General features: G+C 48.0%; 1 protein-coding gene and 1 long non-coding RNA gene across 11 annotated transcripts; one reads left to right on the forward strand and one right to left on the reverse strand.

Moving 5' to 3' along the window:
- Positions 1-18007: 18007 nt before the first annotated feature.
- On the forward strand, positions 18008-25736 carry LOC125746483 (uncharacterized). Of its 2 annotated transcripts, XR_007398988.1 has the most exons (4): positions 18008-18338; positions 18825-19007; positions 22054-22179; positions 24983-25736. It is a non-coding gene; the product is annotated as an uncharacterized LOC125746483 (long non-coding RNA). The 2 variants fall into 2 exon arrangements; XR_007398989.1 differs by lacking the exon at positions 22054-22179.
- Positions 25737-28339: 2603 nt separating this feature from the next.
- Positions 28340-116969, reverse strand: rgs3a (regulator of G protein signaling 3a). 9 transcript variants are annotated; one of them, XM_049020494.1, is made up of 17 exons: positions 116621-116969; positions 112697-112764; positions 106079-106160; positions 105753-105858; positions 104930-105290; positions 104368-104407; positions 103182-103453; positions 101466-101549; positions 90637-90748; positions 84904-84947; positions 74221-74346; positions 54818-55663; positions 39884-39957; positions 32756-32857; positions 31654-31715; positions 30355-30521; positions 28340-30185 (listed from the first exon to the last, which is right to left on the reverse strand). In XM_049020494.1, the coding sequence occupies exons 2-17, from the start codon at positions 112709-112711 to the stop codon at positions 29988-29990; spliced, it is 2691 nt and encodes an 896-aa protein (XP_048876451.1). In that variant the 5' UTR covers positions 112712-112764; positions 116621-116969; the 3' UTR covers positions 28340-29987. The 9 variants fall into 9 exon arrangements, with proteins under 9 accessions (XP_048876451.1, XP_048876450.1, XP_048876452.1 ...); XM_049020493.1 differs by lacking the exon at positions 116621-116969 and adding an exon at positions 116449-116602; XM_049020495.1 differs by lacking the exon at positions 116621-116969 and adding an exon at positions 115420-116431.
- Positions 116970-117949: the final 980 nt, after the last annotated feature.

Consider the following 117949-nt stretch of genomic DNA (forward strand, 5'->3'; position numbering starts at 1 on the left):
AAACTGCATCCATATCACACCAGTGCCGTTTTTCGGCTTCCCATTAAATGTGCGCTTCTTCCAGTTGCACAGAAAGTGCACTGTGCTGTATTTTGGTCCTGATATATTTTTTAACAATCTCATTGCAAGACTACCCATGGACATAACACACCAGTGATTTTTAAAGATGTGTATGGGCTACAGGTGGAAAAAAAATGAAGTTGTGGCCCATCAATGCACATTACTCTTTGTATAGCCCCAGGCAGCAGGAGAATGTGCTGTACTCTGCTCTGAGAATGCTGTCGACCATGAGGTAAATGAGGATGGACGTCACCGGCAATGGGGTGTCTGTAAGCCTCATACCACACTGCATGGACAGATAGGTGCTGACAGAGACTGTCTGTACTATATGTGTGGGTATAGAGATGGTTTGATATCTGCGTCTCTGACACAGCGAGGTCAGGAATTCGGCATAATTAGATTTTTATAACGTAAGTTCAGAATTCTCGTACTCGTAAGCCACCCTGTTCCCCCATCAGCGATAGGCTGATGACTCATTCCCGAACGCAGAAGCAGATGCCACTGTGGAGTCCTGAAATGAATCGGCTCGTAAAGTTCAATAATCCAGGGCTGCTAAAGACCTTCCCGTTGCGTTATCTCTTCTGTCTAGCAGAGGAGTGGGGCTTGATCACGTCATGTTCTGCAGAGCACTTCAGACATCAGGTACCGAAACCCAGCTCGTCCCGTGTGGGCCGGCTGTGGTGAGGTTTATATAAGGTCAGCGGGGGAAGTGTGGGGGTGGGATGTGAGTACGGCCTGCACTGTCAGTGAAGCAGGCTTTGCAGAATTCCATCCCTGTAATTTTATTCATTTGGGGCTTCATCATTTGTCATAAATGGCATTTCTTGTACTTGTTTGTATTTTTTCCCAGGAATAAATCAAACATCACTTTTATTATTTTTCTACTCAGCTGTGGCTCAGTCCTGTTTTGTGCATCTGATTCCCTCTCCTGGCTTTGGTGTCTGAAGTTCATCTTTGTCCTCCACTTCTACCTGTAGTTTGTGTGACGAAGGTACTCCAGTTTCAGCATGTGTATGGCCCAGTAGACCCCAAAAAGTGACTCCTGTCTTGCGACCCGTGCCGCCTGCAACGGACGCCAGGTTAACTGTGAACCTGTCCGTGAAAAGTACAGGCGGATGGGTGGATGGACGAATTCTCCCAGGAAACCTGTGTCTCTCCCATAAACGTTTATATATGGATAATGAATGGATGGAGTTTAGGTACTGTTTGGGTTCTTAGAAAAAATGTGCACAAATAAAATTGAATGAAAGGGCATAAAATACAGGGCTTGTTTCCAGGTCGTGATTGGAAAATACATGTCAGGCGTCTTGCGCTCTGCGTTCACGCCTGTCTGCTCATCGGCCACCAATGCAGTCAGATCAACCCATCTTGTACAGCTTGTTTTATGAAAGCGGTTCTGCCTCAATTATACTTCATAATGGATGTTTGTCCCCAGCTTGGCTGGCATCAGTCTGAGGCTGAAACTCGACTAAACCGGATTACATGAACCAACAGGGCGGCTGGATATATGCTTGTTTTTTTATGGGGTTAAGTTGATAACACTTCCACAACCACCTCACAGACTCCGGAGCTTGGTTACGGAATAAAAACACCCCTGATTGTGACTGACATTGTTGCATTCCTATCCGTGTAATACAGAGGAAATCTCACTCCGACTTAAGCGCATAGCAGGCTTGTGGTCTCGGTGTCGATCTCGAGTTTCGAAAAAGCATTCGGACACACATCTGGGAAGAAATACCCCTCCCACTGCGGTAATCGACGGGAGACAGAGACCGTTTGTACCGGAATACATTCAGGTGGGCCTCGCAAGCACAAGTGATATTTGTTGTCAAGGACGTGATGCTGAATTATGACTGAAAGGCAAAAGCCAACCAAATGTATTTTCCCTAGCACTGTTACCCCAAAGCACTTAATCCTGCCTCACTGCAGGCTGGAAACTTCATTCCTCAGCTTAGCAAAAAAACAAGACATTTTTTGGCCTTGCTTGACAATTTAGTTGGAGATTTCAAACCATAAATCAAAAACTGTGGGTAATTATCAAAACAAAACATGTACTACGGCTGGGAGTCCATAATATGTTGTCCACAACATAGATTTACCACCTAGGATAAGTGAAGTCATTATAATCCATGGATAAGGAGAAAAAATCTGTCACTTTTGGGTACAAAAGGAAACATGGTCCGAAAAGCAGCCTCTGCTATGTGACCTCAGCAGATCATGACCAGCCAGGATTAAATTATGTTTGCAAGACGCCAAGTGACATTTAAAAAGTAAAGCCTGATTTTTAATTAATTTTTTAATTGGCAAGGACATGACATGCAGGGCATTTTAAATAAGAAGACACTAACGACCTTCCCGACGCAGAAAAATGAAATGTCAAGGAACTTCTCATGACGTTGTGCCGTTCAATAAAAAATCATGGGGGGAGGCCAAAAAAAGAAGTGATTCACCCCCCCTCCCTACCAAGGCCATAGAAGACAGTTTGATATTTGGGGAGGGGGGAGAGCAATTTCAAAATTTAAATGCAAAGGTCCATTTTACTTTTGGGTGGGGGACATGGAGCCAAATTAAATATTTGGGGTTACACATCCAATTCAAAAACACTCCTTCCCCCCACCCAGGATTTCCCTGCCTCAGACACTGACCCACATTCCCTGACAGGTCCCTCAGATCCCCAAACGGGCCTGTTGGTTAAGTCGAGAAAAAACAGGGAAACGTAACACCACCATTTTTCAGTCTAGTTCACCTCACCCAACAAACGCACGCAAACCCACACACTCTTCCACGCCGCACGCACCTGCACTTATCCAGATACTCGAGGCTCACACAGGTGCTAATTACCTGCCACTCACCAGAGACCAACAAGCAATTAATTAAGAGTGGAATGGAGCGTAGCTTTAGTCAAATTACAACACAGAGTTTGCAAGCAAAGCAGAAGAGTCACAATTAACACCCTAAGCATCCATTTTCTGGAAAACTAACCCGCTATAGGCTTAGGATGAGCCTGGATTCCCGTGATCAGAAGTCCTGATAATAAGTATCTAGTTATTTGTTTATTGCATATTCTGCTTCAATGCCAATCTACAAGCCAAATTCCCCCACTAATTAGGTGCTTAACTGTCTCTCTATGTCCTACGTTTTAATGTTCATGTCTTAAAAAGTCATGTCTCAATATTAAAATTTTATTTATGTCTTCTCATTTGTACTGTGACCGACAAAAACAGCACTACAGCTCAGTTATTGACTCCATGCGTCATGTACCTGAAGTTGACGGCTGAAGACAATTTAGACTTTGAGTACAAGAGATATGGACAGGATGGACTCTTGCCAGTTTAGAGACACCAACAGACATATCTGCACGTTTTTTTGGACAAGACTGAGAGAACCTATGAAAGAGGGAGAACATGCAAACTTCACACACGCTGGGCGCATTCCAAACCCCTAACCAGGAGGTAGAATGGTACAGGCGCTACCAACGAGCCAACCTGCAGTCCATGACAAACACTTTGCATGCAAATAAGTAATCCAGTCGAATCACATGGTCGCTGGTTTGCTTGTTAACTTGATAATAGTGCATAGTGAGAGGATTTCATCAGGTGAGCATCTCTTGCCTATAAGCTTCAGTATTCTGTTACCTTATTTGCACCTTTAGAAGGTCCTGCACACTTACATATTGTGGCTAACAGGCTGCAAGTTAAAACTAAATTAGTGCAAAGTGTACCTTGCATTTTTTTTCACGTTTCAGAAAGTCAACAGGCTTGTGCAAAACTGTTTAGATACTCTCTCTCTCTTTTTTTTTTTTTTTGCCGAGGTCTAAAAACATGTCATTAAACGACTCAAAATACTTCTGATTGTGATATAATGTTTGCAGCACTGAAATAAACTTGCTGAAAAATAATAATAATTGTTGTATAACAAACAAAAAAAGAAATATCTGCTTGGGAAGCCACTCATTCACTGGGATGACCTGATTAAACTGGATGTCGTATGTTACCTGTTTGCTGCAGACAGCTTGTATCTACGTGTGTTAGGAAAGATATTCTGAGCATTTCACTTGTACCAACCCCCCCTCCCACACACACACACACACACACGCACACACACACACACACACACACACCCTGTGCTGCTAATCTTGTGCTCAGCTGGTTCAACGCCTCCCCCATGTCACTCGTTTTCCAGCCACTTCACACCTACACCCATCCACATGCCTACAGCAGCCTGTCCCGTTAGTGGCAAGGCTCCTTGCCTGTGGTCTGGGCGTCGGCCCGCTGCTGATCACCAGGTGACTCAGGAACCTGTTTATTTACTCGGCCGGTTGGTTGGTCGGTCGCGTTCCCTTGTGTGGTGTCTTTATGTTAGCATTTAGCATGAACGCACCATTTGTGGCCTTCTGTCAGCTGTCAGCCCCCCATACCCACAATGCCCTGCAGCTCTCTGGCCCCAGGCACAAACCCCCCCCCCCCCACTTCATACCCAACCACTACGTGGCCTAGACTGACCTCCTGTCTCGATCCAGATCAAGAGTCCTGCTATTCAGTTGAATCCAATTCAATTTATTATTATAGAGGGTCTTTCACAGAAATCCATAATGACATCATTTAGAAAGAAAGAAAGAAAGAAAGAAAGAAAGAAAGAAAGAAAGAAAGAAAGAAAGAAAGAAGTTGGGAGAAAAAATCTATGGGGACTAAAGGTCAACCCCCCCACCTTCCAACCGCCCCCAGCCTGCTAACATTATAGACTAAAGGAAAATGAGTCTGATTTCATGAAAGCACGGTGTGCGCTGTGATCACGGTCAAAGTGAAAGTCCATCGACGAGCCAGTTCTCTGTGTCCCTTCATAAATTATTGCTTGTAGAAGAGGCTCTGGTCTCACAGCACTAGGGCTGGGGGCTTGTGTCCTGCATGTGTGCCGTTCCCATGTCTGGTCATGTCAGCATGGAATTCTCCAAGTCTTCCAGACTGGATAAGCCAGACTGTTTCCTGGTATAAAGTTTATTAGTTATTTACAAGGGAAGCTCTAATTTGCACACTGTACAATGCTGTATAATATAGTTTTTTGTGTACTTCCTGTTTGCCCTATTGTTTTATTTTATTGGCACTACTCCACGGTAGCTGATGTGTAACTTCACACAAGTGTTCCACTCACCTGCACATACCAGAATGTGACCAGTAAAATGATTTGATTTGATTTGAGTTGATCTGATCCGAGTTTTCATAAACCCAGGGGCTTGGGTTGTTCATTGTGGGCTCCGGGGCTCAGTGTATTGTGGGATATGGCGCTCTGCTCCTAACCAATTGAGGTGCTTCAGTTTTTAAAGCACGTATGTGTCCATCTGAACACTTTCCTTTCAGTGACTACGGAGGAAAAAGTTAGACCATGTAGTTCCCTGGCGTTTTTCCGCAAAAGTGAACAAGGGGGGAAAAATTATAACCCAGGCTGCCATGGAGACAAAAGTAAAACAAAAACATAACACAGCGTGAATGTAAGTGCCGATGCCGTCGAATCATACTCTGCAGCTGAGACACAACGCAGATCTCCAACATCCCTGGGGAAGACTAGCAGCGGAACTCCTGGCTGCAGCTGCCTCCTAAAAACACAGGAACTCCTCATGTACCTGCTTAAGTGCCCTTGGCTTCCGCTTAGCCTATATTGTTTTGTTTCTGTTTCTTACAGAGCAGCGTGGCCTTTGGTGTGGCCATTTATCCAGGCGAATCTTGGCTTGGCACGTTCAGGAGCTCAACGGTTACGGCTGCTCCTTTGACGTCAGGCTGATGTCCTTACCCAGAAACCATCGCTCATAACGCCACGTGACGACCGGCCCCTCTGCCTTCGGAAATCGTGATGCCAGCGCCGTGTTTTCTTCTGTTTACGACGACGTCCCGGGCAGAGAGATTCATTGTATTCCGGTCGATACCGCAGCACACATTTTTTGGAAGTCCTTGATCCATCTGCGGCAAACGTCCGATCCGAGTGGAGGATGAGAACTCGGCTAAGGGCCTCTCTGTTAGGGGCAAGGCATTGTCCCAGGAGACAGGAGTCTTTTCCGGCCAGTAGTCTGATTCTCCAGCTGTGCTCATTGCGCCGGGGCAGGGAGGGGTGATAAGGCCACACACACATACCTGAAGCGTGGATAAATGAGAAAACACAACTTGGTCCTCCGAATAGATGAGTTACTGACACCTTATTGGAGGAGATCCAGGATGTGGTGTGCTGGACATGTACACAACCAAAATAATGGGGGGGGGGGGGGGGCAGCGAAAGGGAAAACCTTTGCTGTATATTGTATTTTTCCAAATAATACCCTATAGCCTAGCAACCCTGAGACTGTCAAGACGAAACAAGAAACAGAGGAAGAAAGTGATTTAATACCTATCAGCACCCTTCCACCTAGAGTGGGAAAATATACTGGAAACCAACGAAATGCAAAGCAGGACAATGGAGCTCCATGCAGAGGGCTTGCTATACTCCTGGGATCTGTTTTGCTGAAAGATCGTGAACTCATTTTGATAAAAGGGCATGTTCTTGTCTTTCTGAAGACCTCAAAGGCACTGAATTCGCATGTACAAACTAAATACATGCTCACGTGAAATCTAACAAACAAAATGAGGGAGACAATGCCAGTGGCGGTCGTTCCCAGTCATCCGACGACATCCATTCCCAAACGCTGACTGCTCACTTGACTACTGCACCCTACAAAGCAAAGAATTCTGCTTTCTAATTCTGTGCCTTTTTTTAAGTGATGGGAAAAAATATCCCCAGTTGCTAAGTGACTGATGCAAGCCAGACTTAAGACGAATGGTCCGTATGACTCACCGATCTCCACATTACATACATATAAAATCTGCAGCCAGCCCCCACAGCGGCCTGTCCTTCCTTACACATTCGAGTCAGCCATACTTTCCCTCTTCCCGTGTTCAGTCCGGATGTTCCTGCCCCTGTCTGTAGCCCGATAAGACTGTGCGCTTATTTTCAGGCTGTGTAATGGTTTTGGACTTTAATGCCAACAGCAGACTGGAAACCGGGACCCTGAAGGACTAGGAATGCCCTAAATCAGCCTTTTTTTTTTTTACTAACAAGCCTATGAAATATCTGTCATAGCCCAAAATTGTTATTCTTAGTTGCCCTCTATTTGGCTCAGGGCTATCAAAAAATAATACGAGTGCTGGGGGGGTTGGAGTCCCATCTGAATCCTGACTGTTAAGTTTGCATGTTCTTCCCATGTTTGTATTGGTCTCCTCTAGGTACTTCAGTTTCCTCCTGCTGTCTAAAAACATCCATGCCTTGGCCTCTATGCTTCTTGAGATAGACTTAAGCCTCACTGAGTGATGGATGGATGGATGGATGGATGGATGGATGGAAGGGTTAAAAACATTTTACATCATTCATTCTTAAGCCATAAAGAAGAGTGCAATCTCCTATGAAATTAGATTGATAAGATTATTGAAAAATATGCGTAACTGTTTTTTTGTTGTTATTCAATGCTGCGTTGTCGTTATTTAGGAGTGTTAATGTAAGTGGATGTGGCTGCAAGGTCAGCTTGGTTATCGAAATTCGAAGGTCAATCAGCTAAACTGCCAGGTTACGTAAACACGACTCAGGCTGGCTCTGATGTAAGCGCTGATGTAACTCCCACCACCCGGATGACGACCTTTCATATGCGTTTGGACAATGAGCGCTAATGTCGCAAAGACGCATTGGGGGGTCAGGCGGTGGCCCGGCCCCGTCACACGTAGCTGGCCCCTCGCTCTTATGTCAGGCAGCCTCTGTGTCCCAGCTTGTCAAAGCAGAGTTGATAAGCCATTGATTAGTAGCTTCTTACAGTCAGAGCTGCTTTCTTTACAAGCCAGCGTTTACACCCACAACCATGAAAGAGACGCTGACAGGACTGGCTTTACCCTTTCGGGGGCCTTGGGCAAAGTTTTACTTGGGAGGTCCCAAGAAAATTGATGATCATTTTACTTCCTCCAGGATGCAGGTAATTCGAGGTCTCTATCCATCAGCCTATTCTTTCTATAGGTATAGCAGGTCCTGGACACTGATAATGACATTTTCCTAAAGGCCTCAACCAGCTTCTGTTGCAGTTTCTGACAGGCAGAGCAAATCCTGTGGTTGTCCATGTCCAACCAGATGAAAATGATTTCCTGCTGTTACTGAGACGTGCTCAAGCTACCGTCAAGGGAGAAATACCAAAACAAGGGGAGGGAAAGCCTGAATTCTAAGTTATAATATTTAGTTATGTATAAATTATTAACTGCGATGGGTTGGCACCCCCACCCTGGGTTATTCCCTGTCTTGCGTTCGTAACTTCCCGGATAGGGTTTGGAGGCCACCCCCCCCACCCCCCATCGTGACCCTGAATAGAACTGGAATAGGAAATTGATGGATGGATGTATGGATGGATGTATGGATGGATGGATGGATGGATAGATGGATGTATTATCAAAATAAGTGTTTGGCCTGTCTTATGTGCCCATGTTCAGAAGGGTGTTGTCTTAAATCCTCTGACCCCCAGCTCTGCTTTTACCTTGTGTCTCATGCGAGAGAATAAAATATAATTAGAACATTCAGCTAATTTAGCAGAAAATTCTACGCATAGTGACAAACATTTTGTTGAGAGAGCAGAGTCAGCCAGTCCCGGAGGCAAGTGCGAGTTAAGGGTCCAACGATGAAATCTCTGTGCTGATGCTGGGATTTGAACTAGCAACCTTCCAGTCACAGCGTTATAACCTGCTGAGCCACACACCACACTGGAAGTATGAAGTCCAAGGAGAATGGAGTCAAATTCCCTAGCTGTCACTCTGCTGTCCCCAGGATACCCGAAAAGCAGACCCAGAGTCCAAAATGCTGATGCAACTTCAGATGTTCTGAAATGGTGGTTTGAGTGTAATACATTATATGTGAACATGTCACCCTACCTTCTGTCCCTTTGTCCCTTTGTTCAGTGTAGATGGTCTGTATGTCTGCCTAGTGTTTCAACCCCCCCCCCCCACCCCTCCCTACCTTCGCAAAGTGCATTACAGTCTGTTTAATGAGCAACCGGAAGCCTTGCAACTCAGCATAAAAAGAGACCATTTATCCAGCTGATTCAATAACAGCCAATCACAGCACGACGAGGAATCTGACAACCTTTTTCCAGAGGACCGCCGAGCCATGTGACTGATTCTCAGCAAGGGAAAATTTAATAGCCACGTTGGACTACTTGGGGAGATTCAAGGGTGGTGATGTCACTTCCTGCTTGAAGTACCTCTATATCCAGATGTGACAGTGGCAGTAGATATAACTTGAGGTACATCTCCTTTAATTTATGCCAAAATGTTTCCGTGTAAACAGGTTTCCCTGAAATTACCATTAAAATGAGGCCAAGCAAATGAATTCCAAAACTAAACAATCAGTGAGATCGAAACGGTTAACCGTGCCGTGATTTTCGGTTGCATGTCTCACTGGGGAATGACGACTCAGCAAGCAACGCTGATACTCTCCAGGGTGTATGAGTGAGTAAAGAGCCTCAAGTTGCTTCAAATACTCCATTTCCTCTGGTTTTTGAGGAAACCAGTGATTCCCAGTGAACACGTCTTTGTGGGTAACTCCTAAGTACTGTGATTATCAAACACGTGCATTACTCAGGGTTTACCCAGCCATGTGTCAACTCCCACTGGATAGGGAGCTGTAGACCGGATTTCATACTGGTAAGCCACATGGAGGGGTGTAGGAGACAGGGGGGACGATGGGAGCATGTTCCCCCAATATTATAGTTGGCTTCATCCCCCCGCCCCCCTTTATGTAGAATTTTTTTAAATATGCCCCCGCTGTATTGTACTCTCATCTATGCCATTGGCACATTCAGTGATGTCGCCTCAAATCATTTAAATGGTACAATCCAGAAAGAAACCTTGAACAGTTTTAGCACTTTTTCCATTGGAACACCTTGTTGACCATTGTTGATCAAATTAAACAAAGTGGTTTATTTTATTAGAAATTGATTTACTATGTACTATGTACTATGTTCGATATACAGTACTTCAACCCAGCATTGGACAAGCAGGTATAGGGAAAGGATGGATGGATGGATGGATGGATGGATGGATGGATGGATGGATGGATGGATGGATGGATGGATATACTACATAGAGCTCACATGATCGCATGTTTCTGCAAGGGCATACTCCATACCTTATATGCCATGTTAATTGACCATCTAATGTCATTTATCAGAAACATTCTACAGTGAAACAGGCCACTATAATGCATGTATTATTTGCATTTTTTATGATCATAAGTATTTGGTAGATTCCTATATTCACAAAAGGTGTGCAGCAAAAACAAAAACAAAACACCCTCTGCACATATTAATGGATCATTCCAAACTGGGGCAGCATTACAGAGTAGCAGACATGCCTTTCTAGGGCTTCAGCCTCAAAGTCTGTCCCAGAACCATATATATGCGTATATAAGCTCATCATATATTAGCTGGATATAAACTCCACATATGTTATACATAATTAAGTGAGAGAAGCCATACGCCCACCAGAGAAGAATGAATAATGGCACTGATGTTTACTGACAGTTAAAAATATCCCTACCAGCTGAGCCCCTTCCTAGCAAAAAAAATAAAAAAATTTTGAAATGTAATCCTGCTCCAGCGTATTTCAGTTTAAAAATAGCTGTTTAGACATCATTAGAGAGAAACTCGCCCTCTTTTAAGACGTGTCTTTTCCCGAGGTGAAAAACGGGGCAGGATCTTCAGAAGCGTGATTCGCAGCATGCTTCCTTTGATCTTCCGCTGTCATTTTAGCGTGACACTGGACTCTATTTCTGCACCGTCCGCATCGAAAGCAGGTCAGACAGATGTGGTGGGCCCCGCCAGACGAGAGCACCCCCGAGCTTGACGCGGGGGGAAAGAGGTGGTCTCACCGTCACCTCCAGGTTTACGTGTGCTGGCGTGGGCATGACGTCACGGAGGCGCTAAATTTAGCATCGAAGCCCCCTCCCATTCTGAAATAGACCTTGAAAGCCCCTTATCTTCCATCTCGTGATGGTGTGCGGCAATTTATAAGGCTCAATTTATTCTGCGGCTAAATGGGATACGGTGCATTAATGAGCCCTGTTTGTTTATACGTCCTGTAAATCTGCACGCGAAGGTTGTCGGGTGCGACTGCACACTCAGCCAGAGGGAGGTGTGATTGGCAGTCACAGAAATGCTTTCTGTAGGCTTAAAGGACTCGGGGTAAAGGGCGGGGACTAATTCGTCGTTCAAAGCCTCAGTGTGTCTGTCCAGCGGCTGGTGGGGCCTCAAGATGCCCCCCCCCCCCTTCCACAAACGCATACCACTGCCTTAAATAGGTCAGCTACTGTTTCCTCTGATGCAAATGCACTTTGTAAAAGAGCGGTCATGAGGTCAGACGCCAGACTTCTCATTCTCTTACCTAATACGACCTCACAGTTGCGTGAAAATATAATGCACTACCCATGTCTCCTCTCCATCATAACCAGACATCCGCTCATTCACAATAAAGTTGCCTAGACTTTCCAGTATAAGTTGGCAGAGGGTGGTGAACTTACACTCCCACTCAGAGATGTGTGATGGTTGGGTTTTTCCGTGCCGGACCGACCACGCCGGTGCTCATCGGATTACGTGCTTTCTGTGTGACTATGTGTGAATGGCTCCTCAGAATGTACAAAGGACTTCGGATACATGGCATTATCACAGGGAGGTCAAGCACCCCGGGGAGACAACAGTAAGTGCAGCCAGCGTTTGAGCAGACGATGTGCCTGCCCCACTTTGCAGGGGTATATTTCCGTCTAGCTGTACCAACCCCAAGGGGCCTAGATAATGTGCTTTCTGCTCCCTGATGATCTAGTGGCCTGATCTGAACAAGGTTCAAAGACGCTCTGGTTCTGGCAGAACAGGGGTCACTCCTTGACCTGAAGAAGGAAACTTGTCCATTCCACTTAACTAGTCATACAATTTTTTTCCAGATTGGAAGTTTCACCCCAGGCTTTTATGCAGTAATGCAGTGGGACATCTGTACAGTTTTTAGTCACCCTGTTTTTCGCCATGCCACATTCTGCCAGCCAGGTCAGTGTCGGGTAACGATTGTTGTACCGGAGATGAAGGCACTGCCTCAATTCTCCCAGGCGTCTGGGCCCAGAGGCAGGGCAGACAGATCTCTAGAACAAAAGTCTATAATATCTTGCTCTTCTTCTACTCTCCAGCAGACGCCAAGCAACCGAACTGGCAGGAGATGACGTTAGTGGGTCACTGTTCTTCTGTCCAATGGTCAATAAGACAATAAGACATTCTGCAGATCCATCCAATATGGTAAAAAAAAAATGGAGTGAGCTAAGTACATGGCCACCAACTTCACCCTATTACAAGATAAATATTTGATTCGACTGTGTCCTTAAAAGTCACCCTCTCTGCTTTCCGGGATAGAGCCTCATACAACTACTTCATTGTAAACAGATTGCGAAGATACTGGTAATAATCAGGCCACATGACCTCACTGACTCTGCAGGATGACCTAATGCTGGTGCGTTGGTATCCACTTCAATTCTTTGTAATTTAATGCATGACGGGATTATTATCCAATAAAGTTTAATTTGAATAGACAAGGAAAGTCGAAAGCCATCTGACATGTCAGAGCTTGGGGTAGAGCTATTTTTAGCTTCCAGAGTTATCTGCTCATTTTATTCCCCTACGGGGCGAGCAAACCAGCGGCAGGGCCAGTACCCTTGGCAACGCGTCCCGACTTCAGTGCCAGGAAATGATGCTACAACGGTGGTGGTCGAGGGATGAGCTGGTCCGCTGGGGCAGCAAAGCTACGCCGCTTGCTAGTAATAAGTGCTGTGATGGTGCTCCTTTGACCTGTGCTGGGAATGATGAGCTCAGAGAGCAGAGAGCATCAGGAAAAGACCATCTGCACTAGTTTTATATTGCACTCCCAAGTGCTTTAGTGGCTGGTCAGGTCACTCATGTATACTTAATATTATCCACCCATCCATCCATTTTCCAAACCGCTTATCCTACTGGGTCACGGGGGGTCCGGAGCCTATCCTGGGAGCAATGGGCAAAAGGCAGGGAACAACCCAGGATGGGGGGGCCAGCCCATCGCAGGGCACACTCACACACCATTCACTCACACATGCACACCTATGGGCAATTTAGCAACTCCAATTAGCCTCAGCATGTTTTTGGACTGTGGGGGGAAACCGGAGTACCCGGAGGAAACCCCACGACGACATGGGGAGAACATGCAAACTCCGCACACATGTAACCCAGGCGGAGACTCGGACCCGGGTCCCAAAGGTGTGAGGCAACAGTGCTAACCACTGCACCACCATGCTGCCCCCTATTTAATATAATAATAATAATAATAATAATAATTATCCATCCATCCATCCATCCATTTTCCAAACCGCTTATCCTATTGGGTTATTATTATTATTATTATTATTATTATTATTATTATTATTATTATTATTATTATTGTGGATGTGTGTTCAGCTCATTAATGAGAGTTTACATTGCATTCACTCTCCTGGCCCTGGGATTTCAACCAATGAGCTCCCAGTCACAGGTACAGCATCTTAACCTGCTGTTCATATGTTTTGTTGAATTCTGAATGAGTTTCACGTTGTAGCTGCTTGGTTGTGATGTGTCTGGATGGGCCACTATTTAGGGGATTGTGGTAAAGTAAGCAAGGCCACTTGCTGGTGCCACAGGAAAGCTTAGGTCGGGTTCTAAGTTTCTCACAAAACTCCCCTTTAAGTCTAAAAGTGCACTCCCCTTTAAGTCTAAAAGTGGTTATTGTGACATTGCCTCTAGACTGAGATGACCACATTGTCTTCCAGTTACCCATGATTCCTCCCATTAGTGTCGGTCAACCCATCAGGTGCTACAAACAGAGTCCAGATCATAGGCATAGACATAGAGTGAGCAAGCCAGTTTCACCTTGTCTTGGATAGTGCTATAGCGTGCCTAGAGCTCTGCATGGACTTTGATTGATGCTGCCTTCTATCTACAACCTTCACTGTGATATAATTTCTAGGTTGTTTGATGGGACCTCCTTGTTTCCAAGGCTTTGTTGTAGAGCAGTTGTCTGTAAACTAGGCTTAGTGTGGCGAGCCTTGCCACAATCTGGAACACCATCCACGCTGATAGTATCCAGATACTGTAATACAGTACTGTAGGCATCACAGATATGTCTTCGTCAATTCATACAAACACATACTCTTTGTTACCTCTTATGGCTTGCATATTGTGACCTTTCTTAACTCCCGCAGCCTGCAGAGCGTGAAGTACTCTGCAAATAAACGAAAGAATTTAGTTTGTTCTGTTTCACACCAAATTTGTTTCGCATTGACATTTGGAAGGGAGCTACACTTTGATTTCTGAGCCTTACACAAATGCATTTATCAAATTTGAAGGAATATTCTAGTCAAAGGAACATTCGACGCATATCCATGTCTTTCATTATCATTGTATAACCTAAAATACTGAACCAGCCTGGGTCACAGAGTGGGCATTTCATCACACGGTGACGGTCACTGTCGTTAAACTTGCTCAGCAGTTGTCATATTGCTGTGAGACAGAGGTCGCCGATTGTTTTTCCCCTGGGGGCCAAATTCCATCAGCAACATAAAGCCAAGGTCCACTGTGTCCAAAAAAAAAGCCAGCTGAGGGGGGGATGTTTATTCGTTTATTTTTGCACAACTACTAATCAGACTGATAAAACCACTGCCTGACCAGAGACCGTTTTGCCAGGCATTGCTGATCGAGACTCTAGATCTTGCCTTTCTTCTTTATTTCTTTTCAAATTTGCAACGAAAATAAACCAGTTTAATGCAGTGTGGAGGGCAGTGACAAAAACGCATGGCTTTATTGTTGTGTGGTGCTGCCAACCACACTGTCATCTCCATGGTTACAAAACAGCCGAAAACACGCTTTATGATGGACTGCGGACGGCCGCATCAGAAAATCAGCCCCTGCATATCATGTGGAGTGTTGCAACATATTCGGGAAATAAGATCTTTGTTTATAGTCATGCCACAGCTATAATAAACAATCTCATGCCAAGACTGGCATCATTAAAGCATACAGCACCCTTTATCGATCATCGGGGTGTGTTGCTGTGTTGCTACCCAAACAATATTTTCCAATACAGTCTCAGGCGCCATGGACCTGACAGCTGTTTGTACATTTCAGTGTGGGCCGAGTGACAATTTACAGGACTGCAATTTAATTAAGGTGCCAGTGACTAGTTTCAGACGAAGCTTTACTGGGGGAGCCTGGGACCAACTGAGTAACTACTGCTACGGGAGTGATTTGTAAATCAGGTGCGAAAGCAGGACAGCAGGCCACTCTCTGGTGGTGGACTGACAACCTGAACAAGTGCTGAGGTAAAATGCTAATGTTTGGCTCCCTTTGGATTTAGTTCATCCAGATGCTAAAAGATATGAAGCCAGTAGAAGCTGGGACAGCCAGCAAATGATAGGGTTCCCTTCAGCCTGGACAACTGGGAACAAGGGTAGTGCGCTGCCGAGGGCTGTAGCCTTACACATCCACAGGAGTCGCTGTTGACTCCTACCCTGCCCTTTTTGCGTGGTCTCCTAACATTTTTAGGGTTTTCCCCATGATCCAAAGTATCCCATGGTGGACTGGCATCCTACTCAAGCCTCAGCCAGCCCTACTTCCCAGAATAGGTTGCAGACACACTGTGATTGGTTAAATGGTTCTGGAAAGAAAATGCTAATTGGAGGAATGCTAAGTTAACAATGCTATGGAGGAAAAGTCATGCCTCGTTATTTGAATTACGGTAATCTCAATCATTTATGTATACAATTTTAATTTGCCTCATTTACGTTCATTTTATTATTAATCACTAATTACAAATTCACATTTATGGAATATGTCATGACCTTGTGTGTGCCACACCCCCCCGCCCCCTCATTAACTACGTGTGCTACCCCGACTGTGACCAGCTGTTTTCTGTCAGTTTGAGTAGTCCTGTGTATTTAATCCGCGTTCAAGTCTGTTTCCCCAGTCCAGTCATTGAGTTTGTTTTACTGTGTGTTCTGTTCTGCCTGTAAAAACCTGTTTTTGGATTTCCATGTGCCCGATCCTGATTTCCCCGCTCCCTGCTCACTCGGCCTGCACATGGTTATGACAGAATAGTACTATAGAAATATTACAAGTTAAGAATGAGCCAGGAAATACCACCGAAATGAATAAATAAATATTGTTACTGACTGAGATGTGTAGAAACGATCTGATCTTTTTGTCATGGGGGTGGCAGCCTTTGGCAGCCAGTGCCTGGTTAATATTGAGCCAGGAGTTCCCAGCCAGAAATTCCCACATGGGTTACAGGCTTTTCCAACTCTTTCCTGTCCCTTTGCTGTAATGGTCTTGTGTGGAGCAGGAAGGCGAGTGTGGCATCTCAGGCCTTCGTGAAGGATGGCCCCCACGTTCCTTAGCGCTGGATTCCTTCTGAGATGAGCTCCTGATCACCCATCGGCACGGTCCGTGCCAGGAATGAAGGACGACGGGAGTCAACCGGCAAGTCGAGAGGCAGCCACAGCTGCAGTCTGCATCCACGCTTAATCCAACCAAGAACAATTTGATGCAAGAATCAACCGTTTAGCTCAACTTTCCAAAAGGAGGTTTTTGAGTTACATACACAGTAAAACAGCAAGAAAAACAAACAGTGATTTCATTTAACTAGATCATTGAACTACTTTTTAACTACCATTTAACAGCTTTTAAAATCTGGCTGTTAAGTGTTTACCTAATAATTAATGTCACACATTTTGTTCTTTTACTGGAATTTCTTACTGGTTTTGTTACTGGGCAGGCACTAAGAGTGGGTTTAACTCATTCAAAATAGCTAGAAACTTCAATGAATTCTCAAAACAACCTTTACGCATGAGAACTTTGTCTACGGGCTTGCATCATGCATTATTTGCATGAGCTGAATAAAAAGAAGCCGCATTAAATTGCAGGAACTGCTTTGAGTAAGCTTCATTGTTCTTTGTACTGTCTTTTATTGTCTGACATAGTTATTGTAATGTGTCACATAAACACAAATCCCTGGTCTAATGTGCTGCTGTTTTAACATTTAAGAGGATGACTGCTGCACTAGTTCTACCAAAGGAAACAGGTGCATTGGCCCTGGTGTGGTCTGGAAACTCATTGCAGAGTGTGTAGAGTATCAGATAAGAAGAGTTCACTTTCCATTCTCTGACACATAAGATATACAGATGTAAGATTGATGATCGTCAGTAACGACAGCCATATTTAATCTCTTTCTTGGACCGTCCTTTTAATCTGGCAGGGGGTAGGGAATTTGGAGGAGACGTGTTTATTTATTTATGTATTTATTTTTGGACATGCAATGCTGGAAGGAGGCGAATTTGCCATATTTATGCCTATCCATGTGCTGAGGTCACTTTGCTATTTTCAGCACCAATCAAAATAATTTTAGCTGCCTGACGTTTCTGGAAAGCCTGAGTTACGTAATGCTGATATAGCGTTACAGCTGGAAAAGATGCTAAAGTGGGAAATGTGACAAGTGCTGCCGTGAGATACCTATGGACAGACGCTGGACCTGTTTGCCAAGGTATTTTTATTACAGTACGAAAAAATGTTTACGGTTGCTATGGTGACTAACAGGCATTACCATATATAGGTGTTCTGCCTGAAGTTATAGGCTACAGAGGGTAGAAATTTGGTACCGTGAGAAAACGCGTGGTTGCCAACGGCCTGCTGTGCTCCCTTTCAGCCAGCTGGAGACGTGAACCACCTCTGCAGTGATCGCAATCAGCAGCCGTGCAGCTAAATACGTGGTCCATCCGTCGCATTTACATGTTGGAAGGTTCCCTCTCGTTTCATTTTCAGACCTCACGCGTCCTCTGTGGGTTTTCCAGGCTCCGTGAGGAATGTGGACTTTTATTGGTGAGAGGGAGTTGCTGGCCAAGATTATTCTGAGCTCGAATCTATTGCTCCAGGGACCAGATGGAATCGTAGGTCCTGACCAACGGACCAATCCAGCTGGCTCCTAATGTATTCGAGATAAACATACCTTAATGAACCTCTTGCCAGGGAAAAGTGTTTTCGTTTCTACTCCCTTCCACCTCTGGGTTTTACTGAAGCTAAAGGATCATTTTTCCGTCTATGTAAATGGGAAAAAATGCTCGCGCACACGTTAACGGATGGAACGGATGCAAGAGGACGATTCTTCTCCCCTAGGAAAACAACTGAATTCTGAGAGGGGACAGAGGTATATTCCACGACTGAGCTACCTGCCGAGAGAAAACATCTCCAAGAGGACTAATGGATATTCATTGTGGCCGGCGGGATGGATGAAGGCCAGGTTAGGGGGTGCGAGGGGGTGTCCAACTTGTATTCGACACCGATACCCTTTAGCACGATGAATAGGCTCCTTATTCTGCTTATCTATTTATTTATTCACTTATAAATATCTTTCCCACCCTCTTATTGGGCACGATCTGGACTTAAATAGACACGCGGTGCATGAGGCAGGGTGGTGAGTCACTTGCAAGGAGCCACCAGAGCATCTTTCGCCAACTGAATGGCGGTTCAGTGAGTCTTATTAGAAACGACTCCTTTCCTTTCCTAGTGCCCCTGTGCCTGTTTGCCTTCCCTGTGGTCTGTCAGTGGTTGTCTAGCCTGTTGCTCCTGTGCTTGTTTTGTTTGTCCGTCCGGTTCCCGGCCCCTCGTTGATGTTCTTGGTCTTGTTTTCTAGGTCCCATGTCCCCGATCTTGTCTTGTCTGAGAGACAATGAAACGGGTCCGATTGCACTGGGGCCTCTATTAAACCGAATGGCATGAATAGGTAATCTGAAGGTGAATGGTGAAGTGTATCAGCCCTTTGGAGAAGATACGTATCATTGAATATGACCTCCTGATCACTGCCGCTTCTGCAGATGTGAGTATTAGTCATTAGTCTGAGAGAGGGCTGTGTATCAATCCTAAATCTTAAAACAAATAATATACATTATGAATAGTGATACATGAGAAATAACCAGGAGGGATAGGAAGCCTCTCTGGACCTTGGTATTCCCAGTGTGAGTGGATTTTTCAAAAGCCAGTTGTGAACTGACTCATCACAGAGGAGATACCACTAGGCAGTCACTATTTATACCATCTGTTTTATGTCCTTGTGTCGGCTTTGAGCTGCTAATTCAGGGGCTTCCCCCATGGTCAATGACCCCCCCCCCCCCCCCCCCCAGTACGCCCAAGCTGCCAGCAGAACACCACCTGAAACTTCTCACACATTATCTAGGGCTCCACAAACCACTGTCCCTAGAAACACTCTCCTTGCCTTCCCAAAACACCGATGCCTCTCATTTTGAAGAAATCCTGTATTTCTCCATCTGTCTTCATGATTTCCTCCCATTTCATTCAAAGCTGACAATGGCTCAACCCCTTATCCATCACGCACAGAGACTCTCAATGAGAAGGAACTGTGATCCGAGCTCGAGCAGACCACAGAAAATGGGGGAAATCCCAGCGTGACAATGGAGGGCTAGCAAGACCAACAAGCCCATTGTTTTCTCAGAAATCCTTCTGGTGCTCAGTAACCACACTCGGATTCCCTTGAGTGCTTTCTGGCCTGGGCGTTTTTCCCGTCAGACACAGGATAAAATGCCAGGAAATTAATAAATCAACTCAACTACAGTCCATAAATAGACTTGAGAAATGTGATTTGTCCTTATTGAATCTGGCCACATGTGATTGTTTAATTTTTCTCCTGGCATGAAACATAAGCTTGCATCGATATTTTTCCTAGCTGGCGTTCCTACAATAACAAACATTACCCTAACTTTATTTTGTGCAATTTTTTTTCTTCTCATGCAATTTTGGTCCTTCACTACTAATATTGCAGCTTGGCACTGCCGCAGACAGCATTTTTACCACCACTGTCATTTGATTCGTTTTTGCTGTGTTGACATTTCACTCACAGCCCAGCCAGGCAAAATATCGGGCTCTGTCATGCATCGAGAAATGCAGCGCGAAGCGGAGACTCAGCAGAATGGGTTGCATGGATATTGCGCGATGCAGTCCGCTTCATCCAACGTTCCAGAAATTTCCCGCTTGCTTGCAAGGAGCCTCCAATACAGAGGGTCTTATCAGTCATCAAAAGGTGACATGGCATTCACCACATATTATTGGATCACATGCAGACCGTTACTGCGAAATGCACTGTTTTACTTATTTATATCGTGTTTGCAAATCGTTCCCTTTCCATGGAAAGTTTTCCAAAGGGTCCTGCTCCATTAAAAAGTTGTGAGAGAGTTGATGGGGGGCTGGATTGCATACCTAAGCACTGTGTTTATCAGCAACACACGGCCATTAAGGCACCACTGATATAATCACCAGCAGGTCGGCTGATTACCACTCTCCTGCTCCTACGTCTATATCAAGCTAAACATACAAATTCCTCACTTTTCTGTGCTTTTTCAGTGCACAGGACAATCCCCTTTGTATACATCTACATGTGAGCTGTTCAATGTTTTCTTATAGGGCAACTAGCATATCATTCTCTGTGTCTGAATTCCAGGTTGTGGGAGGAGGTATACCAGTAGGTTAAAGGGCTGCTCCCTCTCCTTTAAGTCTTTTCAAGCCCTTAGCTTTTCGCTAGGTCCACCATTTCCTAGGAAAGCTCCTCCATGTGGTCTTACGTTGGTTAGATAGTCTGTTTACTCATAACAGAAGCAAGGCCCAGAAGCCCTACACACTGCGGGGGGTGGGGGGTATGTTAATCTTATTCATCTATATTTTTGTTTCCAAACACATGTGATTTTTCCAGGAAAAACTGCTGAGATGGGCCTGAAATTCATAAGTGAGGAGACTGGCTTGGCGTCAATCCCTGAAGTTAAGAGGCATGATTTGAACAACAAATTAATCGTTTTGTAACAAACAAAACATCGAAGCTGGTTCCGTTTTCTTGAATGTAGTCTCTATAGTTACCTGCTACATTTTTATTTCTTTTTCTTCTTTTTCTACCTGAGCCCCCAGTTTACTATATGTGCTGTCTTTTGGAATGCTGAACGAGATCTGAACTCGATCGGCGCACATGAACTCAATCATGCGCAGCAGCTGTGCTGAAGACACAGCACACAAGGCTCCTATCCCAGTTTCCTGTGAAGCCTCCCTGCATCATGGGATGTTGTGCCATAGCCCGTCATTCTCATTCGTCCGTTGCCACGGCGATACTATCACGCCACACCCATGGCGGATCTCGTTCCTGTCGCCCGCTCACTGGAAGCATGTGCCTGTGTGCTGCGATGCTGCGGTGAGTCAGCTGTGTTACTAAGGAAGTGGACAGGTCAGGCTTATCACGGTGATATGGATTGCTGCTCTCGCATGTCGAGGATTACGTAAGCATCTGTAAAAAAATAATTAACACCAATCATCAAAAAAGGCATTTTCCCATCGTCATTGTAGCAGAGTCAGACTTTTACGGCAGCGTGATTCCGCAAACGAATCCTGGGTGGGATGACGTCACGTAACAAGCCCCCACACTAAGGTTACACGCTTCTTGTTGCAAGTCCTTACATATGATTATGGCTTCTTTTCTTTCCCCTTCAAATATACACAGCTGCAGGGGCAATTCTAAGGGGGGGGGGCAACCTTATCATACAAATGATATGTTTTGAACCTGTGAGTGATGGGGACCAGTGCCCCCTGCAGCCCCTCCCCACCCTTTGCGCCCCTGCATGCTCTGATCCATTCATGACCCGGCTTCTGTTTTTTGGCATCTATTCCCCTCCCTGTAATTGTATCAAAACGTCTTTCTTTTATTTTCAGTCCTCCCCTCTACTTTTGTTATAATCATTTCCCCAAATAAGTTCCCTGTTCCCTCCTTCCCGTCTTTGTGTCTCACGGTTATGCCCACTGTCCTGCTCCGAGGCCCCTATGCTAAAACATTTGTACACCCATCTGCCCCTCCATTTTCTTTGTGTCTCCAGGGGCATCTCTGCAATAAGAAATGTCTGGAATTGTTCCACGGTCCCTAATTGGGGCCTACAGAGCCAACGATCGAACTCCCGCCAAGTCGTCCCTCCAGCTCCGAGGACCAGGCACTTAAGACCCAGGTTATAATTACTGAAGACTTTACCCCACAGGGATGAGAAGCATTAACATTGGACGTCCATGGTCACACTGGTTGGAATCACTGTGAGCCATTAAACGCTAACTGGTTTACCCTGCAGGGAACCAAAAGTGACTAATGGGAAGTGAATTAAACCAGCTGGTAATTAACAGAGCATGGTAATCCCACATGCCATAGGCTTTGAAGGCTCATCTCTTGCGTCTTTAAGGCCTGCCATTTGCGGTTTGTTTGCCAAGTCGGCCGCGTGCTAGAGCATAGATCTGAGAGGAGGAAGCTTGGTTTCACATCAGACAGGAAGCCCTCCGCCCCGGCAAGAGGATACCCATGTGAATTTGGGCCCATCACTTGATGCCGTTAAGCTCGAGGAAGTATGGCCAGTCATAGCAGACAAATTGGCGGAAATGGGGCGTCCTGATCGCCGAGGGTTCTGTAGCCTCCCTGTCGTGCTTATCTGAGGCAGTAGAACTGCAGCGTTCCCCAAACGGGAAGTAGGCTTATCGGCGAGCGGTGACAGAACATCCGCGTGACTCATTTAGCAGTCAGCTTCTCTGTGAAACCCATAATGTCTCTCCCACGCATTCAACCTCCCCCTGCCCTGACTTCACACCCTCGTGCTCAGCGTGGCCTCATGGAAACAGTGCCAGGTGGGCTTTCTTTAAACATACTTTTGAGGAGTAGCCACGCGCAGCAACAGACCGGGACTCGGGAACTGAAACTTGGCCGGGCTGCTATTCCTCCTCCTGCTGCCAGGCCACGGCCTGGAGAAGGCGCCGGCTCCGATACGGCTTGTGTTTCCTCGGAATATGTCGCGCCCTCGTGAAGCTGGCGTGATGTGCCCCATTTCTTGAACCGTCTTACACTCTGGGGCGGCACTCCCAGAAGAATTTCTGGAATTTCCAAACATTGGCTCAATTCCTAGTGATCGCTAAACTACCATTATTTCAGTTCCTATCCTGTAGGATGCTGATCTGCTCTGTTTTCTAGCTGTCCCTTGGACGTTGCTTTGGCCCACTTTTGTGGTACATCCTCTATGATACCTTCCCCTCACCACTGCTCTGCCGGGTCCCTCGCTGCCATCATTTGACAGACAATGATCGTCCATCACTGGTAGATGGAAGAATGTGGGCGCAGGAGCATGTTAATGGATGTCAACTCTGCGGTTTGTGCCACATAGGTATAAACGAACCATGCAATTTTGATCTGGTTTCTTTGCCATTCCTGCCAGTGTTGAGTCACTCAAGCTTTAAGAGCTGGATTCATAAGCAGATCTATTTAATCCTTGGTAGGGAACTTTCGGTAAATCTCTGAGGGAGACAAATTCCCAAATTTCTCAAAATTCACTGCATTACTGTAAGCTGTTAGCTACTCTACTAGCTGTCTTCCTGGTTCTGCTCAGGTCATCACTCTTTCCTAATACACTTTGAGATCAATTACAGTTTCAAGATTCCTTATTTACAGTCATATGCCATAGATATACTGACATAAAAGGCCACAAATGATTTTCTTTCCCTGTTGCCAAGATTCCTGTCTCATAGAAGCCAGGTTGAGTTCTTGACTTTCTAAACTTTAAATGCAGTTAAACTCATCGCTTTTAGAACTCACGACAAGGACCTCAATATGATCATCACAGAGGAGGACTGAAATAAGCCCCTAGCTGAGACAGTGCAAATGTAGGAGTGACCCTTTGAAAGGAGTTGGGAGTCATTCCAATTTACAGAAGCCACTTGAAACAGAAAAAACAGCTCACTGCTGACAGTAAGCCAAAATTAAATAGCTTGAAATGCTGCTTTACAAAAAATAAAGTACAAATGAATGCATGTGGATTTTCAGGATAGGCCTAATGCCAGCTATGAACTTTTTTGTAGCCTTAGCCATCGCTGAATATCCAAGAAAACTTTCCCCAGTGTCTCCTGCAGCACTGTCAGATCTGTTACCTGCATCCTTGTTGCTCCAATAATCCATAAGACCTGATTGCACTTGTAAGCTATTTCAGGAAGCCCTGAACTCAGAACAGACCCTTGGAACCATGTGTGTTGAGTTTTCATGCGCTTCTTGTTACCTACAGGCAGATGCATAGGTAGGAATTCTGGTCCCCCTGATGACATGTCACCTAGGGTCCCCCACTTGGACTGGCACTTTCCCGTTCAGTTCATTTCGCTGAGTGGAGGGCAGCTTGAATCTGCTAGGATGAGCAAGCGAGCTCCGGTTCAGGGTACTGGAGGTGGATTATTAACCCTGAATTGCTCATAGTGTATGGCTGTGTACATACTCATGCCCTGTGATGGATTGGCATCCCATTCATGGCGTTTTCACCAGTGTGCCCCCTGCTTCCTGGTTCGGCTCCAGGACAACCATTGCATGCAATGCGTGGATGAATTTAAAACATCCATGCATCTATGCTTACTGTGTATCAACATATGACTATATATTATGCATAGAAAATGCTGAGTAATGGTAGATATTATATAAGTGGAAGACACATGTTCACTGTTTGTGTCTGTTAAATGTGCAGATCTCTGTCTATCCCATAAAGCTCATCTCATTTAAGAGACGACCACTTTCTTGGAATGAGGTTTCTCGGTAGCGGGATTAAAGTGCGGGGGGGCGGAGGGGGGTTATTTGCAGTAAACCTGCAGAACTGCCATACCAACGGCTTGGCACTCCTTATACGTATGTCGCTGGGGTTGGTAAACACGCCGACCGCTAAGTGCCCGTTTGAGGTAGAGGGGAGATTAGTGCCCGGACAGGGAGGATGCCTCTCATTTTTCCCGCCTGTGTTACTGTAGAAACCTGGCCAGCAGAAGAGAAACAGAATCTGCAGAAGAGAGGAGGATGCAAGGACCAGCTGGTGACAGACTGATGGAGCCACACAATAATGCCAGTGAAGAAGAGGCGGACAAGCTGGGCTGAAAAACGGCAGAGTTTACCGAATGCAGAATAAGTTTTATTTGCCATTTGAACATGTACAGAAGTGCAATGGAATTCTTACACAGTTCCCTTGGTTCAGGGCTGCCAACTTTCATGCATCTTTCTCACTCTCGTGCTCTCGCAAAAAAATCTTACGCCAAATCTATTATCTATTATGAACCTAAAATTAACTATATCAAACGTGGACGGGCAGTCGGCAAACTTTACAAGATAAAACTGTTACATGTATGTAAATGGGTGAGCATGTGCATGTGTGTGCAGACTTCTCCGGAATTGAGAACCTCGCACCAGCTAGCTGACCAAAACTTGTAACCCTCTTGGTCAAGGTTGAAAAACAACAGGAAAGCCTATGACAGTAGTATGGAAGATGCAGTCAGGATTTTACTGTGTTGTTAAATAAACTTTAATAGATGAAAGGATAAAACAAAGTGCATGATAAATATCTATTAAGTAAGGTGCCTTCAAAGTGTGTGATAGTTGGGGGTGTGATTTAAGAGTTTAGGCCCTTGTATCTTTTCTTATGTTGGTTTCCATTGGGAGGCAGTAAGATGCTATAAACAGGAATTTCGAGGACCAGAGGTAAAAATCCTGGACGTTCTCTGAGGATCCTGAGTGGTGGGGGCAGGTGGGGACAGAAAGGGTTACTTTGGGGCAGGTAGGTTTTTTTGAAAGGTCATCTGCCTCTGATCTCCCTTCCCCCGGCACCTTGTTGCCATGCCGATCATGATCACTCTCTCACTTGGTATCCCACCCCTGCTCCACCCACACTACTTCCACTCTGGAAACCCCTCCAACTTCTCTGCCCCCGCCACCCGAAACTGATGTCGCTTGAGCCTGCCGCTGACCAAAGAGGGAAACCCAGTGACAGCATCAGCAGTGAGAGTGCAAGATAAGTGTCGGGTTAATTGACGAGGGATGACTGGTTTCGACACCCCCCTGCCCCCCACTGCCACGCCATCAACACCCACCCCGCCTGCTCGCATGCATGACCCTCAGCTGACTATCCTTCATGAGGGAAAGTGTGAAAACTTTGTGTGTGAAGGAATTTGCAATTAAGTGGTATTTATCAAAATAACCCTCCCTCAAAAGAGCATTTAGCTAACGGTTTTGTTATTCTTTTTACGTAGCTAAATTAGGGAGTTTTTGCATTTCCAGAATACGGCTACATTTTCACATTGTATTAATGTACAAATTTCACCAACAGCGAGCCGCATAATCCAGTGGAATTTATGTGTTTTTAAACTTTGTGCTAATTATGTTCACGTGTTCCAGGAGGCCGTTTGGAGTGGCGCACTTCGGACCGGTTTCGAGGAAAAGGGTCACGGTTTCATCATCCCTGTCGCATCTGCGAGGAAAGTTTCCAAGTGCAGCCTAACAAGCTCATAAAAATAAAACCCAATTAAAATTTAATTCGAAAGGAGCAGCTAGAAATCAATGATTAAAGAGGATTGAAAAATGATTGTAAGACGGAGAGACGGCTAATGGACGCCCATGTCATCGAGGTCATCGTTATGCAACTATGCACAAGTGACCAATGGCACTCACGCCAATGCACAAGTGACCAATGGCACTCACGCCAATGCACAAGTGACCAATGGCACTCACGCCTATGCACAAGTGACCAATGGCACTCACGCCTATGCACAAGTGACCAATGGCACTCACACCAATGCACAAGTGACCAATGGCACTCACGCCTATGCACAAGTGACCAATGGCACTCACACTTGGGTTGAGGCGACGTGGTTGTGGGTCGTAAGGAAAACTCTTCCACTTCTCTGCCCCCATTTTTTGGGCAAAAGAGAAAGAACAACAACGATGAGAGTAATGGAGCAGAAGGGCGAAAAACACGGAAGGAAATAATTTTGTTCATTAGTTTTTGGGAGAGATTAGTTTTTCTGTGAAAGGACACAGATGGTGACTGGTGACAGAGATTAAGTGTTTTTATCTGCAACAGTCTTCAACTGCCAACAGTCAACCTACACCACCTGCACACCGTCACCCCCCAGTCTTCTCAAATCTTGCACCCTCCCCATACTGTGGGCCTTAGGGTTGCCACCCATCCCTTATAATACGGAATTATCCCATTTTGGAAAATAAACGACAACTTCCTGTATTGTACAGGATGATCGCATATTATAGGGGTATAACCTTAGTGGGGCCCCAAACTCCAACATCAAATCATCACTGGCCCCCAGCCTTGAAGACACCAGCCCACCCTCCTTATCTTCTAACAAAGACACTACGGTCAGCTGTAGAATAGCAAGAACATGCTTTGAGACAGCTCATCAATCAAACCATGTTTTATCATGACTGTACGTATATTATTTCAAAATAAATAGAACATGGAGATTATTTGATTTAGAATGTGCAAACTGTAGGACTTCATTAAGATCTGGACTTTACTGCATTAATGCATTCATCCAGCTAGGATGTCCCCCAGCCTTGTGCCCAAGGATAGCTATCGGAGCAATAGGATGTTGGGGTATATCTCCAGGTGTGTGGAGTTTAAGTCAAGGGAGGTAATGCTAAGATTATACAATTCCTTGGTGAGACCTCACCTAGAATATTGTGTGCAGGTTTGGTCACCATATCTTAAAAAGGACATTGTGGCCTTAGAAAAGGTGCAGCGTAGGGCCACAAAAATGATTCCTGGTCTTAGAGGAATGTCATACGAGGAACGGTTACTTGAGCTAAATCTGTTCAGTCTCAAGCAAAGGAGATTGAGGGGGGACATGATCCAGGTATATAAGATTCTAACAGGTTTGGATGCTGTTCAACCAAATAGTTACTTCAGCATTAGTTTAAATACACGAACTCGTGGCCATAGGTGGAAATTAGCGGGAGAACATTTCAAGCTGGATTTAAGGAAGCACTTCTTTACGCAGCGTGTAGTCAGAGTATGGAATAGCCTTCCTGATAATGTAGTGCAAGCTGAATCCTTGGGTTCCTTTAAATCAGAGCTAGATAAGATTTTAACGACTCTGAGCTATTAGTTTAGTTCTCCCCAAGCGAGCTTGATGGGCCGAATGGCCTCCTCTCGTTTGTATAGTTCTTATGTTCTTATGTTCTTATGTTCTTATCAGGCTGGATAAAGTTACGGAAGCTGTATAGGTGTATCTTCTGGTCCAAATTGTTCCGAAAGCACAATTGAACAAGTTGGACTTGTCGATCGAGGACGGCATCCACCGTAAACAAAACACAAAACCACAGGCTCACTTTAATATAAGCTGCTTCCTTTATTTTCCATCACTGATGACACCATGTCGCTTGCGATTTTGTAGGAGATGCACTGGTCTGTAAACAGTGAAAATGATAAAATACATTTAATAAAACTCCTTACAAGCAGCGTATGCCCAGGAAGAGCAAAACCTTACCTCCTCATTTGTAACAATACACATTCTTTAATAGTTTTTTCTCTCGTATTTACATAGGTACAACCATATTCTCATGTTACATTAACGCAACCTTTGTGTTTTTTTTTTTTTCATTTTGTCTCTCTCATTTTTTTTAAGAATGATATTTACATCGAACCCCGGCTGCCTGCTGCCAGGGAATCCAAGCTTGCCTTCTTCACGTTCTCTCTTAATTTAAACGAGTTAGTCGACCAGCAGAATCTGTAACAATTCTTACAAACAAAAAGTAACACAGAGTTTAATCCGTCGTCCATTTCATAATAAAAAAATAAAAAGAAAACAACGGAAACTTATCCAAAGAAAAACAAACATATTGCACTTTAAATCCAGACAGCAGTGGATGTGGTTACGGCTGGGTAATGATTGGGGGGGGGAGGGGGTGGGTTTCGGCCAAGTGCAACGTGTTAAGAATTCTGCAATAACGTCTCTAAATAAATACCTCTGTACAGATAAAGCGCCTTTTTCTCATAAATAGAGCAACCGACTGTTCTGCTCTGCATATGAGTGGAGTGAAGGCTTATAACCCAGAAGTGATTAAAAAAAAAAGCAAACGTTTCTAATGTATGAAAGAAAACGAAAAAAACAAACTTCATAGTTGAGTGCTTTGATGTCCTGAGAATATTGTCTCATCCAGTCAAGGAGTAGCTACAATGAGTCGGTTATTGGCTCTACAGAACTCAAATAAAGCATTTTACAGTCTTTGGAGATGGGCAGCAGGTCCTTCTAAGATGTTTGGGGGGGGGGGTGAAGGGGGGTGGGTTTCTCCCTCCGTTGTATCAGACTGCCAGCGCTTGCTTTTTTCGCCTTATTCTTTGGACGAATGCAGGGAGAACGATCCCCCCCTCAAAAAAGGAATGGCAAAGGTGGAGGGAATCGAAGGAAAACTTTGATAGCAAATAAAAAGAAGAGAGGTAAATAAAACAGGCTGACGAAAAAATCCAAAGGCCGTGCCGACCACTGGGGTGAGGGCATCGCTCTGAAATGTGTGTGTGTGTGTGGCGGGGGGGGGGGGGGGATGCACCCCTTTGTCGTACCAACAACATTTTGCAGGATCCACGAGAATGAACGAGGGGGGGGGCGGCAGCTGGGGGAAAAAGGAGCAGTAATGCAGTCCATGTCTCTGGGACCTGTTAGTCCATCCTCCAGCACTTGGGGGAACTTAAAAAAACCACTAACAGTGATGGCGGAGGCCTGACCCCCTGAACCCCGGGCCAGCCGGCCGGATTAGTCTCTCCACACCCCAGCCCCCGCACGCCTGCCGGGACGGGGCTGCTCTCTGTTGCGCTTTGTGTAAACATTGTGGCATTCCTTCTCCGAAAGCCAACTCGAACTTCTCGAGTCGTAGTAGACGGGATGGAGAAATAAAACTAAACGCTAAATGAACTCAATCCCCTGCATTTTTTTCTCTGAGTCTCTGTCCCCTTCATTTTCTCAGTTTTTTTTTCTTCTATGACGATGAAGACGACGTCGACATGGACTTCTTTTGGTTCACAAGGTCCAGGTAAAGTTCTGAGCGCAAGAAGCGGGGGTACGAGTCTTTCTCCATGAGGCCATAAATCCTCTTCTGGGCCAGGTCGAAGCATGACCGCAACGAGGTCTGCAGGTTCTCCTTGGTGTGCTCCCGTGTGTACGAGTCCAGGTTAACCTGAAGTCATGACACAAGGAGAAAAACGGGTTCATTGAAGGCTCTGGATTCGGATTCATGTATGTTGTTAAAATGCCTTATCATTTTTGGAAGGCACATTTAAACTAAATGGTAGGCGTTTTGATTGAAAAACAAACCAACTGATAACCAAAATTAAGCTTGTGTTTACCTCTTTACAGGACTGGATAGCGATGTATTCTGCAAAGATTTTCTTGGCTTTAGAGGTCATCTTGGACTGTGACTTGATTTTCTTGTAGTCCTCGCAAGCTAACCAGAATTCCAGGTTCTCCTCACTGAATTCTGTGCGCAGGAACGCTCTGAAGGCAGCCAATCCATCTGAGGAGGGCAGAGAAAGGGTAGAGCAAAGGACGTTAATAGGGAACCGATGACGAAACCATGGTAACGTCGCACAGCCCAGCAGAAGGAAGAGCTAAAATAGCATAAGCTGCCCATTGAATCACAATGCTGTACAAGGCTTCATCGAATGTGATTTTTTTTTTTTTAATTTCCCAGAATACATTTCATTTCATTCATACATGACAGCATCACACCTTTTAGATGTGGTTGGAAATGCAGGTTGTCTCCTTCAGCAATATAAGTCATGTAAAGGGCACCTTGTGGCAGATTAAAGCAGTGGGGCGATGTGGTGATGCCGGGGATCTCGGAGTGTGTGCATGAGTGGGGGGAAACCTAGACTGCCAAAACTTTTCTATCTCCCCCTGCACCTCAAATTGATTACCGATAAGATGGTCTACAAAGGAAAGGCTGACTTCTGCAAGATAATGATTGCGAGGGAGGCATGGCAGACTACAATCGGGGGGCGGGGGACTGTATAGGAAATGGGATATTTGCCTCACTCGCGGCTGTGCATGTGGTAGTCGATGTCATCACAACGCTACGGGGGTCTGCAGTCAGGCTTGTGTGCAAACCTGGTGCAGCAATCCCCCTCCCTTCCCCCTTCCACCCCCATTCCTTCTCCTTATGCTAAAACGTGAGATTAACGCGGGGGCCGAGGACCGGGGAACAGGCGGACTATTCACCCACTGCGGAACCCACGCGTCAGTGCCTGCCGAACGGTCAAACGACCAGAGAAGGCATGCATGGCTAATAGCAAAGGCTAGACACGGCACCATCAAGAAAAGGGTACGGACACCAGTGTCCTTACTGGAATTAAACCGGTGAAAGAAATTAATATACCGCTCTCAGTGTTATGGAGATCTCCATAACAACCCTACTGACATTTAATATGTATTTATTAAGAGAATAACCAGAGACCCCAACCAGGATAAGGGGTTAGTAGATGGATGGATGGATGGACAAATAAACATATATAGAGATTTCATGCCCCTAGCTTTTAAAGCATTCCTGTCCAAAAATCTGCATATCCTCTGAGCAAGCTCTGCATTGCAGGATAACCAAGTGTATCAGCATGAATTGAGATTTATAGGAAAAGCTTTAGTAAACTCACATTTATTGGCCAGCAGCTTGTCCAGAGACTCGCCCCATTTCAGCGCCTCCTCCGGTGCAGGCCTGCAGATGAAAACCGCACGATTCTTCAGCAAGCCCATCTCTGCCAGGTTTCTCATTGTGTGACCCATTCGAAGCAGCGCTCTGCCTTCCGTCCTGCCTGAATGCCCAGCGCTCTGCCGTGCCTCTGACTTCCTTTACGCTACGTCTTTCTCTCACTCTCTCTCTCTTTCCCTGTTACGCTACTTCTCTCAGGTTTTTGCGTCAGAGTGTCTGACTGCCCTCGCTGGATTCTTGCTTATATACTTGCTCTCTGAGAGGAGGGGAGAGGGGAGGAGACTAAGCCAGTCTTGTAAGGTTTGATGGGCGTTGCATTCACCCCTAAGCCACACCCCTACTATTTTTTCTATTTTTTTCAATCTGCTGCCCTACATGTGTTGGCTCAATGGAACAGAGCAGCACTTCTCACTGAGCCAAAACAGAAATCCTTCCTCGAGTTACACCTGTCCGTTTCTACATTCTGCTCATTTTCATCCGCTTTAGATTTCTGCCACAGCATCTAATCGTGTGTGAGACCGTGACCTGTGATCGGCACAAGCTTCACGCATTTTTAATGTCCTCGGATCGGGTCTTTCTGAGAAGGTGTGTTCTCCAGGCTGAAATGCACCATCACATAAGCCTTGTCTAATGAGATTTATCGCTCTGCCACATTTAGGCTTAACGCTCTGCTATGCCGCAGACACATACTCGGGCAGGGAATGTTTACCCTAGTAAAGCCCCAGTGAACTACCATACATCCCCGCAAATCTAAGACCAATCACCACTGATCATACAGTGTACAGGTGGAGGGGACAATCCCCCCTCCATCACAACACTTAGTCATAGAAGACCTCCCCTCCGAAATGCTGCATCTTGTATCCGTTTAAGCGCTTTCTGCCTTGTGAGACACTCAAACAGATGCAATGGTTTACGCTGCAATCAGAGTGAAACCAGACATTCTGTTCTGCGGCACGCAGGAAACGACACTGGTCACTGACGCCGCCGGAGCTTCCCACCGCCGCCGCATGCTGCATGCCACCCAGGAAGCGGACGCATGCACTCACTTGACTGACTTCATGGCTTTGTCCGTCTTTCCAGATGGACAGCTTCCTGGGGACTCATTCTTCTTCCACAGGAACGGAAGCCGGTTCTTCATATCTTTGGCCCTAAGCACGAGAAAAGAGAGGGAGGGAAAAAATTAGAGATGAAAGACAAACACACCAGCTGGACCCCCTGAAGCGAAAAAGTGTCGACCGATCGCCGGAGGCCGTGAGCCACGACTATGCAGTCAGAAAGAATAAAGCCATAAAAATGGAGGCGATGGTCTTGTGAGATGCTTAGGTCCTATCTGTGCTGCGCCGGGGCACGGATGCCTTTGGCACATACATTTTGTGTCGCGGCAGGGTTGCGCCGACCCAATGTCGGCGTGTCTGCTGCTGTCGGCAGCGCCGCTCTCGGCCCTGCAGCTCCTGCAACAGGAGGCAGCCAGCGACTGTCGAGCGGAATAAAGGAGAGAGAAGCGCTCCTTCACGTCAGGCCTCCTGGGGAATCGACCCCGCGGGATGATGGCGGGAGTCGCAGCTGAGTGCCAGTCCCCCCCTCTGCGCCAGGCAGCCGCGATCGTGCACATGGTCTCTCTGAGCCTTAGGTTTCCCGGTACCCTTTCCCATAAGGCTATCTCGCCCCCAACCCACTCTCTCCACACATCTCCCCAGAGAGATGGAACATGGGCACCCAGGAGACCCTGGGACACAGAGGAAAATAGGGGCTTTCATTTGTCACGCTTCAAGCTTCTGGCCATAGAGACTCGAATTCCGCTACTCCCTGAACCGCATGTGCCTGCCGAGGACGTCGCAGAGGAAGATAAGCCTGCCCAGGCGGCGAAAAATAAAATATACTCCTAATGTGCCCTCCTGGAAGTGTGGCTAAGGCCTTACAGTCAAAACACGGCAGGGCATGTATATGGCAAACAAAACACGTATACTGTATTTCCTGATTCTAATGGAGTGTTTGGTTTGGATAAACAAATCCATGGCCTGCTTAGGAACAACAGATAAGATCTCATTTTGCCGACAGGACGGGCTCGGATTGAACCAGCTGCCATCGGACACAATCGCACGGATGGACCTTCGCCACGCGTGTCAGCGAGACGCACGCCCTGAAAGTCTCAGGGATGACATACGCACTGCATGAAATGCGGAAATTACCCTCAAGGAATCTCAAATATTTGCTGGAAGCAAGATACAGTTTCAGCCATCAATATTTCTACAGATATTCACAGATGATTCCATTACACCCGATGACTCTGCATGGAAGGGCTTACTGGGTAAATGTGGGAGTGAATCCCTTAAAACCCAGTTTTAACTTTTATTGAATGAGGGAGGCAAAGGCATCAGCTGTCTGGGAAAACATAAACTTTCTATGAAAGTGCTACTTTTAGGTCACCGATTCATAGACACTTTGACAAAGGCATAATTATTTCACAAATAAAAACTCTTTTTAAAAGCCATAAAATAGAAGCAGGGGGGCAGGAATGTATTTTATCACTATTTTTGGAGGTTTTGGTGATGTGGGTGGCGAGAGGGCACAGTATCCCCCCCATGTCAAAAGAGGCCTGTTTAATCTCTGGAAAATATTTGTCGGGCGACAATAAAATAGCATATTATATGAGTCTGGTTTCAATTCAAGTGGGTGAATGTGGCTGCATGGAAATCGTTCTCTCTCGCCCCCCTACCAGACGTAGTCTGAAAAAGAGAGGGCTCGGAACACGACTCGACAGTGCCACTTATTGGTGCTATCGCGGTACTGCATCCCTGTGATCCTTAGAGCTGCTATTTTCTGATTTCAGCTCAGCGGCAAACGTGAGCCAAATGTTAGGTACATGAATAGAGAACAGACCACCAATCCAAAAGCCGATCGACAGCAGAGACGGCAACTTTCCAGGCAAGTCATCGAGAAAGAAAATAAGACTTACCAGAATTAGACTGGAAGATTTAATAAGTATGTTAAGTAATAACAATAGAAATTAATTACAGGAAATACACTGTCACTTGTGAGTTAAAAGGACCCCGCTGTGATGTTCTGGCCCACCCCCTGAAGTTATCCTCGGGGAGTCACGTGACCCTGCACACTGCATAATCTGCATCTCTTGCGACGCGCGAGTGCATTCAACACTGCCCTGAGAGGGTCTCACCAGCAAGTTCAGACTGATCAACATACATGACCCTCTCCATCTCATGTCCAGGCCAACATCAGGTCTGGTACCAGTTCTCAGGTGCACCCTATGGCTGTACAATGAAGCCGCCCCCCAGAGACACACACATACACACACACACTCCACACCCCTATACTAGCTGACCTGGGTGTAGGAAGGTCAGCGAGGAGGGCAGCATGATGCATCCGGACCATGCAGTTGTAGATGGTGCAGATTAACCCCCCCTGCCCTTTAACACCCACCTGCCCCCCCCCCCCCCCCCCCACACACACACACACACAAAGAGCTGAATTCCACCTATATACCTGTCCGTCCTGCAAGACAAACAAAACAGCAGATGACGGATGGATGGGTACAGAACCAGCATCCCTCCGAGCACATGGTTGTGGGATGTTTGCAACCCACAAGGGGATGTAACTCAAAGGTGAAGGAAAGCTCTGTGTGTTTCTGGAGGGGGGAGGTGCAGCATGTGCTTTTCAGTCTCCTCCAAATGTTCCGTTGGCCCCCTTCGTGCTGCCAGGCGTAATCAGATCTCCTTTTCTATTCTGCCCATGTTCTATTTTCGTTTCCTGCCGTCAAACTCGGCCATTTTCAATCGCAGAGAAACTCTGGGATTCATGCAACAATAAAACAGCAGCCCCCGCCAGCTACCTGGGGGGGGGGGGGAGCAATGACAAACAAGCCAATGCTAAGTTTGACATCAAAGTTATCTATTGGCATCGAGGATCCTTGGTTGAAACCTACACCACACACGGTCGGACGGGGCTGGGGGCCCTCACCCTGACCCCAACTAACCCCCACCTTCTCCAGCACGGAACCGGCCTGGCTTCTGACCTTGCATGAGGAGGCTAAGCCCTCTCTGGTGTAGCTGCAGTGCGCGACCCTAGTGCCCAAACGCTGAGGCTCCAGCCAGGGTGCGCGGAGCGAGGACATGGCGAGGTGCGGTGGACGTGGGGAGCCCAAAATGCTACTCCGTGCTCAATGCGATGCCGCCTGCCCCTGCTGCAGAAAACGCAGTGACAGCGGCAGCTTCCAGCTCTGACAGGACTCTGCAACTCCTCTCTGCTACACCTGGCTTCTTTATAGCCCAAATTACCTTCATTTTATTTACCAAGATTTCCCAAACCCACAGGGAAAAGTGTGAAAGTCCTCTATCACTCTCCACTAAGAATGACCCCCCCCCCACCACCTCAACTCCTGCACCGGAAACCTCAGCTCTGCAAAAACACTCCCACCCCCCCACTGACCACATGCACGGAAGAGGGCCTCCCTATCCTACCTTTCTAGATACTTCTCCGAGAAGTCGACCATGGTGTGTAGCATCAATGAGCCTGAGGGGGCAGCAGCGCACAGAGCTCGCATAAGGGTGGGCGGCTGTCACATTCCTTCCTACCCCTGTGCAGCTCCGTAGCGGCCTTATATATGCCGGGGGTGTGGCCTAGCAGGGGAGGGGGGCCGGGCAGTGGGAGGGACCCCGAGCCTCCAGTCACGGCTCAGCGTGGTCAGATTTCACAGGCCGCTATGAAGCTTTTTCTATTATGATTATAGCTATAGAAATAATTGTCATAAAGACTATTATCCATTGCAGAGCTACTTTTGTTTATTGAAAATGGACACAGAAAAGTACATTCAGAAGAAAATGATTCATGAGACATTATTTTGTGATACATTCATGGAAGGCTCGGGGTTCTTGTGTGCGTCTGTCCGTGTGTGTGCGCGTGTCCGTGTGTGTGTGTGTGTACGCGTGTCCGTGTGTGTGTGTGTGCAGGAAACAGGACCCATTTCTCACGTTTCTCCAAACAGGTGGGCCATCTTAAAAATAAGCCATAGACTTTATTCAATTTCACGGCCCAGAAAAGAGCAACAGGTGTGCAAATATTTGTCTGTCGGCAGCGTAATAATTCTCACTAGTCGGTAGGGGCCTGACAGCGCACCCCCCTCCCCCGCTGCCTATCAGTATGTGGCCCAGACAGCACACCTGCAAGCCCCCCACTCAGTTGATGATGGAACCCAGCCGTTCCACTTCCACTCCGGGGGGGAGGATCCGGGGGGTGATTCTTCGCGAGTCTGGGGGGCACCTGACTCACTTCCTCCCCTCGCTGTTTGGGAGCCTGTATGCCTGTCATTTGATTATTATCTGCTTAGCAGTCCGTGCTGGTGCTGTTGGGTTTCCAGACACCCCCATCTTCTCAAGGGCAGGGTGCGCTAACCTCTCCACCCACTGCTCCACCTGCGTGGTTTACTGACGCGCCTCAGTGCCCTCCAACAGTCTCCCCAAACAGTCTCACCCTCTCCCCCCTCCTCCAGGCGCCTACACCCCCTCACATGGTCTCTGGAGTATTTGGGGAGGGTTAGGGCTGTTTTCAGGGGCCCAACAGCGAGATCACTCTGCCGAGCCAGAGATTCGTCCAGGTGTCCTCCGGATCATGGCCACAGTGTCTCACACTAACTGTGATAATGAAGGAGAGGTTTCTCAGTGTTCACTGGAGCCAGAGCAAAATTAAACTCCATTTTTTGCTGCTTTTGGGGGAGGGGCTTCTGTATTTGGCAAATCACCAGCAGGTGATTAGAGAGGGATTTGGTCTGTAATTCCGCTTGTTTTTATTCAGAATAGCAAAGAACTTCCATCATGCTGGTGGTGGGGGGTGGGGGCTAATGGCCAAAACATAGCTGATCTGGATCTCCGAAGCAGCTGCTGGTCCTGTCAGGAAGACGTGCTGAGTCAGGGGAATGTGGTCAAAGGTTTTCATTGAGGAAAAATTCCACTCACTTTCTGATCTATCCCCGGAATCTCAGCTTTCCATCCTCTGTACCTAGTTTACCATCTTCCATCTTTTCTGTCCAGTTACTTCACTCATTTTCTCCCACAGACTAGCATCCCGCTACAGCGGTAGTAAATATTATCTTTAAAACAGGGGCGGGGCCACGGGCCCCAACTGAAAGCTGATTGGCCCCCAGAATGTCCCCTCCCCTGTCACTCACGGATTCAAAACACATCATTGGGTAATGATAACGTTAGGCCCTGTGTATGAATTAGGCCCCTCTTTTGCCTCCCGCCATAAAAACCCAGAATCGCCCCTTTCATTAAACCTACAGAGCTCTGCATCAAGCAGAAAGGTGCACGACATACTGCATAGTGCGTAGTGTGTAGTGCGTAGTGTGTAGTGTGCCTAAAGCGTACTGCGCACAAAGAGGACTTCACAAATAAGACAAAGAACAATGGGCTGCTTCCTGACTCAATGGTTAAGTGAAAAATTCCACTATAGTGACTGGGGGGGGGGTCTCCCATGCTCCTGTGTCGGTTTATCTGCGATTTACAGGTCTTCCAGCCTCAGGGAACTTGCCCACATGTAAACAAGCTCCTAACGGTGTGTAAACTGTCGTTATGTTGTATTTGTATACCGAAAGGCAGTTATTTGAAAAAAATGAATGCAATCTAGCTCTGGAATGTTCTAGAGCATCTTTACAGCATAGTGGGCAATTTACATTATGAAACTCGTAGGAAGATTTGTGAACTCGAAACTCCATATCACACCTTATCATGCCGGACGAGATGTTTGGTTTAGCTTAAAAAAAAACATATACAAGATTATTCTGGGCCACGCAGGACATTGAGAGGAGAGAAGAGGCAGCGCTTATCACGGTGAGGACAACATCTTCACCTTGGAATTCAAGAATAAATTCTGAGTCTTAGAGGTATTTCAGTATCTAAGCCTGTAGACATGGGGGGGGGGGGATTGGGACTAACCCACTGGTCATGGTGGGGGGTGCGGGGGCATGGAACGTGGCTTCCACTTCCTCTCATTTCAGCCACCTAGCTCTGCCTTACCTTCCTCATGTGCTCCAGACCCCCACCTGACCACACTGGCGTCCGCGTGGGTCTCCTGCCCGGATCCCACCCGCGTCCTCAGCGTCGCCTTACGGCTCCCCAGTGCTTGGCGAGTAAAGCCGCTGGACGTGCCGCACATACCAATCAGCGTCTGATTTAACGCGGGGGCTGTGTCAAAAACAGCCTGAGCGTACGTTCGAGGGTGGGCTTCTGCCAAAAGGGGGTGTGTGGGGCCTCTGTGTGTGTTTGTGTGTGGGGGGGGGGGGTTGTTCTTGTGATTAGGTGCTGGTCAAAAGCAGCTCCAATGGAAAAACAAGCCTTAGTCTGCCATGTCTCAGTCCTCTACATCCTCTAGATAAGCGCCAGGGCGACTGTATCAAAAATCCAAACTGATCCGTGACACGAAATGCCCAAACTCCTGCACTGAAACAGCCCCCAGTTCCGTCACACTGCAATCGCCATGGATTTCGGCACGGTCTGAGACAGCCAAAGATGAAATATGCACATCTGCCGGCATGCTCTCATATTTACAGACGCGCAGGTGGCATACAGGTGACATTGAAAGCAGCTGAGGCAGCAGACAGACATCATCAGTGCACTCTATCCAGTACAAGCCGCATGCCAGGGCTCGGCGCGTAGACACAGCAGATTTACACGCCCAGCGCACGCCGATTCACACGGCCGGACACTGTCCTCACTAGCATGCTGGTCTAGCATCTGGCCCCATCCTGCTCAGCTGATATTCATTAAAATGGAAAAGATATTGGCATCGGTCCCGTGTGTCCTTCTTGGTCGATATTCAAAGTTATTAGCACCACAGCTAAAGACACAGCTACTTAAATAATGGAGGTGACTGTATTGGATGCTCAGTTAATATTCCATTTCATCAGCTCATTCATAACCTTGTCAGCGCTACTTCACCGGTGTCTCACTGCTTGCGTTACATAATGTGGCTGCTTGACACATACATAAAGTTAACACGATGACTGCTACTACCGATTTGTGGAGCTCAGACGTTAGCTATCGGTATTGATTATCGGTATCGGTAGCATTAGAGAAAAATATATTGGTTATTAGTATTGGGAAAAATTTTCACAGCAGTTCACCACTAGGTGGAGATATGCAAGACGACCTAAAACGTGGACTTACAAATTCTTGGGCTTCCTCTTCTTCTTGGTGCCGTCTGGACTGTCTTCGTAACTTCCCTCGGATCCGCCGCTGAGCTGTTGGGAGAAGAGGACGAGGACAGTCTGCATCATATGATCCACGGCCAATTGGCGGATGGGGGAGGTCCGACCAGCACTTGCTAATGGATCGTTTCCCCTGAAACGAGAAGCTCACTAAGCGTACGGCCAAGGTGAACTCTCTGGGTGGGTAAATGCACTAGGCTGCGGACTGCAAGAAGCATCACGTTATGTTATCCTGGGATCTCGTCTTTGATTGGATGAAGGGACAGGGAGAAGGACATTGAATGGAGGTGGAGCCGCACTGGTAATCCACAGACCCTGGCATGTCCAACAGGGGGTGGAGATTTGAAACGGTGTATGTGTACTGGGATTTCTGAAAGAATGGACCCATTGTGCTGGGTCTGATCTGATGACTAGTCTGCCGGTCACACAAAGCACAATATCGGAGCGTACCAGAATATCTCCGGGGCATATTCTTCCTGTCTGGCGTCCTTTCTCAGGCCAGGTCAGCCAGTCTGTTTGTTGTGAGAAAATAGTAATTTTCTGCAATTATCAGATTATAAGAAATGATATGTGCGTACATTCAGCCCACAGGTTGCTGATCGTGGTCATAAAGTGGGACTCGCCACCAGAGAGAGAGAGAGAGAGAGAGAGCTGGGTAATGTCAGGGACAACCAGGATGAGGTACGAGCTGGGCAGCTGACCTGCATCCACGCACACAGTACGTGCCACCTTACACGCGCTACCTCGAGTTTGCTTGATCTTGGCTTCCATACCTGAATTGTAGACCAATAAAGCTCCAATTTGTGTCGCCAGTCATTAATAAAGGGTATTTTGGGGGTTAGGGGGTGCATGAAGTCGTAAAGCAGGATTTGGGGAAGGGGGAATTAATCGGAAATAACATCAAGGCTCCAGGAGCTCTGGGAGGGAACGTGTCCAGCGAGGAATTCTTTCTGGTCTGTTTGTTCCAGGTGCTACTGAACCCATGTCAGGCAGACAGGACAAGGGCATGAAAACAGGCTGCTGCACAGCATGCGTCACACAGAGAGAGCAGACGACAGAGAGGGGGCAAACTGCAGAAAAGGACGGACACGAGCACAGAGTATTTTCCTAGACAATGTGGCAGACTTTGAACCCCTTAGAGTCACATGCCTTTTTTTTTGGGGGGGGGGGGGTTATTTTTAGACAGAGAGGAGGGCCAGGTCACTGACACTTCGCGGGACGCCACTATGTCGCACTTGTTCTGAGTTCGGGCTCTGCGGCTTTGACGGATAATGGCGCTGATTAAGCACCCATTCATGCTTATGAATGCGGAAACATGGGACGCTGACACTGCTCTGTGGGACGGGCAGGCAGCGGTACAGCACTGAGTCCATCACATCCATTAATGGCGCCCAGATAGCTGTGAATGGGCTTATTAAAGATTAAAAGGGCCAGCTCCCCCAAAAGCATGCGGAGAGATGGACATGCAGGACCAACCCATTTAGTCTCTCATTGATTTGGTTTCTGTTTTTATTATTGATCTAGAACATCACAGTATGTTTTTTTTTTTTTGTTTTTTTTTTTTAAATAATAAGATCTTCGGGGGTCCGGACTTTGTAGTTCAACTCTCACTGCCACCGTGCTCCACCGACAACCACATTCATAAAGCCATTTCTGTATATTTTTATACTGCTTAGCAGTCATTGTATTACACAGTAGCTAGAGATGACCTAACAATCACCTACAGGATGCTGGGATGGCGACTGACATCAAAATAGCCATGAATCCGCTGCCAGAATGTGAAAAACGTGCAGGAAGGAGGTACAAAATCTGTTCCAGTGCCTGCCGACGGAAGCCTGGCTTCCGGATTCCCAGCGCAGTAGGAAGGAAGGCCGGTTGAGCTGTTTGTCTCCCTTTCTCTACTGGCTGGTCCACCATCAAGTGGAAATACAAGACAAATTCCAGACAGGAGACGTGTAAGCGTGTGAATCCTCTAAATGACCGCCCTTCCTGCATGGGTTCACAACTGGTACACACAAGTTAAACACAAAAAGCAGATCAAAAATACAGTCCTTTACAAAGTAGGCTCCTTCTTCTTGCCTCTATACACTAAAGCAGGGGTGGGGGAACCTGATCCAGGGTGGGCTGGTGTGGGTGCTGGTTTTTGGGATGACCTCTCAATCAGCCAATCACAGTGGGTCCCCAGGATGGGGTTGATAACCACTGCTTTATTATTGGCTGACTGAGAGGTCATCCCAAAAACCCAGACCCACACCGACCCTCCATTGATCAGGTTCTCCACCCCTGCATAAAGAAAGAGTCTAGTATATATGAGACTGAGAAACGTTTGTCCAAGAACATGCTCAATGATTTCATATTACAGGTTGAGTCACAGTCCAGTGTCAACTTGGTCATTCATACACCAGCACAAACTGGCTGTTCCAGCTGAATGCGAGTCCTCAGATTTTCTCCGTTGCTCCCAAATCACCCACCTGTTCTGGGCAGGTGTGAAAGGACATTTTCCATGGCCTCCCAGATGCACAAATCACAGGTTCTCATTCCCCTCATTCCCACCCCCGGCTAAATATAATGCTGGGTGGGGGGACACAGCCAGGATAGGAGCGTGACTGCCGGCGTGAAGCCAGGGGGACCTCCCCACTCCGACTTGATCTCAGGTTTCCAAAGTGCCGTCATTGATGGTGGCCCCCCTACCGAGACGGCACATGGCGAAACTGAGAAGGGTTGGATGTGACCAGGCCATGTGTGCATGTTGCTTGGAAAAATCCTAGGCTGGTACCATTTGGCACAGCCGGATAGGGAGAACAGGTCAATAGGCCATGCTGGGACATGCCTGGACATGCACGCAGCAGCTACAAGGCCTTGGAGAGGGTAAAGATCTACAGGAGGGTGCCCCAGTATGCGGCCTGTGGGCCCAATCCAGCCCACGTGAGTGAAATGTTTGGCCCAAGCAAACTGCCTCAGGAAGAAAGGATTGATCGACCCACTACACACCGCTGATCCACCCCTGATTGGCATATCTTAACGGCAGTATTTGGTGGCCCTTGGTTTCGTGTTGGCGATGATAGAATTTGGCCCTCAGGGAAAATTGACTGGGGGCCTCTGCTCTGTTGCAATCCCCTCCGACAGCTGGTCAGTTTCCCTGCAGGGAAAGGGATTATCAGTTTAGCAGTCTTGGCTTTTTCAATTTGGTTTCTCCAACATATCATCAAGGTCACTGCAACACAAGGGCGACACTTCACTGCTCGCCCTGGAGAACATATCTTTGGAAACTTCACAGAAGGCTCAGGCAGACCCTAAAATATCTGCAGTCATTCAAACCGCCAAACCCTGTTTTGTATTAAGTCTGAATAAGTTTAATGGCGAGTAAAAATACTTACAACACAAGCGACAAACATAAAAGAAACAGACAGATTAAAGTGACTTTGCCATCATATTCTAACAGTTTAACACCTGAACGGAATGGATTCATAAGGCAAATTCATGCAAGCGAATGCTAATTCCGCTAGCGTTTCATGCTAATATAAGAAGGTGATTCTCACAGAATAGCTAACGGAAATTAGCACGTAGTAAATCCAGATGTCCACTGTGTGAAAAGTAAATATTTGTTTCTTGGGTTTTACGTCACTGTCGCTCTCCAAACCCAGCAAGGCCTTTACCGAGCCGACCCTTCAGCAGTGGAAAACCGAAGCGAGCTGGAACTGCGCTGTAACTAGTGTCTCTTTACAGTACAGCTGAGGCACGACTCGGTTCCTGTATGGCAGTGGAAAAGCACTATAACAGAGATGTGGCTTCACTTGCTCTAGGTTCCATGACTGACATATTTGTCACATCTAGTATCTTGCCATTTTGATGTCTGGAAAGTTTTGTGATGTTCACGTCACAAAAAAATCAACATTCAAGGCACAACCAGATTAAGTGCTGATGGCTGCTCTCAGCCTTTCCTGCAGGCAGAGAGTTCTTTTCTGCCCCACTGCAAAATAGCTTGGAACACATTTATCTGGGGACAATGCAAGCCTTTCCTCCGATTTCTCGTCCAGAAGGTCACTTCTGTCATTCTGTCAGATGGAGTTTCCTCATATTGTGAGGGCAGCTGGCTACAGAGACAAGACTCGAGGGAACCACATCAATAATGGACGCCAACACCGCCTCCCACCCCCCACCACCACCCTTGGATCCCACTGGGACAGCGTTCGTGTGGCTGGCTTTGGATAAGAGCCGTCCAGCCAACAGATTATATTCCTGCTGCCCTGTGTTGGATTTCCTGAAGTCGGGGATGGCGTCATCAGTAAAACTGACTGAGGGATGTGGCTCTGTGACCAAGGATGTGGTTCTGTGACCTCATTTACAGTCTATAAGATATGTAAATGATCTGAGAGGAGCCAACGTTTAAAGGATATTACTCTCATGAAAAGTTCTTCGCCTGACCTGATTCACTGAATAGACAGGAGGCAAGTTACACAGCAGGTACTTCTGGGAAAATGGGTTAACTATACCACTAAACTGACCTCAGTGGTGATCTCATCACCCATTAGTCTGGCAGAACCAATAGCTGAAGTGCAGAGTGTCATGTGACATGCGCCATACCCCTTTCTAAAGTTTGTTCCAAGCAAATTTTCTGATATCATTCAGTCTGATCCATTGTAAAGTGAGATATAATCACAAGAATGGCTTGTCACTCCTTGTTGATGATTGTTGCCTGGGAGATAATAACACTAACACCCTGCCCCCCCCCCCCCCCCCCAATAAACACATTCTGAACATAGCAGATACCAAACCTTTCAATGGCCACTACAGTTTTATGTTTCTTACATTGTAATCTTGCCTTTCAAAACCACCTGTTCTGCCTCTTATTTTACAGTTTGCACGCCCACATCCTGCCTGAGCTGGGATGTCTTTGCGGGGGGGGGGGGATCTTTTTCAAAACTGCAGCTGAGGTGGGCTTCGGAGGTCAACCCCCCACCCCCGATCCCTGCGGATTCAGGCCTGCCGGACCATTCCAGGTTTCCAGTTAAAATCCCTCTAAGCTGTCCGGGTTCTCGTGACGGCCTCCAGACCCCGACAGATCTTCTCCCACAATATTTTAGAATGGACTTCTGCAGAAAAGCTCAGAAACGACGTTTAGCACACTAGGGATCTGGGAATGACGAGGGTCCCACATGTAACACATGCAGGCCCCCATCTACAGTTCTACAGCCTTCCGAATATGTGCCTCATTTATCAAGCCATGCCAGGTGGATCACAACAGTACAGCTAACTCCAGAGGGCACAGTTATATCGTCACAGGGGTACCCCCCCCCCCCGCTCATCTCTCTGTTTATTTCTCCTCTGAGACAGGAGTAGGACTTTGCTGCAGTCCAATGCCTTGATCTTGCTAATGCAAGCAGCCATTGTACACAGCGCCCTCTGCTGGGCATTAAAATCGTACACTGGGAGAGGTTGGAGCACATGACTGGGGAATCCCTTGACGGTGGGTGGAGTCACAAGTGTTGGGGTCCTAGAGAGGGTGTACTTCTGCAGGGCTGTGGGTCAGGGCGACGGATTTTATGGCATCACGGCAGCAGAGAGGTAGACATCTGGTAAGTGGTCCGTGATTCAGGTCATACTGTACACTACTTGTCAGCACTACCCTCTGAACTGTCCGTGCTGCAGTGCCATGGCAACGGGCAACACAAACCCCCGAAGTTCCGGGAAGAGTGGGATTCCATATCAACGGTGAGGACCCTCCGTCCCAGCAGAGGCTGCCTGGATGACATGAAGCAGAAAGACCAGCGGGAAGGGGGAAGTGCTCCCCCACGTCACATGCAGCAGCCAGGACGGAGTTACGGTCAGTCACGCTGGAGACTCGTGACGTCAGGACTGCAATGATGTTTTTCTTTGCGTAAGACCAGGCAGGTGAGAACAAAAAGAAAAAAAAACAGGGTAGAGAGGCTGGGCCCAAGCGATAATGATGCATCCCTCCTCCATCCATCACGCCGACTACAACCTCCCCGTCCCATAGCCTGTGCTGTTTGCTCCATGTTGCCCAGGAGACCGGGACAAACGCTACACACTGGGATCATTACACAATCCTAATTCCTCCCTTACCGTATAACTCAAAAGAAAATAAATGAAATCTCGGCAAACTAATAAGCAAGCAGGATTAATTAACGTGAGATTGAACGGCAATTGTTTAAAGGCTGTTCTGCTCTCTATTCTGTGTTTCTGGGCCATTGGTGCTTTTTAAATGAGGGTTCCTGTGTCAACGACCCCAGTAAAGTAGATGGGGGTCCTCAGAGAACACAGAAGCACATCCTCACGGAGGACGTCATCACTGGGGTCCTGCCTGGGCTGCAGGCTTCTCACACCACAAAATACCTACAATGTTCCAGTACAGCGTCAATCTGCCCATGTATTGGGGAAAAATCTCGCAGTGTGTATGTCAGTCCTACCAAAGAGAGGGATCATTGTAAGGCAGACGCGGCTCAGAGTGCAACACGGTATGCAGACAGCCTACAAACGCCCTCAGCGTGCGGGTCTCAGGGGGAGAGGCAGAGATCCGTGTATCAACAGGTCCCTCCCAGCCCCCACTCTCAAAAAAGGGACTGTGCACATCTGGATCGATGACCTCCGTCACGGAAAGTATGACCAGTTTCACGGCGTACATGATGACAACAAGGCTGGCATACAAGCCAAGCTCCAAAAGCCAGCTCCGCTGGGAACTTTGCGCAACTCCTGCCCTTTGACGAGCGTCACGTGTCACAAGCAGCGAGAGCTAAACAAAGTCTCGCAGATTACTTCGCTTTCCAGACCTCTGTCCAATCGTCTCATCTGAAATAGCCAATCAGCCGACAGGCTGCTAAGACGCGGGATTCTGTAAACCACTGTGGCAGGTAGCAGCTATGAAATCCGGGGAAGATCCTGTATCCTTCAGTAAGATGCTTTGAAATAAACTGCAACTTAAACAAGCCTGTGTAACGTAATGGAAATCCATTCGTTAATTAACCACCTTTAAGCATATCTACTTATTTTGTCTTTTAACACTTAAAATAGCAGCTGGCCATTTTATACCCTTGTTTACATCCTGGACAGTAATCCAGTGTGAAAGATTAGCACATCTGGGCCCTTTGAATGCGATCAGACATCTTGGCAAGCAAGCCAGTACCATTCCTAACCCAGACAGGGGTATTTTTTGTCTGACACTACAGGCTGCACCAGAATAAGTGGGGTGTGGCATAAAAAAAATCTTTGGCTCATCCCCCCGAATTGTTGGTCAAGTTATGCCATTCCTTGTACAATACATGGGTTTTACGTGACTAATACAGAAAGCTTCTCTGTTGACCTAAATAAGGTCGCCTATGAGGGGCTAATGTCTCTGCTAGTGAAACCTGAGTAGGTGTCTATGCCAGGTTATACAGCTGCCCGCTAGAGGCTGACCCCACTTCCCCCGAGCCAACAATGGACAGAAAGTTCTTTCTGAGCTGCCAGCCTTGCTGTTTTTCCTCATTTCGGTCACGTCTATCAAATATCTGTTGCCGCCAGCCTCACTGTCATTTTTCACACTGTGCCACCTGTGTAACATGACACCAGCGGTGTAGCTAAGACAGGCAGCCTGAGGAATTACTTCCAAGTTAACCCTTACCCCTTATCCCCCCCAGGGAGAAAAGTGATACGGACCATTAATGGCCAAGGAGCTCTGTAGAATGTAAGAAAGTGATTATGGATTTTCCAGTCTTCACACTATAGTGCAGTGACTCCCAATCCGGTCCTTGGGGACCCACAGACGGACCTGGTTTTTGCTCCCTCCCAGCTGGACCGTCTGTGGGTCTCTGAGGACGGTCCAGGGAAACACTGCTATCGATTATTCTCCATGAAGCCCCAAGAGCAGCTGGAGGCTCAACTTGAGTAGAGAACGTAGAGTGTAGAAGGTCAATGGCAGACAAACAGTACGGTGACGTGCGTCAACTCTTTTGTAAGCCGGGAAGACGGAAGGTAACACTCACAATGTGAACAAGCCTTCTTAAGTTCTCATGACGTCACCACTCTGCTGTTGCTCTTCCAACACCGGACTCTCGCTCGGAGACATTTATTGGAAGATCACGGTCTAAACCCATTATCCCAGGTTATGAATCAGTCGATGACAGACAAGGTAACCACCACAAAAACATCCTAGTTGATGGCTGCTCTTTCCAGGAAGCCGTTAAGAGCCATAGATCACCCTCTTTATTGCTCCGCTGGGGGGGAACGTTCTGTGTAAGATGACTTCTGTACATTGTTCCCCCCAACCCCCCCACACCAGTTAAGCACACATGGGACTTGTTCAAGATCTCGTGAGGGTATAGCTGGCCTTTGTAGTGGGAAAGGTTTTGGGAAATGGTGGAGAAGCAGTGCAGGAACGTGGTACATCGTAAAGCCAAAATATCTTTTTTTTTCTGTCAGCAAGAGTTTTATGATGTGAGGAGTGATTCACTGGGCTGAGCTGAAAGGTCGGTCTCGATGGTCATAGAGCAAATGGGAATAATAACTGGGAATGAATAGAATATCAATACTACGTCGCATACACATAATAAAGAGATGACATTGAGACAAAGACAGAAGGACACATTTATCGCTGATTGGTGGGGAAGATTCTGCAAATTTGTGCTGAAATTTAGCACTAAAACAGAATGTGCAATAAATAAGAAAAAACAGATTTATATGCAGCATTTGCACATGGTCAACTCACTCTGTGCACAACCCTACTGGATGGTGTGGGGCTCAGTGGGGTGGGATGCTGTACCGGTGAACAGAAGGTCACCAGTTCAAGTCCTAGGGTTGGCAGAGCGATGTCACCATTGGGCCCTTGAATAAGGCTCTTAATCCCCAACTGCTCCAGGGACTGGCTGACCCTTGTTAAAAAATATACATCACTTTGGATAAAAGTATCTGCTAAGTAAATGAAATGTAAACTTTATGGCGAGACAGGCAGCCAGGCAGGCTGGATTGTGAGTTCAGGCTTTGTCAGTCAGGGACACTTCTAGGATATTGTAAGGTGAAGGGCCCCAGAGGGGCCATAATTCATACGGGGGAGCCATCCTTATCATTAGCCAATAGTTTGTTTCGAATCAGTGAGTGACAGCGGAAGAGGTACTCTGGAAGCCAATCAGCTTTCAGCTGGGGCCAGTGACCCCGTGGCTCCGCTCTTGTATACGCCTCTGTTTCCAATTAAACTCTGACCCATTGTCCAGTTACAGTTGCCCAACAGCAAGCCTCCCGCCCCCCCCCCCCCCCCCCCCCCCCAATTGCCCTCACGGTAACGGTACATGTATAGTACATTCCAGACCCTAACAGAATGTACTCTTCGCACCGCCACCAGTGGCCAAGCTAAACACTGACTAAGGCAAATAGAAAACAGCCTTTATCTCATGAAAAGAGTTGGGGGGGGGGTCACGTGTTCAGACAGCCGGCCTCCCCTGTGCCAGCGGGACGATGCCATTAATGCTGCACCCTCACGCCCGCTGTGTGCGGTCATGCTTGTTTGGTCGTACAGTATGTTCACACCCCCCACCACCACCCGCAGGCCCTGTTGTACCAGGTAGGTTTCGGCTGTCATCAGAAATCACGCCATTCGCTGCTAGGTAACTCCTTTAATTATTTTTTTATTTTCTCATCCCAGCGCTTAAGTTGCATGTACACCCACTTACTGATGCATATCTATTTGGATTATTATTATAATTATTTTGTACATTTATTATCCATCCAGCCATTTACTCCATTCTAATTATTATTATTATTATTTCGAAGTCGCCTCACGTGTCTCGGACCTGGGATCCATGTGTGCGGAGTTTGCATGTTTTCCTCGTGTTGTCGTGGGGTTTCCTCCAGGTACTCTGGTTTCCCCCCACAGTTCAAAGACCCCCAGCGACCCTGGGTACAGGAATCTCACATGGGGGGGATCTCGTCCTGTTCGCCAGTTGTTTGGCATTAAAATGATGGCCTTTGGAATAGGCTTTGGCGGGGGGGGGGGGGGGGGGGACTGGTTCTCTGCTCACTGCTGTCCATTCATCTAGGAGGCAGGGAACCTTTTCCCAGTTTAATCAGACATGTGCTCTCAGCTGCAGGGCCAAGGCAGGCCCGCCAATCTCCTCTTCAGTCCTGGGAAAGCTCTCAGATTGGATTTGATGTTTGCTCAGATGGGTCCTTGCAGACGTTTCTTTTTTCCTTTTTTCTATGTTTCTTTTTTTGACACAACACAGACTGAGCTCAGTTAATCCAAATTTCCATAAGATACGATCTCTGATTAGTTCCATCTGCCTTTTTTTACGGCCAGGAAATGTCAGACTTGAAGACGATAAAAAAAAAGAAGGAGAAAAAAAAATGCACGAAGGTCCAGGAGTAACTGTTCCTCAGACAGATGAATCGTTCTGTTGTGCCCTGTTCAGCACCTCTGGCAGGGGAACCCCTCTCAGTGTCTCCCCCTCCTCATCTGCGCTGGCATCTGGTCCACAGAAAGGCCCGTTAACGACCTCCCACCTGCAATGTTGACGGCATCATCGCGTACGAGTGCTTGACCAGGTCACAAGAAACCTGAAACCTGAGTCTGATCCTGGTATCTGGTAGCTGGATGGATTGTACCGTACCATGCGGGCAGGCAGCTCTAACGCAGTGTTTGGTACCCCGGTAAGTCGGGGGCTTCCTGTCAGCGTGTCAAATGCCACGGTCACGAGGTCACGAGCGTATCTGCATTCCTGTCTTCACGCTTCCTCGCGGTTAATCATCCCTCACCCCGTGCAAACTAAATTTAGCACCAAATGCGAAAATAATAACAAACAAACCTCGCAGAGAGAGTTCTATTATTTTCTCCAAATCCGTGCCCACTTAAAAAAACAGACACACACAATCAGGGCATGAAGCAAGAAAAAGAAAAAAACACCCAAAATCTGTTCCTTCTGGGCTTCCATATTTTTCTCTTTGAAGATCGCTGAGGGCCGTAACGGAACTCGGCGCCGCACTGCAAACAGATGCAGGAGCGTGCTACTACGAGATGCAGTGCTGTGCACGTGTAGGACTGGCCTAGTAGATGGCGCTGTTCCCCGATTCATTTGGCCACATTCCTGTGCCCCTGCTTATTCCCTTTGTGGGCTCCTCTTGTATGGCTTTTCGGGTGACCCATCTCAATCAATGTATGGTTGCCGTGACAACCCATTGAGAGAGTGCCAGTTCCTCAACACTGAAATCTGAGTCTGTATCCTGCAGACACAACAACGCAAACCCTGCCAAGACGCATTTGGCATCCGGGACACTGGATGCATCATGTGCATGCCCTAAATATCTGCCCTCAGTTCAACACGGAGATCTAAGCTAACATATGCAGCAGGTGGTTTTGGGCTTTGGGCTTAGAGTCGGGCCAGAGTCCAGACCACTGAGGAACATACTGTTGATGGTAACGTCTGGCAGCTAGTGATTAGTGACCCACCCCTGAACTCGTCCCGACAGAAGCTTTGCGGATCCTGTGAAAACAAGAAACGAGAAAGGAATCGAATCTGCCGAAGCGATTTCCGCAGCGTGACTAACGTGGGAGGGAGAGTTTCCTGAGACGGAAGAGTCTCTGCCAAGGAGAGAGGAGATGGGTCAGTCAATGGATTGGGGTGGGGGGGGGGGCAGCCACAGCCATATTCAGAGCAATTGGATGGGGCAGAGAGTGCAGGCTGGGTATAAATCACTGTTATCATGGGAATTTAAATACCCTGACGGTCAAGTATGATGTGGGCGGCCTGGGTGGGCGGCCTGGGTGGGCGGCCTGGGGAGGGAAAGTTTCTGTGCTTTCTGCAGGAGCTGGTTTAACTAGATTCCCTTCATCATTTCAGCAGCAGTGACGGCCATGGGCATCTTTAGGTCTGGCAACTCGGGGCTATAAGCCTTAGGATTTCAGCCCCGATGCCAATCTTCCTTCAATTAAAAAAAAAAATGTAGGAATGTACTCCCCTAGTGATGACCATATCAGTGACCTGCCTGTCCTACGCCTCGACAAGATGACAGTGCAGCCCCCATAGCCTCCTGGAAGCGCATCCATGCTTCTCTGCCCCATTTTGGCGCATGCCGGCAGGCCTGAGGAGATTCATCGCGGGCCTAAAAGGACCCCAGAGCCCAGAGTTATTTGATGCAGCATTTAATTTACGTTTACACGCCTTCTCCCATTCCCTTTCCAGTCTGCATGGCGTTACGCCTCCACCTCGATTATGCGTCACATCCAAACGGCAATTAACTGCCGCAAATCAGCGTTAGATCGCACGCTGATGCAGGGAGCCGATTCCTGGCTGAGCAGAACACACCAGCTTATAAATTAGGTTAAGCAAACCAACACGGACTCCTTGCACAAGCCGATTATTTCGAGATGATGCCAGGACACCATTCCAGGCTGTTGCTAAAGCTGGGTGCCAGATCAAGGTTAATCAGGTGAGAGCCGGGGGTCTCGCTGCAGTTGGTCAAGATGCGTGATCTGAATGACGCTGGTAACATACAGATCTGAGTCAAATGGAGAACAGATTCACTTAGTCGAGACACTTCAGAGCGGATGCATCAGGGATGGAACAAATTCTGGCATGTTTAGAGATACCAGTGTTAAATATCGGCACTGGGGAGCATCCTGCAGAGCCACAATGACCTCTACTCTTACTTCTGCATCCAAGCGGAAAAATTTCCATCTTGATGCAGAAAAGCCAGGCCTGGTGACAGCCTGCAACCCTGCGAAGGACCAGCAACCCGGGGAGAAAGAAGATGGCTCTTAAGTGTGAGTGAGAGAAACGGAGAAGGGACATAGAGAGGGGGTGGGGGGGCAAGCTCCTTACCCCTCCGCAGCACTTAAAGATGTCATGTGATTTACAGGGAGCAGCGGACAGCGTTTTTAAATAATGGAAACACACAGCTGCTGTGACGCCAGTAGGTAGTAAAATTACCCAAGAGCTGCCAAGACCAACAGAGCGGGAGCGAGGCCTGCATTCCTTCTGCCGCGAACACACTGCCATTTATGGACCAGAATCATCGCCGAACCCATAGCCTCCCCTCTTCCTCCTCCTCTTCCTCCTCCTGCCCCGAGTAAGCAGGCAAGTTGGATAAACGCCAATTCCTGTACAAGGGTGAACTGAGCTGGGAGGTGGGTGTCATAGATTGTTGTCGTAGTGAAGGTGTCTGGATCGATGGGGACTGACAGGCAATAGAGACTGCTAGAATCAAACACACGTCATCCCGAAGGGAGATTAACATTAAGTGGGTGAGATCAGTCAAATGCAGAGAATGAGATGCTGGACCTGCTCCGGCGTGATGTGTGTCCGGACATCACACAGGCGCATGACTCTCCCTAGTGGACAGTCCGAACACAGCAAACAAAAAAAAAAGTAGGTTCTCAAAGGGGAGCCCGACAGCCAGTTTCTCAAATATATATGTTGCTAAATATGCTAAAGAAATTCTCTGTTTGAGATAATCTCCAGCGCAAAGTGACCCATAGGGGATAGCTAGAGACGTCTGTGTAGAGGACCAAACTGGGGCTTGCTGTAGCTCTGCTAGTGGTCACCATTCAGTGCCTTGTGCTAAAACGTCACACTGTATGGCACACTGGGGTGAATTATACCTATACCATCTGAGCTGGACCACATGCTGGACGACAGCAACTTCAAGGAAAAACAGAGAATTTAATATTGGGGGGACACGACTTCCATCCATCCATCCATCCATTTTCCAAACCGCTTATCCTACTGGGCCGCGGGGGGTCCGGAGCCTGCAATGGGCACAAGGCAGGGAACAACCCAGGATGGGGGGCCAGCCCATCTGCTAACCACTGCACGACCATGCCGCCCCCGGAGGACACGACTTAATAAAACAAATACAACAGTCTTTATTGGGGTGGGGGTGGGGGGGTAAATGAAGCTAAATTAAATATCGGGGGTACATGTCCTCTCCCCCCCCCCCCCAGTTTCTGTGCCTCTGGGCATCATGACATCGCAGACAATTTTCTTGCATGAAACACAGCGCGTTTCGCTTGAAATATTCTCACATCCACCACTAGATGGCAGTCAAAACCTGAAATAGAAGGAGCCAGCAGAGGCGCACTGACTTACTTGCATTTACTGTGCGCGGCATTATGGGTAAGTCTGCAGTCGGCAGTATTAGTGGATGCACTGGAATTCTAGCCTTGAGCTGGGAAAGAAGTGATATTCATGGTTGTCCCCCTCCCCTAACATCTGACCCGGCTTAGAAGGGAACTTGAATCGGTCTGAATCGGTATTAATGGCAATTAATTTTTCTTCCATAAAAGAGTTTGTTCATGTTTTTGTCTGTTAAATTTAAAAAAATAACAATAAATCTCCCCCCAGCATTTGCAGCAACCATCCAACACACCCATGTATTTTTAGGCTGGACCACTAGCGCACCTCCAATAGCTAATCAATACTACATTGACTTTTTTTTTAAACTGATTAAATTAATTAAGTGAGCAGATGGAATTTAGCGAATGACTGAAGCGCCCCTGAGGAGAGGTTTGGGAACTGAAGCGGTGTTCATCCAGCCGTCCAATAAGGTATCAGTAACTTTTTGGAGCAAAGATAGAAATTCTTGTAGGTTTTTATTGTGTTGAAACACACGGCGCGCTCATCTAAGAGGTGTTGATCTCCTCCTGTTAATTTGTATATGTTGTAATGTTATATTGTGTTTTGTTTCCTAGGATATATATACTTCTTACCCATGTAATTAGCTTTAAAAAAATTTTACTGCCTGACTTTTGCACAGTACTTTATAAAATCTGTTAAATAAAAATGTAATAGACAGACTGTAGATACACTAGTAGGTAGCTATAATCCCTGAACACCGACATAAATGCCTCCCACCCTCACCTGTACAGCCCCAGCACCCTACACCATCAGGCAGGGAAGAGGAGCAGACTGACCTTCCTCCTGGAGAAGAGCATGTATAGCTGATGCACAGAGCCGCCGTTCTTGGTGAGCTCCCTCTTGAGGGTGCGGGGGGACGGTAGGGTCCAGCCGGCCTTGTGGGCGGGGTCAGCCACCTCCAGGCAGTTGATGGCATTGTCGGAGGCAAAGCAGGAGGTGCGTGGCTCCTGCAGGAGGCTGCCCTCGCTGTGTGTGCGCCGCCGGAGGGAGCCCTGAGCGCTGGGGCCGCCGCTGCCTCCGCCCAGCCGTGCGATTGTGGCCGCTTCCCCCACGCCGCCCAACCGCCCAGCGCCACTGCGGTCCTCCAGGTAGTTGTCATCGCTGTCCTCTTCCTCATCATCCTCTTCCTCCTCGTCATCCTCCTCATCCTCCTCATCCTCCCCGAAGTCGCCGTCCCCATCGGTGGCCGGCGAGGAGAGCGCATCGGCGCTGAAGGAACGGTCCAGGCGCAGCTCGGGGATGATGAAGGACGAGGAGGAGGAAGAGGGTGGGGCTCCAGTGTCGGCCAACTCCGAGCCATTGTCCTCGGCCCCTTCCTTTGTCCCCTCCTCATCCTCGCCTCCTGTCTCTTTCACCTCCTCTGGCTCACCTCCCTCTTCATTCTTGCCTCCCCACCCCTCGACGGCCGGGGAAATCGCCCTCGGCTCCCCGCTCAGAAGTATGGTCGGTATCTTTGTCTCCTCCCGTGGGAGGCTGCAGGCCTCCTCCTGGACAGTCAGGTCCACGAGTGTGAGACTCCCCGGGGTGGGGGGCTCCGAGGGGCTGGCCCCCGGGGACTGTTCGTCCTCTGGCCTCTTCTGGAGCTCCATCTCAGGCTGCTCTCTGGCCTTGGGCTCCAGCATCTGCAAACACACGCGAAAACCTTTAATACAGGCTCAACTCTCATCAAGCCCGTTGCTGCAATGCGGGATCCATATCTGTTAGGCAGTGACTGTCCTCATGCAGAGGCCTGCATGCGGCTTTAACAGGACGCTAAGGGAAGCAGAGCGCCCCCTGGTGGTCCTGCGGTACACGCATTCAGACAGCTTGTTTGAACAATGCAGGCGGACGGCATCCACACAGCACAGGAAACACACAGCGCGCTGATCTAAGAGGTGTTGATCTCCTACATCACCATGTGACTCCAAATATGCTCCCCTCACTCATCTCCCTTGCTTGTCGGCAACTTTGCCCCTGTCAGCAGGGGGGGCCAGAGGGCAGTTACCAAAACTAAACATTAATGGGTTCCCCTAATGGAGTCCTGAGTGGTTAACGCACAGATTCCACATGGTCATGTCTGCAAATCAGTTAATGTAAGAATTAGATATACACTTATATAAAGCACCAAGTCCAGCTATCAAGCACTAACCTAACTGCAATATGGCCCTCGGTCAGTAGCTCTCTGCTGCCGATAGCTGACAGTGCTGTATTTCACTGTGTTCATGGTAATTACTGGTGCGGAGTTAAATACAATCTGTTTTTATGCCAAACCAGGCGAAAAAAAAATGTGTAACAAAAAAATAAATCACTAATGTATACCTATAAGATGGACGATGGCGAGCAGTAATGGGATTAACAGGGTAAATAAGTGACACAGCAAGTCCATGAAGTCCCCCAGTCATGGAGAACGTCTCTAACAGCTGTGAAACTGCATAATAATAAAGACTGCCAGACAAAGAGCAATAAATTCAAGCAGAACTACAAAGGAGAATGACAAACTCCGGCCTGTCTGGGCATGTCCTGAAGCGCCATCCTGAGGCGTCAAAGGGCATTGCAGCTAGATGGGCACAGGCCCGCACAAAAGAACTCTGGTCCCAGGTGTTCCTAGAGTAATTGAACCCATATGTTTTACTCAAGCAGAGACCCAATGGCACGTTCCCCAAGCAATTCGAGGATGTGCTTTACCAAAAGAGAGACCTTAATAGACGAAGCCAGAGTAACTCAACCGCATGCTTTGCCTATAAAAAAAATCTGACAAGATGCTCCCAGAGAGATTCAACCCCTAATTTTTACCTGAGTAGAGGTCAGATGAGAAGTATCTCTGGATGAACCCTTTTTTCAGGACCACCATTGGATTCAAGCTGAACATGGCTTGGATGCAGGGGGGGCAGGGGGTGCAAATGCAACAGATGTAAATAATGGGCGGAAACACCGTAATCCATTAGTCGCCTCGGACTTCATGCTCGCATTTGAGAAGAGCAAGGCTGTAATCCAAGCAGTCTGATAAAGAGAAAATGGTAAATGGTGTGTGTGTGTGTGTGTGTCTGTGTGTTTGTGTGTGTATGTACGTCTGCTTTTAAGATAAAAATGAACCGTGGAGCCAGAAGACTGCTTTTCCCCTAAGTGCACAAACAAGTGGTTCTTACGTAAAACCCACCTCGCCAGTCAGACCACCCGGCCCAGCTTCAGTCCTTAAACTGTCGTGGGACTGCACACTGCACCCCCCACCCCCATAGCCCCACAGAGAAAAGGCCCTGATTACTGCATGCTATTTTAAGCTGTATTTAAGTGGGCAGCATCATACCATATATGAAACGCAGGCAATACACAGAAGGCACTGTTTGCAAGCACAAATGTGACTCCCCCCCCCCCCCCCCAATGCAGTCACTCTGGCTCACAATAACGGTGAATGTCACAAGACCTCTCCTTCAGCATCCATCACTCTGTGGTCTATCTGGGCCAGCTGAGGAGCCTTTATGTTGCTTCAATTAGGCAATATTCTCATACTGAAATTCCCATTTAGCCTGCCAGCTATAAATAGCAGCTTGTTACCTCGCTGCATACATTCTCTCGCACACAGGACATGTTTGCTGACGGATAAGAACACTCAGGACATTTGAGCGTATCGACTGAGCCTCTCCGAGCACCAGTCTGTGTGATGCATGATAAAAAGATAGGCCTGTGTGTGAAGGTCTTTAATCCATCACTTAAGACGGATGATCTGAACCCAGTGGTGGGTCGAGTTCTGCTAATTTGCTAACCGCTAATTAGCGAAGTTAACTTTTATGTTAGTGGGTTAGCATTTCCGTTAACTACAAAAACCACTAGCGAATCAGTCGGCTTCTGTTAAATTTAGTTCCACTAACTGGAAATCCACTAGCATTTTTTCACAGGTAAAGTGAATTAAGTTTAATGGTCAAAAATGTTTGCAAACCCTAAAATCGTTCATTTTTGTTCCAGTCTGTTGTGAGTGTGTCTGCAACAGTCTATCTGGCACGCTGTTGGCCAAGTACATGAAAACGCAAGACATGATTGGTCAATAAATTGTCAGATTTAATGTAGTCTGGGCTAAATGTAAGTGAACAAAGATAAATTCCATATACACTGGGGCACCCATAACTTACTGGAGAATAGGGCCCCGTGTCACGAAGATGGATCTCCTGCTTAGCCAGACAACTTGTCAGATTTTACGTACGCTAGGTTAAATGGACTTTATCTTTGTTAAAAGTACTTTATCTTTGAAACTTTTCAGTTAGCTGTGCCCACCATTGTCTGAAACACGCCTTTTATTTTAACAAAAAATGACATCAGGTTAATAAAATCCAAATATACTCATAAGCAGATGTTAGCCTGTAGTGATTGTTGGACTAATTGATCATAATAAAGAAGAAACATTTTTATATTTAAGTAAACAGAATCAGACATTAATGGAGGCAGACATTTTGACTGTAGCTTGGGAATATAGTTATTGACTGGTTAAGCATTTCTCTACAAGACAAGATGCTCTCACATACTAGCCCTAGATCATCAGTGATGGCTGACATGCGATGCCATTGGCCAGCGGCAGACACGGGGGCCACGGGTGCATATAGCTGTGATGGCCGCCGCGAAGGCGCTAGGAGGCTAGGAGTGCTCCTGAGCAGGCCCACTCCCATCCTTACCAGTTGCTCCCTCTCTCCCTTCCTATTAACCTCGCACCAAACCAAAACGTTAACGTGTTCTCCATCCTGTGTCTCAAGGTGACACGGGGGGGACGCCGAAGGCAGTGCGACCAGCTGGCCATAAACGACCAGAAGATCACCTGGTTAGAGCCGTTAAGGAGCTGGAGGTATCAGCTGCGGCAACAGAAGCCTTCAGGCGATTCGCTGTCATGTGAATGACCCCTGTATTCACTGCATACTTTGACTACGAAAGTCTAACTATAGCAAAACATACAGGAGGGGCCCTGCCGTGACTTTGGAAGCCAAGTGGTCATGTGAGGGCTGGTTTAGGGGGGCTTTAGCCCCCTGAAATGTGCCCCCCCCCAACCCCCCATTAAAAAAGCACACTAGTTAGCTTAAATTGTGTGTTCTCATTCATTTTCATTAAAATCCATTTTCACCAGACCCCCTAGTGAAAACTTAGCCCCCCCCCCCCATTTCATAAATCTGTAATGTCGCTCCTGGCATATACATAGATTGGCACACACTCAGACTGGCACATACACAGACTGGCATGTACACTGTGCCGTTTAGCACAAACTTGAATCCAAAGGTACATAACTTCGAAATTCAAATGGCGTAAATATAGAATCATATAAATATATTATTATTAGCAAAGATAGAAATGATTTTTATCTGAAGAAAGTTACTGAGCTTCCATTTTAAACCATTTACACAGCTGGGTGCCTTCGAATTGAAGCAATTCAATGGAAAAACTTGTCAAGAGTACAGCAGTAAGTCTGCTCCTATAACTTAAACTGGCAGCCTATTAGCTGTAAATCGATGTCCCAAAGCACGGCGCTTTCCGGCTAGAGTAAATGGATACTGTAATTGCTTGTGTCAGTCTCTGAGAGGTAGTGTAATGGCATAAGGCTGCTTTGAATCCTGCCTAGTCACCTATCACCAGCATCAAATGACTCCCAGCTGGCCCTAATTAGGCTAATAACACCGCGAAGGTGAAAGGGGGTCAGTGACGAGGATCTACAGGAAGTCCAAGAACGACGCGGGCGCTTGACCAAGGGCTTTTCCGGGCTGTTCTTTAAGTTTGTTCATTTGAGGGCTTTCGATTTTATATTTTCATTCCCTGTTGACTTCCACTGTATTTTCTGTGCCTGTAATGGGTCAGAAACACACAGTGAATTTCACCTTCGTAGTTTTTAAGTTGCCCCGTGACCCTGTACTAGATGTTGTTGATGGGATTTCTTAGTTATTCAAACCACATCAGCAGTCAGCCCTGCAAATTTTGGGAATATCTCGATCGGACAAACCTGAGAGCAGACTGTGGCAGGCGGGTAACTGGGGTAACATTTCTCGGACACTTCACTTGCATCATTGTTCCTTGTGTCCTTTACACCGCTGAGATCTCCATGCCGGTCTGCTCCGGGTGTCATGTGCAAAGATCAGAGCCTGGGAAGCCCCCCACTCTCCCCTATTGCTCAGGCTGTGGCTATATGGCAGCAGGCTATAAGTGACTAAATGCAACACGTATTAGAGAGTGGTAGGTTTGTGGGGGGGCAGCTTGTTTGTTGGAGCTGGGATGCAAAAAAACGAACAAGCACAGAGGGGCACTAAATGTCTAAGATGGCCTGGCTGTGCCAGTTTTCGTGACGTAGTATGAACAGGTGTGTACAGGGGTGGGACCAAAGCGACACTGGCCACAGCTGAAAGCTGATTGGCCCCTAGAGAACCCCTCCCCTGTCACTCACCGATTGGCTAATGATGAGATTAGCCCCTCTGTGTGAATTATGACCCACCTTATCCCCCCCCCCCCCATATAAAATCCTAGAATTGCCCTTGAGTATTACCCAGAAAAAGGATATCTAGGTGGTGGGTCTGAAGCCCCCCCTACAATCTTTAAACAATGTTTCACAATCAGAGACAGTGAAATGGACAATGTGGCAAAACTTGGCCAGGATGCAGTGTAACGAAGTACCGCTCAGTTTGCGGCCGGGGTGAGAGAGGCACCCGTCACTCAAACGCCGATTATGCCAGATGCCTATATGAGGCTGGGGGGCACGCTGCCAATCTTGACCCCCATCTGATACGAGCTACTGTCGTACCTCCTAGAGCCAAGCTCCGCTTTACCCCTCCCTGACACAACCAGTGGGGGCCTGAGGATAGCAAAACTTCTGAGGGGGGTGGGGGGTCCCCAGCCCAGCTGCACTGCAGCATGCAGCTGACCCACATGGAAGCAGCCCCACAAAACCTCATGCCAAAGCCTTTTCAGTTTTACACAAATTGAATTAATACACTTTTACTGAAGTATCAATATTAACATTTCATTTAATTAGCAGCTGCTTTCATGCGATGAGATATACAATTGAGAAAGCAAGGGTCAGCCAGTCCCTGGAGCAATTAGGGTAAGGGCCTCACTCAGGGGCCAAATGGTGATATCACTCTGCCGACTCTGGGATTTGAACCAACAGCCTTCTGATCACAGACACAGCATTTTAACCTGCTGAAACACACACCAAAACATAAAGAACACAGTGTGGATAGAGATAAGGAGAGAAGGTGATGCCCACCCAGCCCAGGTCAGTTGCTGAGTGCCCTTCCCCCCCCCAGCCCCCTTTAACTGTTCCCTCCTGCAGTCCCCTCTCTCCGCCCCTCATAAATAAATCAGTGTTGAATCCCCAGCTGATGCCTCCTGGTTCTCTCCATCCAGGCTTGCGAAGCCTGTGAGGGCTAGGGAATGGGAAGGGAGCGTAAATCTCTCCTTGTTTTTCCACGGACGAACAAGAGCACCGTTATCAGGCCCGCGATTGTGTGCGCGACAGAGAGCGCCTTGTTCCGCCAACGTAGCATTAACGAGACGCTGCTGTCACGTGGGAGAGGGCTCGGTTCCCAAGCCGCGAGTCCCCTTCAGCCTTGTGTCCTGAGAAGTATCCTCATCGACAGTGTTTCCCAGTCTGGTCCTTGGGGCCCCCACAGTTGGTCCATGTTTTTGCTCCCTCTGAGCTCCCTGCCAGACCATCCACAATTTTGCTCCCTCTGAGCTCCCTGCCAGACCCTCCACATTTTTGCTCCCTCCCAGCTCCAAAAACATGTAATGTCTGTGGGTCCCTCATTAATGAGGTCCCAGGTTTCCTTGGGGGGGGGCAGGGGTTGGCCTACTGGAATCCCCAGGTCGGACAGCCCGAAAAGGAAAGTCCGCCATGCTGTTTGTAGTGGGACGAAAACTTCAGTGATAAGCCATAAGACACTTTGATTAGTTCAAAAACAAGGAACACTGGCACACGAATGAAAGGCTTTTCTTCATTGACAGCTTATTCTCCAAGTGTTCAGTAGATACAGGACTGAGGTGGCTGTAAGGTACATAGATGAGATTTTTATATTTTTATTTATTTAGCTCAGTGTTTCCCAACCCGGTCCTTGGAGACCCCAGAAAGTCCACATTTTTGCTCCCTCCCAGCTCCCAACACGCCTGTAGCAGGTGTTCAGTGTTCCTGATTGTCTGGGAGCTGGGATGGAGCAAAATCATGGACTGGGATGGGTAACACTGATGTAGCAGATGCCTTTATCCAAAGTGTATTTGTTTTTGACACAGTGGGGTCAGGCAGTCCCTGGAACAATGGGGGGTTAATGGCGTTGCTCAGGGGCCCGACGGCGAAATCGTTTTGCCGACCCTGGGATCCAAACCAATGACCTTCCGATCCTAAAAGGGAAAATCACTAAGAAGGAACGGGAACAGGAGAGTACCAAACAGAAAGTAGGATGGTGAAGTAGACAAGGAACTTGAGAAACATCCACAAGCCAAAAGCAGAACAGACAGAACCTATGGAAAGCTGAGCCAGACGCAGAGACCATAGGCAGGAAAAAAACTAGATGGCACTTTGCACTTCTCCTGGGGGGCCACGGCCTAACACTAGCAACACCCACCATTTCAAGTACATTATGATAGTTTCCAGAGTTTTATTGGACAGTCGGGGGGGGCAATGAAGATTTATTAAATGACCACCTATTTCATGAATACAAAGGAGCCACATTTATCCACATTTATCACCCCCCCCCCCTGCCCCACCCTTTATACTGCCCCTTTACCCATCATTACCAGAGCTCCTCTCCCCCACTGTCCATCTGCCATCCTGTTATTCTAAAACCATCATTTGTTAAAACTGAAAATGTTAGAGACGACCCAGCTGACCCGACTGGGAACGGCAGGCAGCAAATCCCGAGGTCAAACCTGCCAAACCGTATATTGCATGGCTTGTATTTTAGCTGCATATTATATGATTACATATTTTCGTTCTTGATACCTCCACATGCCACATCCATTATTAGAAACTGAGGTTTACCCAGTGGGCCGCGGTGGCAAAATGGCCACTGCGGGGGTATAGAGGCTCTGGTATTGATCTGTGAACATGTCCCCCCCCCCCCACAGTGCTGGGGAGGGGGGGACGGGCTGAGACTGGAGTCGTAGATCAAGGTGACAGATATGGCTGAATTAAGAGGTAATTACAGCCCACATCCCGAAAACGGCCGCCCTGGGCAAAATAAGCTCCGCCAATGTCGGCGGATCCCCCACCCCCACCTCGATTCATCTCCCTTCTTCACATCCACCTTGACAGGGCAGATTATAGGATTTTTTAAGGTGGGGGCATAATTCACATAGAGGGATCAGGCGGTGATACGTTTTGAATCGGCGAATGACAGGGAAGGTGAACTGCAGGGGCCAATTAGCTCTCAGCTGTGGCCCGTGCCCCTGTGACCCCACCCGTGTAACCCCCCCCCCCCCTGCAGAAACATCACGTAAGACAAACAACTCACACTAACAACCCTTGGGCTCAATAGTCAGCGGATACAAAACTACCAACAATTACTAGCTACTAAAGCTCCTGCTGATACCTAATACTGCCGGACCTACTATTCTCATCACTTCTCCCATAATCCCCTTCACACTCGACAGGCGGCTCACAGAGATACATTGTTTGCAGTGAACAATATGCACCGTAATGACAGCTGATTTATTAGAACAGCGATCCATTGTTACCCTTTGCAGATTTATAATACGCCGTGAAAATGCTGAGAACAAACAAAAAAGCCACCTATTGATTTATGGCATGTATAAGTTTTGACTTTTTTTTGGAGGAGAGTCACAGATAAAATCATTCATATTAAAGCAATAAAACAGCTCAAGGACTGAAAAGACACTCTGAGGGTACCCTTTCTAAGATTCTAAGATTTGGTGGGTGCATAAGCGGGGCCATAATTCACACGGAGCGGCTAACCTTATCATTAACTATTGATAGGTTTTGAATCGGTGAGTGACAGGAGAGATGCACTCTGGGGTCCATCTATGAATACAGAATCAATGGGCCTTTATGGGATTGAGGTGCACTGTGTCCCATTTCGTAGATATTTCTCCCTCTGCTACTTCTGTTGAATAGCAGTACTTTTAGAAACACATATAAAGGTGTGAAGGAGTCCAATAAGGCCTTATCTGTAATAGATTACAGTCTGATGAGTCTTATCTGGCCACATTTATACTCTACTGTCCCAATGCCATTAGTGCCGCCCTCTCCTGCTGTGGCTCTGGCTTCTCCAGGATCAGCCCACCCATGTAGCCATCCGGCGAGATTATGACGATCCTAAATGCCCCACGCTCTCATGCGCACACTCGTTAGGAGACTCTCTCACATCCGGCCGCGGCTGGCTGGCTCACTGGGGAGCTGATCTTTCTATAATGAAACAATCTCACCACCGTCCAGTCAAATCGGGGCCGTGATCCAATTAACCGACCCGAACGGGTCGCATCGCTGCACGTCCACCAGCTGTGGGACTCATCTCCCAGACCGGAAAATGTCTCATTTCGCCCTGGCTGTCCTCACATCGCCGCGTCCGCCGCCAAACCCCACCCCCCCTCCTCAACTGCCCATCATTCCTCATGTTTGAGCACTGACCCAGTCACTGCAGGGTGTGACTGGATGAGTTCTCACAATTATGGGAAAAACGAGCTCAATTAGCATGATCCCCAGACCGAGATAAGGCTTAGAAGGAAGCTGTAGTGGTTCAACAAATATCCCGGCCGAGGAAACACTGACACAAGCTTCATTGGACTTTTATAAAGACTTGACTACTCTTTGCCCTTGCAGAATCAGGCATTGATTCTGGGTAAATGTTTTTAAGGTAATGTCAGACATCACAAAAAATACCGTCCCGGCGGAGCAAGAGAACAGGAGTGGAAAGACACACCGTCCGAATTTCGAACAGGATTTCGCTGCAATCTGAATTCCCATTTACAGACTCACAATCGCATACACTGAGCCGTTCTCCCAACCGGAGAAAACACAGGCAGAACACACATACACACACGCACACACACACACACGCGCGCACATGCACACACATACACTCTCACTCCATGCTCATGCACCTGTTGTCAGAAGACTCACCAAGTCACCGGCAGAGAGGCGTGTGTGTGTGTGAGAGAAGACAGGACTGGGAGAGAGAGAAAGCGATGGATGGAGAGAAGACAAGAGATCCAGCCAGCAGAGGGGGCTAGTGCTGATTCGTCATCCCCGTCAGAGCCACACGTGTGTGTGTGTGTGTGTGTGAGTCTGATGACCGGCTGATACAGACAAAGAGAGAGAGAGAGAGAGAGAGAGAGAGAGAGAGAGAGAGAGAGAGCAAATAAGGAAGACAGACAGAGAAGAGAACAGAGTGTGTGTGTTTGTCTCAGTGAGTGCACACCATTAGGTTCACCCTCCGGACAGAACATTAAGAAGTGCTGCTTCATAGCTATGTCACACAGTACCTGTGGTCATTTTTTATAAAATACTCACCCCCCCACAAATCTACCTCCTGCTTCCCTAGCACATGGAACTTTTTATGTCCTGCTCAGTCTTATAAACCAAACATGCATACAAGCGCACACTCGCTCACTCCTTCAGACACTCACTCACTCATTCACTCCCTCATTCACTCCCTCACTCATTCACTCCCTTCCTCCCTCATTCCATGTTTCTCATTGCCTCCCGTGTTTCGGGATATGGAGACTCTGAAACCCCCGCTTATGGAGATGCCCTGGGCCGCTGGGTGAGACTAGCTTGCTAGCTGTCATCACTGCTGGCTGACCACTGCATCATTTACAGGACTTGGGCTCAGTGCACACAGGACACACCCTGTGACAATGTGTTGTGTTTCAGGAGCTCATCGATCACCTTCTCTGCCGCTAACTGCCGTCTGAGGTCTCCTCTGATATGTTCATGCCGCGTGACCCCTCAGTGTTTGTGTTTTATTTAGGACCAGACGTGTCCTTGTCAAGGGCGAAACCGCCATGAGTCACCTGCAATTGAAAAGCAGCAGAGTTCTCATCTCGACCTTCACTATTAGATGGCCGCCCACCACAACATACCCCCACCTCCCAGCTACACCCCCCCCAACAGCTGAAAATGGCAGATAGACAATAATAATAACTTGAGGCTGGACAACATGCTCTGTAAGTGACAGTGAGTGCCGCCTCTCGGTTCCTCTCTGGGGGGTGGGGTGTGTCTCCCTTTGAGGTGCTGAGACTCCCAATTGTGAGCCGTGTTGACCTCCATAAGAAATGTTACAACACACAATTAATCTACCCAACACTAACTCTGACACTAGCTTCATCATATTTGACCACGCAAAGCCAGAAGACACACAGATGGAGTTAAAAAGAGACTAAACAGGTATCAGACCTGTAGGCAAAATAAAAACCAGGTGTGAAAGAACACAGCAGAGAATGTATGTCCGTGTACGATCTGTATAACCCGTCCTCTTTCAGCCATAACATGAGCTTAACTTGAGAGATCAAGAGACTAAAGTCTGATTTACACACACCAACATTCAATCAGATGCCCCTAAAATGTCTGAAGATACACACACACCCCTCTCCAGTCACATTGCGTTTCTGGAAGATACACACATCAAGCATCCCGAATCCCGAATTGGGACTTACGGCCAGCGCAAACCGGACCTGATCGGGACATTTCGAGGAACAGCCCGTAAAAAAAAAAAAAGGTTTACTTGCTTAATTTAATCAGAACAAGGACGCTGTTAAAAAAAAGTCTTCCTAAATGTATTTATAAATTTATAAATGGTATTACTAAAAAGACTGCAAAGCCCAGTGGAATTTTATAAGTAGAGCACAAACTAGAGAAACTCCTATCTGTACCCACATGTCAAGGTTAAAAGAATTAGGCTTAAACATTTTTAAATAAAAGCACAAAAAGCAAAACCGCTCTGTTAAAAAATCAATGAATGAATTGTTTTTACAACCACAGTGATCACGCTCATGTCATAGAGCAGACAGGCTCATGTCATCAGCAAGCAGACACACACACACAATCATCTGAAACGCACCCCAGAAAAAAATAAACAGTAAACAAATATTTTGACATAAATCTTTTCCACACACTCATCTGCGCACAGAAACACACACACAAACACACACACAAACACACACACAAACACACACACACACTTCCCTGCACACATCTGCATGCACATGTTCCTTAACTATGATCTCTAACCATTGCCCCCGCCCCCCCCCCCCACATTCCTGTGTTACCCCCCCTGCAGATGTACCTTAGAAACTGGCATCTGTAAAGCAGGTTAGGCTTGGTGTAGGGGGTCCGGTAGTTGGGGCTGGTGTTGAGCCTCTTCAGAGAAGAAAACGTGTTCAGCTCGAGACTTTCGGCAGATGGAGGTCAACGCCGCGTGGAGAGTGTGGCACAGGGAGATGCCGGTCGTCTGCCTCTCTCTCTCTCTCTCTTTCTCTATCGCTCTCTCTCTCTCTATCCCCCAGGTTCTGCCCACCTCACTGCAGTTTTAACTCGGATGCCAACCTGCTCCTGCCCGTGTGTGTGATTACACGTGCGCTCGCTCGCTCGCTTCGCTCGCTCACTCTCCCGCTTGCACGACCCCCGCAGAAGCATCTCTGCCCAGTCACCCTGCTCCCCCCCCCCAAGCACTATTTTTAGACCTGTAAATCAGGCCCCATCCGGTGGCACCTGAATCCACCACTTGGCCCATCTCAGCTTGGGCATTAATATCTATATTCATTTATTGGCGGCGCTCAGAAATGATGACACGTTTCGCCAAGCGCATGCATACATCAGATGGCAGGCTGCTCACGTCAAATGAAGATGTTCTTACTGCATACCCAATACAAGAAGCTCACACTGACAGTGTCTTGACATGAAGCAGCCAGTTACAAACACACTGGGGCCTGCGTAAGTCTCTGATTGTTTACATCCTCTCTCTCATATATTATTAATGCATTATAGACTTTTGGAAAGCAGGCCGATTAATTTTCACAGCTACAGTAAATCACACCATTTATATAAGTCTTCCCAAGGGATAATATGCTGGAATTTTGACTCACATGGACTGAAGTCATGTAGGTGTTCAGTGCGGAAGCTCATTATTATCACATTCCTTTGAAGGTGATGGTGTTTCCAGGTGACAAGAAAGTAAGTTGTTGCTATAAACTTTAATTTATGCTAGGGTATTTTTTCTTCCTAGTAGCATTAATTAGCGATTTCAGCTAATTATGAATTAGCTTTAAGTTAATGACCAAAACTGTTCAATAAAACATACACACCAGTCAGAAACACCTTCATGAAAATAAAATGTTTACAGACAGGTCACCACAAAGAGGTTAATGGGCAAACATATACACACACGTATACACACACACACACACACACACACACACACACACACACTGATAATACATTGCTCTCACGCCCCACAGTGTGCTGTAATCTAACAGTGCACTGTAACCTCCTTGTGAAATCTTGCATGCACAACTAGCTTTCTCTCATTAGCTAAATCCGTTACACCATGTTCCATAATGACAGGCTGACTCCACCTACTCCATGGTATTCAGCCAATCATATGTCTGGTCCATCTACTACAATTTTCTCCAGCCAATCACGGCCCACATGCACCTGTTTTGTATTCCATTCATGTGCCTTATCTGCCAACTTTCTCTACCTTGCCCATCTCAAGTGCATTTCTTCTGAAGCCTGGGGTGATCCTATGACTTTTTTAGATGGGGAGCATAAGCGTTACCATAATTAATTCAGAGTCGTCGACCTTATCATTAGCCAATTGTATATTTTGATTTTGTGAGTGACAGAGGAGGGGGCACTTGGGAGCCAATCAGCTTTTAGCCCCGCCCCTGTATATGCCCCTGCCTGAACCCGAGACACTGCCCGACCCCAACACCACAAGAGAGGCACGCTGCTTTTCATCATGGGACATATCATGCGTGTGTGGATGTGAAGCACTCTGGGCCTAAGTCCAGACTCGGGGCAAATTACTAATTTTAGAGAGACTGTGGGCTGAGCCAAAGCACCTCCTGGGGTTGACAGGCAGCTTGCATCTTCTCGTTCTGCATCTGACAGGCTCCCTCACAGTCGTGCCTGCTGGGACCAGGCTGGAGGCTCTACAGCCTTGGACCTTTCGACAATAAAAAAAAAAAAAAAAGCCCTTAACTGAATCGTGACCTCCGAGAATCTGCCCTGCGAAATAATCGCTCAGCAGGGCACGGCCGTTTTTCCTCAATCGATTCACGAGGCGGCGTGCTGCTCTGATGTCAATAATGAGGGCCAGCAGTGTGCTGTACACAAAAGAGCATCAATTCTGTCACCCTGTGGGAATTGGGCGAGCAAGAGAGGGACAGACAGACAGGAAGGAAGAATGGCTCATTGGCTAGCGTGGGTCATTTTGTGAAACTGTCAAACAGCCATGCTGATTCACAGCATCGTGTTTGCTCAGACAAGATCCGATAATGTCAAAGGCGATCATTTATGTATCAATTACTAAACACGGCGACATTGTGGATCACTAGGTACCATTCTATTCTCACACGTCCAGGGTTGTGGGTCGGATTCACACCCTCAGAAGTGTGTGTGTGTGTTGTGCCTCCTGTGTTTGAATTAAGAATGAAAATAATCAGGTGAGGAACTTCAGCTCGACAAAGCAGCTGGTCGGTCGGGTAGAGCTTGTACCTGTCTCTACGAACCAGACCTTTATGTAACATAGTGCCATAAATAGTGGCAGCAGCTTGTCTCAAGCAAAACGTGCTGTCCAAAAACAGCATCCATCGCGGGCTTAAAAGCGCAGATAGCGCGGGCTGAGCTGGAGATAATTAAGGCGATCGATTCTCGCTCTGTTCCAACGTGCGGGACCGCGAATGACAAGACTACAACCTCATCTGGAACACCACAGTCCAGGAGGCGGAATCTCTGTTATCTCCAGAAAGCAAAGGGTACAAAGGGCGTCAACTTGGGATCCGAGATCGTCATTCCAGGCAGAGAGGAACCCATTAAGCACACAACGATCAAATCCAGCCCTCAAAGCTATAGGAAGATTAAAAAAAACTGAGATAAAAAAGGTGACTAAAAACCCAACAGATAAAAGCCTGAATTTAGTGTGTTGGTGTTTATATTCTCCCACCCATAAATAAAGTGCTTAAAATATGGGTTAGAGAATCTTATATGCATCACGTGAGGAATCTACAGAAAATCATTGTCAAAAGAAAAGTGGAGGTGTTGGTCTGCACCACTATCCATGCACCCCCCCCCCCCCCCCCCCCCCGGCCACTGCGGGAGTATCCTGGGCGGTGGCGTCTTCACCCCTTCAGATCTCACGCTCCCCACCCAGCTGAGTGAAAACTGATAGTGGATTGGAGGAAGGTGGAACTGGCATTGCTGACTGGAGCAGGATGGACAGTGATGTCACAGGGCAGTATTGTCAAACTTTCACTTTGACAGGCCAAAACAAACTACCGTGTTTGGTCACAGCGGGCGATTTTCCAGAGATTCCCAAGACATTTACCTCTCTTACGATTCAAAACACAGAGCAAAGTGCAAAGAGAAGGCAAATGCCACACGTATATTTCAGCATATCTGAGAAGACAGACAGACAGACAGACAGACAGACTGGGGTGCTGTAAAGGGGAGGAAAGTTATGATGATTCCATAGCCCCCACAGTGACTGGAACATAATTGGATTGGTCTGAATTGGGAGCACAAAATATGTAGCAGTACTCCGCAAATATTTTATTTGGATTTATTTGCCCCGCTCCCCCAAATAAAAATAGACCATTAAATTGAAATTATTAAGTTGTGTCCTCCAATATCAAATTCTGTCCTGTCATTCAATAGACAGACAGACAGACAGACAGACGCACAGCTCTGTCTCCCTCACATAGGGGGAGGCTCCCTGCTTTCTGCCACAAGCCCTTCGGTTGAGTGTTTTCCTGACAGAAAGCTTTGAGCGGGTCAGTGAACTAAAACAGGACACAGTGTACGGGGTTTGCAGATAAAGACCACAGGAGCGTGATGGAAGACAGCCCGGGGGGGCATGGAGGGGTGGGGGGTAGCTGAGAGAGGCCTGCCCTTGCGAGGTAACACGCAAGGAGAGTGCTGTGAGAGCGCCCCCTCCAGGAGAAGAGCAGCCGGAATGTCAGTGTGTTGGAGGTGAATGCCAGCGTGGGACATGGCGCCCAAAGCTACAGGCCACATTCAAGGGCGTCAGCAGGACTGAGACAGGAATAACACGGTACACAAACAGTGTTTCTCTGCCTTGTTTCGGTGGTGGGGAAGCAGACAAGAGCAAAGACAAGAGAATAATTATGCATGAGAGAGCAGCCTTATGTTCATTTTACTTCATCCCACAGACTCCTCTTAGCAAAACACGCTGTAACTAAATCGCAGGTAGAGGATTTTCGGTTGAGCGCCCAGGCTTGGCACTGAGTGTTAGGGCTCCATAATATCACGCATGCGTAATAATAGCCAGGGCTTTAGATGACATAAACATTTGTCCAGATGCCGGCTTTTCAATAATATACGGACATTTACTTGCGTCCACAGTTTGCTAAGCAGATTAGTAGAGCGCCTAAAATATTAATGAGATTGGTATTGTGACGCCCAAAAGTTAGTAATCTGTATAAATCTGGCATGGCCTTATATTTGATAAACGTGTCTGACTTCAAAGTGCAAAACGTACCACCACACCACTACCATCTGTTTACCTTGTTTATCCACAGTATCTCCTCTTTCAAAAGATGTTGTGGCTGCTGAGCTGCTCCTTTCTTCACCGCCACTTCAGTACTTATCATTTCCACGATTTATCAGAACAGTAGTATGTAGTGTGCACTGCTAACTGAACTTAATAAAAAATAAGGATACACCAAATTTATACAGACTAAGTTTTATATCTCACCGTGATATACAGCCCTTCTCCAGTTCTGTGAGCTGAAGCACAGGACTTTCTGTGCAGCTTGGCCTTTGAGTCATGGAGGTGAGAGCAGTAACTTCATATCACAGCTAACACAGAGCTTATGAACTGCCAGATATGAGGCCCCCTGCACACTCCATTGGCCAGCTCTCACTTCAGCCTGGAAGCTGTCCCTGGGACAAGGACTTACTCCCTGACCCAGTTAGCCTGGGCTAACAGTATGCTGAACTAGCCTGGGCTAATAGTATGCTGAACTAGCCTGGGCTAATAGTATGCTGAACTAGCCTGGGCTAATAGCACGCTGACCTAGCCTGGGCTAATAGCACGCTGACCTAGCCTGGGCTAATAGTATGCTGAACTAGCCTGGGCTAATAGCACACTGACCTAGCCTGGGCTAACAGTATGCTGAACTAGCCTGGGCTAATAGCACACTGACCTAGCATGGGCTAACAGTATGCTGAACTAGCCTGGGCTAATAGTATGCTGAACTAGCCTGGGCTAATAGCACACTGACCTAGTCTGGGCTAACAGTATGCTGAACTAGCCTGGGCTAATAGTATGCTGAACTAGCCTGGGCTAATAGCACACTGACCTAGCATGGGCTAACAGCAGTTAACAGCAGTTAGCTAGTTAACAGTTTGCTTAACTAGCCTGGGCTAACAGCAGAGTGACCCAAACTGGGGTCACACTCAAAGTTAACAAGCCAGCTTCCAGGATCCACTCCTGTGACTTGGCAGAAGTTTTGAGAGGGCAGTCACATGGAGTCCAGATCAACCATAGGACAATCTGGTGACAATGTGCAAAATAACATCACAGAACAGACCTCTCCCCCAGGGATTGGGGCACATGACTCATTAGGACCCTCCCACAGACACAACAGCCAATCTTGTCAAGACTGCATTCATGCCACAGTAAATAGGAAGATTTGAGAGCTACGGCAATGGTGGGTAAGCCTGACAGCAAACTGCCTCCAGCTTTCCATCGCCCCCCTACTTCACCCCCCCCCCCCCCATCAAAACAGGAACAAAGCACGGAGAGGCTCTAGTCCAGTGTCTCCCAATCCAGTCCACTAGGAGCTAGACGGGAGCAAAAATGTGGACTGTCTGGCAAGGAGCTGGAAGGGAGCAAAAATGTGGACGACTGTGGGTCTCCAATGACCCTTGTCAGCCTAAGCTGTTTCAATAAATTAATGCTCATGTTTCATGATGCTACCAAGAACCTACCAAAATGCATTGAAATAATCACAATACTAGCATCGAATTAGCTGAAGTGAACCACTAGTGAGCATGCACTTATTGAACTTCAACCAGCATCGCAGCAGACTTTCTGTGTCCATCGTGCGTAGGTACCGACAGTTAAAATCAGCCCGCTGCTTATTTACATCTATGCAAGCGCTGTGATTGTTTTCTCGACCCCATGTTCAGCTGGATCTCCCCACCCCCAGCCCCGGATTGATTTAAAAAAGGAAAAGGATGAAGGAGGAACCAGGCTCGCTCAGGCAATAAGTGGGTCACCGCCACACCGGCGCTCAAAGACGACGGGTGGAAATGAGAAATAACGGTGAATGGGAGAGAGAAAAGCGAGGATGACAGGAAGAGAACGGACACACTCCCCCCCCGCCCACCCAATTCCCATGGGATAAAAGAGGCAGGTGATATCTCTGCTTTTATGTGATGAAAAGCAGAGGGGGGTCGATTGATGCCAGACGTGAAAGCCGCGGCCGGTGTGAGCCGATCTGTCACCTTGTTACTCGAGCTTCAAGGGCTAAGCTGAAAGGTTCCTCCAGCCCTAAAACTGCCCCCCAAGTCCAGGTGAGGACAGTACCACACTCATAACCCACCCTCGCAACCTTGTCCTGAAGAAGTCATCCAGAACAGCAACCTCGAGAGCCCTTTAAAAAGCACATAATGCTGCGTCTTGAGACGGGATTAACGGTTTAGGACCAGGCCGGGCAAACAAAGGAACATAATGACAAAATGTCCGTGTGGTCCTTTTACGTCACGACCCTCACTGGTCTCTGTGAGACTCCCCGAAAGGCCAGAGAGTAAATGCACCAAGGCTGCCAGGGTAAAGCACGTGATGGAGAGTATAAACACATTAAAGAAAGAGAGAGCCATCCATTTGTAAACACAAGCACCAGGATTGGGGAGTGGATGCATGCTCTGCCAATGTGTGAAAAGGGCAGCACAGCCCCGCCTCTTTCCCCAAACTTAACCCCACCCCTTCTCTATAGGCTCCCCATCCCTTCTCTATAGGCTCCCCCCCCCCCCAGGGCCTACCTTCTCAAGGGTGGTTGGGACCTCACGGTGCTGCAACTGCTTCTCAATGTGATCCTCCAAGCACTGGTAGACCCTCCTCTTCTGCTCAGTTGAGTAGGCCTCCAGGCTGAGGAGGCAATCGCACTTCTGTGGATGATCAAAGAAAAGGCTCTGGAGATTAAAGGAACTGGGAAAACCTCTTCTTACATCACCCACCTCTCCCCCTCCCCCACCACAAATTTCTGACTTTTGCCTAAAACCACACCAGCTATTCATTTGCTGGTTGCCTTATCCAGCTTTGCCTCTTCCTTTTATCTCCAGCTAAAGGCCACCTTTCAAACTCAAGGCAAATAGCACAGTACAACTCCAGGCCAATCCTGTCAGCTAATGCTCATGCTCAGAGCTCATGCTAATGGCTAGTGGCTAATGCTCGTGCCAAGAGAGAATACTAAAGGCCATGTGCCAATCTAATCAGCACATGATCATGCTAAGAGCTAAAGCTAATGGCCTGGAAAAGGCAAAACAGTAAATGCCATTTAGCATGTGGGCCAAAGCCGTTCTCTGCAAGACAGTGAACAGCACAGTCATGGTACTGAACTTGTGATTAAAGCAATTTCTGAGATGTTACGTTGTTGTGTTCTTATTGTGCCTTTGGAGTGACGTCCAGCCCTTCCATCCCACACTAGGATACTTCCACAGCCATTCAGAAACATTAATCGTCTGTGCAGAGATTCTTTGTGGAACGTAATTCTTTATAATACATCTTACTGTCTCCAGGATGAAAATACAAGACAAGTGATATTAATCCTTAAATCAATCTTGTCCAGAAAACAAGCCATTTAGTTTTTTTTTTTTATATTCTCCGCTTTTCTCTTCTGCCGCTTTTCCTCTAGCATGCAGCTGCGCACGAGCCACTCATGAAGACAGGGGGTCGACTCGGTAACGGCGATGCCACGTTTGCAGAGCGACAGTGACGTAAAACAGGAGAGGTGCTTATTTACTGTTCGCACAATGTACATCAGGATTTACTATGTGCATTGTTTTTACTGTTACCTTCCACTAGCGTGTCTGTGAGAATCGCTATCTTATGTTAGCGCCAAAAGGCTAACAGAATTAGCATTGGCTTGCCTAAATTTGCATTATGAATCCATTCCATTCTGCTGTTCTATAGTACTTTTTTAAGTAGAAGGCTGGAAATGTTAAAGTTGTAAGTTAGTGGGAATGCATCGATACAGTTTGACAGGCGAAACTATAATACTACTAATAATGAATAGTATATGGAATATACCCTTGTTACTTTAGATAATCCATTGGCAGAACGCCGGTATCTCGGTGCGTATCGACCAATCACATGGTGGTGACACTTCCAGCTCGGCTTGGTCACACTGCTGGTAAGCATTGCCATGTTAACACGGGTACAGCTCGGGTACGACTCGGATAATTTACAAAGGAAAACCGTCAGTTTGCAGTACGGCTGAGGTACAGCTCAGTTCTTAGTTGCAGTGTAAAGGCGCTATTTGATTCTGAGAAAAGTGAAAGGGAGATTAAGCAAGGCAACCAGTGTTTCAAAATCACCATGAGAAGAAAGCCAACAAACAGGTCGAACTTCTCACACTTTGCAGGGGAAGCCTGCAGATGTCTATCACTAAATGTAAAATGCAAATACATCGAGTTTAGACTTGATATATCATGCGGTTAATCATGCATAAACTGCCAAATTTAGAGGTGGAGAGATTTAAAAAGGACCTAAAAATAGCAGGTGATTAAAAAAATCTCCAATGACCTTGTGAAGATTACAGCAGCGTAAGCTCCTGAATCATCGGCTGAAATACACAGAAAGGCAGCATTATGGCAAATGTTTGGTCTAACCTTCTCCCTACAGGGGCATTTTGGAACTGTTTCTTTTAAAAAAAAAAAACTAAAAAAGCAGTCATCTGAGTCACCAGTTTCTACCTGAAGATTGATTTTTGGCAGGGCTATTTATTGTGGGTAATTGGTAAGGTTTATTTTTCACCCCTTACTGAAAACTGTCGGTCTTGCTGCGGCACCAGAGGAGCTGCAGCAGAGCTGCCCTTAGCCTTGGACAAGGCCCGGCCCCCGCCAGCCTGGTCCATTAGCCGGGAGCGTTAACATTATCAGTTCACAGCTCTGTCAGGCTGTCGATCCTTCAAGGCTAACAGGTCTCAAGGCACAGTAGAGACAGTACAAAAAGCTGAAGCATCCAAGCACCGGGACAGAGGATTTTGTCCAAAAGTAGCACAGCGCTCTCTCGCTGGGAAAAGCATACTTGGTAACTTGTTTTATTTCAGGACCGGGGAAGCCTGCGGGCAAAGAAAGGGCTAAAAAAATAGACCTGCTGACTAGAAATCTGGACCAGTACCTCTGACAGCAGGAGGCACTTATGCCGTTAGAGAGATAACATTTCGGAGAGGGAGACCGAAATCTGATACGCACTACATCACCCAAATCAGGCCAATGTTTGGCCACTGTTCAGCCAATGGGATTTATAGAGGTTGGGAATCTAGAGATGTGACTGGCAGGTTGCAAGATCAGATTCCAGAACCGATGGCTGTCATACCCTTGAGCAGGGCACATAATTCGCTATTGCATTGCTCAACAGAAGACTATAATAATTATAAGCATAATGATGGTAGTTATTTGAGGTGAATGAAATGCTGAAGTAAGGAATCATGGGAACATAAGGAATGGGTGTGGCTCAGCAGGTTAGGATCGGAAGGTTCAAATCTTGGAGCTGGCAGACTGACACTGTTGTTGAGCCCTTAAGAGAGGCCCTTTACCCTGACTGCCTGCCGGCTTGACCCTCTGCTGTGACCGTCAAGTTCACTATGATGTGTTTGAGTCTCATGGAGTGCAAGACGGGCGAAAAGAGAATTTTCCCCTCAGGGATTCATAAAGTATTAGTATTCCATTCTGTGTTGGATGTGATGCTCTCAAGATGCCCATGTATTCTTCAAAGAAGAAATATTCATATTTAAACTGCATGGGTACAGAAGGACAGCAAACAATGAATGTGGCATTTCTACTGCACCACAATGAAAATTACCGTCAACACTGGAGCGAAAAACAAAAACGCTGACTTTATGTGTCTAAAATGAGAGAATTTGGGGGTAGCGCAGTGACACAGTGGTTAGCATTGTCATGTCACATCTCTGGGACCAGGGTTCCAGATGTGCATGTTCTCCCCATGTCATTGTGGGATTTCCTCCAGGTACTCTGGTTTCCCTCTGCCTTGTGCCTGTAACCTCTGGAATGGGCTCTAGACCCCCCCAGAACCCAGGACAGGACAATGGGTTACAAAAAAGGGATGGATGGATGGATGTTACACTTTGCTTTATGCTAACTTATGTCATACTCATTTTTTGTAGAATCAGCTCAATGCATTTGGCATTGTGTCTCAGCCAGATGACATCACCGTGAGTGCCTGCATGAACACAGAGCGGTTGTTGATGAGTCACAAAGCGCAGCTTTCAAAGGACGAGTTCACAAACACAGTCATTGTGCCGGGGTGGGGGGAGGGGGGCTATAAAGAGACAGGATAAGCTTCAGCAGGTACCGGCTGCAGGTCTGCTGGTGTATGTGTGTTTATTTGTGAATGGGTCTCTGTTCCGTGTGTGTGTGTGTCAGCATGTGCGTCTCTGTGTCCTTCTGCCTAAACGCCTGCCGCGGCTGGCATATCTCTGTGCCCGGGCTGCTCGTCACATCCAGCTGGCTGTGACGGCCCCCAGAAGAGCTTTACTCAGCGGCTGTGTGTCCACTGCCAAGCGGGCATCCCGCAGGAGGGGGGGCTCACATGCTTATTGTCTAATCAGAGAACACAATCACAAAACAAACATGGCCGAGCCTCCGGGATCAGAGACCCAGCCTGACGTGGGGTTTGCTAAAAAAAAAAAAAAAACAGCTGAGATGTTCCCACACCTCCCTTACTTTCTGCAAGAGACCCCCCCCCCCCGCTCCACTGGCAAAATACGCTCCATTTCCAAGCCTTCTTTAATACTTTCCACGCTGTGACAGGTCCCAACAGGCGGCGAAAATGGAATCCTTCCCATCCTATCCAGCTCCCTTGATGTACTTACGGAACCCAACCTAAATCTGCGCCATTAAGTTAAAAAGGATTAGTGGACCTTAATGAGAGAGGGTAACCTTTTGCCATTCGCCGAATCCTGCGTCCTTCTTTTAGTGGAAAGCCCAGAGGTGGCCACCGGATTGGAAAAGGAGACAGGAGAGCATGTCCTTTTAAAAGAGTAGTTTCATCACTGTTTCTTAGCAGACTTGATTATCCAAACAGAAACGCTTAAAGGTCCTTGATTCCCCCCCCCCGATTTACACAGTGGGAAAAGTTTACTGTGGATCATCCTTTTGTAGTGGAGTAAGTTACTTCCTGGCAGAAGACAAGCTATCACACCCTGCATTCCTTTCCCCTCGTTCTCTCTGTTGTGTGGCGCCAATGTACCACACCTGCTACTTAATCCTTCCTCTCGTTACAGCCCTTGTGTGGATCACCCCAGGTGCCTCTCGTCTGCTCCCTCATCAGTGATGTATATAGTGCCTCCCTGTCTTGAACTCCCCAGTCCAGTAACTGATGTTGCTGCCTGTATGTGCTCCCCAGCTTGCCATGTGGTCTCCCCTGATTCTCCCTACCCTCTTTTGACCCCTCGTGGTCCATTTCCTTTCGCCCGTTGCTTTTGTTTAAATAAAGCCTCTGTTGGTTTCCCCATGGTTTCCCTAATTTCATTTCTGTCCTTCCCAAGACAGTTAACATTTTTTTCAATCCATAACTAAGCCCATAACTACCCCACCACCTGCTGCACTGATGGAGTCATGGCAAAGATGCCTCCAGGCAAAACATACAATTGCCCTGCTTGGCTGAGGGGGGGTGGTTCTCAGGCCAAAATCTTGCCTGTTTATTTAAAAAGGCAGTCTATTCAATAACAGAGTCAAGTTTTCGAGTTGTTCTGATAAATCACCTTTCATATCAAGTCAGAAGTTATTTTGCATCAAATCAACATTTACAAAGTAATTTAAAAGCAGCAGAAAGAGCATTCCATCCATCCATCCATCCATCCATCAAGGATGCCCCTAGTCCCCTGTCCTGGATAAGCCTGCCCATGCGGACCAGTTCATTAGGCAGGAGGAAAAGCAGACTGTAAATTTCAGCAGAAGGAGCAGATGATGATATGTCAGTACCCACCATGATTTAGATATTAGCCACCATCAAGGCTTTACACTGGAAGGAGAGCCATTCCCCTATTTCAAGAATGCTGGCTTTCATGGGGTGCTAAGCACGCTGGAGTCAGGAGCACTTAAGCGATTACATGCAGATCCACAAGCGCTGCCTGAGACAAGACCCCTGTCGCCTCCGAGCTGCGATCAGCCGCGTGTCAAGTGTTTGCTGCCTCAAGCCTCACCTGCAGGCCCCAGCCCCCCTCCCGAGGCTCACAGTAAATCAACTGTTGGTGCAATTAAGGCTAGATGGTGACAGCCTGGACATGCAGTTACAGATGGCCAAGATGAACACAGCCGGACACCCGAGGGGGGGGGGGGTGTACAAACATTGAGCCCCTTAAAAAAGGCCTTATTTATCACCCCCAAGCCCCAGCCGTCTGACAGCGATCCCAAGCGTGTCATTCTGAGCCTGGGGGATTATTCCGGCACCAGATTAGAAAGCTGAACAGAACGGTGCTCTACAGCATGGCAGGAACGGACCAGAACATTCCAGACCCTCCTCCTCCATCTCCTCCAAGAAGGTCTGTAGAGATGCCCTCCTGCTCACCAGCCAGTTAATTTCCTTCCCCCCAAATCCCCAAGATCCCTCCGTTAATACAGCAGAATAAATCCACCCCCTCCAACCACACACACACATAAGACTGCAGTAACAGTGTAATGTTTCAGTAAGATGTGTTTTTTTCCCGGAGTGAAACGGCAGCATCCTGCCTTCCGAGTCATGTTAGTGCAAGCTGCGTGGCTGTGATGGCGACCCAGTCGCACAACTCCAAAGCTTCTTCGGTGACCGCTCTGCCTCCACATGCTCGTCACCTCAAACAGGGGAGCGTAGCAGCCGCCGATGGGGCTCGGATCCCACCCCAGCGAGGGGCAGCTGAAAGAGAAGGAGGGCTGTCCTCCATAGCACTCCGAGCCCCAATGGGGAGGGATTAACAGGCGTAGACGTCGCAGCGGAAATATCCGCTCGAAGGACTTTCTGTCTTTGTGAAGTCATTTCCTCGGAGACCATCGCCACGGACGCAGAATGCGTGAATGCACAGGCAGAGCGACACTCACGTCGGGGATGTGGGGGGGCGGGTCAGCCACTCTGCCTCCTCATTTGGGGTCTGGCGGGCACGTTGCCCATGGCCGGTTCCCCTCAGCCAGCCTCGGGTCAGCCTCCGCGACACTTAGCTTGCCAGCGTATGTGGGTTAGGGGACGCCGTCTTTTTAAAGCCTCGGCCGGCCAAAATAGAGCGTAGTCTCCTGGGGGAGTTTCGGGCTGGAGAGGGGGCTAGGGACAGGTGTGAACCAGCACGTGACATGTGGAAACGCGAAAGGCCCCTGTCTGTTTGGACTGCGTGACACAGGGGTGAAAGTGCCTGACCTTCAGACACGGAGAACACTGCAGTGTCACAGGAAGCCATTTTGTTTCCAGGTATCAGGGTGAGTTGGAGGGCAACGGTCCACCCAGCTTAGGCCTGCTTCCTGCTGTAGGTGTTACTCAGCAGATTTTTTTTGTTGTTTTTCAAGTGCCTGTCTCATCCTATTTAGGATATTCTCTCACTCTCTCTCTCTCTCTCTCTCTCTCTCTCTCTCTCTCACTCGACACACAGAAGATTAAAATATGTCCACCGACCATCTGAAGAGCCAGAACAAGACAAAACATTTGTCATGGCTAATCTGGAGCCATATACAACACCCGCCTGCTCGTTGAGAGCCATCTTCCTCGTATTTTAGGAAGTGTCCCATCTCGGAGCCCCACACAAAACAAACACAGAGAGGCGGGACTGTATCACGACCAAGAAGAGATCTGAGAGGAAATCCGGGGCATCAGTGCAAAGTCACGAGGCAAAGGCCGACTGCTTCGGCAACACCACTCTACAATAGGATGAAATATTTGTGCAAGTATGAGGGCAGCCATGAGTGTCGTTAGGTATAATCACTCAGGGCTATAGGCCCAAGTCATTTAGTCCCAATCATCTTTAAAAAAGAAAAAGATTAACCCCAGGCAGATTTAAGTTAAGGGTACGTTTGCATTCTTTATTTTTCCCATATTGCATCGTGCTCACCTTTGAAAAATACAAATATATGGGTGAAGTCAAAGCTTGGAGCTCGAGCACAAGGTCAGTTATTTATCTGGTGCTGCTGGAGCATTTTTTCAGGGTTTTAGTACCTTGCTTGGGGGCCAAACTGCTACCTTCTGGAATTTTGTACTGACAACCTTCCGATCACAGAGGCTGTCAAGTAATGAAGAACGAAGGATGAAATCAGGGGCACATGCAGACGTGGGAGCGCGGAGGCAGCCTGTGTGGCCGAGGGCAGCAAGGTGTCACCAGAGCGTGCTCTCCAAGGTTCTCTCTCAGTAGCCCCGTTCCCAGGCTGCATCTTCATCCCAGTACCGGCCCCGCTTCTAGCGGCACACGCTGATGGGCCACGTTTTGAGAAATCGGCGAGCGGCCTAACCCTAACCCTAACCCGCAGACGCGGCGCACGTCCACGCCGCTGTCACTCTCGCTTATCTTCGGAGGTCACAGATTCCTCGCATTTCTACAAGGCGAGACTCAGATCCAAACCCACCAACTTTCAGTCTGGGGACACTGGGGCACAGCTGTCCACGGTTTGCAAACGGCGAGCGGAGCACAGCACCATCCTGAGAGGCATCAAGAAAAGAACGGTCGCTAATCCCATTTACAGTGTCTTGTTTATCAGATGCAACCCACCCCTCCGGGTTTATGAATGGGACTGGCAGCCCCCCCCCACCCCCCAACATTACGAACAGATCGAGAACCCACCCTTATGAACTCGGCACAGGTGACAAACAGAAGACGACAATATAAATAACACTTAATATAAATAAGTTTGTGACCCCTGACTTAAATGTGATTGCTTTCTATTATTTCTCCCCCCCAGGCCTGCTAACACTGCAGCCAACTGCTCGCGATACAGGACACTGCATGTTGGGGGGGGGGGGTTCAAATTGAATGAACAGCCAGTTCTCATGGTCCGGTGGCCCCAGAAGCTGCTTCTCTGGGACAACATGAATGATACAGTGGGCTTCAGTCAAAGATGGTGGCTAGAATCTGCGAATTTCCCAAACATCCTCCTGTGCTCTGATAGGCGTCTACCCAGGGGTGACTTTTTTTAAGATGGGAGATCATGAGATAGGCCATAATTCATACAGAAAGGGCAACCTCATCATTAGCCAATGATATGCTTTGAATTCATGAGTGACAGGGGAAGGGGCACTCTAGGACCAATCAGTTTTCAGTTCCAGCCAGTGCCCCTCTGGCCCCGCCCCTGCACAAACCCCTGACTAGCCGTGACTCTGCTGGGAAGAACGCAGCCCAATCTGCCACGGGGAGGACAGATGAAGGAGGCGAATGCCTGTTTTCATTTGCCGGGCAGAAAGGTGCAGTAAACGGTGGAGCATCAATGAACTTTCAAGGCGAAGTAGGCTGCCTGTTAGCAAGTGGAGCGCAAAGCGCTTTTGGCATCAGGTTAATTAACAAAAGGTGGATTAATTCAGCATATGGTGTGTGCTGATTAAACTTTTAGGGGTGAATGATTTCATTTTGTTATAGTCAAAAAACTGCCAGCTGGAATCCCTTCTGACCTCAGAAATAGTGCTAGATGATATTTGGAGTGGTTTAGACTCCTGTATGAGGGCGATCCTCCTCTCTGACACCAGTGTCCCACCAGCTGTGTCTCATTGGTAGGTTCACTAAAGACCAAGGTGCACTGGCCCCAGCTGAAAGCTGATTGGTTCCCAGAGTGCCTCTTCCCCTGTCACTCATCGATTCAAAACATACCATTGGGTAATGATAAATTATGACCCTTGTTATGCCACAGATTAAAAATCCTAAAATTGCCTGGGCTAAAGACATTTAGAGGCTAAAACAATGCTTCAGGGTTTTTCACAGTCAAAAGGGTGTTCACCCAGACTCATGATCTTACCAAATCTCCTTTTGATTGTGTCATCAGGACACTGGATCCCTGAGAATCGTGTCCAATGGCAGTAAATCATTTAAATGGTGAAGCCTCAACACTGCTGCTCTTTTTCAATTCAGCCTCCAGCTCGACCAGCACGGCAGACGTTTCCCGCTTAGGGGTCCGTACGCACGATCCACACAGGAAAGGAAACCGGAACCGCACACTGGCGAGAGCCAGCCCCGGGTTTCCCCACTTGCAAAAAGCTGCTGCATTTCGTACCAATAATTGGGGATCCTGAATATCTTCTTTTTTGACCAAGAACACCAAGAGAGAATTGGTTAAAAATGAACGCGGCGGTAATTTGTCTGCTCCGCTAAGATGAAACGGAATTTTATACGGCACATGCCGATAAAAAATTCATGATCCGAGGAGACGGGGAGTGGGGAGTCGACGCTGGAGAAAGTTTTTAGGGAAACGAAGAGGAGGATCACAGGAGCAGACCGTGGGCTGCGCATGTGATGGAACCCCTTTGAAGGCGTGAGGGTGGGGTGTGGGGGCGGACTGGGGGTCGACAAGATATGTGGAAGGCAAGAGAAGAAAAAGAACAAAGCATAATTCTAAGGACAGGCTCCTTAATCAAAGGTTCCTCGGGATTTAAAGGAGGAATCCAGATTCCTCAGGGGGTTCCTTACATAACAATCCATTACAATTGATGCAAACTTCTGCTAGGTCTAAACCAAGGTTCAGGTCCAGAAAGTACAAATCCAGACAAAGATTTCATTTCAACCAAGCAGTTGAGTATAGATTCACAGTCACAGAGTATTCAACAGGTTGGTTGGAACAAAATCTTGGCCTGGATTTGTAATTTCTGGACCTGAACCTTGGTTTAGACCTAGCAGAAGTTTGCATCGATTGTAATGGATTGTTATGTAAGGAACATATGGACCTTAACTTTTCACCTCTGGGTTTAAAAATAAATGAATGAAAACAGCACCATGAAGAGAAGGGCAGATTGGTTAGTTTGAGGACATGATGGTTGTGTCTGGAGGGGACAGACTCCATCCATCAGAAGTACACGAATGTTCCTAAAATGTCGACTATAATCAGCGCAAGTGGATACATGTCGAATCATCGATAGATATCAAGCACCCGGCATTTACAGGAGAGTTACCTTCAAATCTGGATTCTTGCTTATGGGTTTCATTGAATTATTTATCTGCTTAAGGCACTTTGGCTGTTTAAAGGTCAGGCTAAAACCTGCAAGTATATTTTCAAGGGTATCTAAGTCAAAAGTACCCCCCTGGTAAAAGCGCATTTGCACATCAAAATGACAGGAAGGAGGAAACAAAATGTAAGAAGCAATCAGCATTATGCCAGGCGGAGCTGTAAATCACTCTCACTTTGATCAATGAAGTCCCCTTTAAAAAAAGTGAAACATTAATAATTGCATTTATTTATGTTCCTGTTCTTCCTGAGGGAGATGGATGAACCATGGGGGCGTTTGAGAACCTCCTAAATTGGAGTGACATCCCACCCCATCCTGAAGCTTACCTCCGTCATGTGGATGATATAGAACTTCAGCTCTTCTGTGGGATCTGCATGAAAGTGGGGGGGGGGGGGGGGGGGTTGAGAGAAGGGAGAGAGAGTCATTCTACAGCAGAGCAGTGAAAAACGCGGGGGGGGGCGGGGGGGGGGGGGGGGGGGGGGGGGGGGGGGGGGGGGCTTACTTGGACCATGGCAGCTCTATTTAATAATTGAAAATTACTGCAGAGAGGATCACAGGCTCCGACCTCCCCTCTTTGGACATAATATACTCAGCACTGTAGGAGGAAAGCTCAGCACATACTCAGTGATCAACAGCACCCAGCTCAGCACATACTCAGTGATCAACAGCACCCAGCTCAGCACATACTCAGTGATCAACAGCACCCAGCTCAGCACATACTCAGTGATCAACAGCACCCAGCTCAGCACATACTCAGTGATCAACAGCACCCAGCTCAGCACATACTCAGTGATCAACAGCACCCAGCTCAGCACATACTCAGTGATCAACAGCACCCAGCTCAGCACATACTCAGTGATCAACAGCACCCAGCTCAGCACATACTCAGTGATCAACAGCACCCAGCTCAGCACATACTCAGTGATCAACAGCACCCAGCTCAGCACATACTCAGTGATCAACAGCACCCAGCTCAGCACATACTCAGTGATCAACAGCACCCAGCTCAGCACATACTCAGTGATCAACAGCACCCAGCTCAGCACATACTCAGTGATCAACAGCACCCGGCTCAGCACATACTCAGTGATCAACAGCACCCGGCTCAGCACATACTCAGTGATCAACAGCACCCGGCTCAGCACATACTCAGTGATCAACAGCACCCGGCTCAACACATACTCAGTGATCAACAGCACCCAGCTCAGCACATACTCAGTGACCAACAGCACCCAGCTCAGCACATACTCAGTGACCAACAGCACCCAGCTCAGCACATACTCAGTGATCAACAGCACCCAGCTCAGCACATACTCAGTGATCAACAGCACCCAGCTCAGCACATACTCAGTGATCAACAGCACCCAGCTCAGCACATACTCAGTGATCAACAGCACCCAGCTCAGCACATACTCAGTGATCAACAGCACCCGGCTCAGCACATACTCAGTGATCAACAGCACCCGGCTCAGCACATACTCAGTGATCAACAGCACCCGGCTCAGCACATACTCAGTGATCAACAGCACCCGGCTCAGCACATACTCAGTGATCAACAGCACCCAGCTCAGCACATACTCAGTGACCAACAGCACCCAGCTCAGCACATACTCAGTGACCAACAGCACCCGGCTCAGCACATACTCAGTGATCAACAGCACCCGGCTCAGCACATACTCAGTGATCAACAGCACCCGGCTCAGCACATACTCACTGATCAACAGCACCCGGCTCAGCACATACTCACTGATCAACAGCACCCAGCTCAGCATATACTCAGTGATCAACAGCACCCAGCTCAGCACATACTCAGTGACCAACAGCACCCGGCTCAGCACATACTCAGTGATCAACAGCACCCGGCTCAGCACATACTCACTGATCAACAGCACCCAGCTCAGCATATACTCAGTGATCAACAGCACCCGGCTCAGCACATACTCAGTGATTAACAGCACCCGGCTCAGCACATACTCAGTGATCAACAGCACCCGGCTCAGCACATACTCAGTGATCAACAGCACCCGGCTCAGCACATACTCAGTGATCAACAGCACCCGGCTCAGCACATACTCACTGATCAACAGCACCCAGCTCAGCATATACTCAGTGATCAACAGCACCCGGCTCAGCACATACTCAGTGATTAACAGCACCCGGCTCAGCACATACTCAGTGATCAACAGCACCCGGCTCAGCACATACTCACTGATCAACAGCACCCAGCTCAGCATATATTCAGTGATCAACAGCACCCAGCTCAGCACATACTCAGTGATTAACAGCACCCGGCTCAGCACATACTCAGTGATTAACAGCACCCGGCTCAGCACATACTCAGTGATCAACAGCACCCGGCTCAGCACATACTCAGTGATCAACAGCACCCGGCTCAGCACATACTCAGTGATCAACAGCACCCGGCTCAGCACATACTCAGTGATTAACAGCACCCGGCTCAGCACATACTCAGTGATCAACAGCACCCAGCTCAGCACATACTCAGTGATCAACAGCACCCAGCATTCTGCCTGTTTAGTAGGAAGAACTTAGGATACAATCTAAGACACCACCGGCCAGAAAGCATCACCACCTACAAAGCGCGATTCCACAATAGCTTTTTCCCAGCCACAGTTAGACTGACGGCTAAGGATATTAAAGTGGATAAGAAATACAGCCCCCGCCCCCCCCCCCCCCCCACTTCCCCCCTGGACATTACCTGGACAGTTAGCACTCCAAGGAGGCAATCAGACACATCAGAGGACTATAACCTCACTTTCATTCTCTGTTTCCTCTTAGGTAGTGAAATAATTATTTAAGTGCAATACCCTAACAAGCATGTTCAATATTACACAATATACTGTCTTAATATTATTTCTGTGAAATAATTCACTCACACACCCAGGCCATACACTCTGTATCCTGTATCAGCGTCTGTACACAGTGTGTATCCACTTACTCTGTCCTGCAATCAGTGTGTTTGCTGCTTTTATTATTTATATATTTTTATATTATGTTATTTTATGTTTTAAAAAACTGTCTCTTCTCTGTCTCTCTATTTTGTAAAACTGACTGTGGGAGATACGCAGAAGAATTCCAATGTACTTTCTACTACTAATAGTACAATAAGTGCTGCACAAGGATGGTGTGTGGGCTCAGTGGGCTTTGGTCTCTGTGCCTGTGAGCAGAAGGTCGTCGGATTGAGCCCCAGCCTTGGCAGAATAATCACTCATGGACATTCATGGATCCGTGAACAAGGCCTTTAACTCCAGGGGTGCTGCATGCTGCCTGATCATGCTCTCGCCTGTATTTGTGTCTCATGGAGTGCAAGATGGGACACGCGAAAACGGGAAGCTCCCCCACAGGGATTAATTATTACTATTCTATCTGTACTTCTATTAAATACTGGGTAAAACCTCACCAGAACAGCATAAATGTTCATCCATCCACCAATAACTACTTATGAGGCTGCAGTGCTAACCACCACGCAGGTGACATTATAAACAGCACTTTATACTCGTAATCATAAAAAAGAATCATGGGTAGGGTCCCAAAATGGAGAAGCTATTATGTTGCAAGGGGTCTGCGTTTCTCATTGACAAAAAGTTTGAAATGCCCAGCGGGCTTAAAGGGGGTCATTTAACCCCATCTGTCCACCACAGAACCTGCATGACCCAACCACTGTGACACCGCCCAGGACCACACGTGTGGGCCAGCTGTACCTCACCGCTTCTCTGACACAACAAGCATCCAGCGGCATACAGCTGTGTCCTGGCAGCCATGCAGTGGCTAAATCTCGATGCTAATGCTAACTGATAAAATGATAAATGTCCTGATATCCTGCTCAGGGCTGCCATGTGTCCTGTGCTTCCTAAGGCCTGTGCTTCCTCACATTGTATCTGTACTGGGAAAGTGGTTGTAAAATGAATTTATGTATATTAATATCCTAAAGCAGGGGTAGGCAATCTGATCTGCAAAGGGCTGATTCGTATGCAGGTTTTAGGTATAACCTTCAGGTCAGCTGTACAAACCCAGGTGTGAGGATTCTTCAGCCAATCAGTCCTCTAATTAGTAATCTAATTAGGAAGCTTCAGTGAAAACCCGCACATACAACAGCCCCTTCTGGATAAGATTTCCCACCCCGGTCCTAAAGGAAGTGTCCTTTAAAAGTTTCCAATCAAATCCAGGTATGTCACTTCCTAAATCTCACCAGCAGAGGGTAGTCTTGTACTGCTTTGGCACAAAGACCTCAGTGCAGAGATGTCAAGTCAACATCCCAGTTTCATCTTGAGCTTTACCGCACTGATTAGCATAATACTCTACTGTATTTGTACTCTCTTTACTTATGGGTAATCGTGTAGGTTCCCTACTGCTTGAGGCTATATAAAAGAATTCCTGATAATTTTCTCATCACATAGGCCTGGATAGGACACGTGGTCAGTAATACCAGCATTTACAGGTTCTCTGAAGGGGTTGGAGCTTTATGCTTCTGTAAAACTCCTCTACTCCTCAAACACACACACACACACACATCACTCAGACTGCTGACATGTTCGAGCACCAAATCTGCCACCGTGAGACACTGTTGCTCCCATCCTCAAGTGCTGCAGTCCTTCCTGAGACAGACACTAATGCAGCTGGAATCCCACAGTGACGGGCAGGAGGTGAGATAAGCAGGAAGCTCCCCCTTCCACTGAGGGTTCGAGTTTCTGACGACATTTTCATGTATTATGTATCATGCACTTTGCAGATGCTCTGCACAGTCAACAATCAGTGGAGACCAAGCAAGTTTGACACCTGCATTGAGGACAGAGCGGACCTGAGAGAAGTAAGACCTCTCAATCAGCCCGGCAACTGCACCGTGCGCAGGGAACGAAGTAAATCAAATGCACCTTCCCCTACCGATATTCCTAAAACAGGGGATGGCATGGAGTAGTATGATCTGAGCTTGAACCTGTGGCTAGACATCTTCAGATACTCCACCTCGACGCAAAATCTATGGAGTCGGCAGTGATGAGTGACAGGCCTTCAGTACGTGCCTGAGTTACAGGGTGGGTCCCAGCACTCATTGTTGATCAGGAGGTTAAGAGCGTGAAAAGGACATGTCTCCAGACCCCTGCATGGATCTGTGAAAGCCCCACCGGTACAGCCACCACCTGACACATCTGCCTTATCAACATCGCTCCTGAACCTCTGGGGTCTTTACCAATAGCGGCACGTGCCCAGAAAGGAGATGGCAATTGTCACTCTCAGCCCTCCAGATAAGCCATCATTTCCACGCTACTTCAGCCCTGGAGAGACTCCCTCAGCACACATGTGGACTCCAGGCCTTCGGGGATCATGATTCAGGGAGACATGTCTATTAGCCAGCCTGGACCCCAACCCTCCATGCTCATAGAGTCGCTGTCGGGTCCTAACTGCCCCCACGCCTATGCCTGACTGGCACCCTGGTCTTTATTTATAGGAACCGCTGGGTCGCACAGGACAACAAACTGGGCCAAGAGAAGTGCTGACGACCTCTAAGAACAATTACTGTGTGAAAGCTCTTATGGGGATGAAGGGCAGAATTTACTGTGCATGTCAGGTGGCCATTAAATACCCATTTCAAAATATTGCAAAAATATACAAGTATCTGATAAAAAAAAAAAAAAACAAATATCATAGGGGTGCGGTGGGTTAGGGTGCTTTGTCTGTGATCTGAAGGTTGCGAGTTCAAAACCCGTGGTCAGCAGAAGTGATTTCACCGCTAGGTCCTTGAACAAGAACCTTAATCCGCAATTGCCCCAGGAACTGGCTGATTCTGTGGCTTTGGATCGCATCCGCAATAAAGGCAATATAAAAACGACAATTTACGATAGATGATAGATCTATCAGGGCAGTGCTGACATCAGCCTTGTCCCGTTCTGAATCCACAATGATATTAACTGATTTTACACTCAGCTAGCTGAGTCACTGAAACCTGCCTAACCCTGCACTCATTGACACATATTCCATGGCGGCTGCAGAACATTCCAGAATGGGCCGGCAGCATTCCGGACCTGGGCGGCAGGTCCACTCACCTTCGCGCAGCCGGAGGTGCTTGAGGAAGAGGGGGTTCTGTAGCACGTTACAGCGGCCTGGCTCATCCTCCCTGGTGACCAGCATCAGGTCAGTGTAGATGAACACTGTCACCTGCAGGGGGAGACACACAAGGTGGGCATCATTCAGAAATGTGGCAGCACGAGGAGGGCAGCCCCCCACCCCCCAGGATCTATCTGACACTGTGTGTTATTTTTTTGCCGTTGCACCTCGTGACCCTTCCTGGTCTGACAGTCACACAAACGGTCCCTCAAGCTACCGTAATACACTGGGCCCATTCTGCTGCTTCAAATTTCATCTTATAGAATAACTGTTGTTCCAAACTGCTTGTATGTGCTCTCTCTGTCTGTGTCTCTAGTTCAGATGGGAGTTTGGGACAAGACGCCAAAAACGAGGGCGACAGCCCAGGAGCGGAGTGCGGGGTGGCAGCGGCAGAGTGGAGAAGGTACGGTACAGAGGGCTTCCTTCCTGGCCTGTCCAAGCCACTTCTTGGCAGCGACTCTCATCTCTTGTCTCTTGTCAGTCGACGAACAAACAATGAGGGACAAGAAAAGCCCATTGTTCCACACGGACAGGGAGGTTCACTTCTGTGCCTCCCGCTCACCCTACACTGCTCCCTGAGGGACTCTGGCTTTTCTCTCTCTCTCTCTCTCTCTCTCTCTCTCTCACACACACACACGCACACACTCCCCACCAGGCCACAAAACCTTCATGGATATTTCACGCAAGCCAGATGTGATCCTGCCTGTCAGCAGAAAGCAGCAAATCATCTGTAGGTACGTTCCCCAGAAGCATAGTTACTAACAACGTTAGCAACTTAGAAAGTTGGAACCAACCCACTAAATGGTTCCAACTATGTTAGTTGCTAGGGGGAGCTTTTGGGAAACGTATCCTGTGATGGCAGGGCAATGTGTCGCTCAGTGAAGTAGGAGGCTGTGCAAGGGATCAGAAGGTTGCTGGTTCATATCCCAGGATCAGCAGAGAATTTCACAGTTGGGCCCTCGAGCAAGACCCTTAGCCACCAATTGCTGTACGGACCCTCTGACCTTATACCCTCAAAAACGGCATCTGCTAAATAAATGTTACATAAATTGTAATATAAACTTGCAGCTCTAGCAGATAAGATTCTGGCAGGTTCTGGCGGAAAACGAAGCAGCAATTCAGAGCCTTGTGAGGCCCCTAGTGAAACAAGATCACTCAACACATCGTCAAACACAGTCAAACCTCAGTCCTGGCCAGGCCCAAATCAGCCCCCAGGCAGCCCACAATGACTGGCAGGCATCTCGCCGTACACCCCTCCCCCGCAGTGGGAGAAGAGAGGCGTGGAGTCAGAGAAGTGCGTGCGCCACCCGACATGAGAGGCATACGGGATGAAAGGTGGGGGTGCTGATGTCTTTGTTGTGGCTGGTGCATGCAGACACAAAAGGATGGGGTGGGGTGTGAAGGGGGTGGAGGTGGCAGCAGCGTAACAAAGCCGCGGCTTTTCGAGGCACGATTTCTCAGTAGGGCGGCCCGCCCCCATCACACTGGCATGGCTCCTGATTGGTGGATGTCAGTCACAGGCTTTTGCAAGGCCCTTCGCACTGTGTTGGCCGTTGTGTCCGCCACATGCCTCGCCTTACTTATCGAGCTATACTAACCAGTAAATAACAGCCTGCGGAGAGACAGTGTAGACAACGGAGTCCCTGTGTCGCCTTGGTCTTACCTCAAACTATTAATGTAAGCATCTATTAAATAAGCACCTTGCTGTTTGTGAAAATGCTCTTATTTGTTTGTGATAGTTTTCCAGTACACTGCGAAAGTGCTCGTTTGTATGTGGTTGTATTCCTGTTAATTGTTGAAAGTACTCGTTGGCCGTGGTAGTATTCTTGTGTGTGGTAGCATTCCTGCTTGTGAAAGTGCTCCAATGTGGAGGAAAGCTTTGCTCCACCCGACGTACCTTTCGCACCGACACCAAAAGTTTGGATCTCCTCTCTCTTTCACAGCTGTGCTGAAAGTTTGCCTCATTAGAGGGAGCGAGAACTAAAGTGCTGTTAAAAACACAGAGAGTGTTCCCTCCACAGCATGAAAAGCAGACAGGAAGAGAGACTCATGTGGACAACATTTTTCAAAGTACAACACGCCCCCCCCACACCCCCCACCGCCTATATATTCGCACTGTTGCTTGTCAGTCAGGGATGTCTGCAACCGTGTGCCGTTGGGAGATGTGGAATGTCAGAAAAATAGCGGGTAAACGGAACAAACAAGGTAAGGTATTTTATCGCTGCAAGTTCCCGGCTAATCCCCCCACCCCCAGTCCAACTCCGGTTTCCTTTCTATAATATTATCACAATGGCCACCCCGCTCAGCCTTTCTTCCCAAAAAACATGTGCTAGAAAACAACGCCGCGCTTACTGTCACCTTTCAGGCGTGCCATGTGTGCTGGAATGTGCCTGTGTGCATGAGGACAGAGTAGCTAGGCTAAGCTCAGTGAGGTAGTCGGTATGTGGGGGGGGGGGTGATGCTGGTTGCCTGGCACCATTGGGGTCTTACCTACAGCTATATCAACTGGAAAATAAAATTTGGGCCCCTTACAATTGGGGCCCTGGGTTCTAGCCCAGATTACCATGTTAGTTAGGCCTTGCCTGTGACAGTCATACATATTCACCACCCTGTCCTTGAAGGCCAGTTCCTATTAAATCATTCTGCTAAGCTACACCCTTCTCACTCTTATTTACAGCCCAGCACTAATGTGCTAAAATATAAATACAACTTCACATGTAAAAAGTGCTACAAGCAGTTAGCACGTTAGCTTGTTTCTCTGTTTGTACCTTATAAATATGAAGCAGGGACTGCAATGTGGTTCAGTGGTTTCTGAGCTCTGACTTATAACCGGTCTTTACAAACGGATGAATGACGAGTGATTATTATGTGTGCAGTGGACTAGGGAGCAACGTTTCCACAGAATATTGTGAAGCAGGGTTTTCAGCCATTAGTTCAGTTTGGATCCATGCAGAGATGGCTTTGGGTCTGGAAGTTCCCAGAAAATGGCATGGTACCAGCAATGACGAAGCAGCACTTCAGTGCCGGGGAGCATTACAGGAATCATACCAGGAGTGCTCAGGCTCTCCAAGATAAATACTGTGCTTTGATATACACGATTCAAGCCAGCACCACAAAGGGAACCACGAAGGGAACAGAACCATCTCTCTTCAAATCCCCTTTAGTGGATCCCACATATTTTACATCTCAGCACCAGACAGCATAACGTGGGCTACAAACATGATCAGAAACCTGAAGGTTGTGAGTTCGATTCCCAGGACGTGAACCTGGCCTGATTTCCTTGAGTTGGACTGAATACCAATAAAAGATCTCTGAGTGGAAAAAACTGCAAGACTGTAATGAACAAGTTAGCCAGAAATTCAATTTGCTCCAGGAAGGAGTCTAAGGATGCTTTTCCTCAACACTGTAATTCTGGCACTGTAATTCTGGCACTGCAATTCTGGCACTGCAATTCTGGCCAGAATATACCAATCGTACAATACTTCAAGGTGCTGGTTTTCCACTGGTGTAAAAACTGATACCACCGCTAAATGACATGACAACGCGAGGCAAGTTATTTTGTAGTGAATTCAAAAACGGCTATAGTCGGTCTGTATTATAGGGCTGGGCAATGTGTGAGGTTAACACAACATTGCATGGTACGCAAATGGAATTCTCACATTGTAAGGACTGTGATAGCTGGGTTGTGATCAAGTTTTTTTATACCATCATACTACCCTTGCAGTATAGCGTAGGGGGTTTTGGTTTCCATAAAACATTTCTACTTTGTCAAGGGAAACGAAGCTTTAAAACTGAAATTTTAATAATAGTTCCTTTTCAAGATTATCTGGTATATGTTAAAAATCAGTTTAAAGTTGACCTAGGCTGATTTTGCCTGAGCGTTGCATGAGTTCTCCAAGACAATCATAATCATCGTTATTCTTGCTGTTTAAATCACACGTAGACCCTGCTTTATAAATGTCCCAATATTTACTGCGACAAAATCACATTGCGACATCTGAGTTTCCTATAGTATAATCTAGCAAATGCTTTTCCGTTTCTTGTCGTGTCTTGTGTTTGATCTTAATCTTGTTGTATCTGTTGTTCCAACCAGATCGCAGTTAAAGTTTGGGTCTCTTTATTTGTCCACACATACATTATTATTACATTTTTTAAAAACTTGGTTTATCATTGTTTTCTGAGTTTCTAACTTTTTTTTAAACTCAGTGGTTGTAATGTGCTTCGCAGGCAGGCTATTTGCATAACCGATCATCAATGAACACGTTTGCAAGTTCCACCCCAAAGTACCTAACTACCAAATAAGTACCCCAGCTGCTTTGGTACTTTGGGTACTGGAACTTTTGGTACTGGTACTCAAATTTAAGTCAGTGGAAAAGGGAAGGTGCCAAAAGCACAGTACCAAAAGAAGTACTGGGGGGGCTCTCCATAGCCCGTGTCCTTCAGTCTGCCTCTGCCATCTCCTCCATAAAACGAAAGCTTCGTTAGCGAGAGCAAGTACAAGACCCCACCCATGACAATGCTGTGTCACTGGCTGCCGCCCGTGCGTGCTTTGGCAAAGCCAATGAGAGCCAGGCAAGCTGGGCACCGGTGATCAAAATGAAAGTCTGCACACACTCCCCCCCCCCCCCCCCCCCCCCGCCCTCCCCTCCCAACTCCCAGACATATGATTGTGCTGTCAGGAGTGTAAAGTGAGGGGTGCTTAATATAGGTCATGGCTCCGGCTGTCTGCCACTTTCAGCTCTGTGTTCATGCATCGCACAGCAGAAGGGGGATTAGAAGGCAGCAAATGGAGACCACACACACCTACACACAGACCAGTAACACACAGACACACACCTACACACAGACCAGTAACACACAGACACACACCTACACACAGACCAGTAACACACAGACACACACCTACACACAGACCAGTAACACACAGACACACACCTACACACAGACCAGTAACACACAGACACACACCTACACACAGACCAGTAACACACAGACACACACCTACACACAGACCAGTAACACACAGACACACACCTACACACAGACCAGTAACACACAGACACACACCTACACACAGACCAGTAACACACAGACACACACCTACTCACAGACCAGTAACACACAGACACACACCTACACACAGACCAGTAACACACAGACACACACCTACACACAGACCAGTAACACACAGACACACACCTACTCACAGACCAGTAACACACAGACACACACCTACTCACATAGACAGGAAAAAAGAGCAACGCACTCACACAGGCACACACCTACACACAGACCAGTAACACACAGACACACACCTACACACAGACCAGTAACACACAGACACACACCTACACACAGACCAGTAACACACAGACACACACCTACACACAGACCAGTAACACACAGACACACACCTACACACAGACCAGTAACACACAGACACACACCTACTCACACAGACAGGAAAAAAGAGCAACGCACTCACACAGGCACACACCTACACACAGACCAGTAACACACAGACACACACCTACTCACACAGACAGGAAAAAAGAGCAACGCACTCACACAGGCACACACCTACACACAGACCAGTAACACACAGACACACACCTACACACAGACCAGTAACACACAGACACACACCTACTCACATAGACAGGAAAAAAGAGCAACGCACTCACACAGGCACACACCTACACACAGACCAGTAACACACAGACACACACCTACACACACAGACAGGAAAAAAGAGCAACGCACTCACACAGGCACACACCTACACACAGACCAGTAACACACAGACACACACCTACTCACACAGACAGGAAAAAAGAGCAACGCACTCACACAGACACACACCTACACACAGACCAGTAACACACAGACACACACCTACTCACACAGACAGGAAAAAAGAGCAACGCACTCACACAGGCACACACCTACACACAGACCAGTAACACACAGACACACACCTACACACAGACCAGTAACACACAGACACACACCTACTCACACAGACAGGAAAAAAGAGCAACGCACTCACACAGGCACACACCTACACACAGACCAGTAACACACAGACACACACCTACTCACACAGACAGGAAAAAAGAGCAACGCACTCACACAGGCACACACCTACACACAGACCAGTAACACACAGACACACACCTACACACACAGACAGGAAAAAAGAGCAACGCACTCACACAGGTACACACCTACACACAGACCAGTAACACACAGACACACACCTACTCACACAGACAGGAAAAAAGAGCAACGCACTCACACAGGCACACACCTACACACAGACCAGTAACACACAGACACACACCTACTCACACAGACAGGAAAAAAGAGCAACGCACTCACACAGGCACACACCTACACACAGACCAGTAACACACAGACACACACCTACTCACACAGACAGGAAAAAAGAGCAACGCACTCACACAGGCACACACCTACACACAGACCAGTAACACACAGACACACACCTACTCACACAGACAGGAAAAAAGAGCAACGCACTCACACAGGCACACACCTACACACAGACCAGTAACACACAGACACACACCTACTCACACAGACAGGAAAAAAGAGCAACGCACTCACACAGACACACACCTACACACAGACCAGTAACACACAGACACACACCTACTCACACAGACAGGAAAAAAGAGCAACGCACTCACACAGGCACACACCTACACACAGACCAGTAACACACAGACACACACCTACACACAGACCAGTAACACACAGACACACACCTACTCACATAGACAGGAAAAAAGAGCAACGCACTCACACAGGCACACACCTACACACAGACCAGTAACACACAGACACACACCTACACACACAGACAGGAAAAAAGAGCAACGCACTCACACAGGCACACACCTACACACAGACCAGTAACACACAGACACACACCTACTCACACAGACAGGAAAAAAGAGCAACGCACTCACACAGACACACACCTACACACAGACCAGTAACACACAGACACACACCTACTCACACAGACAGGAAAAAAGAGCAACGCACTCACACAGGCACACACCTACACACAGACCAGTAACACACAGACACACACCTACACACAGACCAGTAACACACAGACACACACCTACTCACATAGACAGGAAAAAAGAGCAACGCACTCACACAGGCACACACCTACACACAGACCAGTAACACACAGACACACACCTACACACACAGACAGGAAAAAAGAGCAACGCACTCACACAGGCACACACCTACACACAGACCAGTAACACACAGACACACACCTACACACACAGACAGGAAAAAAGAGCAACGCACTCACACAGGCACACACCTACACACAGACCAGTAACACACAGACACACACCTACTCACACAGACAGGAAAAAAGAGCAACGCACTCACACAGGCACACACCTACACACAGACCAGTAACACACAGACACACACCTACTCACACAGACAGGAAAAAAGAGCAACGCACTCACACAGACACACACCTACACACAGACCAGTAACACACAGACACACACCTACTCACACAGACAGGAAAAAAAAGCAACGCACTCACACAGGCACACACCTACACACAGACCAGTAACACACAGACACACACCTACACACAGACCAGTAACACACAGACACACACCTACTCACATAGACAGGAAAAAAGAGCAACGCACTCACACAGGCACACACCTACACACAGACCAGTAACACACAGACACACACCTACACACACAGACAGGAAAAAAGAGCAACGCACTCACACAGGCACACACCTACACACAGACCAGTAACACACAGACACACACCTACTCACACAGACAGGAAAAAAGAGCAACGCACTCACACAGACACACACCTACACACAGACCAGTAACACACAGACACACACCTACTCACACAGACAGGAAAAAAGAGCAACGCACTCACACAGGCACACACCTACACACAGACCAGTAACACACAGACACACACCTATACACAGACCAGTAACACACAGACACACACCTACTCACATAGACAGGAAAAAAGAGCAACGCACTCACACAGGCACACACCTACACACAGACCAGTAACACACAGACACACACCTACACACACAGACAGGAAAAAAGAGCAACGCACTCACACAGGCACACACCTACACACAGACCAGTAACACACAGACACACACCTACACACACAGACAGGAAAAAAGAGCAACGCACTCACACAGGCACACACCTACACACAGACCAGTAACACACAGACACACACCTACACACACAGACAGGGAAAAAGAGCAACGCACTCACACATACACATACCTACACACAGACCAGTAACACACAGACACACACCTACTCACATAGACAGGAAAAAAGAGCAACGCACTCACACAGACACACACCTACACACAGACCAGTAACACACAGACACACACCTACTCACATAGACAGGAAAAAAGAGCAACGCACTCACACAGGCACACACCTACACACAGACCAGTAACACACAGACACACACCTACTCACATAGACAGGAAAAAAGAGCAACGCACTCACACAGGCACACACCTACACACAGACCAGTAACACACAGACACACACCTACTCACATAGACAGGAAAAAAGAGCAACGCACTCACACAGGCACACACCTACACACAGACCAGTAACACACAGACACACACCTACTCACATAGACAGGAAAAAAGAGCAACGCACTCACACAGGCACACACCTACACACAGACCAGTAACACACAGACACACACCTACTCACATAGACAGGAAAAAAGAGCAACGCACTCACACAGGCACACACCTACACACAGACCAGTAACACACAGACACACACCTACTCACACAGACAGGAAAAAAGAGCAACGCACTCACACAGGCACACACCTACACACAGACCAGTAACACACAGACACACACCTACACACAGACCAGTAACACACAGACACACACCTACTCACATAGACAGGAAAAAAGAGCAACGCACTCACACAGGCACACACCTACACACAGACCAGTAACACACAGACACACACCTACACACACAGACAGGGAAAAAGAGCAACGCACTCACACATACACATACCTACACACAGACCAGTAACACACAGACACACACCTACTCACATAGACAGGAAAAAAGAGCAACGCACTCACACAGGCACACACCTACACACAGACCAGTAACACACAGACACACACCTACTCACATAGACAGGAAAAAAGAGCAACGCACTCACACAGGCACACACCTACACACAGACCAGTAACACACAGACACACACCTACTCACAGACCAGTAACACACAGACACACACCTACTCACATAGACAGGAAAAAAGAGCAACGCACTCACACAGGCACACACCTACACACAGACCAGTAACACACAGACACACACCTACACACACAGATAGGGAAAAAGAGCAACGCACTCACACATACACATACCTACACACAGACCAGTAACACACAGACACACACCTACACACACAGACAGGAAAAAAGAGCAACGCACTCACACATACACACACCTACACACAGACCAGTAACACACAGACACACACCTACACGCACCCGGTAAAGGCATTGCTGGGTTTGGAAAGCGACGGTGACCAAAGAGACGCTTATTTAATGCTGGCTGGCGTGAGATATTCAATTCGAGACAATTCTGCACATGCATTTACACGTATATAAGAGTTTCATTTCTGTAAATAGTTACTGTATTATTGTAAATAATCTGTAGTGTTTGCGAACTGCACCAATGCTTTTGATGTAGCTAACTATAGGTTTGTAATGGAATAATGTAGATTTGCCGTAACATTTCCTGTGTGAACGTGAGAGTCTGGATATGAAATTGTTACGCTAGATGCATGAGAGTTGGCAAGCCTGCTCTTCACACAGTGTACGTCATGATTTCCTATGTACTACTCTCTGCTAGCATGAATCACCATGCTATCTTAGCATCAAATGCTAGAGGAACTAGCATTAGCTTATATGAATTTGCATCACAAATCATTCCATTTAGCTGTTCTTTAGTACTTTTTTTAAATAGGTTCTGAGTTATCGAGAATGTACCGGTGCATCGCGATATGTCATACTGTACTGCTAATAATGAAAAGTATATGGAATATACCCTTCTTCTTCAGATAATCCATGCACAGAGCACCCAATGGCATTTCTGTACATTTTGATCAATTAGACGGTGTTGATGCAACCAGCTAGGTTTGATCACACTTTCGGCCCTGCTGGTTAGCAGGGTCATGTCGGCACGGGTACGGCTCACATACTTAATATGTTATATATAATAGAAAACCGCAAGTCCGTGGTACAGCTCGGGTACAAATCAGTTCTTGATGGCAGTGGAAAAGCCCCAATAGACCAGCAACAAACCAAGGCACACAAACACAGACCACCAACACAGATACAGACAGTAACACACACATGGACAGTAACACACACAGCAGTAACATACACACACACACAGTAACACACACAGACAGCAGTAACACACACACACCGCAGTAACACACACACCGCAGTAGCATACACACAGACAGCAGTAACACACACACACACAGCAGTAACACACATACACAGCAGTAACAGACACACACAGCAGTAACACACTCACACACAGCAGTAACACACATACACAGCAGTAACACACACACACAGCAGTAACACACACACACACAGCATCCCATGCTCCCATGCCGTTACCTTGATTGACAGGTGTTTGCTCTCATGTAAGATCATCTCCTCGGTCACTAACAGAGTCCGTGCCGGGTTGCACAGGTCCAGGGGCTGTACAGGGCAGAGGGAGAAGTTAGTACTGCTAGCACACCCCTCCCAAGACACACACACACATCACACATGCTCCACACCAGGGTGAGTTCTCAAAGAAGAAGTCCATCCAGAAAGTAACACGTGGATCAAGCATACCAGCGGCATCTTCATCAGGGGGACCACAGTCCAGCTCTGACACGAGAGAGTGAGTGATGCTCCGTGCGGCGCTTACAAAACGCACCTTGTGTTGGTAAACTGAGCATTTACAGTGGCAAGGGTGGGGGGAGTGAGAGAAGAGGGGGTGTCACTCTAGCCGTCTGATGCAATTCGAGAAAAGAAGCCACTTCCTTTTGCAGACCTCCACGTATGAGATACAGGGCCCCAGTGACAGCCTTCCACCCTCTTTCTTCTCTCAGCATCTCGCAAAATCAACAGGAAGTGCTACAGGAAGTGCGACCACCACCGCACTGACGTCCTGCAGGGCCACTGCCCTCTAAATCGGAGATGCGACCATCTACGCATTCAAGGTGGGCTGCAGTAAAATCACAAACCGCATCAACCAGTCACAAATTCTGGCAAAGGGCTTATGATGTTATGATGCAACACGGTGGCCCACTAAGTCACGCTAAGGGGCAGTAAGTTCATAAAAGGTTTCTCTGTGCTTGGCTCTTGTTAAGGCATTTGTTAACAACTGGATGATCAACTGAAGTAGCCATAGCACTGGGGTTAATTTGGTGGGAATGTGGTTTGTATCCCGGTGAAATGGCTATTATCTATCCATCCATCATCCAAAACCACTTATCCAGCAGAGTCACAGTAAAGTGGAAGTCTGTCCAAGGGGCCATGAGGACATGATTTGAGTAGCACGCCATCTCACACTATGGCCAACCTGAAGATCTGCCTTAGCACGTTTTTTGAAACCAGAGTAAAGGTGGAAGGGAAGAACGCCTACATACCTGCTTCGAATGGCAGCCTGAGTGCAAGGCCACCACGCTGCTCCTATTTACAATATATATGCTATATCTTTATGTATCTCCATTGCCCATGGCGTGCCGCTTCTGGTTCGGCTGGTTTTGGGGCTGGGACTAGCAGGCGGTCGGCCTCTCATCCAACGTGTTCCCCTGCAGGGCCTCGTCAACCGTAAGAGGCTTTCGGAACAAAGTCCACGCACATCGGGCACGACGAGGAGGAACAGCGAGGATTTAAATCTCGCAGCCGTGCCTCTGTGCCAGTTCTGTGTCAGTGCTTTCGATATATCTCCATCCAAAAAAAATATGCCAGTTTGGAGAGACAGCATCTGGCATCAAGGAAGGCAGACCAGTCTGCATCTGCACGTTCATTAGCGATTCTGTGTATCGGGATATGGTGTCTGATAAGAGGGATTGTAGTGTTCTGTCAAGGGGGCAACCATGACAGGCATGTTTTATTTAAAATGGCACATCTGCTCTCACAATGCCCCCCTCCCCCCCCCCAGGCAGCCACTCACCCCCGCACCCGAATTGCCAGAAATCCCCCTATCGTCCTGCACTAAAACCGCTCACATATCGATCATGAACAGTTAACAAATGCTTGTGGCTTTCATCACGTCAACGTCATGAGGAACCTGAAGGAAAGATGAAGGGGAAAATAGGGGGGGGGGTAATAACAGACCTGGACGAAAATGGGAAAGATGAGTATCTTGGGTGCCAGCTTGACGTAAGTGCCGTAACTGCCGTGGGGCAGGTGAGAGTGGACGACGGTGCAGTTCTGGTAGTTGGCGTAGTTGCAGTTCTGTTGGTGGCCTGCAGGGGTGGGCAGAGTCCTGGCCGTTTTGCTACCAGTCGACCGCCGCAGGAATGTTGTCCTGCCCGGGAACCCGGAGCTCTCATGGGTAGCGCTGCCCTGCTGATGGCTGCTGGTTTGATATGTCTGATACATCCGCCCTGTAGAAAAATGGCCAGAAATCAGGAGTAAAATTAATTTTGGGAGTGGGGTAAAAAGCTGGCTAAAAGCATTTAATCAGTGCTTACTGGCTGTTGGGTTTCCTGATGTTCTGGTGTGAGTCCATGTGAAACAGCTCTTTCTAACTCCAAAAACCAGCCCACAAACCAATCACATAACTTAACCAAAGACTGATGACTAGCCGTGCTTAAAATCTAACTGCATTATTTTGCATGTAATGCTGTGTAATGGCCCAATTATTCTGAAACCTGATCTGCGTGTAAATTTTCAACTTCCAGGTGTCCAAACATAATGAACATATTAAGACACTAACACTCATTTTATTCAGTCATTTCCCTTTAACTGCCTTTAGGAGACTGCAGCCTCAGCATCTGTGCTGAAGTTCCTTCTGCTGCTTGAGATTTGGCTCCATATTTCTCTCAAGAACAAACACCACAGAGCACGTGTTTACATATCGCCTCTCAAAGTGGAACATCCGAAATGCGGCACCACTTCCTCCAAAGGCCGCCACACGCTGACTGGCTTTCTGATGTATATTTAATGGAATGGCGTCTTCCTCCCCAACTGAAGAAGACCCCGGTAAGCAGGGGCTTCCTCTTCATCACTTTCGACACCCTAACAACGGAAGACGGCGACCAGCAGATTGCGAGAAAAACGGTCGTGCCGTGGAAGAACGTGGTGGTGTGATCACAGTGTCAGCAGAGTGAGTAAAATGTGAGTAAGCGTTTCGTCAGTCTGATTGAAAATGCAGCTCGTACATTAAACTGCACAGACAGCGAGGATGATTATGGACTAAAATGGAAACTCGAAAGGGAAAAAAAAAAACCAGGAGGGTGGTATTTCTGGAAAGGGCTGTCAGACAGATGAAGAGGTGCTGGACTGAAGGCTCGCTCACCCAATGTGCTGATCCGGTCCTGATACACAGGCCGCAGAATCTGAGAGACGGATGGACACAGGAAGAGAGAGGAGGAGGCAGTTAATGACACAATCAGCCCCCCCCTCACCTGCTCAGACTCAAAACTCTCATGGCGTGTGACAAAGTGAACGCTCGCCATGGGTTAGCTATCGGACTGTTGAATGCCTCAGCAACAATGGGGGTGGGTGGGGGGGTCCCAAGGTTACAAAGTGGATTATTACCCAGATTCTTTCGTTTGCTTCCCACAATGCATTGCATCTTCGTGAGATCAGGTGGTCTTATCACTTATCAGATAAGATGGAAGTTTCTGTGTTTTTTTACTCCCTAGAAGACACACCCAGACTCGCCCAGCTATACCTCTCTGCCACCCTGCCTGAGACCTAACCCCATTTCCACTTCCTGCATGCTCCCCTGAAACAGCAACAGGAGCCCTTTGTCTGCGTTGCCCCTTGCAGTTTTAGCCTAAGTCAGCTTCAGGAACTCCTGTCACCCTGACATCGACTCCATGATGACCTTCTTCAGCCAGGCTCTGGCAAGTTACCTGGCTCCCGGGGTTGATGGGGGCCAGGATGATGTAATTCTTGTCCCCTGGTGGCGAGGTCACTCGGGCACCCTTCAGGGTCTGTGACCTGCCCTTGTCGTCCGGCTCGTTCCTCCGCTCCCGCCAGGAACCCCACAGGCCGCCCTTGCCCTCCGTGCCATTTGCCGGCATGCGGCGGCTTTGCCGGTGCTGGCCTGGGAGTGGGGGCACAGGCAGAGTCTTGTCCCACCTTTGGGTGGGGGGCAAGGAGGGCTCATGGCCCGAGGGCTTGTAGGATGGTCTATGGATGAGGCCTTCAAAGGCCGGCTTGGCCGCCAGCGCAGTGCGCCAAACCACCACCGTGATTTCACTGTGGCTGTTTCTGTGGGGACATGAGAGAGGCTGGCAATGACATCTGAGTAGTCGAGGAGGTGCAAGGACACCAGGTAACCTGAATAGCAGGGCAAGCTTTGAACCAAACTCAACTGAATTGAATTGAATTGAATTGAAAGTGAATTGAGTTGAAAGTGAATTGAAAACTTTATTTGACTTTTGCAGAGGAATAGAAGTACAAGTACACTGGAATTCTTGCACGATTCCCTCAGTCAAAATATAAAGAGAATAACCAAGACAAGTCTATGACGTATAGAAGGTTCCTTTCAAGAATACTATAAAATTAAATAAATGAATGGATGAAAAGATATGCAAGTTGCTCAAGCTTCATACAAATACTTAAATATACAGGCAGTGGAGAATGAATATGGCCTTTAGGAAATGATGCCCATGTGACGCGTGTCAGCCTCATAGACCAGGGTGGGCGGTCCTCATCGGCATGACGACGCACCTGATGGCATGCGCCAGGTCAACGCATTTCCACCGCTCCACCTGCTGCCCGTTCAGCTGCAGCACCGTGTCCAGCTGGCGCAGCCCTGCCCGGTCCGCCGGACCGCCTGGGGGGGGGGGGCGCAGGCAAGAGATATCAGCTGACCCACCCCATGGCACCATGAAAACACACACACCCTCTTACATTCGCTTCGCCTTTGTCATTGACTCTCGGGTAACTCACACAATTGGCGACTCCACCAAGACTTTGCTTTGTTGAATTCTGTACACCAATATACACAAACACACATACAGACCGGCAGACATATCGAGGAAGCGGAGCCTTGCCTGGGTCAACAGCCTGGACTCGCACGGGGGAGTCAGAGCAGATGGTGAATCCGTAGCCATCCTTTCCTCGGAGTATGGTCACCTGGAAAGCCAGACAGCAGCGTGGTCACCTGGTGTAGTGCTGACCCCTCGGCACGTGGAGGAATCCCGCACACAGCCACACACAGACGAGAACCATCTGGCCACACGGCATCCAACAACATCAAGACCCTCGCAGCATGATCCATCACGGTAACCTTACCCATAATTCATCAGTCCAGTCAGCAGCATTATTCAGCTGCCGGGGAGAATGAGTGGGAACAAGAGAGGCAGTCAAGGGCCCATTTTACCAAGAACATGGGACCCAGCCTGCTGGGGAAGTGTCTCACTTCAAGCTAGCCACACTAAAGTCCGTCCATCTCGCTTCGGCTCCTTGTGGCCGCTCCCCGCAACCCCGCAGCGCTGATTTCCCTCCCAGAGACACAGGAGACATTTAGGCCAGCCATGGTCACCTGACTCACCACAGAATGTCTTTTCCCCTCCATCCAATCAGAACAAAGAGCTGGGTCCAGTGAAATCCAGTGTCCTCCAGCCCTTTCATCATCCCGACCGACTGCTATTTTTCTCCGCTCTGTGACTCTTGTGAACAATTCCTCCCTTCCTGTGACTCGACAAACGATACCAGGCCGGTTCTCCCCTTCCCATGATCCTTCTTAGTACCACTCAAAAAAGCGGGGCCGGCGAGGGGTGGGGGGCGGTACTACGAGGCACGACAAATGAGCTTATGGAAGCGGGCACTGGTGGGGGCGTGGGAGACAAATCCACCATTGGCTAACTTGTCACCATGCGGTGCCAGCTTGGCCATGCCCCCCCCCCCCCCCCGCTTGCCCCCATCTGCTGACCGCCGTTTGACCTGCCTGAACGTCCTGCTGGGCAGCGCGGTGGGCGACTGCCCGGTTAAACTGCAGCATTAACGACGTAATCCATCCACTAGGCAAAAGCCGGTACGCCTGAAAAGAAAAACCAATATGTGTCAGTCCCACAGCACAAACCGCACCATTCGTCACGGTTTCGCTTAAATATTGCGTTTTGTGCCTGAACTTTGAGTCTCGGCTCTCCTGTTGACCGTCTCCATTGTAGCTCACCACGCAGCCCTTGTAAGCTGCTCTTTATAAGTCTGCCAAACACATAAATGATAATGAAAATCGAGGGGGAAAATGCGTTGGCTTTGCGGTCTCCCGGCGACACTGGTGAGCTCACTCCGGTTAAATCGCGCTAAATAATTTCCCAAGCCATCTATTGTAATTCTCCCCTCCTCAGTCCTCCATTATCCTTACCAAGTGATGGGGGGGGTCTTGTTTAATCTACCCGCTGCCAGGCGACACTGATGGGCCCCCACGGTCACATCGCGGTTGGCGGCCGGCATGGGAGAAAAGACGCTGCCCTGGGAAACCGAGGCAGCTGCGGGGGGCACCTTGGTGGGAGTGGGAGTGGGGGGTGCGGGCAGCGGCATGCCCGCTGAGCGTGAGAGCCAGCTGATGTGCTGATCTTTTGGGGTGGGCTGGGTGAGAGCAAAGGATCAGTCCTGCGACGCTGCACTCAGGATAAGGGCTGAGAAGTCAGGCGAATTCAGCCAATCAGTTCACCAAATGAGGTGCGACACCTCTCTGACCTTTCAGACCACCAATCGGGGCTGGACACTTATTTGGCCAATCAGATCACCAATCTCACCTCTCCAGCCAATCAGTTCACCAATCAAGGCACAATGCCTCTCTAGTCACTCAGATCACCTATCAGGGCAGGACACCTATCCGGCTAATCAGATCACCAATCGAGGCACGATGCTTCTTCAGCTAATCAGATCACCTACTGGGGCAAGGAACCACTCTGGCCATTCAGATCACCTATCAGGTGATTAAACAGTATGTAATAATATCTATAGACCCAACACTTTGTTTCCATGCCTGACTCCTTTGCAGAAACCAAAACTGCTGTCTTTACTCAGGTTTTTAAACACCAAAATCCTACCAAAGTCACTCATTTCCAAACTCCTCCCCACCATGCAGATCTCCTTGTCCGAGCGGAACTGTCACAGACTGGCATTGACTAACTGATGCCATCACAGATCCTTGATTTATGGCACAGTTGACCTTTAGAGATCTTCCGATTGGCCGTCACAGGTGGTTCAGGTGATTCGCTTTTGGCCTTCATAGATTCTCAGATGAGTCAGGCTAGTTTTCACAAGCCTGGGGGGGTGAGGTCTTCAGGCATCCAAAGAGACAGGAACTATGGCAGCCCTCTCATCCTGTATCAGTAATCTTCAAAGGCTCAGATCATCGTGGGCGCAGGGAGAATGTTCCAGAAAGCTCGTCTTTCGTTCAGCTCACTGAGGTTCATCCTTTCAGTCGCACACTCGCCTCGCTTACACAAGCCTTGCTTTCCTGCCAGCTCAGCCAGACCCACTCTGTTCCTTATGGGTTACAGTATTTTTTTCCCATAACAAAGCGGCATTTCCTTCAAAAACATTCACCGATCGCAGCAATTCCCGATCAACAGGCCCGCAAAAGGTAGAATGTTCGCTCACTTTACGGTATTCAAACCCATCAGCTTCTGATTATGAAACGTCATAATGCCACAGACACCAATCCCTGTCTGGGAAGCACCATTGCAAACCTGGGACGGGCCTGGAATATTCCGTAATGAGCCACAGGAGTTGCGTCAGCGTTCGTTTTGCACGTCTGTGGGATGGCGAGGCATAATCTCCCTGTTGCATCCCTGCCAGCACGCTTGCTCTGAGCTGATCAGAATCTCAGAATTATTATTCCAGTTTTGGTAGCTAGGGGTAGGTTCCCAGCTCAGACCACAGGGAAAGCCCCCCCCCCCCCAACCCCCCACCTCACAATTTTGTGTTTACGCAAATAAAGTGGAAACCACCAGTTGTTATTGTCATCTCAGCATTTTTTTCGGGGGGGGGCGGGGTGTATTGGAATGGTGCAGAGCTGACTGGGCAACCACATGCAGTCCTTACCATGTCAGCCCAAATGCAGGCCTATTTTCAGGGTCGGTTTTCCCTCCAGAGGCGTCTCAGAAGCATGGTTCTTGGTTAATACATTCTCGGCTGTATTGGAGATTGTTCTAGCTAATAATCACGCCGGCGTGATCTGCTGACAAATTGTCTCGGGCCTTCAAGGAGTCACACCCGTGTTGAACTGTTTTATCGGGAAATAAAAAACCCATTCGTCAATGCCATCTGCACTGGAGTCAACACACTGCTGCGGAAAGTCCCGCCCACAACGGCTGAGGCGGAACGGATCTCATTTGTATTAAATCCATGCTCACAACAAACAATGCAGAGCACAGATTTACTAAAGGGGATAAATCGGAGCACTTAGATCTTTGGGGTTGGAATCCCGTTTCTGGGTGTAAGCACGTTTAACATGACTGGCCCTGGGAAGTAGAATTCAGAAGGCAATGTCCCAGTCCCAGAGTTTCTGAGTACGACGAGAACTCCCATTCAACTCTTCCTGGCAGGAGCATCGTTTGAGGTAGAGGTGTCTGACTCCCAGCCAGGCAACGGGGGAGTGAGGATAACAGGAGCCACACCTACTCTCACAGCCCTCCTCTGAAACCACACCCCCCACCCACAGCCCTCTTTCAAAGCCACACCCCTTGTCAGACCATCCTCTGAAGCCACACTCCTTCTCACACCATCCTCTGAAGCCACACCCCTTCTCACACCATCCTCTGAAGCCACACCTCTTTTCAATCCCTCCTTGGAAGTCACGCCCATTTCACACCCTTTCTCCCAATCCACAACCGTTTTCTACCAGGTGAAACTGGTAATCTGTTTCTGTCCTTTCTGGGAGCACCTTAATCACACGTGCCTGATTCCAAGCGCAGCAGTCATTCCCTGCCCAAACATTCCCCTAGTTCCTCTCCTTCCCCTCGCTCAGCTCGCCATGCCCCCGACTGTGTGCACCTAACTCACCTTTCAGCAGGCACTACTGCCCCATTTCCAATCTCCTCCTCTTCTTTTATCTTGTCCCCCCCCTCCCCCCCCAAATTCAATGTTGAGGATTAGTAACTTAACTGTGCACCCTCCCCCCTGAGGATGACTGAGGGTCACGCTGCGATTTTTCTTGTTAGTAATTAGGTGGAAAATTAATCACTGTCCCCAGAAAGAAGAGAAACACCACAATAAAAAAGAATAGCAAAACGCTTCTGCACTGAAGCCCCTAGAAGCCATCTGAGAGCCCTGGAGAAGCTATAAATAATCCTCTCCCGTAACAGACAGAGCCACTGCCCACAACCGAGACGGCGGCGATCGGATCCATGGAACAGACAAAGGTCCGCGGGTCGACCCGCCGACCCACCCTTACGCCCGCCACCTTCTCCCCCCACCGGTGGACCAACCGATAAGCCAATGCACTTCCTGAACCGAGGTGGGAGATACTCTGCCTCTCCCAGCGAAATTGTCGGTATCTCGCTACACTCCCATTATCCCGCTCGCAGGGGCGCATTGAGCAGACGCATCACTGCTAGCTACCCCCCCCCCCCCCCCCCCCCCACCATCCCGCCTCCAGAGCCGCCTCTCTCAGACCAAACGCCTCTGTGTTCCCACTGAGGAAGGCCGTCTCCGGTAAAGAGCTTGTTATGGAAATGTTCCTCCGGGCTCAGCTCAGATACGCAGCACACGGAAACAGCCGGAGGAAGTGAGAATGGGGTGGTGGTGGTGGGGGGGGGGGGGGGGGGGGGCAGGGATAAAACAAAAACATCACAGGAGTCCCATCAGAGCCGAGCGGTGTCAGAGAACGAGACTTGGCGAAACCCGATACGGAAAAACGCAATAATGCCTGTTTTCTGGCAGCCTGCAGAATCAAAACGGGATTGGAGAGAAGACAGAGGCGACTGCAGTTAGTCCCTGTCACAGCAGTCGAGCGCCAGGCTTTTAACAGACCTCTGCCAGGATCAGTGCAGCAATTTATCTGGTTTTATTCATATTTTTTATGCTTATGAGGCAGGAGGTCTGCAAGTTCCCATACAGAGTATTAACGTAAAGCCGTTACTATCACACCCGTCTCTCTGACGGGACAGTGCCACATGGAGATCAGCGCATTCTCACCTGAACCGAATGGGAAACCAGAGCCGCCAAGAGACAAGACAATTGACCACAGACTTTGGAAAGAGCAGCATTTGCTGCATATTTCCTCTGTCATTTCCAGCACTCAGAACCACCCGTCAAATGAAAATGTATCCAACCCAGAGGCTAGTCCACAGGAGAAGCTCGATTAAAATGGTGGATAAATTAATGCAATAATCTTGTTTCAAGACGTGATTTTATGAATGACAGTAGCAGCATGCTAACTCAAGTTAGCAGCCTTGCTAACTTCTGACATGAGCTACACGGCCCACTCTGACAAAGGGCATCCATATCAGCTTTTAAAGCCTATTTCTGCAGCCTAGAATCTAGTTAAAACGAAGCCCTGACAATGCTTGTCTGTGCGAAGCCACCAGCAATCAGCAGCCGTCAGTGACGATGGCCCTAGTGACTGTATTTGGCTCGTTTTTGGTGGCATGTGCCAGTGCTGGATGCCGGCACAGCAGCCCGTCACGCTCTGTCATCCAGACAGAATGAAGACATCGACGGGGCTTTGGGAAAATTAGCTTCCCCCCCAAACACACCTCAGCGGTCGCCTTTAATAGTCCACTGAACAAAAACCCTCATGTGGCATCAATTTCAATCATAAACACGCACGCCACCCTGAAACCCCCACTCCCACCAGGCTGTACAAATTGTGCAGACCAGAGGCCAGTGGAGGAAGGTTGAGGAGAGCCAAAGCGGCCTTTTAATGCAGCATCTCCCAAACCCAACAGCCCCAGTCCAACTAAAGACCGAAGCTTACCCAGTCATATCTCAGAGAAACATTCTAGTCCAACTACTTGTTAACAACCCTGCTTGGATTACTTGGAAGTTTTGGAAGTCCTTAATTCAAGAAACCTTACAGAGCACAAAACGTCCCAGGTGTTCAAACTGACATACTTCACACTCTGTCAGGTTAACAGGACACTGAGTTATATATTCATTAGCCGGTGTTATACTGGAACCACCTGTACAATATCCTTACAGCAAAAATAAAATGACCCCAGTTACAGGTGGACAGTTACAACTTTGGTCTATGAGAACCAAATGAATGCATGTCCTGCAGGATCCTCATAGTCTGCCTTTCCTGGTCCGTCTTGCAGTACAGAAATATCTGATTGCTCTGGTAGGACACCCTGACGTCTCCACCACAGAGAAGCGAGGTAACCCCAGATTATGGAATTTTAAACATTGCTTGCCCCCAAGAAATCATTCTGAGGTCAGGGACGGGAGAACAGTTCCAATGATCACAGTTCTGTGCCCAGCAGCTCTCCCAGATACAGAAGTCCAAAACATTCACGGAGAGAGGCTCGTGGGGATCCACACAGCATCGCCTGCTCACCCCACTGACTCTGACTTGCGCACACACAGCGGTCCTGTGGCACACACTCATAACCCACAGGCGCTGGAACACGATTGCACACGTACAGGAATGCCGAGACGCCCACGACCGCAGGCACACGCACAGCACACGCACAGCATGGGGAGGGGATACTCACCGTTACGCATTGCATATTCTCGGGGCTTGTGGCCTGCGAGGCAGCAGCATGGTTTGGCGTCGCCGCTTCTGGAAGAAAGACAAACGAGTCACAGGCTGCGAGGGTACCCTTGGAAAACATCTCCTCCCATCCGAGGTGTGGGGGCATGGGGCGGGGGAGGGCACAACTCCGGGTAGACGACGGAGTTTGGGGTTGGCAGGGGAGCCGTTGGGGAAGTTTGTCCGCACGTGCTGCAGTGGCAAGACCGGTTTCAAGGCAAGAATGACAGAGGAGGGTCTCCGTCAGCCCACGCTGACGTCCAGCTTGTCCCAGAGGCAGAGCGCTCTGGGAAAGGCGCCGCGGCAGGCTGCGATTTTGAGGAGCCTCGGCCAAAGGAGGAGCACTCGGCGAGAGGGGGGAACCTCCTCTCGCTCCATTATCCCTCATCTGAGGGCTCCCGCAAGGTTGCCATAGTGACTCGGTGTCCCTTTAAACACTCTTCATAAAAGGCGCCATTCAGCGGGGGAAACAATGCCGCGGGCCCCGCTCTCGCACATTCTGTCTGCCTCCTCTTCCTCGGCACACCCCCCACCTGTGCTCTTCATGCACCCCTCCCACCCGAAAAGGAGCGATGATTGCTCGGGGGCCCCTTTTGATATCATCGTAATCGCGTTAACTTTGAGGCATCCACGACACCCGGAACGCGAGCGTGGCATCCCATTCTTGCAGGCGGGGGGGGGGGGTCGCTGGGAGAGACTGCACAGCATCCCGCTTGTTCTATAGAATTATAGTTTAATTAAGAAGCCAGGGGCTTAATCAAGTAATCGCTACCCCCCTGCGAGTGGCATGGCTGCCAGCCTGAAGGGCCTCTAACGGAGTCATAAATCAAGACAGATTATGGAAGAGCACCTATCGGCATGACAACGGCAGAGGACCGCCCACCCCTGCCCTTTAAACTCGACTCCCTTCATAAGAATACATGAGCACAGAGGGGGACAGACTTGGGATCCTGTTGACTTCAGTGGCACCGCTGTCCAGCAAAGAGCTGCATTTGATGGGGTAGAAAGTCTAAGCATCGGACTCACCTTGCTACAGACTGCAGCTTTTCACCTTTTTGCCTCATCTCTTCACTAATCAGAAACTCAGCCGTTGAGCGATTATCTCATTAGCACTGCGACGCCATAATTCGGTTTCCTGCCAGTGTCACTTACGCGGTTAACTGTGTTCTCCTTTGTTGTTGGCCTACAGGCTCTCTGACGAGGCATATCGATCAAAGTCAGCGAATGAAGAAACATCACTCGCAAATTTTGGGGCACACTTGTCTAAATTACCCCGCATAGCTTAACGGTTTCCACCCACTTGCGCGAATGGGATATTGGTGTGGCAGGAAGACTGCGCTGCCCAAAACGGTCTCCCTCGGGGATCCAGAAAGAACACGAAACTCATGTAAACCGCATCCTCTCTGCACAGCTGACTTGAAGGGGCAGGTCCAAATGGCACAAGTCTGCTGTGACCTCACATTGCAGGGCAGGATCAGAGAACCAATCAGAGAAGTAAAAGCATGACGCTTTTGACCCCGTCTCTCATGGGTCCATTCTTATCATGTCAACCTCTGCCTGTAACCTGCCAAAAGAAAAATCCACCCAGGGATTAAACAGAAGGGGAAAAAACTAAAGCGATTACATTTCTGTAATGGTCATACCAGAAAAAAAAATTGCCTACTAATGCAAAGGGATGGAGGGAGACGATATTACCTCGGAGCTGAAAGTAGCAGCTCGGGAAGAGCAAAGTGAAAAAGAAGGGAAGGAGGCGGGAGGCAGGGAGAAGCAAACAAAGGCCAAAGAAATATCAGATTCGGTTACAGCTGGGCTGACTGCACAAGTCTGGGTCCTGCGGTGCCCCCTCTCTCCATGGTGAGTCCCTCAACGGGCTCACATTTAGGACAACCGGGCCCTGTTCTCTGGGTGTGACAGAGCTTTCGGCTGTCACAGAGAGTCAGGCTTGTTACCCAGTTAGCAACGTACACCGTTATCCTTAGAGACCTCGAGTTCACCTTTGTCTGTAGCTGTGGGGAGGGCGGAGCTTGGCTGCCTGGGTAGCTCCAGCCCCTGGGAGCTTCCTGTCTGGCCTGCAGCATCTGCTGCACTGCACATCACCATTTGAGTGCCTATCCAGCCCGTCTGGGTCCTCACCAACCTCTAGGGCAGGGTGAGGAAGGGTTATCACAACCATGGTAAAGTTTTCAGGCAGCTGAGCATGCCCCACCATGCTTGTGCCCAGTGGGCTGTGCCCAGGATACTACCGGTGCGTTTAAGTGCTTCAGTTTCCCACCTGGAACAGGGACTGGAGTCTGCAGAAGCAACAGCCCCTACGGTGAAGTAGAGCACCGAACTGTCCTGGCTAATGCATCGCAAAAACACAGCTGACAGCCCTCACTGCTCCCGGCCACCCACGCACACCTACACTCTCTTACTCACTCACTGCAGCACACACACCCGCCATGCACAAGAACGTACACGTACTGCTACAACCACATTCACAGTTCAAACGGGCAATTCAAACTCCTTCATCACATAAAAACAAAACCACACAACTTCCAGACACACATACATCAATCGACCAAACACTCCTAGAAATAAATTGTCAAGAAAGTTAAAGATTAAAAATCCAACAGGCAAGACAGCTGGGACCAAATAACTATAGTTACGAAGTTTCAAATTCCAGAATTTAGCTAAAAGACTCACCTGAAACAGGTGTGGTCCCCTTGTGGAGCCCTATTCCCCTTCAGGGTTGTTATGATTCATTACAGTCCCCGATCTGGAAAGTTTATACCAGTGTTTTCGGACTATAGGACACACACTTAAGCAGAGAATCTGAACTCATCCCCCTCAAACTGAACTTCATCGCTCAATTCCTGACTGCATCTCAAATGCGATTAAGAGGCTGCGGTTGCTGTTTCTTGCGCGGACACGTCATTAGCTTTGGGTGACTGCCTCTTTTATGGAATTATTTACATTTGCATGGTTTGACCTCTGAGGAAATGTATTGCACATGCATTAAACTGTACTTGTAACTGTCGTAGATGCCTTTTTTGGCCCTCTATATTTTACACTGTGTCATTATAAAGTACTATTTTAGTATCCCATGGAACTAGCAGCGCAGTTATCCTCACTGCAGTCATTGACGATGTGCTTTTTTTCGGATGGCTTTTCTCCACGGTTTAATTCTGCCGTTATTTGTGTTGACCTGTAAGTCACCTTGGAGATGTATAAATGGAAATGTCTCTTCTGTGAGAAGGAGGGACAGTTAAGTGGGTTAGGGTGCAGGTGGCTGCAGTTATTTAATGTTGATTTGTTCCACTGTAGAGCCTTTCTCCTCACTGAGACCCATCTTCTCCGTTTGCATACCCCGGTGGTCTTTTGTCCTGTTTCCGTTCTACCCCTGTCCATCCCAGAAAAGGGATCATTGGCAGAAAAGTTCAGGTCCATCGAGAAGATTAGGCATCATGTTGTTTTGTTCGCCCAAGCTTTCCTGGGGTTGTTAACTGCACCCCACCCTACAACCGAACTATTAAACAATTCACTGAACAGGTGTAAATGACTGACGTGTGGGAGAATTGAAACCAAATATGAAACCACAAAATACTATACACAAATACAGAGCAAATCGACACAGTCAAACATTTCCAAATGGCCAATAAGTGCTACGCTCACTAAAGCAGCCACTGTGTAATGTCAGTCGGATTTCCCCTCGATTTGGAAACAAACACACACCTGTTACCGCAAGATCGAAACTCGCTTCATCGCACAAATCCGCACTCGGATTAGATTTCCAAATGTTCTCCAGTCCCCCGGAAAATAGTGCAAACTGCATGCCAGTTCAGAGCAAACAGCCCCACCCACCAGACGCTTAGGAGAGCTCCTCGTCGAAAACGGCGAGCCTCACCGCTAGTGCCGGAGCTGAGCACCTCGAGGTCAGACGTTGTGTGTTTGTGGGCCGAATTCGTTCCTCCCACCGCGGACCACAAAATGGTACCGGTCAGCTCAAAACACTCTTGACTGTGATGGCTGTATTCCCACGCGTAACACTTCGTCCCGGACGCCACCGGATCAGCACGCTCACCAGCACCCTCGGTGTCTGACGCCGAGCTTCGGCTCAGAGCTGCATATTAATATTTAAAGTCCCTAGAGCACAAGAATGATGGCGGCAGAGAAGAAGCACAGGAACACCGGCCAAAAAGACACCCAAAGCAACTGTCACACCTGCACCGAGCAAAGCACCATGCATCCAGCCAGCCACACCCAGCCTCCGCTGAAAACTAGGCACACCTGTAACTCACAAACTTAACCAATTACCACTAATTAAAGCACCTGTTTCCAGGTCCCTCCTTGGTACTGAGCATTATATATATATATATATACACACACACACACATACACAATGAGTATTTGTTTCAAGATTGGCTTTCTGTATATCATTCCTGTTTGCTGTCTTGCCATTCCTCTAGCATTTTACACTTATTATTATTTTGCAGGTGCTTTTTATCCAAAATAACATACAATTAACAAAGCAGAAAGACTAAGCCGGTCCCTGGAGTAACTGGTGTTACAGGCCTTGCTCAAGGGCCTGACAGTGAAATCCATCCACCGAACCTGGGATTTGACCTGGCAAACTTCTGATCACAGACACTGCACCCAAACCAGTTTAGCTGCACACCATCCCCTGTATTCATTGTCTCGGCTCCTCACAGGCGTGTTGCACCATGGATTTGGATCACAATTTGGACCTGCTTGCCTTTGGACCACAAACCTTGAAATAAACCTGAAGATCATGCACATGGATTCTCTCCCTGTTTGGTAATAAAGCAATATAGTAATAAATGTTTGGGGGGGGGGGCATTAGGCATGTGGTTAGTTTTATTGTATTGTCACGCTCTTTACAAGCGCTTATCATGCCCAGGGTCATTGGAGGCCCGGAGCCTATCCCAGGTTGCACTTGGACACATAGCAGGGAATCACCCTGAACGGGATGCCAGTCCATCCCAGTGATGCTGCCGATTATTCTCACTAATAAGACATCATTAATCACAGCAAGGCACTGGACAGGGCTGGATGCTGAGAGACATTTTAATTTCGTTAATCGCCAAAAGGGAGCCTCCTGAAATGAAGGCAACTTTAATCGCCTTGCAGTGATTAACGTCATTATTTCATCATTTTCGTGGCGCATGCTACGTAAGGTAGCCGGCGCAATCGATTTGTGACAAACTGGACACGC

The sequence above is a fragment of the Brienomyrus brachyistius genome, chromosome 7 (assembly GCF_023856365.1).
Source record: "Brienomyrus brachyistius isolate T26 chromosome 7, BBRACH_0.4, whole genome shotgun sequence".
In the NCBI taxonomy this organism is placed as follows: Eukaryota; Metazoa; Chordata; class Actinopteri; order Osteoglossiformes; family Mormyridae; genus Brienomyrus; species Brienomyrus brachyistius.

Coding starts and splice junctions, on each gene's coding strand:
- rgs3a (XM_049020493.1), bottom strand. CDS start 116,548: ATGCAGTTTGCACTATTTTCCGGGGGACTGGAGAACATTTGGAAATCT. Junction 105,291..105,752: donor GACCTGGCGCATGCCATCAG/GTGCGTCGTCAT, acceptor ATGTCCCCACAG/AAACAGCCACAGTGAAATCA. Junction 30,522..31,653: donor CAAGCTGCTGGCCAATAAAT/GTGAGTTTACTA, acceptor TGCCCTCCTCAG/ATGGATTGGCTGCCTTCAGA.